The 144,179-nt window shown below is 35.2% G+C and overlaps 1 protein-coding gene across 2 annotated transcripts; it reads right to left on the reverse strand.

Moving 5' to 3' along the window:
• Positions 1–1,818: 1,818 nt before the first annotated feature.
• Positions 1,819–69,289, reverse strand: LOC148941916 (uncharacterized). 2 transcript variants are annotated; one of them, XM_089103678.1, is made up of 3 exons: positions 69,215–69,280; positions 45,422–45,607; positions 1,819–2,043 (listed from the first exon to the last, which is right to left on the reverse strand). In XM_089103678.1, exons 1-3 carry the CDS (start codon positions 69,276–69,278, stop codon positions 1,877–1,879), a joined length of 417 nt encoding a protein of 138 aa, XP_088959804.1. In that variant the 5' UTR covers positions 69,279–69,280; the 3' UTR covers positions 1,819–1,876. The 2 variants fall into 2 exon arrangements, with proteins under 2 accessions (XP_088959804.1, XP_088959803.1); XM_089103677.1 differs by having other exon boundaries at positions 1,822–2,043; positions 69,200–69,289.
• Positions 69,290–144,179: the final 74,890 nt, after the last annotated feature.

Consider the following 144,179-nt stretch of genomic DNA (forward strand, 5'->3'; position numbering starts at 1 on the left):
AATGTGATGTAGTTGGCCGATCAACGATTATCAAAAAGGTATCTATACATCGCTCCAGTTTCAGGGGCCGACGAACGTTGTCCGGTGGTGCGTTCGCTCTTAAAGATACATGCAGTCTGTATAAATAAATGGTTAATAGATAATTATTCTTAAAAATAATTCTCCTGAGTTGTCTTATTTGAATTTGAGGCTTCATCAATTTATTTACACTCAAATCATTTTGTAGTTGCAGACAAACTATTAGGAAGGAAGGTCATTTAATTATTCTCTACGTGATTAAGGGAAAGATTTTGAGGCCTGAAAACTCAAACGTGTACTTTCAGCCTCAAATTTTCGAAATTTCAATGAGAGGTCTTTTAGACAACCACGAAAAGGAGGAAAAGAAGAATTTATTTCTAGCCTCCTTTTTTCTTATGAATATCTCTAGGCTGAGCCTGCATCATGTGTTGCGCTTCCCTCTAATTGCAAGGGTAACGTAAAAAACACATTTATGTGCTTGCCTGCACAGAAGAGGGAGTGGTGGAGTTATATTCTGTAATATTTATTCGAATAGCTCTCCTAGTATATTGTGAAAACAATAACAACCCTTTACTTAGACACCGTCCCCTTCCCAAAATATATAAGGAATGGTATATACAACTGAGTCATACAACTTGAGCTTACAAAAAGTAGTTGAAAGAGGGGGTATGCTACCCTTCCTCAGGCTTAAGAGAGCCCTGGATTAAGTAGTTCGTAGCAATCAATTTTAAACCCTTCCTAACACAAACCGAAATGCTCAAAACTAAGTTCTTAACACAACACATACATCATTAAAATGTAAATTTATACTGATTCTAAATGTGTAAAAGTATCAAATTTTTTATTTTTTTTATCAAAACTTCTTAATATACTAAATATGTATAATTATAGAAAAATGGGTTAACCACTCGCAAATAGGGATGTGGCTTAAATTCAAATTATACAATGAAATTCAACGTTTCTGAGATCCCTAAGGGTACTGTCTAGCTGTGACACCAATTCACGAAAATGTAGGGACAGACTTTTTTACACGAAGAAACAAAAAAGGTGATTTATAAGTTCCAGAGTGGAGGAGGATTTCTCAATTTTTCTAGTGATGATACAAAATCTAAAGATTGCTTCGCCCCGCCCCTAGTTGGTGTTACTTAGAGAACTGATTTTGCGACATACAATTTTAAGGCTTGTGCCTAAAGCTCATCCTCCAATAGATGCATGATCCTGATGTAAATTTTCTTTTACTGTCAGTCCAGTAACACCAGTCACTTTGAAGGTATGGTGGTTTATTTTCTAATTAATTGGCTTCATTTTTTTCTACTTAAGCACACTGGAATGAAGCCAATTATCTGATAGTAAGGTTTCCAGGGTTGTATTAAATCTTGAATTGTGTATCCATTTTAAAAGAATTATCAATACATCGAAATAATATCAATACATCGTGTATAATTACGAAGAAAATGAATGTTCTCAGTCTTCTCCCCTTTAAAATTGTCAGGAACAATCATTTTTTAACTTGCAAGCTGTAATGGAGCCAAACTAACCGAATCGAAGATCAGGCTCCAAATTAAATTTGCTCTACACCTTGGGAGGCTGAGCCTATAGAATCACACCACTGACCACACCCACTCCAGGACTTTTGGCTGGCTAAACCAGGACTCGGACCCGCGTCCTGAAGGGCAAAGTAATACAAGTCCAGTTCTAAAAAGCTATACAAGTATTTCGCTTCATTTTTTTTCTACTTAAGCACACTGGAATGAAGCCAATAATTTGATATTAATGTTTCCAGGGTTGTATGGAAGTTATTGTAATATTGAAAAGTTACCAAAACACAAGGATGGAAAACAACAGCGGCAAAGTAAAATTACCCAAAATGCCGGTTTTTCTGTCTGTGTCTCATCAGCTGCCTATAGGTTTGAAAGTTTTCGTCACAAACACAGCATACTATTTCGTCATCTTCATCACTGTCTTCACAACTTATATTACTCAGATTTTCTTCAATAGAGTCTAACGTTAGTGATTGTCTGACGCCTAAAACATGCAATAAGAAAATTAAAAATTATTTTAAATGTATGGAATAAGAAGTGTGGGCAACCTATAAACTGGTAATACTATTTGAAAAGTAAAACTAACAGCGCTATCTAGCATTTGGTGTTTCTTGAAAAAAAAATTTCAAATTTTGTAATAGTATTTTTACAGAAAATGACATCAGACATTTACTATTATAATAATTTTTCCAATTAGTCTAATTTTACTGATTTCTTCCTATTATTTCAATAAAGAAAATGCCAAGAAATAAACCAAACGCTAGATGGCGATGGTGATTTCTTGACCTAAAGATAAAATGGCCGAGGGACTTCTTTAGAGAGAGGGTTTTGATAATGGACCAACAAACACAGAAGCTTATTTTAGTAGTTCTAACTTTGGGGCTAGATTTCGGGTTTGCTAAACTTGCTGGCAGAGCATTATCCTCGTAAGGTTTTCCCTTTTTCATTCCTTCAATTTTTTGTTCTTAATGTTCACGTAGGTTAATTCTTATTAGTCTCCCTTTTTCTTAAGCCATTTGGCTTACTCAAACAACCTTTTTCAACAGAAAACCTCTTTCAAGGAGGATAATAATGGTTGCACAACTTTCAAAATGAACTTTCTACAACCTTCATAAATAAAAATTTTATCAGCCGTAGAGCAAGAATAAATAAATTTTTAAGGGAAATGGGTTTTATCTTTAATTTTATGGCTCGGAATATGGTGGACATCTAAATAAAAACATCATTTTCTCCTTGCGCCCATCTTGGTTCAAGTCATAACTGAGAACCGTGATTTTCTAACATTTTTTCCAAATTATGAAGTTTTTAAGTAAGTGCCACATTTTTGTGGCACTTACCATGTTACCATGTTACCATGTTACCATGTTACCATATTGTGGCACCGCCATGTTAAAACTCCTTCGATAAAATTTACAATGTTTTTTTACCTTATCATAGACCTTCAAAGTAAAGCTACGCCCCTATAAGCTATTTGATGCCATATACTTTTAACTTTTTTCTACAGATTTTTAACCCACTTTTCTTTTTTTTTATCTGCTGCTCAAAACTTCATAGTGGTATATGAAGGCAGTGTTGCCAGAATGTGTAACAAAAAATACGCCAGACTCTTAAAAAAAAACACGCCAAAAATACGCTAGAACCTTTGAAAACTATGACTGCTAACATGGTCAGCTCCTAATGAGCTAAAATTGTCCAAAATTGAGTGTTTCACAAAAATTATCGGTGCTACAGTCCAAAAATTTTTTACGCGCATGGCCCGCTAGGTGTAGTTGGGTTAGTTTTAGGCGAATCTCTTATTTAATTTTTTCTGCTTCTGATTCTTGTCTGCTTCTGAAGAAGCGAGATTCTGAACCTTTACGTCATGCACGGGTGAACAGTGTAAGGCTTGGTAAAACTTTAAGGCACATATGGCACTCCGAGGATGAACACTAGGCTTATGTGGGCAACCACTCGAGCTACCTTTGTTTAAATTTGGAGTTATTTATTTCTGGTCAAAAGCTGGTTCACGATACCAAATAACACCCACCTGAAAAAAAATTGGGCTTACTCTTCTAGCGCTATATCTCAGAATTAGGGAGGGGGGGGGTATACTAGATGTGACTCTGAAGTCCTAACAATCAGAAACTCTCCATGAAGTAAGTATTTTTATAATATAGTTTTCAGTTAAAGATAAGAAATCTTCAAACAAATTGCTAAATTTAGCAATACCGACCATTGGCAAAAATAAAAGAGCATAACGGTCACAATATGCACAAAAAATCAAAATTTGCTCCACTTTATACGAAGAACATAATAGGGTGACCTACGTAGACTCATAGGAAAGAAACCAAATAAAAAGAAATATACGTTATCTTTCCCCATTCACTACTCTTTTCATTTAATACCCCTCCCCACCCGAAAATGTATGTATACAAGTAGAGGTGACCCTATAACTCCGACCCCTCACCCCTGCTGCCACCTAAAACTTTTTTTACATAAATTATTGATGGTTATGTGTGTTGGTCGATTTATTTGATATTTCATGGTTTTTGTCAGTGAGAATGGAAAAACAGGATATTTGTCACTTTTATGGACTATAGAGTCATTAGGGAGAACACGTGGTTAATGGGGTCAATGTTATTGTTGTTGTTTTGGGCACGCTATAGAGTCACTAGGGAGAACACGTGGTTAATGGGGTCAATGTTTTTGTTGTTGTTTTGTGCACGTGATGGAGTCATTAGGGAGAACACGTGGTTAATGGGGTCAATGTAGTTGTTGTTGTTTTGGGCACGTGATAGAGTCATTAGGGAGAACACGTGGTTAATGGGGATCAATGTTATTGTTGTTGTTTTGGGCACGCTCTCAGCGAATGCCAAGGTCAATGTTGTTGTTTCCGTGCAAAGTTAATGACACTTCCTTCCTGTTGTTGTTCGATGCAAATGTTATGAGTTTCCGGGCAAAGTTAATTAATGTCTGACAGATGACGTCAAGTTAATTAATGTCTTTGGATTTCTACCAAGAGAAAGTTTCCGAGGCAAAGTTTAGATCAAACATGATGTCAGGATTGATTGAATTGTCTCCGGCGCGAAGTTTATTAATGTCTGGAGTTCTTCCAGAAGAATCGTTTCCGAGCAAATGTTTTGATCTTAGCGCGCGAAAAGGTTTCCAAATAATTTGAAATGCGTCAGCGCAGAGATACCAAACAAGAGGAACTCGCAGAAATTACGTTTAGGGACAATTTTGGCGAAACCGTTTTAGCCATTTTATGGAATTATTTCGGCGAAACAGTTAGAGACATTACAAAAGATGATTTTAGGAAAGGTTTTAGAAGAGAATTTGATGGTAAAACTCCGTGGTCGTTATAATACACACGTTCCATTTGAACAGTGTCGTGAGATCCTCTACCCCAACCCCAAAGGGCTCCAATCCCCCTTCCTCAACCCCGAAGGAAGCCCCCGGTCCACAAAGGTTATTTGGGCTTCCAAAGGGCCCCCCGTGCCCCCAAAATCTCCTGAGCCCCCATTATAATACTTTTTTAAGGCTTTATTATATCTTTTCAGAACAAATTATTATTTTATGGAATTATTTCAGCGAAACAGTTAGAGACATTTCAAAAGATGATTTTAGGAAAGGTTTTAGAAGAGAATTTAATGGTAAAACTCTGTGGTCGTTATAATACACAAGTTCCATTTGAACAGTGTTGTGAGGTCCTCTACCCCAACCCCAAAGGGTTCCAATGCCCCCACCCCACCCCCAAGGAAGCCCCCGGTCCTCAAAGGTTATCTGGGCTTCCAAAGGGCCCCCGGTGCCCCCAAAGGCTCCTGAGCCCCCCTTATAATACTTTTTTAAGGCTTTATTATATCTTTTCAGAACAAATTATTTTTTTAGGGAATTATTTCGGTGAAACAGTTAGAGACATTTTAAAATATGATTTTTGAAGAGATTTTAGAAGAGAATTTGAGGGTGAAACTCTGTGGTCGTTATAATACACAAGTTCCATTTGAACAGTGTTGTGAGGTCCTCTACCCCAACCCCAAAGGGTTCCAATCCCCCTACCCCAACCCCGAAGGAAGCCCTGGTACTCAAAGGTCACCCAAGCTCCCAAAGGGCCCCCAGACCCGCAAAGGCCCTCCCCAGACCCCCAAAGGCCCTCCCCCGGCCCCCAAAGGCCCATCGAGCTCCCAAAAGACCACCGGACTCCCAAAGGGCCCCCGAACCCCCGAAGGCCCATCGGGCTCCCAAAAGACCACCGGGCACCTAAAGGGCCCACCGGACCCCCAAAGGCCCTTCCCCGGTCCCCAAAGGTTCCCCAGGCTCCCAAAGGACCCCGAAGGAAGCCCCCGGTACTCAAAGTCCCCCCAAGCACCCAAAGGGTCACCAGACCCCCAAATGCCCTCCCCAGATCCCCACACGTCATTACCCGGTCCGCAAAGGCCCCCCCGGCTCCCACAGAGCTCCTCGACCCCCAAAGGGCGTCCCTGCCCCTCCAACGCCCCCTGAGCTCCCCAACGGCCACCTTGCGCCCAAAGTGGCCCTCAGACCCCAAAGGTCCTCACCCGGTCCCCAAAGGTCCACCGGGCTCCCAACGGACCAATCGGTCCTCAAGTGCCCCCCCAGACCACCAACGGCCCTCCTTGGGCCCCTAAAACCCCACCAGGCTCCCAAATGACCACCAGTATCCCTTGCCCCACCGTTTTAAATAATTTGAATTTTTTAACATGGTATTTTTTTTAAACTTTTTTACTTATCTCAAAATGACATGAAATTTGCTTACGGCTCTACCAATCGTACTCTGTGCTTGTTCATAGACACGATATGGCTTTCTCACTGGTACTCTATGGCAGGTTATCGACACTACCTAGTTTATTGCATGCATTAAATCAGTATTTTTTACGCAGTGGAAGGATAAACACACAACTCATAACTATAAAAAAGTGAAGATGAATTATTCGACGAAAGTATGTACACATGAAAAAATCGTCGTCGTGTTGAATGCAGACAAGGAGAAATACCTGAACTATGAAACGAGTGCAAGTGGTAACACTATTGGAAATGTATGCATGCATTGTCATGACAGCGAGAAGTTAGATTTCTTTGGAGTACCCAAGAATTTCAATCGTGCAAACGGCGGATATGCAAGAGTAACATTACCAGAGAAATTAGTGCTCAAAGAGAATGCAAACTTAAAAATAATTGTCGATGATCGGGGACAACTCCTTGCTAGGGCTTCTGGTAACACATTACCTGTTGATAAATCCTATCATCATCTTTCTGGTATTAGCATTTTAAAGAGAACAAGAAGAAGACAAGCATACTCCTGCACCAACATCATAAATCATATCTTGTCAATGTGTCAAAACTGCGATCTATGTAAAAATAATGTGACAATAGACAATGAAATCGTAGGCAGAATAAAAAGGACATTAGCAGACAATATCATCAATGAATATAAAGATGAATTGACGGAAAGTGAAGCGCAAGTGTACTAATAATGTGTAATAATGTATTTAACGTATTTTAATATTAATATTCTACATGTCATTATTTCATTAAAAATATTTTATGCATTATTTTGTTAAGTGTTCATTATTTTTAGGGTTTGTCAGAACGTCAAACGTTCAGAATATCTATTAAAAAGGTCAGAGATGAAAGAAAAAGAATTTTTAGAGATAGAGATACTGCTAGCAGACTCAATTTTCTCAATGAAGTGAATAAAAGTTCAAGTTCTCTTCTGAACTTTACCAAAGAACACACTTCAATTCTAATTTCTCCAGAGAAAACTAAAATCTTCCACTTAAGTTCTATATTTCACACAGACATAAAGAAATTTAAAGTTCAATTCTAAATTTTTCGCTGGAAGATAGAAAAAGGAATACCATACTTGTGAATATTTTCACGGAAGATAAAAAGTTCTAGTTCAATTTAAAATTTTCTCAATGAAGTGAAGAAAAGTTCAAGTTCTCTTCTGAACTTTACCAAAGAACACACTTCAATTCTAATTTCTCCAGAGAAAACTAAAATTTTCCACTTTAGTTCAGATCTGTCTCGAAGAGATGAAAAATTTAAAACACTGTTCCAAATTTTCTCAACGAAGTCAAGGAAAGTTCAAGTTCTCTTCGGAATTTTACCAAAGAACACGCTACAATTCTAATTTCTCCAGAGAAAACTAAAATCTTCCACTTCAGTTCTTTATTTCACAAAGACATAAAGAAATTTAAAGTTCAATTCTAATTTTTCGGTTGGAAGATAGAAAAAGTAATACTATACTTGTGAATATTTTCATGGAAGATAAAAAGTTCTAGTTCAATTTAAAATTTTCTTAACGAAGTGAAGAAAAATTCAAGTTCTCTTCTGAATTTTACCAAAGAACACACTTCAATTCTAATTTCGCCAAAGAAAACAAAAATCTTCCACTTAAGTTCTATATTTCACAAAGACATAAAGAAATTTAAAGTTCAATTCTAAATTTTTCGCTGGAAGATGGAAAAAGCAATACCACACCTGTGAATATTTTCACGGAAGATAAAAAGTTCTAGCTCAACTTTACATTTTCTCAACGAAGTGAAAAAAATTTCAAATTTTTGACTGAACTTTAACAAAGAAAATATATCAATTCGAATTTCTCGAGAGAAAGCTAAAATATTCCACTGTAGGTTAGATCTGTCACAATTAGATGAAAAATTTAAAAAACTGTTCAAAATTTTCACAACGAAGTCAAGGAAAGTTCAAGTTCTCTTCAGAATTTTACCAAAGAACACGCTACAATTCTAATTTCTCCAGAGAAAACTAAAATCTTCCACTTCAGTTCTTTATTTCACAAGGACACAAAGAAATTTAAAGTTCAATTCTAATTTTTCGGTTGGAAGATAGAAAAAGTAATACCATACTTGTGAATATTTTCATTGAAGATAAAAAGTTCTAGTTCAATTTAAAATTTTCTCAACGAAGTGAAGAAGAATTCAAGTTCCCTACTGAATTTTACCAAAGAACACACTTCAATTCTAATTTCGCCAAAGAAAACAAAAATCTTCCACTTGATTTCTTTATTCCACAAAGACATAAAGAAATTTAAAGTTCAATTCTAAATTTTTCGATGGAAGATAGAAAAAGCAATACCATACTTGTGAATATTTTCACGGAAAATAAAAAGTTCTAGTTCAATTTTAAATTTTCTCAACGAAGTGAAGAAAAGTTCAAGTTCTCTACTGAATTTTACCAAAGAACACAATACAATTCTAATTTCTCCAGAGAAAATAAAAATCCCCCACTTAATTTCTATATTTCACAAAGACATAAAGAAATTTAAAGTTCAATTCTAAATTTTTCGGTGGAAGATAGAAAAAGCAATACCATACTTGTGAAATATTTTCACGGAAGATAAAAAGTTCTAGTTCAATCTAAAATTTTCTCAACGAAGTCAAGGAAAGTTCAAGTTCTCTACTGAATTTTACCAAAGAACACGTTTAAATTCTAATTTCTCAGAGAAAACAAAAATCTTCCACTTCAGTTCTTTATTTCACAAAGACATAAATAAATATAAAGGTCAATTCTAATTTTTCGGTGGAATATAGAATAATTAATAACATACTTGTGAATATTTTCACGCGAGATAAAAACTTCTATTTCAATTTAAAATTTTTTCAATGAATTGAAGAAAAGTTTAATTTCTTTTCTGAACTTTACCAAAGAACACACTTAAATTATAATTTATCAAGAGAAAACTAAAATCTTCAACTTAAGTTCTATATTTCACAAAGACATAAAGAAATTTAAAGTTAAATTCTAAATTTTTCGCTGGAAGATGGAAAAAGCAATACCATACTTGTGAATATTTTCACGGAAGATAAAAAGTTCTAGTTCAATCTAAAATTTTCTCAATGAAGTGAAGAAAAGTTCAAGTTCTCTTCTGAACTTTACCAAAGAACATATTTCAATTTTAATTTCTCGAGAGAAAACTAAAATTTTCCACTTTAGTTCAGATCTGTCTCGAAGAGATGAAAAATTTAAAACACTGTTCCAAACTTTTCACAGAAGATAAAAAAGTTCAAGTTCTCATCGGAATTTTACCAAAGAACACAATTCAATTCTAATTTCTCAGAGAAAACAAAAATCTTCCACTTCAGTTCTTTATTTCACAAAGACAAAAAAAAATTTAAAGTTCAATTCTAATTTTTCGGTGGAAGATATAAAAATTAATACCATACTTGTGAGTATTTTCATGGAAAATAAAAAGTTCTAGTTCAATTTAAAATTTTCTTAACGAAGTGAAGAAAAATTCAAGTTCTCTTCTGAATTTTACCAAAGAACACACTTCAATTCTAATTTCGCCAAAGAAAACAAAAATCTTCCACTTGATTTATTTATTTCACAAAAACACACGGCAATTTAAAGTTCAATTATAAATTTTTCGCAGGAAGATGGAAAAGCAATACCATACTTGTGAATATTTTCATGGAAAATAAATAGTTGTAGTTCAATTTTAAATTTTCTTAAAGAAGTGAAGAATAGTTCAAGTTCTCTACTGAATTTTACCAAAGAACATAATACAATTCTAATTTCTCCAGAGAAAACTAAAATTTTCCACTTTAGTTCAGATCTGTCTCGAAGAGATGAAAAATTTAAAACACTGTTCCAAATTTTTCACAGAAGATAAAAAAGTTCAAGTTCTCTTCGGAATTTTACCAAAGAACACAATTCAATTCTAATTTCTCCAGAGAAAACAAAAATCTTCCACTTCATTTCTATATTTCACAAAAGCATAAAGAAATTTAAAGTTCAATTCTAAATTTTTCAGTGAGAAATATAAAAATAATACCATACTTGTGAATATTTTCACAGAAGATAAATACAATACATTTGAATATTTTCCCGGAAGATAAAGAGTTCTAGTTCAATTTAAAATTTTCTCAACGAAGTCAAGGAAAGTCCAAGTTTTCTACTGAATTTTACCAAAGAACACGCTTCAATTCTAATTTCTCCAGAGAAAACAAAAATCTTCCACTTCAGTTCTTTATTTAACAAAGACATAAAGAAATTTAAAGTTCAATTCTAATTTTTCGGTGTAAGATAGAAAAAGTAATACCATACTTGTGAATATTTTCACAGAAGATAAATACCATACATGTAAATATTTTCCCGGAAGATAAAAAGTTCTAGTTCAATTTAAAATTCTCAAAACGAAGTGAAGAAAAGCTGAAGCTCTCTTCTGAATTTTCTTAAAGAAGTGAAAAAAGTTTGCTCAATTCTGAATTTTACCAATGAAAATGCAAAAGGCTCCCACTTTAGTCCTTAATTTCTCAATGAAATGAAACATTCAAAGTTCTCTTCTACTTTTTCCAAGAAAATAAAAAGCTTCCATTTCAGTTCAGGTTTTTTCCTGAAAGAGATGAAAAATTTAAAGTCCTATTCTAATTTTAAATTAAATTTTACCCGCTTTGTCTTATGGATTTACCCCTAAAATTTTTAAACTAAAAAACGAGTCAGACAAAATTAGAACATTTAAAATTTTAGGGCATATATATATATATATATATATATATATATATATATATATATATATATATATATATATATATATTTCTAAGCTGGAAGAGAGTGAGAGCAGCTGGTTTTTGAATTGCAACGGGAGTAGATGCTGTTTTTGAAAAAATAAAAATTTGATATTCATAAATTCATATGTTCTCTCATTTATTAGTATTTAAAATTTTGATGCTTGTGTGGCATATAGCAAAGACAGCCTGTTTAGATTTAGAAACTCATATATATGAGTATTGTCTGTCAGATGTAAAATCGTAAAGTGTAACATAAATTATATGAAGAAAATTGTTTCTCCTTTTTTCTAAAATCAGGAACATTTTCCCAGGCTCGTAACCTTGGATAGGTAAGATTAAACTTGATGAAATTTATATATTAAAAATCAGCATAAAAAGCCGATTCCTTTCATATATCTATTGCTATCAAAATTTCGTTTTTTAGAGTTTCGGTTACTATTAAGCCGGGTCGCTCCTTACTTACAGTTTGTTACAACGAACTGTTTGAAACGTTAACTCCTCTTTACTACGTGTCAGGCTGGATTTTCGGCTATGGTTTACATTAAAACTAAGTACAGAAATAAACTGTATGTATCAGACCCACTGCAATTAAAAGTAACTAAAGTTAAAGTTAATACTGAAACTGTAATAAAGAAAAACCAGAAATAAACACATCCTTCCCATTGAGACAGCTTTTTAAAAAAAATAGTGCAGGTGTAGTTATGCATGTAACGAAAAAATTATTTAAGTCTTGTTTCATATTTTATCAGTCTTTTATTCAAATTGGTAACACTTGTAAAAACAAATGTTTTTCATGTCAATTAGAAAAAATATATTATTTTACTTGCTACTACGGAATCTGAGCATTACCATCATTAATGTTTGAGACCGCGACCAACTCAATGTTCGCACTTCCAATTTGAGAACCATTCAGGGTTGCCAGCCGGTGAAAAAAATTACTAAACTTTACTGATTTTGTGGTTGATTTAGGGATTTTCTTCAATAATCTAGGGATTTATTGTTCTGATTTAGGGATTGTTTCTTTAAGCCACATAAAAAATCGCTAGAAATAGTGATAAGTCACTAGGAATGGCAACCCTGAAACCACTGCGTTAGAAGAATAAAAGTTTGGTTAGAATAAAACTTAACCCGGGTTTCAGATCTCTGAAATTAAGTCTTGAATCAACTAGACATCTAAACTTGAAAATAGACATACCGACTTTGATAATTATTAAATAAAAAAAAACAAGTTTTTTTAACTGAAAGTAAGGAACGACGTTAAAACTTAAAACGAACAGAAATTGTTCCATATATAAAAGGGGCTGTCCCCTCCTCAATGCCTCGCTCTTTACGCTAAAGTTTTTTTCATTGTTTAAAAAAATAGAGTTGTGAGAAAGTCAAACTTTAGCGTAAAGAGCGAGGCGTCGAGGAGGGGACAGCCCCCTTCATATACGGAATAATTTTTGTTCGTTTTAAGTTTTAATTTTGTTCCTTACTTTCAGTTAAAAAACCTGTTTTTTTTATTTAATTTTTAAACGTTTTTGAATTAGTGCAGGTTTTGACTTTGGCTCACCGTACATGAATAACTAGAACAAAAATTGCATATTAATTTTACTTTTACTTGCTTAAATGGCTTTCTCGAAACTTGTTTAATTTTATTTACGAAGATTTTTATTAGTAATAAATATGCGTAACTTACGAATTAACTTACGTAACGAAATTCTATATTCAAATATTTTTGATACGTATATTACGGGGTTCGCCCCCTAATCAATACCCTGCTCTTTAAGCTAAAGCTCAAATTTTTTTCCAATTCTTTAAAAATGACCCCTTAATCACAATCAGTTGATCAGTTGAAATCAGCTGAAAAACTTTTTTTTTATTTAATTTCTTATCTTTTTCTTTAATAATGCAGGGAAATCCGGCGCCCCCTTCATAGCAATTTCCCTTCCCCCATGAAAACTTCCTTCATGGAAAGATCCTCCCATATAGCCCCGACCCACCCCTTCCCCCCCCTACAAAAAAAACCTGAAAAAGTCTGTATACTTCCCAATAACTAACACTATATGTTAACATTGAGTAAAGTTCATAATTTTCAGCCCTCTCCCCGGGGACTTTGGGGAATTAAGTCATCCTAAAAGACATTTTCATCATATTTTCGACCATGCTGAACAAAATGGCTATCTCAAAATTTTGATCGGTTGACCTTGGGAGAAAAATGAGTGTTGGAGGAGGCCTAGTTGCCCTCCATTTTTTGGTCACTTAAAAAGGGAACTAGAACTTTTAATTTCCGTTCCAATGAGACCTCCCACGATATTCTAGGACTACTGGGTCGATACGATCACCCCTGGGAAAAAAAAACAAACATGCATCCGTCATGTTTCTTCTGGCAAAAAATACAAAATTCTCCATTTTTATAGATAGGAGCTTGAAACCTCTATAGTGGTGTTCACTGATACGCTGAATATTATGGTGTGATTTTCATTTAGGTTCTTTGATTTCTAGGGGCTCTTTCCTTCTTTTATCGAAAATCAGACAAATTTTCCCTGGCGCATAGCTTTTGATGGGTAAGACTAAACTTGATGAAAGTTATATATTTGAATTCAGCATTGTAATCTGATTCTTTTGATGTATCTAATGCTATCAAAAATCCGTTTTATAGAGTTTCGGTTACTATTGAGCCGGGTCGCTCCTTATTTACACTTCGTTACCACGAACTGTTTGAAAATTGTGACTTATGCAATTTTAGTCGACAATGAGTTATGTTTGTCGTGGATAAATTCAGCTCGAGGAATTGAATGCTGCAGTCAGAATTGTCCTTTCTTCTACCGTTACGAAGATAAAAAAAAAAGAACATACGCCAGTTTTGACAGAAGAGTAATTTTTTTTTTAGCTATAATGGCATTTATCTTTTTTTTTTCAAGGAAAAAGGAGACATATACCAATAATGGATTAATTTGGAATTTGCTTAGAATACTTATGACAGAACGAGGATTATCTTATCTATAGAAAAAAGGAGACATACGCCATAAAATCGAATAATTTTGAGTTCGCTTGGAATATTTGAATTTAATTTACTCCACTGAAAAGAACATAAAAAGTTGGCATAGAATATGTTCTTTTTATTTCCATTAGTTTCATCCTTCAGATCGACAGCAAACGACCAACTTTTTATGTTTCTTGTCTCTCCTGAAAAGTTATAATCACAGGCGATATGCAGTCCAGAGGTCTGTAAACTCTCGTCAATTTCTAGTCAATAGACAAAAAAAAGACTTAAATGTAAGAATTTTCTATGTCCTTCAGAGTTCTACGAGTCTTCTCTGTCTAAACAAGATAATGAAACCTTGAATATAGGGCATAATTGAAAAAATATGTTAATGTTGACCTACAGCAATGAATTATATAGCATCAAATGTTTACTTCAATAATTTTACGTTCAGTTCTTGACCGTTTTATCATCAGGCTCGTTTGAACATTTTCAATGTTTTGGTAGAGAATTTCAATTCAAACAAGCCACAAGATCACGCGGCAATATACGATTAATCCTAAGACATAAGAGTTAAAAATAAGATTGGTTAATTGCTCTAATTTAGCTATATTTCATGTTTGTTCAACCTTTGAAGTTTAAAGATGTGTTACTTCTTTAATTAAAACAAAGGTTTATGGTTGGATCAATGAACTTTTACTGCTGTCAAAGACTACATAGAAATTAAACCTTGGCATTAAAAGCATAAGCTCTTTTGATTGTAATTTCTCAGTGCGTGTAAGATGTCAAATTCTTAAACTACCTAGTGGTTACCAATTTAAGCCCTTATCCATAAAGTAAGAATTTATCCATAAATGTGGTTTTTGGTTCACCCTAAAGAAAAGAAACATTGAGAATTTAGTTTTCTCAGAATTTGTCCATATAATTCACTTATTTCTATTACTTTTTCGACTTGGTATACGTACTTTTTTACGATCTTTTTTTACGTGCCTTTCTATGTAGGAATAAATTCCTGTGTGCGTGCCTGCCACAGACACTCGGAAAGAAACTCAAACTGTAATCTGTAGTATTCGCTGTGTAGTGATCAAGCAAGTTCTATTTAATTCTGGCCAAGAAGCTTTAATCCCGTAAAAATCTAAATTTTTGGCACCACAAGCCGTTGTCATTACTTATTCCATACCATACGGTGTTTATAAAACTAAAAAAAAACATAATATTGTTTTTCCATGGCTTAAGAGGCCTTTTGTGGCTTTTTGCGGTATGTGCTTTCTATAAATCCATAATTACAGCTGCGGAAGAAATCGCAATATGGCCCAAATTGCAATGCCTGTGCTACATGATTGGTCTTTGGTCTCGTATGCATTCGGTCAGATACATAGCTGTCAAACCTCTCCTTTCATAAGGAGTTGCATTCGGTACCATTTTGTTTATTATAATTATTTTTTAAGGTACAGCATTAAAATTATTTTTGAAGGTTTTTTAAGCAATTGAATTTACCAATTTATATATTAATTAATATAAAGAGCTCAAAGCACAATACCTGTAATTTATTTACTTATAATAGCTAATGACTAATTACTTGTATTAGAATACTCTAGTATATGTTCAGAATTTAATATCTTGAATTTTCTAAAGGTTATTAAACGGTAGCTATTTAGCAGCCGTACAAGGCATCAATCATGTTTATTATCCCGGAAACAACAAGAATCAGAGCATGTTACGGTCAATTTGTCCCGTAAAAGTCATGGTCCAAGGTGAGAACACAGTTCGGTTCTTAATTAAAAAGGAAAAAAAAACATAATCGAAACCACGCCTTATTTAAAAGCGTTGACAGAACCTTAGTAACACTGTGTGTGCGCTGTTTTCGCTTGACATCGTACTAGCGCTGCTTAAGTAAAGAGCTATATGCCTTCAATATGTTTTTTCTCCTTGAGCTCCGTATGGAAGCAAACGTGAAAGAAACTATGAGGGATGGTCTCGCGATGAGAAACTGATAATTTTCGTGTCCTTTTTAAGAGTTGAAATTATCGAGGGCCAACTAGCCCCTATCCCGTGCCCTTTTTTGTTCCCTTTGTACCTCTTCAAGAGACAAATCCCCAAATTTGGAGATAGTCTTTTTGGTCGGAATAGTCAAAAGATCCAATAAATGGGCCTCAAGGGTGACAAGAGCCCCGCAGACCGTGAGGCATCAAACGTAAATAGTGCAAATTGTTCATTACTTACGCGCAGGTTTGGTGATGAAAAAAGGGGTTCTTTGATTTTGGTTTGCCAATTTGCTTAATTAAGACTTTGGAAGTGGAAAGCCTTATAACTTTTTGTAGGAATATATAATGAAAAAAAAATGTCCAGGCACCCCCTCCCTAGAAGAAATCGGCTTGAAAAAGGCTAAAACAAAATTCTTCCTAATTGGTTCTAAACTTTTTAAAAACCCCAATGCAGAAGAGAACAGAAAACAAACTATGGGTTTGCCCCAAAACGGGCCCTAAAAAAACCATAAAAGGTCTAATAATCTATTTTCCCCTGGCCAATTCTCATGAAAGAGGTGACCGTAGAGAATTGGGGGGGGGGGTAGTTTGACGGCAAGCAGACTCTCTTCCGGGCCCTTTTCTGCTACCCGTTCACCCCTTAAGACCCATGTAAAACAAGTTTGTTCAAGAACCAGTGCATGACGCAGACCAACACATCTTAACAAGTCTACACCAAAGCACTTAAGCCGGCTTAGAATCGGACAGCAAGAAGGTATCAATTATAGAAGTATATGCCCCTGGAGAACTGACTAACGGATATACTAGTGACTTAGAGGGTTTTACTTACAGTTATCACGGGCGGCGCGCTAGCGCTGCCTAAGTAAAGAACGATGTGGCCACAATGTGTTTTTATTTCTCCATACCCGGGAACTTCGTATCGAATGAGTTGTCGTAGAAACTTCGAAACGGGCTCATTCAATTGGAAATTGGAGTGGCTAGTACGCTCTTTTCTAGTCGAAAGTGATTGGAGGACAACAAGCCCCCACCTGCCTTTCATTCCCCCAAACACATCCAATCAAAATTTTGAGATAGCCATTTTGCTCAGCGTAGTTGATTTCCAGATAGAAAATATGTTTTTGAGTAGGACACTCCCCCACAACCCTCAGGGTAAGGGTTTTAAGTCATGCCCTGGAGGCTAATAAGGTTGTTATAGAAGGCGTAGTCATAAAAACTTCAAAATAGGCTCATTCGATTAGAAAGTCAAATGGCTAGTACCCTTTTTAATAGTCGAAAATGATAGGAGGGCAACTAGCCCCCCTTACACCCATCAATCCCTCAAACACATCCAATCAAAATTTCGAGATAGCCATTTTCTTCAGCGTAGTTGATTTCCTGATAGAAAATATGTTTTTGAGTAGGACACTCCCCCACAACCCTCAGGGCAAGGGTTTTAAGTTATGCTCTGGAGGCTAATAAGGTTTTTATAGAAGGTGTAGTCGTAGAAACTTCAAAACAGGCCCATTCCATTAGAAAGTCAAGGGGATAGTTCCCTTTTTGATAGTCGAAAGTGATTGGTGGGTAACTAGCCCCCCTCACACCCATCAGTCCTCCAAACAAATCCAATCAAAATTTTGAGATAGCCATTTTCTTCAGAGTACTTGATTTCCTGATACAAAATATTTTTTGAGGAGGACACTCCCCCATAACCCCCAAGGCAAGGGTTTTAAGTTATACCCTGGAGGCATATAAGGTTTTTATAGAAGGCGTTGTCGTAGAAACTTCAAAACAGGCTCATTCGATTGGAAATCCAAAGGGCTAGTAGGCTACCCTTTTTAATAGTCGAGAGTGATTGGAGGGCAACTAGCCCCCCTCCCACACCCATCATTTCCCCAAACACATCCAATAAAAATTTTTAGATAGCCACTTTGTTCAGCGTATTTGATTTTCAGATAGAAAATATGTTTTTGAGGAGGAACCCCCCCCAACCCTCGGGGCAAGGGTTTTAAGTTATGTCCTGAGGGCATATAAACACGATGTTGGCGCAATGCACTATTTATTATTTTTTCCTTTAGAACTGGGCACTATGAAAGTGGTCGTCGTAGAAACTTCAAAAGGGTCTCATTCGATTGGAAATTGAGAGTATTAGTGCCCTTTTTAATAGTCGAAAGTGACTGGAGGGCAACTAGCTCCCCCCACGCCCATCATTCCCCAGAACACATCCAATAAAAATTTGAGGTAGCCTTTTTGTTCAGCGTAGTTGATTTCCAGATAGAAAATATATTTTTGAGGAAGACACTCCCCCACAGCCCTCAGGGCAAGGGCCTTAAGTTATGCCTTAGGGTCATATAAGGTTTTTATATAAGGCGTTGTCGTAGAGATTTCAAAACAGGCTCATTCGACTGGAAATTCGAAGGGCTAGTGCCCCATCATTCCCTCAAACACATCCAATAAAAATTTTGAGATTATTTCAACATAGAAAATATGCTTTTTAGGAGGAAACTCCCCCACAACCCTCGGGGCAAGGGTTTTAAGTTATGCCTTGAAAGCAAATAAGAACAATGTTGGCACAATGTACTATGTATAATTTTTTCTTTTAGAGCAGGACACTTCATATGGAAGGGTTCGTCGTAGAAACTTCAAAAGGGGCTCATTCGATTGGAAATTGAGAGTTCTAGTGCCCTTTTTAATACTCGAAAGTGATTGGAGGTCAACTAGCCCCTCCTCCTACGCCGATCATTCCCCAGAACACATCCAATCAAAATTTTGAAATAGCCATTTTGTTCAGCATAGTTGATTTCCAGATAGAAAATATGTATTTGAGGAGGAAACTCCCCCACAACCCTCAGGGCAAGGGTTTTAAGTTATGTCTGGGGGGCATATAAGGTTTTTATAGAAGGCGTTGTCGTAGAAACTTCAAAACAGGCTCATTCGATTGGAAATTCGAAGAGCAAGTACTCTTTTTAATAGTCAAAAGTGATTGGGGTCAACAAGCCCTCCCCCCCCCCTCGCCAATCATTCCCCCAAACACATCCAATCGAAATTTTGAGATAGCCATTTTGTTCAGCGTAGTTGATTTCCAGATAGAAAATATGTTTTTGAGGAGGAAGCTTCCCCACAACCCACAGGGTAATGGTTTTAAGTTATGCACTGGGACATATAAGGCTTTTATAGAAGGCGTTGTCGTAGAAACTTAAAAACAGGCTCATTCTATTTGAAATTCAAAGGGCTAGTACCCTTTTTAATAGTCGAGAGTGATAGGAGGGCAACTAGCCCACCTCCAACACCCATCATTTCCCCAAACACATCCAATCAAAATTTTGAGATAGCCATTTTGTTCAGCGTAGTTGATTTCCAGATAGAAAATATGCTTTTGAGGAGGACACTCCTCCCCAACCCTCGGCGCAAAGGTTTTAAGTACGAATTTGGCGCAATGCACTATTTATTATTTTTTCCTTTAGAGCTGGGCACTTCGTATGGAAGTGGTCGTCGTAGAAACTTCAAAAGGGTCTAATTCGATTTAAAATTGAGAGTATTAATGCCCTTTTTAATAGTCGACAGTGAATGGAGGGCAACTAGCTCCCCCCAGGCTCATCATTCCCCAGAAAACATCCAATAAAAATTTGAGGTAGCCATTTTGTTCAGCGTAGTTGATTTCCAGATTGAAGGACACTCCCCCACAGCCCTCAGGGCAAGGGTTTTAAGTTATTCCTGGGGGTCATTTAAGGTTTTTATAGAAGGCGTTGTCGTAGAGATTTCAAAACAGGCTCATTCGACTGGAAATTCGAAGGGCTAGTGCCCTTTTTAATAGTCGAAAGTGATTGGAGGGCAACTAGCCCCCCTCCCATGCCCATCATTCCCTCAAACATATCCAATAAAAATTTTGAGATGATTTCAACATTGAAAATATGTTTTTTAGGAGGAAACTCCCCCACAACCCTCTGGGCAAGGGTTTTAAGTTGTGCCCTGAAAGCAACTAAGAACAATGTTGGCACAATGTACTATGTATTATTTTTACCTTTAGAGCAGGGCACTTCATATGGAAGGGTTCGTCGTAGAAACTTCAAAAGGGCTCATTCGATTGGAAGTTGAGAGTTCTGGTGCCCTTTTAATACTCGATAGTGATTGGGGGGCAACTAGCCCCTCCCTCTACGCCGATCATTCTCCAGAACACATCCAATCAAAATTTTGAAATAGCCATTTTGTTCAGAGTAGTTGATTTCCAGATGGAAAATATATTTTTGAGGAGGACACTCCCCCACAACCCTCAGGGCAAGGGTTTTAAGTTATGCCTGGGGGGCATATAAGGTTTTTATAGAAGGCGTTGTCGTAGAAACTTCAAAACAGGCTCATTCGATTGGAAATTCGAAGAGCAAGTACTCTTTTTAATAGTCAAAAGTGATTGGGGTCAACAAGCCCTCCCCCCCCCCACGCCAATCCTTCCCCCAAATACATCCAATCGAAATTTTGAGATAACCATTTTGTTCAGCGTAGTTGGTTTCCAGATAGAAAATATTTTTTTGAGGAGGAAACTCCCCCACAACCCTCAGGGTAATTCTTTTAAGTTATACCCTGGGGCATATAAGGCTTTTATAGAAGGCGTTGTCATAGAAACTTTAAAACAGGCTCATTCGATTGGAAATTCAAAGGGCTAGTACCCTTTTTTATAGTCGAGAGCGATAGGAGGGCAACTAGCCCCCCTCCCACACCCATCATTTCCCCCAACACATCCAATCAAAACTTGGAGATAGCCATTTTGTTCAGCGTAGTTGATTTCCAGATAGAAAATATGTTTTTGAGGAGGAAACTCCCTCCCCCCCAACCGTCGGGGCAAGGGTTTTAAGTTATATATTAAGGGCATATAAACACGATGTAGGCGCAATGCACTATTTATGATTTTTTCCGTTAGAGCCGGGGCCTTCGTATGGAAGTGGTCGTCGTAGAAACTTTAAAAGGGTCTCATTCGATTGGAAATTGGGAGTTCTAGTGCCCTTTTTAATAGTCGAAAGTGACTGGAGGGCAACTAGCTCCCCCACGCCATCATTCCCAAGAACACATCCAATAAAAATTTGAGGTAGTCATTTTGTTCAGCGTAGTTGATTTCCAGATAAAAACTATGTTTTTGAGGAGGAAACTCCCCCACAACCCTCAGGGAAATGGTTTTAAGTTATGGCATGAGGGCATATAAGGTTTTTGTAGAAGGCGTTGTCGTAGAAACTTCAAAAATAGCTCATTCGAATTGAAATTAAAAGGGCTAGGGCCCGTTCTAATAGTCGAAATTGATAGGAGGTTAACTAGCCCCCCCCCCCCACACCCATCATTTCTCCAAACACATCCAATCAAAATTTTATAGCCATTTTGTTCAGCCTAGTTGATTACTAGACTGAAATGTGTTTTTGAGGAGGACACTCCCCCACAGTCCCCAGGGAAAAGGTTTTAAGTTATACCCTGGGGTCATATAAGGTTTTTAAAGAAGGCTTTGTCGTAGAAACTTGAAAAAAAGCTCATTCGATTGCAAATTGAGAGTTCTAGTGCCCTTTTTAATAGTCAAAAGTTATTGGAGGGCAAATAGCCCCCCTCCCAGGCCCGTCATTCCCTCAAATACATCCAATAAAAATTTTGAGATGATTTCAACCTAGAAAATATGTTTTTTAGGAGGAAACTCCTCCATAACCCCCGGGGCAAGGGTTTTAAGTTATGCTCTGAAAGCGAATAAAAACAATGTTGGCACAATGTACTATGTGTAATTTTTTTCGCTAGAGCAGGGCACTTCATATGGAAGGGTTCGAGCTATTTTTGAAGTTTGTACGACAACGCCTTCTACAAAAACCTTATATGCCCCCAGGCCATAACTTAAAACCATTTCCCTGAGGGTTGTGGGGGAGTTTCCTCCTCAAAAACATAGTTTTTATCTAGAAATCAACTACGCTGAACAAAATGGCTACCTCAAATTTTTATTGGATGTGTTCTTGGGAATAATCGGCGTGGGGGAGCTAGTCGCCCTCCAGTCACTTGCGACTATTAAAAAAGACACTAGAACTCTCAATTTCCAATCAAGATAGAAAATAAGTTTTTGAGGAGGAAACTCCCCAACAACCCTCAGGGTAAGAGTTTTAAGTTATGCCCTGGGGGCATATAAGGTTTTATAGAAGACGTTTTCGTAGAAAGTTTAAAACAGGCTCATTCGATTGGAAATTCAAAGGGCTGGTACCCTTTTTAATAGTCGAGAGTGATTGGAGGGCAACTAGCCCCCCTCCCACACCCATCATTTCCCAAAACTCATCCAATCAAAATTGTGAGATAGCCATATAGTTCAGCGTAGTTGATTTCCAGATAGAAAATATGTTTTTGAGGAGGACACTCCCCCAGAACCCTCAGGGTAATGGTTTTAAGTTATGCACTGGGACATATAAGGCTTTTATAGAAGGCGTTGTCGTAGAAACTTAAAAACAGGCTCATTCTATTTGAAATTCAAAGGGCTAGTACCCTTTTTAATAGTCGAGAGTGATAGGAGGGCAACTAGCCCACCTCCCACACCCATCATTTCCCCAAACACATCCAATCAAAATTTTGAGATAGCCATTTTGTTCAGCGTAGTTGATTTCCAGATAGAAAATATGCTTTTGAGGAGGACACTCCTCCCCAATCCTCGGCGCAAGGGTTTTAAGTACGAAATTGGCGCAATGCACTATTTATTATTTTTCCTTTAGAGCTGGGCACTTCGTATGGAAGTGGTCGTCGTAGAAACTTCAAAAGGGTCTAATTCGATTTAAAATTGAGAGTATTAATGCCCTTTTTAATAGTCGACAGTGAATGGAGGGCAACTAGCTCCCCCCATGCTCATCATTCCCCAGAAAACATCCAATAAAAATTTGAGGTAGCCATTTTGTTCAGCGTAGTTGATTTCCAGATTGAAGGACACTCCCCCACAGCCCTCAGGGCAAGGGTTTTAAGTTATTCCTGGGGGTCAAATAAGGTTTTTATAGAAGGCGTTGTCGTAGAGATTTCAAAACAGGCTCATTCGACTGGAAATTCGAAGGGCTAGTGCCCTTTTTAATAGTCGAAAGTGATTGGAGGGCAACTAGCCCCCCTCCCATGCCCATCATTCCCTCAAACATATCCAATAAAAATTTTGAGATGATTTCAACATTGAAAATATATTTTTTAGGAGGAAACTCCCCCACAACCCTCTGGGCAAGGGTTTTAAGTTGTGCCCTGAAAGCAACTAAGAACAATGTTGGCACAATGTACTATGTATTATTTTTTCCTTTAGAGCAGGGCACTTCATATGGAAGGGTTCGTCGTAGAAACTTCAAAAGGGCTCATTCGATTGGAAGTTGAGAGTTCTGGTGCCCTTTTTAATACTCGAAAGTGATTGGGGGGCAACTAGCCCCTCCCTCTACGCCGATCATTCTCCAGAACACATCCAATCAAAATTTTGAAATACCCATTTTGTTCAGAGTAGTTGATTTCCAGATGGAAAATATATTTTTGAGGAGGACACTCCCCCACAACCCTCAGGGCAAGGGTTTTAAGTTATGTCTGGGGGGCATATAAGGTTTTTATAGAAGGCGTTGTCGTAGAAACTTCAAAACAGGCTCATTCGATTGGAAATTCGAAGAGCAAGTACTCTTTTTAATAGTCAAAAGTGATTGGGGTCAACAAGCCCTCCCCCCCACGCCAATCCTTCCCCCAAATACATCCAATCGAAATTTTGAGATAACCATTTTGTTCAGCGTAGTTGGTTTCCAGATAGAAAATATTTTTTTGAGGAGGAAACTCCCCCACAACCCTCAGGGTAATTCTTTTAAGTTATACCCTGGGGCATATAAGGCTTTTATAGAAGGCGTTGTCATAGAAACTTTAAAACAGGCTCATTCGATTGGAAATTCAAAGGGCTAGTACCCTTTTTTATAGTCGAGAGCGATAGGAGGGCAACTAGCCCCCCTCCCACACCCATCATTTCCCCCAACACATCCAATCAAAACTTGGAGATAGCCATTTTGTTCAGCGTAGTTGATTTCCAGATAGAAAATATGTTTTTGAGGAGGAAACTCCCTCCCCCCCAACCGTCGGGGCAAGGGTTTTAAGTTATATTAAGGGCATATAAACACGATGTAGGCGCAATGCACTATTTACGATTTTTTCCGTTAGAGCCGGGGCCTTTGTATGGAAGTGGTCGTCGTAGAAACTTTAAAAGGGTCTCATTCGATTGGAAAATGAGAGTTCTAGTGCCCTTTTTAATAGTCGAAAATGACTGGAGGGCAACTAGCTCCCCCACGCCATCATTCCCAAGAACACATCCAATAAAAATTTGAGGTAGTCATTTTGTTCAGCGTAGTTGATTTCCAGATAAAAACTATGTTTTTGAGGAGGAAACTCCCCCACAACCCTCAGGGAAATGGTTTTAAGTTATGGCATGAGGGCATATAAGGTTTTTGTAGAAGGCGTTGTCGTAGAAACTTCAAAAATAGCTCATTCGAATTGAAATTAAAAGGGCTAGTGCCCGTTCTAATAGTCGAAATTGATAGGCGGTTAACTTGCCCCCCCCCCCCACGCCCATCATTTCTCCAAACACATCCAATCAAAATTTTATAGCCATTTTGTTCAGCCTAGTTGATTACTAGACTGAAATGTGTTTTTGAGGAGGACACTCCCCCACAGTCCCCAGGGAAAAGGTTTTAAGTTTTACCCTGGGGTCATATAAGGTTTTTAAAGAAGGCTTTGTCGTAGAAACTTGAAAAAAAGCTCATTCGATTGCAAATTGAGAGTTCTAGTGCCCTTTTTAATAGTCAAGAGATATTGGAGGGCAATTAGCCCCCCTCCCACGCCCGTCATTCCCTCAAATACATCCAATAAAAATTTTGAGATGATTTCAACCTTGAAAATATGTTTTTTAGGAGGAAACTCCTCCATAACCCCCGGGGCAAGGGTTTTAAGTTATGCTCTGAAAGCGAATAAAAACAATGTTGGCACAATGTACTATGTGTAATTTTTTTCGCTAGAGCAGGGCACTTCATATGGAAGGGTTTGAGCTATTTTTGAAGTTTGTACGATAACGCCTTCTACAAAAACCTTATATGCCCCCAGGCCATAACTTAAAACCATTTCCCTGAGGGTTGTGGGGGAGTTTCCTCCTCAAAAACATAGTTTTTATCTAGAAATCAACTACGCTGAACAAAATGGCTACCTCAAATTTTTATTGGATGTGTTCTTGGGAATAATCGGCGTGGGGAAGCTAGTCGCCCTCTAGTCACTTTCGACTATTAAAAAAGACACTAGAACTCTCAATTTCCAATCAAGATAGAAAATAAGTTTTTGAGGAGGAAACTCCCCAACAACCCTCAGGGTAAGAGTTTTAAGTTATGCCCTGGGGGCATATAAGGCTTTTATAGAAGACGTTTTCGTAGAAAGTTTAAAACAGGCTCATTCGATTGGAAATTCAAAGGGCTGGTACCCTTTTTAATAGTCGAGAGTGATTGGAGGGCAACAAGCCCCCCTCACACCCATCATTTCCCAAAACTCATCCAATCAAAATTTTGAGATAGCCATATAGTTCAGCGTAGTTGATTTCCAGATAGAAAATATGTTTTTGAGGAGGACACTCCCCCAGAACCCTCAGGGCAAGGGTTTTAAGTTATATCTGGGGGGCATATAAGGTTTTTATAGAAGGCGTTGTCGTAGAAACTTAAAAACAAGCTCATTCGATTGCAAATTCGAAGAGCAAGTACTCTTTTTAATAGTCAAAAGTGATTTGGGGCAACAAGCCCTCCCCCCACGCCAATCATTCCCCCAAAATCGAAATTCAGAAATAGCCATTTTGTTCAGCGTAGTTGATTTCCAGATAGAAAATATGTTTTTGAGGAGGAAACTCCCCCACAACCCTCACGGTAATGGTTTTAAGTTATACCCTGGGGCATATAAGGCTTTATAGAAGGCGTTGTCGTAGAAACTTTAAAACAGGCTCATTCGATTGGAAAGTCAAAGGGCTAGTACCCTTTTTAATAGTCGAGAGTGATAGGAGGGAAACTAGCCCCCCTCCCACACCCATCATTTCCCCAAACACATCCAATCAAAATTTTGAGATAGCCATTTTGTTCAGCGTAGTTGATTTTCTGATAGAAAATATGTTTTTGAGGAGGAAACTCCCCCCAACCCTCGGGGCAAGGGTTTTAAGTTATATCCTGAGGGCATATAAACACGATGTCGGCGCAATGCACTATTTATTATTTTTTCCTTTAGAGCCGGGCACTTCGTATGGAAGTGGTCGTCGTAGAAACTTCAAAAGGGTCTCATTTAATTGGAAATTGAGAGCTCTAGTGCTCTTTTTAATAGTCGAAAGGGACTGGAGGGCAACAAGCTCCGATTTCAAAAGGGGCTCATTCGATTGGAAATTGAGAGTTCTAGTGCCCTTTTTAATAGTCGGAAGTAATTGGAGGGCAACTAGCCCCTCCCCCTACGCCGATCATTCCCCAGAACACATCTAATCAAAATTTTCAGATAGCCATTTTGTTCAGTGTAGTTGATTTCCAGATAGAAAATACGTTTTTGAGGAGGAAACTCCCCCACAACCCTCAGGGTAAGGGTTTTAAGTTATGCCCTGGAGTCATATAAGGTTTTTATAGAAGGCGTTGTTGTAGAAAGTTTAAAACAGGCTCATTCGATTGGAAATTCAAAGGGCTGGTACCCTTTTTAATAATCGAGAGTGATTAGAGGGCAACTAGCCCCCTTCCCACACCCAACATTTCCTCAAACACATTCAATCAAAATTTTGAGATAGCCATTTTGTTCAGCGTAGTTGATTTCCGCATAGAAAATATGTTTTTGAGGAGGACTCTCCCCCACAACCCTCAGGGCAAGGGTTTTCAGTTATGCTCTAGGGGCATATAAGGTTTTTATAGAAGGCGTTGTCGTAGAAACTTCAAAACAAGTTCATTCGATTGGAAATTCGAAGAGCAAGTACTCTTTTAAATAGTCAACAGTGATTGGGGGCAACAAGCCCTCCCCCCCCCCCACGCCACTCATTCCAATCACGTCCAATCAAAATTTTGAAATAGCCATTTTGTTCAGCGTAGTTGATTTCCAGATAAAAAATATGTTTTTGAGGAGGAAACTCCCCCACAACCCTCACGGCAAAGTTTTTAAGTTATGCCCTGGGGCATATAAGGTTTTATAGAAGGCGTTGTCGTAGAAACTTTAAAACAGGCTCATTCGATTGGAAAGTCAAAGGGCTAGTACCCTTTTTAATATTCGAGAGTGATAGGGGGGCAACTAGCCCCCCTCCCACACCCATCATTTCCCCTAACACATCCAATCAAAATTTTGAGATAGCCATTTTGTTCAGCATAGTTGATTTCCAGATAGAAAATATGTTTTTGAGCAGGAAACTCCCCCTCCCCCCCACCCTCAGGGCAAGGGTTTTAAGTTATATCCTGAGGGCATCTAAACACGTTGTTGACGCAATACACTATTTATTATTTTTTCCTTTAGAGCCAGGCACTTCGTATGGAAGTGGTCGTCGTAGAAACTTCAAAAGGGTCTCATTTTATTGGAAATTGAGAGTTCTAGTGCCCTTTTTAATAGTCGAAAGTGACTGGAGGGAAACTAGCTCCCCCCCCCCCCACTCCAATCATTCCCAAGAACACATCCAATAAAAATTTGAGGTAGCCATTTTGTTCAGCGTAGTTGATTTCCAGATGGAAAATATACTTTTGAGGAGGCAACTCCCCCACAGCCCTCAGGGCAAGGGTTGTAAGTTATGCCTGGGGGGCCATTTAAGGTTTTTTTTTTATTGAAGGCGTGGTCGTAGAGATTTCAAAACAGGCTCATTCAACTGGAAATTCGAAGGGCTAGTACCCTTTTAATAGTCGAAAGTGATTGGAGGGCAACAAGCTCCCCCCCTCCACGCCAATGATTTTCCCCAAATACATCCAATCAAAATTTTGAGACAGCCATTTTGTTCAGCGTAGTTGATTTCCAGATAAGAACTATGTTTTTGAGGAGGAAACTCCCCCGCAATCCTCAAGGAAATGGTTTTAAGTTATGCCCTGGGGGCATATAAGGTTTTTGTAGAAGGCTTTGTCGTAGAATCTTCAAAAATAGCTCAATCGAATTGAAATTAAAAGGGCTAGTGCCCGTTCAAATAGTCGAAAGTGATAGGAGGTTAACTAGCCCCCGCCCCACGCCCATCATTTCCCCAAACACATCCAATAAAAATTTTATAGCCATTTTGTTCAGCCTAGTTGATTACCAGACAGAAAATATGTTTTCGAGGAGGACACTCCCCCACTGTCCTCAGGAAAAAGGTTTTAAGTTATGCCCTGGGGTCATATAAGGTTTTTAAAGAAGGCGTTGTCGTAGAAAATTGAAAAAAAGCTCATTTGATTGAAAATTCAAAGGGCTAGTGCCCTTTTTTAATATTCGAAAGTGATTGGAGGGCAAATTGCCCCCCTCCCACGCCCATCATTCCCTCAAACACATCCAATAAAAATTTTGAGATAATTTCAACATAGAAAATATGTTTTTTAGGAGGAAACTCCCCCACAACCCTCGGGGCAAGGGTTTTAAGTTATGCCCTGAAAGCGAATAAGCACAATGTTGGCGCAATGTACTATGTATTATTTTTTTTCTTTAAAGCAGGGCACTTCATATGGAAGGGTTCGTCGTAGAAACTTCAAAAGGGGCTCATTCGATTGGAAATTGAGAGTTCTAGTGTCCTTTTTAATAGTCGAAAGTGATTGGAGGGCAACTAGCCCCTCCCCCTACGCCGATCATTCCCCAGAACACATCCAATCAACATTTTGAGATAGCCATTTTGTTCAGCGTAGTTGATTTCCAGATAGAAAATATGTTTTTGAGGAGGACACTCCCCCCCAACCCTCGGGGCAAGGGTTTTAAGTTATGTCCTGAAGGCATATAAACAAGATATTGGAGCAATGCACTATTTATTATTTATTCCTTTAGCGCTGGGCACTTCGTATGGAAGTGGTCGTCATAGAAACTTCAAAAGGGTCTCATTCGATTGGAAATTGAGAGTTCTGATGCCCTTTTTAAAAGTCGAAAGTGACTGGAGGGCAATTAGCTCCCCCCATGCTCATCATTCCTGAGAACACATCCAATAAAAATTTGAGGTAGCCATTTTGTTCAGCGTAGTTGATTTCCAGATAGAAAATATATTTATTGAGGAGGACACTCCCCCACAGTTCTCAGGGCAAGGATTTTAAGTTATGCCTGGGGGTCATATAAGGTTTTCATAGAAGGCGTTGTCGTAAAGATAGTCATGTCGTTGTCGCTAGTACCCTTTTTAATAGTCAAAAGTGATTGGGGCAAGTACTCTTTTTAATAGTCGAAAGTGAAAGGGGGCAACAAGCCCCCCCCCACGCCAATCATTCCCACAAACACATCCAATAAAAATTTTGAGACCACCAATTTGTTCAGCGTAGTTGATTTCCAGATAGAAAATAAGTTTTTGAGGAGGAAACTCCCCCACAACCCTCAGGGTAAGGGTTTTAAGTTATGCCCTGGGGGCATATAAGGCTCTTATAGAAGGCGTTGTCGTAGAAAGTTTAAAATAGGCTATTCGATTGGAAATTCAAAGGGCTGGTACCCTTTTTAATAATCGAGAGTGATTGAGGGCAAGTAGCCCCCCTCCCCACACCCATAATTTCTCAAAATACATCCAATCAAAATTTTGAGATAGCCATTTTGTTCAGCGTAGTTGATTTCCACATAGAAAATATGTTTTTGAGGAGGACACTCCCCCCAACCCTCGGATTGGAGGGCAACAAGCCCCCCCCCCCACGCCAATGATTTTCTCCAAATACATCCAATCAAAATTTTGAGATAGCCATTTTGTGTAGCGTAGTTGATTTCCAGATAAAAACTATGTTTTTGAGGAGGAAACTCCTCCACAACCCTCAGGGAAATGGTTTTAAGTTATGCCCTGGGGGCATATAAGGTTTTTGTAGAAGGCGTTGTCGTAGAAACTTCAAAAATAGCTCATTCGAATTGAAATTAAAAGGGCTAGTGCCCATTCAAATAGTCGAAAGTGGTAGGAGGTTAACTAGCCCCCCCCCCCTACGCCCATCATTTCCCCAAACACATCCAATCAAAATTTTATAGCCATATTGTTCAGCCTAGTTGATTACCAAACAGAAAATATGTTTTTGAGGAGGACACTCCCCCACAGCCCTCAGGGCAAGGGTTTTAAGTTATGCCTGGGGGTCATATAAGGTTTTTATAGAAGGCGTTGTCGTAGAGATTGTCGTGTCGTTATCGCTAGTACCCTTTTTAATAGTCGAGAATTAAGTTTTGTATGAGAAAGAACTCCACAAGCAGTTCTGTAGTTGTTTTGGTAGAATTGGGCGCTAAATTTAATCAAAGAGGCAAAGATCTAAAAAATACATGTTGGTGAACAGTTTAAGAAGTTGTAGTTGTCTTTGGAAATTATGGGAATTAACATATACCTGATGTTTGAATTTTATTTGCAAACCTTACCTTGCATTTTAGTTCGTTCTGTACCCCCATATTAACCCAAGGCTTCAGTAAAGATCCTCCAATCGTCTCTTATGTGAGTAGGAACATTTATTTGGACGATTGCTTTGTTAATTCTAACTGGTTAATTTTGTTTATTTATTTTTATGATTCATTATTGCAACACTGACGAAATCGATTTATTGGATTAAGAATTTCATTATTTTGAAACCAATATATAGAAAAAAAATTGTTTCTAAGACAGATATAGGGGAAAGATTCTTTTTATTTTTATATCTGTGGGTCTTTAGCCCTTCTTTAGATACAAAAACGTATGGCCGTATTGTTTGATCAATAAAATACCCCAATCACAAAATTTATTCCTTAATATTAGAAGAAATTTGATGTAAGTCTAATACTAAGTCCTTCGTTATAATTGATTGACTTGATCAACAGCTCTTCTTGATAATAATCTAGGTTTCTTATTTTTGTAGCAACTAATAAAGCAAATATATAACCTCTAAAGAAAACAAATTGTCTTTTAATAATAAAAATAATAATAATTTATTGTAAGCCAAAAAAAAAAAAAACAAGCCATACAGAACAGTACTCTTAATTACATTCCACAAGAAAAATAACATAAATATCAAATTTCACTCATTGATGTCAACGCTTCATTTACATATTTACATAACTGCCTGATTGTCCTTTTTACAGTCGTTTTCAGGATCCCCGGGAAATACAAGTTACCACCCACAAAAAAGATTTCCCATAAAAGAGAAAATTGCTGGCACTCGGTGAGAATATGGGCCACATCCTCAATACCTAGGGTACATCTGGGGCAAGAGTAATCCGCATCTGCATCTGGGGCCACCCTTTTTCTTTCAAATACTCTTTTTCTATTTTTTAGTGGCAAGCAATTCGCATGGATCCCAAACCAAGTCTTCAATGTCTCCCCCGGTAATCCTAGTTTAAAATAATATTCAAATCCAAATATCTCTTTTACTTAGGAATAAAACTTCAATGTTTAAGATGTTTTAACTGCCTGGGTCCACATTTGAACTTCCTGGTCTTTTATTCTTTTTATAATCATTGCCGATCTGAGGGTCCTAGCCCTCATTCCAAATATAGGATAATCCTAATCCATCTAAAACTTTTTTATTTGATACAGCCACGATCTTTTACGTTTCAACCGTAGCATCTCCACATAAGCTGCTTTTGCTAACCTATCTTCTGGCAGACTTAGAACTTTTAGCCAGTACCGGATCATCTGTGCTAATCTTCTCAGTCTCAGTGAAAATATTCCTAGGTCACCTTTTATTGCCTGATTGTGGGTCATTACCTGAAGACCAATTAATCTTTTAAAGTGCTGCAGCTGAATTGATTCCAATTTTGCTGCCGGGTCATGCCCCCAGAGTTCAGCTCCGTAATAGATAGTAGGTAAAACTTTAGAATTAAAAACATATTTATGCATTTTTAGATCTTTTATACTTGAAAGCCTTGAATTACGTAAAATGGCAGCTGAAATTGCTTTCCCTCTCTTAATCATCTCTTTTACATGATCTTTCCATCCTCCTTTTGCTGAAAGTGTTACTCCCAAATATTTAAAAATTTTCGCTCTGTTTTACTTTTTCACCTTTATAATACAATTCTAATTTTTGGTCATCATTATTCACACGAATTCCTCTAAAAACCACAATCTCAGTCTTTTTGATATTCAACACTAGTTTCTTTCTATCTAAATATTTTTCCAATATACTCAATAAGCTTTGGAGCTCCTCTGGTGACTTGCCTATCAACACCGCATCATCAGCAAAAAGCAATAAAGATAACGTCAGGTTCCCTAGTGACACCGTAGGGGCCCATACCTTTTTAAAATGGTCAACAATATCATTTGCATACACCGTGAACAACCTAGGCGAAATGCTACTACCCTGTTTTACTCCTTTTCTAATTTCAAACGGCTTCGATAATCTCTTCCCTACAACTTTAACTATACCAAAAGTCTTCCTATACATATCAGCTAATATCTTAACAAAAAGTCTTGGTAAGCCTACCTTTAACAGTTCTAAGCACAGGAAAATCCTATCCAAACTGTCGAAGGCCTTTTCTAGATCTAAAAATACAACGTACAACCTATTTTTTCCTTTTGCATATTTCTCTACAAGCACCTGTAGGACTAAGACCCTATCAATAGCATTATATCCATCTCGAAATCCTGCCTGCTCCTCCTTCAAAATCCTATATTTTTCTAACCAATAAGCTACTCTAGCATACTAAAGGCTACTCTAGGTACTAAAAATATCGGTCGATAATTACTGTGATCTTCTGGGTCTCCCTTTTTGAATAGCGGCAAAATCAAGGATGTTTTCCACTGCGAGGGCCATTCTCCAGAAGCCAGAACTGAGTTGAAGATAGCCAAGAAGATGGGCATAAATAGAAGTTGGAATTGTTTCAAGATCTTTGTTGGGATTCCATCGCTACCAGGTGCTTTTCCACCTTTCATGGCGCTTATGCATTCTTCGATTTCTTCTTTCGATGCGGGTTTTATCAGATTATAATCGTGTTCTTTCAATGGGAGACTGATCCCATTCTCTGTATTCGAAAATTCGTCGCTGAACCAGCAGTCAAACGAATAGTCTTCCTGAACCGTGTCGTTGTAGTATGTCGGCCATGTTTTCGGGTCAGGTACTTTTGGCTGGGCTATGGCGGCCCCTTTTTTTATCTTTCTCCAGAAAGACCGCTTATCGCTCTTTTCATAAAACTGGATCAGTTCCTCGTTACCTTTTTGAATAGCCAGTCTCTTCTTCTGTTTTAAAAGGCGTTTATACTCCCGGCGAACATTTTTAAACCTTGTTACTAGTCTAAGCCTATTTTCCTCTTTTTCCTCTTCCCTCAAAATCTCCAATTCTTTAATCAATTCTAATTTTTGTAATCTACATTCCTCATCAAAAAATTCTATATCCTTACAACCTCCTTTATTTCCTAGAACTGGGCCTGCTATTTCATGTAAAATCTCCGTGAACTCTTCTATCCATCTATCTTGGTTATTTATCTTCCCTAAATCACTTAGCCTTATAGCTACATCATCCTCTGAAAACGCTTCACTTAATTTAACTTTTTCCTCTGCAGACCATTCCCTAGGTATCTGACTTCTAACATTTTTATTATAAATACGACTTTCACTTGAAATATCCCTCCTATGGGGAACACTCCTTGATCTAATTTCTAAAAATTTATTTCTAAATTTCTAATTTCTAAATTTCTTCTCTAAATTTATTTCTAATTTCTAAAATTAAATTCTAAAAAATTATTTGCTAATATTAGGGAGGTCAATAGGTTATCTTCAAGTTGCATGTTCAAAATGAAACTACCGAAATCGTCTTAAATGTTTACTTATGACACTAAACTAACTAAAACTAGTCTGTCACAAAATATGTAATTTAAAAAAAAGAACAATAGTTTTCTTATGAAAACTTGAATGTGGCATAGATATCTTATCGAGGTTTTGATACTAGCATTTCAAATCATAATTAAATATCAATTTAATGATAATTTAAATCTAATAGTCACAAAAGTAAATTTAATCGGTTGTTTTTTTTCATAGGATTCATCATTTAAGGTTTCTTAAAAAATCGTGCTAGAGAAAAAATGAAAACCTCTTCTTGAAACCTCTATCAAATATATGTTTTTGTGTTTTTGTTTCTTAATACCAAGCCAATTTGACCAACAAATTCAACAAACGACTTTCTAAGTTGCTTATCATTTGTTTTTATAATTATCCCACAAAAAACGTATTAATGACGAGAACTCATTTCTTGGTTAACAGGATCATACGAGATAATTGTTTATACGCAACGTCACTTGGTCACACGGAAAGCCCTTATCTGAAAAGTGAAGCGCGGTCACGTCTGCGACTCCTGCATGAAACGTTTATAACGAGGCCAGATAGCATGCATGTAACAAAAAAAAAAAATTACCAAAACCAACATTTCTAGATTTGGCATCAACTCCGAAAAAAAATACAAAAAAGATGTATATTATATCAAGAATACGCATAACGTGCTCCTAAGTGTTAAAACGTCTAGATTTAGTGAGAGTTTGGTGCAACGCCCCTCACTCTCTTCCAGCAAACAGCGATTGTAAAGAACCAGATAAAAGATTAGTTTAAGGTGACAAGTCATAATATTTGTATTGAAGCTAGACACCAGACCAGCAGTGCCAACGTTTTGAAACAAACTGTACCAGTTCTCCGCCTAAAATTGTACCGCAAGAGACTAATTTGTACCATCTGAACAGCAGGCAAAAAATTTGCCGTAGCAGGAATAAAATTTTCGATGAAATAAAATTTGGAACAGATATCTGAGTAAAAAAGAAGCAAGCAAAACCATTCTGCAACGGAAAATTTGATTGTACTGATAAGATGTCCCAATGTACCGCATTGTACCAGGACCTCTAAATTGTGTCAAAAATGATACAATTGTAACCGTTGGCAACACTGCACCAGACACGTGTTAGAATTCTATTTCAGACAAACCAACATTTCGAGGAAGAAAATGTCTTTAAGGGTACTAAAAATCGGTAAGTTATACCGGAAATATGGCATACAGTATTACAATGTCGAGGTTTAGGAGGCGTAATGATGCAAATTCTTCGCGCTCTAAAAGTCAATGGCTTTTGAGACCAGGCAACCATGGAGTGCTGGTAAAACTAAGGTCAATGCTTCCGTACATGGGTTGGGACTCCTTGGATCGAAAGACGGGGCAGCTGCTTGCTAATTTTGGTGTCCAATAATTTAATCATATCTAATGACAGAGAAGCCAATTTCATAAGCTTATAATTCAAAATAAAAACAGCGTGGAAATGACATGTCTTGTCACACTTCTTGGTCAATATTTTTTTGCCTCAACCTAAAATTCAATCTTAAGAACTAAAATTCTTGAAAAACTTCGAAAAACGTCTTAGATTTGGATTCAGCAAATATTTTTGGTCGGTTAGGGAAAGAGTAATATGTTTAGTAATTTGTTTTCAGGTTGACTTCTTTTATCATAAATAGCATAGACAAATCGCTAACTTCGTTGCTTAGAAGATTTGAACAAGCAAACTAAATAACAGGGTAGTGTATAGATAATGTGGGGCCCCTTACCTGTGATATTAGGAAAAAATAATTAAACCTTCATTCGTATATTGCTTCTATCCTACCCCCCCCTCCTCAAAAGGAAACCAAAATTTGAAGTTACAAAAAAAAACATTTATTTTCGCTAGAAAGTTTCTATGGCACTCAGCCTTTTATTCAGAAAAATACCATCATATCATTTATTTTATTTATGGCTTTCAAATGGTATTGGAATTAAGAAGCTGCCACTCTGTGTTTAGATCCATAGGAGCACCAGCCAAGGTATCGAAGATAAGATTTTAGTAATACCATGGGCTGCCTATTAAATTACTGCTTTTATAATGTCCTTATCTACTAAAATTCCACACTATGCCTTTACTTTCTTCCCTTCCCTCATGTATGGTTTTTGTGTAATGTCATCCGTGTAAAGATTAAATTAAAAAAAACAAGTTTTTTTCAACTGAAAGTAAGGAGCAACATTAAAACTTAAGATGAACAGAAATTGTTACGTATATGAGGGGGTTCGTCCATTTTTCAATACCTCGCTCTTTACCCTAAAGTTCGAATTTTGTTCCAATTCTTTAAGCATGACCCCTGAATAATAAAGGCTGTTTAATTAGAATTAATAGCTCTTTTGAAAGTACTAAAAAATACTTTAGCGTTAAGAGCGAGGTATTAAGGAGAGGGCGAACCCCCTCATAAATGTATAAGTTTTAATGTTGCTCCTTACTTTCAGTTGAAAAAACTTTTTTATAAATTCAATTCGTGTTTTTTTTAATGCTGGAAAATCCAGCGCCCTCTTCATGGAAATTTTCTTCCCCCATGGAAAGATCCTCCCACGTAGCCCCTCCTAAGAGGGCTACGTAGCCTCATAAGATAGGATGAGCCACCTGTACTGCCTTGGCCCCAGACGTAGCTAAGCTAACCCTGATTCTAAAGTTGCATGTCTCTCCTCAGTTTGGGAGCACGCAATTTATTTTTAATGTCATACTTGACACAAGCCGCTTGGATAAGTGTTGGAATTACATTTGTAGTTTTTTCGCGCATAGTGTTGAGCATATGACATCACTGTAAAAATATAAACATTTCGGGTGCAAGGTTGCGCATTAAATAACAAGTTGCTTTTGTATTTTCGGTTTTAGTTCTAATTTGGGTCACGCTCCAGGGCGGAGTTCAAATTGTCTGACATGCTTTTGTTGAAAAATAATTTATTAACTCAAAGTGAATATTCCAAATCTTGTTTTAGAATAAGGTAATATTTATCATTCCGTAAAACTCTGTCAGTAGCCTTTTTACCATTGACTAATATTGAAACAGGGTATATGGGATAAGGTAAAATAAATCATATTTCAGTAGGGAAAAATAGTAAGGCGGAAGAGTTTGAGGAAGTAGTTCTATGAAAATACACGAGAAATAATCAAGGGCTCACTGACTTCTGGAAACCCCTTAAACCTGATGGCGCGTGCCAAAAGCAGAGAAAGTGTCCTAAGCAAGGTGGAACTGTACCAATTATTGCGGTGATTATGGGACGCATAGTGGAAATGTGTGCCACACGTGGTACTCTGAGATTCACACTAGGTGGCAATAAGTGAGCATCCCGTCAGGACTGAAGTGATGTTCACAATTACCATTTTGAGTCAAAAATACTATTAAAACGTAATAAATGATTTTTTAATTAACAAATTAGACTTCATATGGCTAGTCAGTAGGAAACAAGCTTGTCTATGGGGAGGGACAGGAGGAAAAGAGAGATTGCCTCCTTCCTCAGATTTTTCTCTTCTGAACTTCGATCAACATCTTTTCTCCTAAATTGCATTGAAAAATGTCTTTTTTTAATGGAAATTAGAAACAAAAAATCAACAAAAACGGCTTTTGCTAGATTTAAACCATGTTTTTCTGTTAGATGCCTAGTGGATAATAACCCAATGGCGCGTTACAATCGGTTTTCTCTATTATCTGGCATATCATATTGGAATACTATATGAGAATATTGGAAGTTGCAGTGATGGCAGTGGTCAATTACGGTTCTGAAACGTAGGCCTCGGAAAATAGATGAGAATTTATTAAATTTCATTCAGAGGCATTGTCTACGGATAGTGTTGGGTGCCCGTTTATAAAGAGAGATCCTCTTGGGCTGTAATGAGAGAAAGGTTGAGATCACTAGGACATGTTTGGTGGATGAAAAATTAGTAGCAGTAGGAGTAGAAAAAGTAGAAACGAATTTAGCAGAAATATTAGTAATTCTGACATTTTGAACTTAATATCCTAAGGTGCTGCTGGGATATTGCTGATACATACCTTCGATAGCAACCATGTACATTTAGTGTGTTGATTTAGTTTAAAATACCCCTCAAAACGCCCTGAAATCTTGAACTTAATGTTCTAAGGCGCTCCTGAGATAATACTGTTGCACCCTTCTGACAAATTGCATGTACAAAATGTGTTTCTATATAGTTCAACACCGGTCTCTTCAGTCTTTGAAAGTATTACCTTAATACCCTTAGCATAGCAAGGGTAATAGTCGCAGTAGCAGTAGTAAAAGCAAGAGAAGTGGGAAAAGTAGTTATGACAAAAATAGTAGCAGAATTCACATAGTATCTTTTTGGTTAGTTCTACATCGCCTCAATATGCTGCAAGTTTGAAATTAATAATCTAGGCCCTTAATTAGATTTTTTTGTTCCACTCTTTTGATTACCTGCATATACATAACACTTAGTATGTTTTGAATTAGCCCTGTATTTCCCTTAATTATCTTGAAGGTTACACAGGTACTTACGGGTTAGCTAGAACACACGCGAGATATTGTATAGCGAACCTGATACAAGAAACTAGTCAAGCAACTTCTTTATACCAGACAGTTAGCTTCGGCTCAGAGTGAAAATACATTGTAGGTATATTTTATTTTAATATTTAGTTGGTATTATGGTTAGGTTTGTTTAGGTTATGTACTTAATATATGCTATGCTTTATCCCCACCCCCCTAATGTGCAAATATATAGCCCAAATTTATTTCTAAACTAGTATATTTTATATTCTTAGGTATATTTCATTTTGATTAACCTAACTTTAATTCTCGCGTGCGTTCTAGCTAACTAGGAAGTACCGATTTACATTAATACCATTAGCCTTAGTAATAGTACCTGGAGTATCAGTAGAAGTAGTAGTGTTACTACTAATAGTAGTTGTACATAAGGTCTTTTTCATAGTTCACTATCCCTCTCAAAATTCCCTAATAGTTTCAGCCTAATACTCTAAGCTCTACCAGAGATTTGGCTGATAGGCCCCTTTGACAGCCTTCGTGCATATCGCATGTTTTGATTTGATTCAACATCCCCCGTGATATATCCGCAAAATTTCATCGTAATGCTCTTTGACTTAATAGTAGTAGCAGTAATAGTTGTACTAGTAGGAGAAGTAGTAGTAGTAGTAACAGCAACATTAGTAGTAGCAGTAGTAGTAGTAGCAGTAGAAGTAGTAATAGTAGTAGTAGTAGTAGTAAGAGTAACTGTTATAGCAGTAGCAGTAGTAGTAAGCACAAATTCCCTTTTGGTCAGTTGAAAATACCCCTAACCATGCCATGAAAGCTTCAATATAACACTCTGAGCCATTCCTAAAATATTGCTGACACGCCCTTTTGAAGGGCGTAAGCCTGCTTTGCTACAAAAAGCAGGTCATCCGCGGTTGGGGTGGGAGGATGTCGTAAAGGAAGATTTAAGGGAAATGAGAACTTCCTTTAAAGCTGTAATGAGCGAGGCTTTGAACAGATTGGGATGGAGGAGAAGCGTGCAAAGCTGTGTTGACCTCAGGTGACTTGGTGCTGCGGTGAATTGTTAGTAGCATCATTAGCAGTAGTAGCAGTAGTAATACCCTTAGCCTTAGTATTACTCTTAGTAAAAACAGTAGTTGTAGTAGTAGTAGTAGCAGTAGTAGTAATAGTAGTAGTAGTAGTAGTAGTCCGAATCTTTCTTTACTAAGAAAGATTCGGTCGAATCTTTAGTCATAGTAGTAGTAGTAGTAGCAGCAGTAGTAGTAGTATTAGTAGCAGTATCAGCAGTAGTAGTAGTAGTAATAGCAGTAGTAGTGTTAGTCGCAGTAATATTCAATATTACCCTCAACATTCCCCAAAAAAGCTTTGCCTCAATACTCTTACCCTTTTTGGACACCCAGGGTCAACCATACTTTTTTTTCCAAATAGCAAATACTATGTGTATAACAGTAGGCGAATTGCAAACCATACACCCCTTGCCCCGAGGGTTGTTGGGGTATTTTATCTCTAGTGCCATAGTTATTGGACTATTAAAAATGTGGAAAACAGCTATTTCAAAGAATTTGTCAGATGTCTTTGGTGGGCGTGGGGAGCTACTTCCCCTCCAATGAATTTTTACTCTTAAACAGGGCACTAGAAATTTGAAACTTCAGTAGAATGAGTTCCTTGTTGACCCTCCTCCTCCAAAAGAAAATTCATGTTCCTTGTTCTCCTTCCTCATTAGTCAAAAAAACATCCCTGACGTCACCCCATGCCTTATTTTTAAAAGATCTATTTATTTATATATATATATATATATATATATATATATATATATATATATATATATATATATATATATATATATATATATATATATATATATATATATATATATATATATATATATATATATATATATATATATATATATATATATATATATATATATATATACTATAACTTGAATCAAATCAAGTTGGCCCCAAGTCATGGCTAATTGGAGAAAAGGCCAAGACAGATAGTCTGAGTAAGACGCAAAGTTGGCATAAGCCTTTTTCAGAATTGCATAAAAATGAGGTCATTTCACTTGTTGATATGTCTATTATCCATCCATCCTAGGGTAGAACTAAGGTTGGTAGTCATGGAATAAAGGTAATTCAAATAGTCTATGAATTTCTATGATCTATTTAATGGCAATTGGAGGCCCTAAATAAAAGGTGATCGAATATTTATGTCTGACCATTTCCACAGGACTTCGAAAACAATTGATCAATTAAGATTCTTCTCATTATATGAGCTTTGCCTACTGGGATGTCCCCCTCTACCAAAATGATAAATAAAGGCGTAAGTGCCTCCTTCATCTGGTTACATCTGTTCTGGTGGCATGCCATAATGACTTAATTACATAGTTTAACATTGTTTGGCTTATCAGCCAGTGGTGCACAGAGCTCTAGGGTTCTGCAAATAGTCTATAGAGGTTACATGAGAAATAGGGACCTAAAATGAGCCAAGTTGAGACCACATGAACTTAAAAAAATATGAAAAAATAGAATACATGGTACACACTTGTATTTTGAAAAGCTTCCGTGAGATATGTGGTTTCGTTTATTGTGATCTGAATCACATCCATGTAGTCCAATAGTGCAAATTGATTGCGCACACACATAAACTAAATGACTATATTTACGTCTAATGGAGACAAAATTACTTTGTAAATTATTTGTGGTTTGTGGTTTCACCACAAATTGGATTTGACAAATGTCAAATAAATATTACGAACACAGTATTGATTTTTGGTCTTTTTGTATTGATTATCGGTAGTATTGAGTCTGTCCTTTATCAGTGAGCTTGAATGCAGAAAATATAATTGATTTTAGACCCGCTTTCTGTAGTGGCTTCAACTCATGAGAATTAGAGGAAGGGGGACAGGAAATGTTTTTTAAAATTTTGATTTTCTAAATTTTTCTTTCAATAAAATTGGCAAAAAAGCCATTTTCAATGAGAATAGGTTTAGGTTTATTTCATCAAATAAGCAAAAAATCAAGCCAAGATAGCTAGAAAACCCTACGCTAGGAAAAACAAAATTAATTTTGCTAACGCGTAACGATTAAATACATAACTCTTCCTATATCAACCTAAATTAATAAATCCATTCCACAACCAAATAATAAGGAGAAAAATAAGCCAATCTCCTTAACTCAACACTTCCAGAACAATAACCAGCATCAAATACAACTCCCAGCCTCCCCCCAGCCAATAACAAAGTTGTTTTTCAAAATATAGGGGGGGAGGGGAAAGATCTTAGGAAGGGTGAAGAGGCTATACCCCCTCCCTCTAATTGATGCCACTAACTTGTTTCGTCTAAATAAGTCAACATTTTGACAGAAGTTCAAAGCTGGGTAAATATACTTAAAAGAAATGTTACACCTTTAAACGGGGTACAGCTCATAATTCCAATGTATATATATTGCTTACTGCATATTTAATTACCATAATAAAGACGCAAACGAATGGTGTATTTGTGATTTTTGAAAAAAAGGGTTTTAATTAGTTTTTATTGTCCGGTCGGTTTCAAATTTAATAAACAAGTTCGAACACAGCGACAATAGACCCTTATTAAAAAAGGCAGTACAATTCAACTAAAAGAGCTCTGATACATACACATAGGTATAAATTTATTTTCAGGGGACGTGACCTTCGGAAGAAACTTAAGTTCAAAAAACAAGGACCTTCGGAGTCAAGAAGCGTGGTTAATCCAATATATACATACATACACACTTCAAAAAAAAGAAAAAAATAGACCTTAATACAAGAAATTATAACACAAATAAATCTTGATTTTAGAAACGAGGGTGGCGTGCACCCAAATCCTCCTTCCCTTCCTGTGTATGTACTTCAGTTCAAGCTTTTCATTTTTATTGATTGTCCAACTAATACAAACGTAATAACATGCACAAAAACATATTTTTGATGCGTTTTTTTTAGGGTTGGCACTTATTTATTTTCCCGACCATACTCAAAAAACGAAGTTAGGTTAATCGTAAATAAATATACCAAAATCTGATGAATACATAGTACTTTAGTAGCAAAATTATGGAGACTACAAAAGAAAATTATAGAAAGCAGGCCGCCCAGAACGTATTATATTAAATACCTAACCAATTCTATATGTTAGATATTTAATTGAAATATACCTGCATAGTAGTTTATCTCACTAACTTACTAAGGCTAAACTAATTGTCTCCGAATACAGAAAGAGAAATTTGTTTTACTCAGATCAAGAACTTGAGTATGGTCAGGATAAAACGTAAATGCCAAATGTTTTTTAAAAACCCCTTCCCCCCCCCCAGCGAAAAAAAAATCCTGGATACTGCCTCTATTCTTGTATTTTAAACAATGATTTATAACCTTTTTTGATGCGTTTTTTTTAGGGTTGGCACTTATTTATTTTCCCGACTATACTCAAAAAACGAAGTTAGACTAATCGTAATCAAATATACCAAAATCTGATGAAAGTATAGTCCTTTAGTAGCAAAATTATGGAGACTACAAAAGAAAATTATAGAAAGCAGGCCGCCCAGAACGCATTATATTAAATACCTAACCAATTCTATATATTAGATATTTAATTGAAATATACCTGCACAGTAGTTTATCTCACTAATTTACTAAGGCTAAACTAATTGTCTCCGAATACAGAAAGAGACACTGGTTTTACTCAGATCAAGAACTTGAGTATGGTCAGGATAAAACGTAAATGCCAAAGGTTTTTTTGTAAACCCCTCCCCCCCCCCACCGAAAAAAAAATCCTGGATACTGCCTCTATTCTTGTATTTTAAACAATGATTTATAACCTTTTCTTGCACCATGAACTCACCAAACCTCTAAAAGCTCATTCATTTTGCTCACATTTTCATCTAGGATACTTAAATCATCAGCATAATCTGAGTCTAAGAGAATTTTACTTTCTCTTTTGACGTGGTGTTCTCCAATTGTCTTTGCTGTGCTCCTTAGGACTAAGTCCATCAAAATGGCCCGTATAAATTGGGATAGAACGCAACCCTGCTTAACTCCTGTTTTGATAAGAAATCATCTACTAACCTCATTTCCTATCTTATCCACGCCAATTATTCTCGTAAATACCACTAATCATTTTATTTATTTATCTGGTATATAATACAAGGATAGGACCTTCGCTATAGCTGTTCTATCAGCTGAAACACACACTTGCTTATCAAACAGTTCGTGGTAACGAACTGTAAGTAAGGAGCGACCCGGCTCAATAGTAACCAAAACTCTAAAAAACCGAATTGTGATACCAGTAGATATATCAAAAGAACTGGCTTTTTATGCTGATTTCAAGTATATAAATTTTACTAGGTTCGCTCTTACCCATGAAAGGTTACGAGCCTGAGAAAATGTTCCTGATTTTCGAAAAAAAAAAAACAGGGAAACAGTCCCTAAAAATCAAGTGATCTCAATGAAAATCACACCATCAGATTCAGCGGATCAGAGAACTCTACTGTATAGGTTTCAAGCTCCTATATGTAAAATGTGGAACTTTGTGTTTTTTTTTGCCACAAGAAAGATCACGGATGCGTGTTTATTTGTTTTTTGTGTTTTTTTTCCCAGGGTGATCGTATCGACCCAGTGGTCCTAGAATATCTCAAGAGGGCTCATTCGAACGGAAATTCCAAGTTCTAGTGCCCTTCTTAAGTGACCAAAAAAATTAGAGGGAAACTAGGCCCCCTCACCCACCCCTTTTTCTCCAAAATCGTCCGATCAACATTTTGAGATAGCTATTTTGTTCATTATAGTTGAAAGGCCCAATAACTGTGCCTTTAGGTATAAAATGACCCCCCACAGCCCCAGGGGAAAGGTCTTTAAGTTATAAAATTTGCCCAAAGTTTGCGCATAGTATTTGTTATTGGGATGTAGGCATACATTTTCGGGTGGGGGGGACAAATTTTCTGCTTGGGGTTTGTCCATGGGGAGAGAAGTTTCCAGGGAGTGAACATGTTAGGGGAAATTATACACTTGGAGAATTTGTCAAAATTCTTATACAAAATTATTTTTATATGTCTTGCTTTCTCTTTTCCATCTCAATTTTAGTTCACTTTTAAGTTTTAATGTTGCTCCTTACTTCCAGTTGAAAAAAACTTGTTTTTTTTTAATTTAATAACCTATAAAACTTAGGACTAAATGCGTTTGATGACTCAGGCACTTCTCAATTATTAATCTAAAAGCGAAAATTTGATCGACATATCATCTACCCTCCCTAAAACCACACAGTTCTTCTCTTAAAACTCCATCTACAGCATCTCTGAGTCTAAAAAGTATCATCATACCAAGAAATTTGCTTCCTACAGAAACAAGGTTGAAGGGGGGGTTCTTATGGAGGGTTTAATTAGAGTTTTCCTAAATTCGTTAGTCACTTATCCTTTTTCAAACATCATAATTTTCAGCTAGTTTTCTCTAACTTCACAACCACCATATTCAAAAAACTCATTTACCACACTATCCGCACCTGGGGCTTTATTGTTTTTTAATCCTTTTAGTACTGTCACTGATTCTTCCTCACAAAACAAATCTGCCTTCTTATCCAAAATGTTGCAAATTATTATATTATTTGCTAAGTGTTTTCCTGTAACTCTATCATGGGTTAGAACATTTTCAAAATATTCTGTCCATCTCTCATTAATGCTTTCCTTCTCACTAACTGTGGCCCCGTTCCTATCTTTAACTGGACAAGTCCAGAACGGCTATTCCTTCTCAATTTATCAACATGCCAAGCTTAATTTATTCAATGCCTTATGTTAGAAACATGCTCAATTAACAAGGTAATTGTATTCAAGCAATTGATAAAAAAAAATGTATGCAATGATTAATTGCGATTAGTTGTACTGATTAATCGTATATTATTAGTGAGTTCTTTGTTGTTGTTCGGGGTTTCACGAGTTAAATCGATAGGTCATGCGCTTCCATATCACTTAATTGTTCTGTGCGTTATATGATGTTCCGCGCTTCTCATTAATGACTTACTTGTACATAAAAATGCTAATTATACCTGTTCCTACGCCATCTTTATTATTCTTTCCTCCTTTACTTTTGGAGTTTACAACGCCATCCCCGTAAATAAATGAAACAGTAGATGACTGAATATGGTTTCCAATATAATCATCATTTAAAGCATCTGATAATCTGTTATATCCAGTCTTGTACCATTTTACGTATGTTGGTTCACTTGAATTACCTAAAAGAATAATTACTACATAAAAAAAGAGACTATCATCTACCCTACCATCTCCTCTCCCCCTCTACAATTTTACACTTACGCTTTAATTGTTTACGCTATAAGAGGGGGGCTGTCACTCCCTAAAGGCTAGTTTTTAACTCCTTGCCTGAGTATATTCCTTCGAATGAAGGTACGATTACTTTAGTGTTTAAATGCCCTAATGAAAGTTAATTCGACCTAAAAAATAAATTATTTTGGGTTTACATTTAAAAGAGGCTGCCCTCCTCCCTGAGCCCTTGTTTTTTACACTTCAAGTTTAACATCCGTAAACAAGGTTCCAGAATGGCAGTATTTCAGGAATTACTAAACAGCTTAAATGTTCAATGAGGCGGAGGGGTCTAAGATACCAAAAGCTAATTTTATGAGTCATGGTTTTCACTATCCACTGATCCTCCTCTCTGAACGCTTTCGCAACTATACAACACTGCACATAAATTTGTGAGGTCTCAGATAAATCGGTTCAGTGAAATACAGATAATGAATCTTGTCTTTATTAAGTGCTTACTTCCTGTGGACTGCGTGTATCTATAGGGATAAATAAGCCGCAGTGCAGCATTAAGGCCTCTCAAAGTGGGAGGTTCCACAAATATATTTTTGACACACCTAAATTAATTGCGTGCATCAGAATATACAATTGGTAGTATTTATGCCTTCTTCCCACTCTGATAGCAGAAAAAGGAATTTCAATGTGGTACATTGTTTTTTTCACTGAAAATACACTTTGTAAGACCACACTGGCTATAGATGACAGAAATATTTTACTGAAAGTAAAAATTCTAGAAATTTCTTTTCCTTTTAAAAAAGCCATCTACTGGTATTTCAAAACCGCTGGATCGATAAGTTCACTCCTGACAAAAAGACAAACAAACGTGCATTCCTGGCCATCCTTCTTAGGATTGGGCATAAACCCTATGTTTCCTGGTTTCTTTTACACTGATTTCGATGGTGCAATTTACATCGAAGTCACTCCCCTTTCTTGGCCCCTTCCTTTTTCTAAAGTCAAGCCAATTTTCTTGGGCTAATAACTTCTGAGGGAGAATTATAGACTTAATGAATTTTAGGTATTTGGAATCATGTGGTAAAGAGCGATGTGGGCACAATCTATAATTTATTTATCGTTATTTTAGATCATGGCACCTCGTATTTCTTAAAACAGATGAATATCTGAATATCTTATTAACTAAAAACAAGATATGTCACGATCTGATTAAAAGGAGATCGTTAGTTTATTGATTCTGTCACTTTAAGGGGTGAGAAGGGACTTGTTAGTCCATCATTTCTATATCTAACAAACAAAATTTGACAGTAATAAATTTTATCACATTTTAGTCTCTAGCAAATAAGGAGCACGTGCACATCAAAGGTTGTTTGAGAAGAAAGGTTGATTATACAGAAATAAATACCAGAACTGAAATCCAATTTATTACATTTCTTATGGTACCTGAATTAGCAAACTGTTATCCTGACTTCAGATGCCTTTGGGTGTCCAAAATCATAAATTATTATCCAGTTCTAGCTTCCAAAGAGTACCAACCTTAGGTAATGAAGACCCGTTGTAGCGAATACCCAGTCATAGTGCATTTGGTAGACGTATTTTAGGCGTATTGTCAGTTTATTTTAGAAACGAAGATAAATTTTCATACTTATTTGACGTTCATCTGTCCCAGAAAAGGGTGTCCTCGATTGAGTGGCAAGGATACAAAATGATTTAAAAGTAATCTAAAGAAATAATAAAAGTGTTGAGATTAACTGATTTGGAAAAGCAGTGTTTGTGGCACTATTGGTCTCAGGTGGCTTGGTACAGAAATTAGCTGTTAGTAGTAGTAGTTAAATCACTGACTAGCATAAATAAATTGGTGTTTTACATAATGTACATGAATAATTTATAGTGCAATAACATAAAATAAGACAATTTAAAAAAGAAAATAAGTTCCTAGCTTCAGTCTTTAATCTTTCTAAGAAAGTTCTTATTTCTTTAATTACTTTATTATATAACATGTCTCCATCCCAATCAAGGACGTCCCGCTGTTTATTTGGCCAGTGATGGATTATCAAAAAGCACTACTTTTAGCTTCATCTGACCTAGCCATCTTAACTATCTTCCCTATATCCCTACAAAATGAAGTCGAGCCAAATTTATGGTTCAGCTTATTGTTTGATATGTTGCCATTCAGACAAGTACTGAATGGCAACTAAACTCATTTTCTATCTTATCCACGCCAATTATTCTCGTATTTACCATTTTTATTTATTTATCTTGTATATCATACAAGGATAGGACAGGCTTCACCGATGAGACTTGGAAATATTCTGGTTGGTCATTGGCAGGACGTCCATCCTTCAGAGAACTAGACTTTAGAGCCTTATTTTTGAAAAAAAAAATCATGTGAATCGCGTCACGTTCATATGCATTTAAGAGAAAAATATGCATGATAGTATTGCAACGACGCGTAATACTATCATGGTGTTTTATTTAAATGACATTCTTTACTAATATAAAATAGGCTATGTCTAGAGGACGATCCAGAAAAATATACCAAGTTGATGGCTTCCTTCGGGTGAATACACGTGAAATTTTGAATAACAAAATTTAAACATCACCTGTGGGGTGGGTATGAGGATTTAATAAATGCCTATGTGGGGCATGGGACAATATCGGTTGGGAACAGCCGATCTAGTCTCTTAACCTTCTGAACCTTCTCAACCTTATGAAGGGACAAAGTTTAAGAGCGATATTTCAACATTGTAATTACCACGGCTATAGTAGCATAGTCTAAAGAAGACTTTTCTTGCTATTCTTTCAAACTTTATTTATGAAAAACAAATTCATCCCGCACCTAGGCTATTCTATTCTTTGCATTTTTTTTTAATTAATCTACCATCCTTAGTAATATTGCTACCTAGGTAAGTGAGGAAGACCAAAGAAGACCATGAAAAGAAGAGTGGACAGTTACCAAAAATTTTTGAAAGCGGTGATTATGAGTTTCTTTATCTCAACAACGTTTCGAGTAATGGCTTACTTCATTGCACTAACGTGAAAGACATCGATCCCTTCCATCCCGATTCAATTGTGGAAAAATTTTTTATTCTTATGAAGTCTGTGCTTAGTGAGTATTGTGTAGAGATTTTTTTTTCGCCAATGAACACAAATTCGTGTTTCCAAATAATCCAGGTAAGGTAGATGTCAATGTGGACGACATGGTATAAAAACTTCCTGGCCCATAAAGCTCGGGAGGAACTGAATGAGCCGGCCTAGAATCAGTCTTTGACTAGAATCTTAGCTCGTACAGAAAACAGTGAACTGGGTGTCATCTTATTGCTTTTATTGTCATTTTGTGTACCTGAAGTCCAGTTTTTTTTACTTTTTATAGCTTTTACATATTTGAAAAAAAAACTTTCAAATATAGTAGTTTGGCATGGTGTCCGAACCAAAACTATATCTGTCTGATCCAGATTCATGGATAGGGGTTGCTTCGGAAAATTTAAAGAAACAAAAATATTAAAATTTAATTTTCCCTTCATTGAAAAGAATCTGAAAATTTTTTTTTAAAGCATTCCTAACAGATCCACATTTTATGGTGAAGTCTGAACAAAAGAAAATTCAATGGCTTAGGATATATACGCTTTCAAAAAATAGCGTCCAGGTCCACCTTGACCTCCCCTATCTTAAGAAAACTTATTGGTACCTTCCCTGTACTGGTCAAAGTGTTTGCTTCTCTTGAGGCTGTAACAATTTCAAGTAAGTACATATATATAAGTAAATAATATGAAAATTACAAAATGGACACTGGGACCAGAGAATTAAGACGAACTGAGTTAGACGTGTCGGAAGTTCTCTGCTAATTTAAAAGGATTTACTGGACCCTGCGTTGCACTGGTTAAGCTGATTGTTTCTCTTGAGGGCCTAAAAGTTTCAAAGAATTGCCTAATATGATAATTGTAACATGGACACTTTGACCGAAGAGCTTAGACGAATTTAACTAGACATTTTGGAAGCTCTTAGATAATTGCCCTGTCCTGTACTGGTAAAGATGTTGCATCTCTTGAGTCCCTAACAATGTCAAGGAATTACGTAATATGAAAATTGTGACATGTAAAATTTAACCAACAAAATTCAACGAATTGATCGTGACATGTTAAAAGTTCTCTGATCCCTAAGGATAACTTAAGGGCACTGTTCTGTACTGGTCAGGCTGTGTGTTTCTCTTGAAGCTCTACCGTTTTTAGGAAATATATAATATGAAAATTGTTATACGGACACTTTGATTGAAGGATTTAGATAAACTGAAATAAAAATGTTAGAAGTTTATAAACTTTTTTCACAGTGCTGGAAAAATTACATATTAAAAATTACTTATCCAGTTAAGAAGTAGTGAGTGTGTATTGGCATGGCAGGGGATCATGATGAATAAGGAAGCTTCTAGGACCTGTCTAAGCTTGGAAGTACTCATAGTAGTACTCTAGTTGCAGACTTTATGATAACTGCTATAGATACAATTGCTGAGGACCTGGGGGTTGCTTCCAGACGGTACAATAGCAGCATACTTCATTGGCATGTTGTAGGAAGCTTAAGGAAATCATAAAGTGAAAATTAATTTAAAAGAAACGAAATAACAATAAAATTATAATCTGAAGTGAATTGTAATTTTGCCATGTCCCTGTTTATGCTGGGTATTTTGACAGGTTTGACAGGTTTCCTCTTTGAAAATCAGTTCAACCAGTGTTTAGATGTACTTGTTTCTAGGGGAGTAACGACTGACTTTGCGGTTGGGAAGGAAAAGGCAGGTTTTGGGTTTCACTTGTTTTTATTTATAATTCATAAGTGAGCATCTTTTAAGATTATCCACAAGAAGTCTCTTTTCTTTGGGCTTGAAAGTTTGACGGTTATGTTCCATTTTCTCTGCAAACTGATAGTGGTTTGTCTTTGTCTCTTCTGTGCTCTCTTGGCTCACAGTCCATGCTCTTGCCCTCTTTAAGTAGTCCAGAAGTGTTGTTTTTTTAATAGAGAAGACTGCTGAAGCTTCTCTAACTGATGTCCCATCTTTTAGAACCATATAAGCAGCTTTTCCCACCTTTTCCTTAACAGAAGAAAGATTCAACCTCTTCAGCTTGTACGTCCTCGGCATTTAAAAGCAAAAAAGGCAATTCTTTTTGGTGTCTTTTATATATTATTATGTAATAATTGTCTCTACAACAATTGCCATGTTCAGCACAACCCCATGAGTTCTCTTGAAACATTTCAACGTAATTTGGAATTTGAAATTAAAGTAATTTGAAACTTTAAAATAGGAATTCATAGCCTGGGCCCACATCGCGCCTTCATTAAAAATAAAAGCTGAAAAGGGACTACTCCAAACAGTATGGAAAACAGATAAGAGACTAAAGCTAAATTCTCCTCTGAAAAAATGACAACCAACACCATCTAATCATACCCAGTAAAATATTATGAATTCATTCTTATCTTTTTACATTGGCGGATTCCTCAACATCTTCCTCAATCTGGCCTCAATCAGAGCTCAAAATGGAAATCATATAATCCGAATCTATAATATGCTATTATATAAATTGTCGCCATTGATGGTTTCCTGGTTGGTTACCACTTAAAGAGTATGGAACGCTGACAAGAGAAAAAAGTTTGATCCTCTGAGAAAAACAGCAACTAACAACGTCTATCATTACCCAGCGAAATCTTAATAAAATTAAAAAACAAACTAGACGTAGCTATTATATTTAGTTCTTTCTATTGTTTACTTTTGAATGACATTGGGTGGAAGACATAAAAAAAAAGTCCCAAGAGGGTATGATGTTCCATTAGGTCTATTAATATTTGTAAAAAAATTTATTGAGCTATTTATTTTTTATTTTTTTTTTGGTCTATCCCTAGTTTTTTTGTTGTTTTTTTTTGAAAATAGAAGTATGTACACACTCTGAATCCAGATTGGATTAAGAAAAAGGAAAGGAAATGTGAAATTACACACTTACTACATGCATTTGCTGTTTTATAAATATCTTTCCGTAAAGCGCTAGCAAACTTAAGCGTAAAGAACAGGCACTACAATTCGCCTTGGATCTACAAAAACTTTTATTTACTTAAAATTCTAACACCTTCGTTTGATAGATCTGTTATTGTTTTTTCCTCTCGGTTTTAGTGAACAATGGTTTTATAACTACAAAAGTTCCTATCTACACACTTGCAACCTGTCTTAGATTTTGAATGCATGTGCATTTTTATAAAAATTTAATCATTTCTATTATATTTTTTTTTTTTTTTTTGTGCCAATTTCAATATATTAGCTTTCATACCTATCAACTGTCTCTTCTAGTATAAATGTATGTTATGTCCTAAGTTATATATATCGTACAGGTGAGATATTTCTGTAGAATGATCATGCTAATGTCTCGAAGATTAAAGGTCCTTTAAAAAAACGTCTATTAATAAATATCCCTGAAGTTTAAATAGAATTTACTTAAAATAAAACTTCATGTTATAAGGAGCTATTCCAAAAAATATGTATTTTAGTTATTCACACTAAATTCATAAGTCGTAAAGATTTCCATTTGAATTTTGTTTTAAATTAAAATCATCGTATTATGGTTTTCAATTTTTTATTTTAAAAAATATGAAGATTATCAATAATGTTCCTTATATGTCTTTTTTTTCAGTCCATCATTAAACCTAAGACCTTAACCTAAAACCTAAGTGACGGAGGGATTAGGATACTAAAGGGACGTGGACCCCCTAGATTTCACATTTTTAAGCAAGGAGAACACGAAGTTTTGAATATCTGAGATTTATAGTTTTTTGTTATATATTAAAAAAAAAATGACACGAATGCGTCCCTCTATGTATAAAACAGAGCAGCATAAATCAAAGAGAACTTGACTAACATTTTTTTTTATGTATAATAATGTCTCAAATAACTTTTGAGACAACTCTGGCTAAGTATGACAAATTGAAAACTCCTAACGAAGAGAAAACCGTAGATATTTCCAATTTTTCGGTTGAGACCTCCGCTAGACCGTTTTCCATGAAGAAATAATTCTTTCGTCCAAGCTTAATTTCTTTCCGATCTTTTCTTCTTTTTTATCTTAGCATTGGCTTTTAAGGTTTGTTTTGTTCTTTTTTTTCTTTTCTTTCTTTTATTTTACTATTTATTTTTAAAGTTTTCAAGTAAGATCACCAAGATTTGCATTTGAAACTCTTTAAAGTTAATAGCATGGTATTATTGTTGCTAAGTTTGATTTTCAAAAATATAAAGATTTTCAACAATGTTTCTGTTAGGTGTTTCTTTAGCCCATTGTTGTTTGTAAGAACTTCACGTGAAGAACGAAATACTAAGGAACCACCTGGACCCATAGATTTGGTATTTTTCCGCACGTAGAATACAAAGTTGGCTATATCGGCTACATTAACCCCCCTCCCCCTCCAATAAGGATATTTTGCAGGATTTTAAATACCCATATACGAATTAAGTAAAAACTAATAAAAGTTATAAAAGTGAAAACATCAAAAAGAATTTTTTAAGTAAAGTACAAAGTATATTCTGGCTCTTAGAAATCAAAGGGCTTAGAACCCTACCCAGATAAATTTCTGCTCGTTTTGAATATGACTTATTTTGATTTCTATTTGTCTCGGGTTTCAATCGTTAATTGACACTGATTTATGGTAGTTGTATGCTAGATAGATTACTTGATTCCATTTATGTTAATTTTTGGTTTAATGGAGCTCCTTACTTTTTTTTGAAAAATTTATTTTGTGCAAAATTTTTTTTTGATTAATATCTGCTCGTTTTATATTGACATGGTCTTTTTTATAGAGAAAGAGTGAGCTTCTTCTGAAGTTAAACAACCATCGCTTCCATAGAAACCTTTAATACCCTTTGGGCATAACTTACAACCCTTGCCCCTAATCTCTGGGTTTTGCTTCACCCCCAAAAGCCTTGTTATATGATATTTAGACAATTCTGAATAGAATGGCTATCTCAAAACTTCTATCAGACATATTTTGGGACAATATGATGTGTGTGTAGGGGGCGAGTGTAGCTACCCTCTGATCAATTTGACTCTGAAAAAGGGCACTAGAACGTCTGATTACCAATCAAATGAGCCCCTTTGAAGTTTATATGACCACACTTTCGAAAAAAAACCTATATGTCCTCAGTGCAAAACTTATAACCCTTGCCCTGAGAGATGGAGGGGATTTGTTATGCTTAAAGACATAATTTCCAGACCTTTCTGATAGGTTTAACAAAATGGCTGTATCGAAATTCTGATTGGAACGGTTTGAGAAAATGAAAGGCGTGGAGGGAGAAATTTGCCCTCTGATTACTTTCGACTAATAAAAAAGGCGCTAGTTCTCTCAATTTCCAATCAAGCGAGCCCTTTGAAGCTTCTACGACAAAAATTTCTTTAAAAAACTTTAAACGCGCCAAATGCATAACTTACGACCCTTGTCCTGAGGGCTATGGGGGAGAGGGTTATAATTCTCAAAGGCATAATTTTCAGACCTTTCAACTACGTTGAACAAAATGGCTATGTGAAAATTTTGATTAAATGTGTTTGGGGAAATGGTGAGCTTGAGAGGAGGGTTAATTACCCTCCAATCACTTTGACTATTAAAAAGGGTACCAGCCTTCTCAATTTCAATTGAATGAGCCCCTTTTGAAGTTTCTACGAAAACACTATTTATTGAAACCATATATGCCCCCAAGGCATAATTTACAAGCTTTGCCCTGAGGGCTCTCGGGGGTTCGTCATCCTCAAATACATAATTTCCGGAACTTTCAACTACGTTAAACAAAGTGGCTATCTAAAAAATTTGATTGAATGTTTTTGGAGAAACGGTGCGCGTGAGAGGGGGGTTAGTTGCTATCCATTCACTTTTGAATATTAAAAATGGCACTCGCCCTTTCATTTTCCAATTAAATTAGCTCTTTTTGAAGTTTCTACGACCAAACTGTCTATAAAACCATATATGCCCCCAGGGCATAACTTATAACCCTTGCCCTGAGGGTGGGGGGGGGTGTCATCCTCAAAGACCTAATTTCCAGAACTTTCAACTACGTTGAACAAAATTAATATCTCAAAATTTTGATTGTATGTGTTTGGGGAAATTGTGGGCGTGAGAGGGGATTAGTTGCCCTCCGATTACTTTCGACTATTAAAAAGGGCACTAACCATTTCCATTTCAAATCGAATAAGCCCTTTTTGAAGTTTCTACGACAACGCTTTCTATAAAAATATTATATGCCCCCAGGGCATAACTTACAACCGTTTCCCTGAGGGCTGTGGGGGGGGGGGTCATCCTTAAAGACCTAATTTCCAATACTTTCAACTATGTTCAACAAAATGGATATGCCAAAATTTGATTGGATGTGTTTGGGGAAAAGGTGGGCCTGAGAGGGGGGTTAGTTGCCCTCCAATCACTTTCGACTATTAAAAAGAGCACTATCCCTTTGAATTTCCAATGCAATGAGCCATTTTTAAAGTTTTTACGACGAAACTTTCAATACAAACCTAATATGCCCCAGGGCATAACTTATTACCCTTGCCCTGAAGAAAGTGGGGGGAGTTTCCTGCTGAAAGATATAATTTCCGAAACTATCAACTACATTGAACAAAATGGCTATCTCAAAATTTTGATTGGATATGTTTGGGGAAATGGTGGGCGTGGAATGGGTGTTAGTTGCCTTCCAATCACTTTCGACTATTAAAAAGTGCACTAGCAATTTCAATTTCCAATTGAATGAGCCCATTTTGAAGTTTCTATGACGACACTTTCTATGAAAACCTTATATGCCCCAGGGCATAACTTATAACCCTTGCCCTAAGGTCTGTGGGGGGGATCATCACCCTCAAAGACCTAATTTTCAGAACTTTCAACTACTTTGAACAAAATGGCTATCTCAAAATTTTAATGGATGTGTTGGGGAAACGGTGGGCGTGGAAGGGGTGTTAGTTGCCTTCCAATCACTTTCGACTATTAAACAGCCCACTAGCCATTTCAATTTACAATTGAATGATCCCATTTTGAAGTTTCTACGACAACGCTTTCTTTGAAAACCTTATATGCCCCCAGGGTATAATTTATAACCCTTGCCCTGAGGGCTGTGGGGGGGGGGGTTGTCACCCTCAAATACCTAATTTTCAGGACTTTCAACTACGTTGAACAGAATGGCTATCTCAAAATTTTGATTGGATGTGTTTGGGGAAAATGTGGGCGTGAGAAAGTGGTTAGTTGCCCTCCAATCACTTTTGACTATTAAAAAGGGCACTAGCCCTTTGAATTTCCAATCGAATGATCTCTTTTTGAAGTTTCTACGACAACGTTTTCTATAAAATCTTATATGCTCTCAGGGCATAACTTAAAACCCTTGCCCTGAGGGTTGTGGGGGAGTGTCCTCATAATTTCTATCTGGAAATCAACGACCCTGAACTAATTGGCTATCTGAAAATTTTGATTTGATTTGACTGATTGGATTCTTTACTTAGGCAGCGCGATTGCGCTGCCATGCCATTGAAAATGAAGTCTTTGTCCATGTTTATTCCTAATTTGTGCGTTGATTTTTTACTTTGATTTTCAAACGTAAGATAACACCTGGAATTTTAATACGTGGGTGTCAACTTTCAAAAATATAATATGAGGGATAAAATCTATCTTTTTAAACCTAGGTAGGAGGGGGAATATTTTTGTTTTTTTCAATACAAATACCGAAAAACGTAATTCTTTGTGGCAAATTCAAAGTGAGTATTTTTTAAAATCTGATGGGGGAGGGGAGGAATACCAATTTAAGGGGAGGGGACTAGTTCCCTTCCCCTGCTCACTTCTATCCAACTGGTGTGACTCTTTTGACAAATCACCAAATAAATTCTATTTACCGAAACGTTTATCAAAGACAACCAAATCTTTCTCAACCAAAAATTAATTTTTTAATTAATTTTTCATAAATCAATTCTTCAATAAGCCGAATCAGATCCCTTCAAGTTCAGGAAGCCATATCTCTGAAATATAACTGTTAAGACTTGCTTTTATGTCCAACTCTTTACGTCATGCGACTCACACTCATCAAGTTTCTGCAGTAGAAATTAGGGTCTGGACTAGTAGTCACACTATTAACCAGCTGGGTAGTCTTTATGTTTGCTTACAATTTAAAAATTTATGTTGCCATCGATTGCTAATTACTTTGTAACTAAACGTTTACCAGTTGCATGAGCGTCTAGCTAATGAAAAAAACAAACATTATCCAGAGACAACATTGCTTCATGAAGTAAAGAGGAGGCCAATGATTTAATTCTTATTCTTAGCAAGGCCTCTTGCAATACCTTCCAAGCTCAATCGTTCAAGCAGGGCGGTCAGACCCGTTTTAGTTAAACCACTTGTTACCCCAGCTTTATTACGCAAATAATTTTTTTTTCTCGCAAAAAACAGGTCTTCAGTTTGAAAGGAATAGTTACCAGGCTACAAAAGGCTTTTGATCAAAATATTGGGAAAACTAAGATAGAAGGATTTGGAGAAAAGACTATTTAATCTAAGGGGGCTTCCCAAAGCTTAAAAGGTGGCAAAGAAAATGAAGCAAAATGAGTTGTATGTTTTACGAGAAGCGGCAGGGAATTACGATAAATCTTATGAGTTTTTGTTATGGTAACCAGACGCTTATTAGAAGAAGCTCAAACTAGAGACAAAAACTGAGTTGACCAGGCTTTTCAAAATTAAATATTGATTATTATTTTAGTTCTTCATCCAAATCACAGAAAGGTTTTCTCAATAATTCATTGCAGTGATTTTGGCAAAATCTTATATTACCGTATCCTTAATCTGTATTTCTTGACATTAATTATAATTTTTAAATGGGAGACAAATCACATTAATTTTGGATACTTTAGCAATCCTTGTCCAAGTATTAGCTTTCATCATTAGCCTTTTGCCAAAAAAAAAAAAAAAAAAAAAAAAAAAAAAAAAAAAAAAAATGGAACAACAGGATATTGCACATTTCAAATTTTCTTTTCTAGAGGAAATACAAAACAGGGACGAGCCATCTTCTTGTTAAATGATAAAACACAAATTCTGGCTTCTGAATTTTAGCAAAATTTCTAACAATTTGAACGCTCTTGGAGAACATTGCTGATTCATTTTGAACGAAAATAACAAAACGGAACACAAATACAATTTACATATTTCTTCCCTTAAGAAATAACTTCTTTCTACAGTTTTATGTTGTGTTTCTACTTGTTTACAAGTTTCAAACAATTTTTCATATTTTTTATTACAAAAAATTCAATGTCTAATTTTTCAATTTACTCAATTGATACATGGTTAACTAATACCAAGACTTCGGCATCTAGGTTGGGAATCTTCGAATCTGATGTTATGGTTGCTAGTTAGCCCCTTTGTTGATTAGCCAACTGCTAATTTTGGTACAAGAAAAATTAATTAAGTATTGCATGTGTAAAGTACGTAGATAGTTTATTAAAAAAAAATAACTAAAGTGAAATGTTTGAAAGGGGGAATTATTTAAAAAAATGCGTTATTGCCTCAAGAAGCATTTTGGCTAAATTCAAATTTTGCTTTTTTCAGTATTGCGCTTGCGCACTGTGACAATTTTAGAAATTGTACCAAGCGTCCCATGATTGGAAGCAACAGGCTCTTAAAATTCAGATAGTGTAATAAATAAACAAACTTTTTCTGGTTTTTCCCTTCAAGCTCCTTACTATTTTCAGTGATTTTTTGGGATTTACATAGAATGAAGTCTTGGCTTTTTGTAAATATGCTAATTGGGACAATAGTAATGTCATGCGTACAGAGCAGCAGTGTGGTCCTTATTTGTTAAAACCGTTACGCCAGGAAAAGAGAGGTCATACTCGTAACAAAGAAAAACAAAATCGTATTGATCACAGTTAGTCAAAAAAAAGGATTCAACCGAAGTATTTTGGTCAATATATACACTCAACCGTCCTCAGTACAGGTTTAACAAAAAAAAAAAAAAAAAAAAAAAAAAAAAAAAAAAAACTAAAAGTCCCCTGGACAATATAAGAAAGCAAACTTTAAAAAAAGCCTTGACCAGAGCATTGGAAAGATCCTCGGTTTTCCATTGTTAGGTTTTTTCAATATGTCATGCCTAGCCAGAAATTATTTTATAGATTGATATAAACAGAAGAAACATGGACAAATTCCTTTTGATTTATTGCCACTATATCCCTTTCCCAAGAAATCAAAAATGTAAAGTCATAAAAAATAACGGTTTAGTTTTGGTAAAAGTGTTGTTTTCTGCTCCGTTTTATATACAGGTGGAAACAATAATGTCATTTCATATATTTATTGGTTTTTACTTAATTCACATATGGGTATTTAAAATCCTGCTATATATCCTTATCGGAGGGGGGGGGTAATGTAGGTATAGCCGAGTGGAAGTTTAAATTGGAACTAAAAACACTACCGATCACCGATATAGACAAATTTGTATTCTACATGCTGAAAAATATCAAATCTATGGGTCCATATGGGTTCTTAATATTCCATTTTTACCGTGAAGTTTTTACAACTAGCAATGGGCTAAAGAAACACCTAACAGAAACATTTTTGAAAATCTTCATATTTGTGAAAATCAAACTTACAAATTTGAACGCCCCCCCCCCTCGATGTTTTTGGTCACTCGGTAAAAAAAATTCGGTAAATTTTCCACAATTTTCTATTTGGTTAAATAAACAGCATTAGAATAGTGACATGATATGTACCAAAATCTAAATCTCGGTTGATAAATGCAGTGGTTTTACCCACTTGTTCAGCGATTATACACATTTTATTTGAAACGGACATTATGATAATTATTGACATAAAACATAAGGTAAAAATGCTGTATATCCTTATATATGCTATATATACAAACTGCTATATATCCTTATCAGAGGGGGGGGGGGTAATGTAGCTGATATAGCCAACTTTGCATTCTACCTTCTTTTTTTTAATTTTTTATTCCAATATTCACGGCGTCAGGTACTTCAAAGTATCTGATATGCCGCCATTCATTTACCGCGTTCAATGGCCTCGAGGTTTTAAATGTCTTTTCAACCTTCTTTTGAAGGTGTCAACAGAGGGACTTTCAGGGATAATATCCCCAGGAAGATCGTTCCAGATAGAAGTGCAGCGCCGGAGGAAGCTGTTCCTCAAGTATTCGGTTTTTGACGTATCCTCCTTTAGATAATTGGACCGAGCTGTGTGCCTTCGTGTCTGCCTTGTCGGCTGGACAAAGGGGGGCACAATTCGAGAGAGCTCGTCTGAGGGAGGTGAATTTATGTACTTGTAGGAAACAGCCATCGACGCTACATCAAACCTTTCATTTAGAGGCTGGAACGATTCTTGTGTAAAGGCGCAGCCCGCCCTATTTGCCCTATTCTGGATCTTTTGAAGTGGTGCCAACACCGTTTTCGGAGCACCAGAAAATAGCGGGCATCCATATTCAGCTATGGGTCTGATGCAAGACTTGTAGAGTGGGATAATCGAGGTTGATGGAAGAAGGTTTTTGCAGCGAAGAGTAACTCCCAGCTTTCTTGCGCAGGAGGCTCTCACCCGATCAAGGTGTTGTTCCAAGAGAGATCGGTGGAGAAATGAATTCCCAGTAGACGAAGCTCGTCGACTCTCTTTATAGCTTCATTTTTGAAGATGAAACTGGGGTGTTCACTTGGCAACTTTGATCGGGTAATTAGAAGCTCCTTTGTTTTCGATGCATTGAAGTTGATCATCCATGCATCAGACCACTTATCGATTTTTAAAAGATCCATCAGTAGGGAAAGAGAAGCTTGTGTTAGTTCTTCGTGTTTAAGGACTGCTGAGTGTGTCGTGGTGTCTTCGGCAAAGTGATGCAGAGGGTTTGTGAGGTTGTCTCCCATGTCGTTTATGTAGATAAGGAAAAGCGTAGGTCCCAAGACACTTCCCTGGGGTACCCCTGCTTTCACTGGATATTGACGGGAAATAAACCCGTCGAGAACAACCCGCATTAACGATCGGAAAGAAAGCTCTCAATCACTTTAACAGACATCCACGAACACCATACGCATAGAGTTTCTTTAGCAGGCCACGGTGCCATACTTTGTCAAAAGCTTTCGCAATGTCGAAGGATAATACCCTGATGTCGTATCCCATTGCCAGAAGTTCTATCCACTCCTGATACTGGGCCACTAGGCAGTCTAATGTTGAGAGTTTTCGGCGGAATCCATATTGGCGATCACCTAGAAGGTCATTTGATTCCAGGTACTGATGAAGTGTTTTACTGGAGACGCTCTCGTAGACTTTGGCAACACAGGAGAGAAGGCTGATAGGCCTGTAGGAGCCCACACTCGTTGGATCGCCTTCTGGCTTTAGAGTAGGTATAACATGGGCGGACTTCCATGTTCGTGGGAAGGTTCCGGAGTGAAAGCACAGCTGGAAAAGCAATGACAAGGGTCAATCTAGTTCGGCACTGCAGGACTTGAGGACAACATTTGGTATGTTGTCAGGACCCTTGGCTTTGGTTACATGAAGATGCTGCAGAATGCGAAAGATCTTGGGAGTAGAAAAATTTACGCGTTCCAGGACAGTGTCGATTCGGTTGGAGAAATGCTGAAACATATCAAATCTATGGGTCCATATAGGTCCTTAATATTCCGTTTTTAACGTGAAGTTCTTAAAATTAGCAATGGGCTAAAGAAACCCCTAACAGAAACATTGTTGAAAATCTTCATATTTGCGAAAGTCAAACTTACAAATTTGAGTCTCGAATACCTTTCCAGACTCAATTCGGGAAGTGGAAAGTGTCCCACATTTTAAAAACCGGTTAAAGAAGCATTTCCATGCGGGCAGTTGGTGAGTGTGAGACTGGATTGCGAGAGAGGACAATTTAAGTTTTTTTCTGTTAATATTTTTTTTTTATTTATTGTTCTGTAATTATTGTCAAAATTTTTTTTCTTTATTTGTGTTTATTTCAGTGACGATTTGGTTAGTTGTATAATTTAGTAATTGTCTTCTGGCTACGTTTTTCAAGCATGTTTGTGCTTTTTTTGTAACCGGTCGTTCAGCCGGCATGAATAGTTATATTTAATAAAAGATATTGTTGAATCCTAATAATACCATGCTTTGAATTTTAAAGAGCTTCAAATGCAAAGTTTGGTGATCTTACTTTTAAAACTTTAAAAATAAATACTAAGACCAAAGAAAGAAAAGAAAAAAAAAGACAATTAACAAAACAAACCTTAAAAACCAATGCTAAGATAAAAAAAAAGAAAAGATCGGAAAGAAATTAAGTCTGGACGAAAGATTTAATTCTTCATGGAAAACTGTCTAGCGGAGGTCTCAACCGTAAAATTGGAAATATCTACGGTTTTCTCTTCGTTAGGATTTTTCAATTTGTCATAGCCAGAGTTATCTCAGAAATTATTTGAGACATTAGTATACATAAAATAAAATGTTGGACAAGTCCCTTTCGATTTATGCTGCTCTGTTTTATACATAGAGGCAAGTATTCGTGTCATTTTTTTAATATATAACGAAAACACCATAAATCTCAGATATTCAAAACTTCGTGTTCTTCTTGCTTAAAAATGAGAAATCTAGGGGGTCCATTTCCTTTTAGCATCCCAATCCTCTCGTCAAGGTCTTAGGTTTAACGATGGACTGGAAAAAAAGACACATAAGGACCATAATTGATATCTTCATATTTTTAAAAATCAAAACTTGAAAACCATTGAATCCCCCCCTCTCCCTGGAAAATTTCTGCCGGAACTCTTGCTCAAATACAATGTGACTTGAGATTAGATGGCACAAAAATAAAAGGCTAGATAGTAATTTTGACATGATTTCCAAATTAAAATCAAGTCTATTTTTCTAAAATATTTTTTAATCAGTTTGGAAAAAGTAGAAATTTTCTGAAGCTTCCATCTACACTTGCTTTTGGAACTATAAAAATCATCCTATAAAAAAACTCTCTATTTGCACTAATAAGTAAATCCTCACATTCAATTTCGGCCAAAACAAACAAGGAATATTTGATCATAGAATCTTCCATCTACACTCGATTTCCGTGAAGAAGAATTGATGGTAAACAAAAGTTAAAGTTTTTGGTATATCCATCAATTTATTTCTTACTATAGGAATTAAATACTGATATAGAATCGTATCTAAGAGACAAAACTTTAAAAATAAGTCAGTAACATCGATCGAAATCAAATTATACGTAAATAAAAGTGGTCTAGAATTTGTGAGATAAATTTTGCCAAATATATTTAACACTAACTCTACAGCCTATTCTGAAAATTAATTTAAAAAAAGGCTGAAATTGCTCATCCACAAAAAAAGTGCTATTTAAACTTGAAATGTGCAAAATTTCCAGATTTAGGCAATTATTCCACAGAGCTAAAATTGTTTATTTAATTTACCCTTTTTGCGGACTCTAAACTATATATTCATACTTTTTCTAAGAAATAGTTCGATCCTGTTCTTCCTGTAGATTAATTAGTAATGTAGATTGTAATTGTAATGTAGTAATTCCATATTAATGTAGAATAATTGTAAATTGTAAATTAAGTAATTAATAATTGCATATCAATTGCCGCAGAATCGAACAGTTCGTGGTAACGAACTGTAAGTAAGGAGCGACTCGGCTCAATAGTAAACGAAACTCTAAAAAACGAAATACTGATACCAATAGATGCACCAAAAGAATTGGATTTTTATGCTGATTTCAAATATATAAGTTTCATCAAGTCTAGTGTTATCCATCAAACGTTACGAGCCTGAAAAAAAATGCCTCATTCTCGGAAAAAGGGGGGAAACATCCCCTAAAATGCATGGAATCTTAAAGAAAATTACACCATCAGATTCAGCGTATCAGAGAACTCTACTCTAGAGGTTTCAAGCTCCTATCTACAAAAATGTAGAATTTTGTATTTTTTGCCAGAAGAAAGGTCACGGATACATGTTTTTTTTCAGGGGTGATCGTATCGATCCATTGGTCCTTTTTAACCATCGAACCTTCTTAAGTGACCGAAAAAATTGGAATACAACTAGGCGCCATCCCACGCTCATTTTTTTCCAAAGTCACCCAATCAAAATTTTGAGATAGCCATTTTGTTCAGCATAGTCGAAAAATTTAATAACTATGTCTCTGAGGATAATTTCGTCCCCCACAATCCCCAGGGGAAGGGCTGCAAGTTATGAACTTCGCCCATTGCTTACATATAGTATTGGTTATTGGGAAGCATACAGACGTTTTCAGGGTGGATTTCTTCTGGTGGAGGGATCGAGGGAGGGAGTAACTTGGGAGGATTTTTCCAAGGAAGAAGAAAATTTTCCATGAAGGGGCAGCGGATTTCCTAGTATTATTTTAAAAACGATCAGAAATTAAATTACAAAAAACTAATTTTTCAACTGAAAGTAAGGAGCAACATTAAAACTTAAAACGAACAGAAATTATTACTTATATGAGGGTGTTTGCCCCATTGTCAATACCTCGCTCTTTATCCTGAATTTTTAATTAGTACTTTCAAAATAGTTATTTATTCTAATTAAACGGCCTTTGTAATTCCATGTAATTCAATTTTTTCTTAAAGAATTGGAACAATTTTCGAACTTTAGCGTAAAGAGTGAGGTATTGAGGAGGGGGCGAACTCCCTCACATAGGCTACATAATAATCTCTGTTCGTTTTAAGTTTTGATGTTGCTCCTTACTTTCAGTTGAAAAAACTTGTTTGTTTCTTTAATTTAATCATACAGAAGAAGAGTCGTGCTATTGAACGAAAAACATCGATGTAAATTGAGTCAGGGCCAATACTTTCATTTTTACATTGAGAGACATCACTAAGCTCCTGCCGGAGAGAATCTGAGTTTTCACATGGCAAAAATGTGGTAGAAATATGCCACATGCCATAAAAATGCATATTATTTGTGTAGTTGAATTTTGGAATAAAAAAACTCATTGTGCTTGAAACTTAGTTAATTTGTTTTTATAATTAAGAAATTATTCTTAAAACATTTAGAGGGTGTGCTCTTTCTGGATCTTTGACAGAAAAATAAAATTGATTATCCACATTGAAATGAAATTAAGAAATCAGTTTAATATAGGCAATAAGGAAGAACCTTCAAATCCGTAGGCTTAAAAAATCCCAAAGAAATGTGGTACAATTTAAATTTCTTAATGAGGCATAAAACCCAAAACGTCAAAATAGAACATAGCGGAAGTTTTAACCGGAGCGCGAAAATAATCTTTTGTACATACTTCCGAGTTTAGATACGTCAGAACAAAAATTTATATTAGTGGTGTAGATGTGGTCTTAATTTGTTGTTAAATTGGCCAAAAAGGAAGTAGTTAACCTTAAACCTTTACAATGTTTGGTTTTATCCTTTTGTTCAGAATGGTCAAAAATGGATTCAGAGACATGTGCATTGGATCTTGGGTTTTTTTTCAATTTGTACTATTTTGTACCAGCTCAAATATTTGGAAATGAAGTACTATTTTCCATCAGTTACATAAATCATAATTAAGAACTAAAATGAATAAAAATGATTTTTCATATCTGAATCGGAGAAAGCTACCAAAAATAGTTTAAGCAGCATTTCTTTTATAAAAACACATGTACAGCTGATTTTATAGATTCAGCTTGTAATCTATACTCTTAGAACAATCCCCCCTTGAAATCGCTATTGTAGGTAGCTTAAATTAGTAAAATACTTTTGTTCTCTCGCTTAATCAAGAGATGAGCTGTACAAAAATATTTTTTAAGGACAGCCTTTGGTTACAAGCTCCATTCAAATCCCTTAAGAATTTCCTAATTTCCTTTCCCCCCACTAGTCTATTGCCTTGATATTTTTTTATTAGCCTTTAAACTGGCCATTTCCTTCCCTCCCCCTTTATATTTTGAAAAATAGCTTTTTTGCGTCTAAATTCTAAAAAAAAGTTAAAAAAATCAAGGGAGGAGAGAGAGTGGGATTAACTTTCAAACTTACATTCAATTTTGCTATGAATTTTTTTTTTTACAAGACAGTATACGAAAAAGCTACACAAAAAGATACAAGGGTATTTAATAGACACATACAACTCATTTGACGACAGTACGATTTTTCTAGATGGGGTCAAGAATACTTCACCCCACGTAGAAATATAATGGATACAGTTATTCCAATTCTATTTGAAGTTTCCCATTTGTTTGATGAAAATGGCTGATGTTGCAATCAAACAGACGTTACTGTTCTTTTCTAAATCGCCAAAGGATAAGCTCATGATAGTTTCCTGTGAGAAATTGCCAAAGAATAAGCTATTGATGGCTTCCAGTGTTAATCCGCCAAAGGATAACTGGATAAGCTCTTGATAGTTTCCCGTGTTAAATTTTCAACAGATAAGCTGTGATAGTTTGTTAAATTACCAAAGGATAAGCTCATAATAGTTTCCTGTGAGAAATTGCCAAAGAATAAGCTATTGATGGCTTCCAGTGTTAATCCGCCAAAGGATAACTGGATAAGCTCTTGATAGTTTCCCGTGTTAAATTTTCAACAGATAAGCTGTGATAGTTTGTTAAATTACCAAAGGATAAGCTCATGATAGTTTCCTGTGAGAAATTGCCAAAGAATAAGCTCTTGATGGCTTCCAGTGTTAAATTGCCAAAGGATAAGCTCTTGGTAATTTCCCTTGTTAAATTGTAAACAGAAAAGCTCTTGATAGTTTCCTGTGTTGAATCGCCAAAGTATAAGCTCCTGATAGTTTCCCATGTTAAATCGCCAAAGAAAATTCTCCAAAAGATAAGCTCTTGATAGTTTCCAGTGTTAAAACATACGGCTTTGATAGTTTCCCGTGCTAAATCACCATTGGATAATCTCTTGAAAGTCCTATGTTAAACCACGGAAGGACTCTTGATAGTTTCCGATGTTAAATCGCCAAAGAAAAAGCTCTTGTTTTGTTTCCCGTGTTAAATCTCAAGAGAATAAGCTCTTGGTAGTTTCTTGTGTTAAATCGGCGAAGGATACTCTCCCGTACTCTTAGATTCGAACTACAAGAAGAGGAAGAGAAGCGTTCTTTTTGTTTAGAAATCCAATCCACTAAAGACGTTATGACGCCAATAGACGTTGAAATTAATATGGGTGGAGAAAAAATAAAAAAGGAACCGTCATTTTCCTATGTAGTATTGCTATTTTTTGTTTTGTTTTTCTCTGCTTTTTTTTCCTGCATTCCAAGCCATAGAGCTTTGCGCAGGGTGTATGAAGTAGTATGTGTTCTTATCGTTTGCTATTATTTGTTAATTGTATTTGAATAAATGGTACGGGTGCATTATGCGGGCACCGCGAAGAAGTCAAGTTTCGTTAATGCTCAAGATTCATTTATTAAAAATAGCTGTCGGAGTTATGTCTGACACCGCAACTAAATTGCGCTACCCTTTACAACAATGTATATATTTATGTATATATATATATATATATATATATATATATATATATATATATATATATATATATATATATATATATATATATATATATATATATATATATATATATATATATATATATATATATATATATATATATATATATATATATATATATATATATATATATATATATATATATATATATATATATATATATATATATATATATATATATATATATATATATATATATATATATATATATAAAAAAAAAAAAAAAAATATATTAATATAAATAAAAAAAAAAAAAAATATATATATATATATATATATATATATATATATATATATATATATATATATATATATATATATATATATATATATATATATATATATATATATGTATATATATATATATATATTTATATTTATACTAAGTACGATTGATAACACTAGCAAAAAAAAAGAGCAAATGAATTGCTGAAACGATTTGTCCTGCAGCCTACTGGTTCGAGCTTATTCATGTGGCTTGTGTTTCTGTTGACTGTGGCGTTTGGGGGTAGTAGGGATCGGTGTTTATCACTCGAAATGCTAATGCTAATAATGCTAATATATAGGCTATATAGTTCAGAAACAAATTTGGGCTATATTTACGCATTAGGGTGGGGGGGGGGTAAAGCATAGCATATATTAAAAACGTAACCACGTAACCTAACCTAACCTAGTTACCTTTCTCCCTCCTAAACCCCAAAAAAACAATCGTTTAAATATTGAGAAACCACGCTTTGCCATCAATTTATCTAGCAAATCACCTGTTGTCTGCTAATGAAATAGCAGTTTGACAGGTTTCATGACTGGTTTCTTTGATTCAGTATATAGCGATGCCCGCATAATGCATCAGTACCGAATAAATATATGTTTCAATCTTTCTGTCTATCTCAGGTACATGATAAAAGACGGCCTTCGCTACTATGTTAGGACTGAGCAAATAACATAGACTCTAATATTGAGGCACATTGAGGTAGGGGATATTTGGGCTTATAGGTGGCTCGTCTTTGGAAATGTGCCGACACTTAAAGGATTGGATGTGGAATAGCCCATCCTTTTGTAAGGGGTTCTTCCCTACTCAAGTGTCACTATTGAATCATTTTAGCAGCAACCAATTTGTCTTATACCCATTACCTGATACCAGTTTTTACTTTGCAAGGTCAGCCCTAGATCTAAAGGGAGGGGGGGGGGGTAACAAATCCAAGTAAAGATGGTGGTTTCAAATGACCATACATGTGCCATATGATTTTTTGTATCAATAAAAATGTCACCCTTTCGTCATTTATACAAGTTAAATATCACCCTGACGGGTTAGATCCTCCTCTAGATTTATCAAGGACCTTTCATTGCAATCTATAACATTTGGTCATGAACTTTTTGTACATTGTATGCTACCTTTGAGGGTTCATACCTTCCTCCTAAACTCCCATCTTCTACCGGTAAGACCGTTACCCGTTTTAGGCCTCTTTGGAAATATATTTTTGACAGCGGCTAGTTGTTTCCTGCACCCAAAAAAATAGAAGTATCTAAGAACTGGGCTACTAGTTGTTAATTTCAGTGCTCAGAAGAATCAAAATGTCAGGTACCGAAGGCCCAACTCTACTCGAGTCGTCGAGACTTTATGGGAATTAATGGTGTTTTAAATTAGGGGGAGCAAAGAGAGACATGCTTCCCCTAGAAAGGCCAAAAGTTACCCTTAATAACACGATTCGAGGGTCTGAAATACCCCCAAGTTTTGGTGGTGCTCCTCCTCCCAAAACAGAAATTCTGTATTCTCCCCTGACCTAAATAGCTTGGAATCCTTTTGATGTTAAAAAAATTGTAAACATTTTTTTTTTACCAGGATGTATTTGTGGCGACCCATAAAAATGCAGGAGCAGGAGGCAAAGTTTGTTTTTCAGTATCTAGGGAAGAGCAAATTTGTGGGGTTGTTTTTCAATTTTGTCAGTGAAGCTACCAAGAAAAGATATTTTTCCATGAAAATACTCCTAAAAATGTGTTCTTTAAAATCTAGGGGGCAATACACCAAGGGAGACACAGGGATCCAGTCTTCCTTCTAATTGACCCATTGTCAAGATAAAACAAAAACAAATGAAATTAGATGGACTGAGACACCTTTATCAAACTCACGATCAAGTGGCTGTTTTTTCTTAAAACCAAACAAGTTTGAAATCCGAAAAGTTTCCAGCCACATATTTAACCAGTGAAGATGATTGAATGAGACTGAGTCTCTTTTCCTTCCTGCATTTCCGTTTCTTATAAAAACCTGGGAAAAGACAATTGCGTACCAGGACCGCTTCTTCCTTTCAGTAGCTTGATGAAACATAGATACACACCTAGTGAGAAAAAGCAATCATCACAAGTGCCAAGTGATAAGTAATCTCCACAATAGATTAAGGAGACGGGGAGGTTTTAAAAGTTTCTTTTATAGTAAAATTTCATGTTTAATTACTCACAATCTCCTTTAAGTGTTTCGTTAGGGAAGTTTTGGACTTGTGCACCGAGAAAAGGAATAAAATTTTTGGCCTTGAACAAAAATATGCGAACCCAAGGTTTTGTTTTTAATGAATATGATGGAAATTTGTATAAAAATCATTCAACATTTTCGCTTCTATTTTTGCATTAAAAGTTTCTCGAATAATAATAAATAAAAAGGTCTTAGAAGGGTGCGATCGCAAACTAAAAAAAATTGCAATTTGACAAACCAACTGCTATTTAAGAGCTGTAATAAGAGTTGAAAATGTGTCAGTGCTTGCCGGAGATATGCGTGTGGGGGAAAGGGGATTCGGGGCCTGGGTTCCCTTGAAATCCTAAATTTTTCGATTTATTTTTTCATTAAATGTTGGATGCTTTCTTGAATAATAAACCAAATTCTATAGAAGTGAATGATCTTTAATAAAAAAAAAGGAATATGCTTTTGAAAACCAAACCAACTGCTTTTTCAGACCAACTGCAATTTTACAAGCCAACTGCTGTATAAGAGCTGCAATAAGAACTGATAAGCTTCAACATTAATTACATGCGAAAATTGTCAGCTGTTGCTGGTGATGTGTAGAAAGGGGAGAAGAGGGCTCGAGGCCTGGGCTCCCTCGAAATCTTAAATTTTTCTGAGATTCAAGGAACTTAATATTCATAAATTTTTTTTCATTTAAACTCCTTACCCAAAAAATTATTCCTGCTTTTTTGCTGAATCAAACAGTTCGTGGTAACGAACTGTAAGTAGGGAGCGACCCGGCTCAATAGTAACCAAAACTTGAAAAAACGGAATTTTTATACCAGTAGACACATCAAAAGAATCGGATTTTTCTGCTGATTTCAAATATTAAAGTTTTATCAAGTTTAATCTTACCATCAAAAGTTAAGAGCCTGAAAAAAATTGACTTATTTTCGAAAAAAGGGGGAAACTCCCGCTACAAAGAAATAAAATCTTAATGAAAAATCAAACCATCATATTCAGCGTATCATAGAACCATACTGTCGAGGTTTCAAGCTCCTACCTGCAAAAATATGGAATTTTACATTTTTTGCCAGAAGAAAGAACACGGATGCGTGTTTAGTTGTTTTTTTTTTTTTTTTTTTTTCCCCAGGGGTGATCGTAACGATCCAGTCGTCATAAAATATGGTGAGAGGAATCATTCGAACGAAAATTAAAACTTCTAGTGCCCTTTTCAAGTGACCAAAAAAATTTGGGGGCGACTAGGCCCCCTCCCTCGCTAATTTTTTTTCCAAAGTCACCCGATCAAAATTTTGAGATAGCCATTTTGTTCAACATAGTCGAAGACCTAATAAATGTGTCTTTGAGGATGACTTAATCCCCAAAGTCCTCGGAGGACGGGCTCCAAGTTTGCCCAATGTTTACATATAGTATTTGTTACTTGGAAGTATACATACGTTTTCAGGAGGGATTATTTCTTTTGGGGAGGGGGGTCAGAGGAGGAGGCTACGTGGGAGGATCTTTCCATAGAGGATATTGTCATGGAGGAAGGGATATTTCTAATAAAATGTTCCCACTGGATTTCCCAGCATAAAAAAAAAACGTTCAGAAATTAAATAAAACAAACAGGTGTTTTTAACTGAAAGTAAGGAGCGACATTAAAACTTAAAATGAACAAAAATTATTCCGTATATGGAAGGGACTGTCCCCCTCCTCAACGCCTTGCTCTTTAAGCTAAAGCTTTGTATTGTTTTAACAAATACAGTTGTGAGAAAGAGTCAAACTTTAGCGTAAAGAGCAAGGCCTTGAGGAGGGAACAGCCCCTTCCATATACAGAATAATTTCTGTTCGTTTTAAGTTTTAATCTTGCTCCTTACTTTTAGTTTAAAAAAACTTGTTTTTTTATTTAATGCTTGCATTAAAGATTCGGCAATTTGGGTGATAATTTTAAGACTAAGTTGAGAAATATTAATGGGATCGCAAAGTTTTTCTTATGCCTATTTTACTCAGTTTACTGTTTAGCCTTATTTCATTGCTGTACTGAGCTCTAAGAATCTAGTAACACTTAATTCCTCATAGCCTAGCAATTATATAAAGGGTCTTCCAAGTGCCCCGGGAAAAGTTCCTTTGTTATAACAGAAAATTAAATAGAATTTTTTAAATGATCTATCGGTTATACATTTCATCCACTAGTGTTTAATACCCTTATGCTAGCCAGAAGTGGATCCAGGATTTTATTTAGGGGGGGGCGCAAAATAGGTTGATGCGATAAACTTGCGTTAGGAGCAAGTTTAATTAACGCAAACTTGGGCTAATTAAATAAATTATACCACTTTAGACTGCACTGGGAGGGGGGTGCCCCCCGTCCCCCCGTCCCCCTGTATCCACCACTGATACTTGCCTTAAAGAAATTCACGTAGTACTTTCCCTCCCCCTTCCACCCTTTCTAGCAGTAATTGAATTAGAGGATAGAGATGGTGGAGAGCAAAGATGGCATGTTAGTAACACTGAGGACTTTGATATATACATCTGATTGTACCTACGAGACATACTTTGAACAGTGTAGTTTTTCTTATAATGAAAACAAAACAAAAAGCAAGATTTTATTTGCGTTTCCAAGAATATAACAATTTTCTCGACAAAAACAAACTTTTATTGTTCAATTTAGTTTAAAAACTTTTTAAGGTGTTATGTCAATTTCCTCTGAAAAAGTACTCTCAATACCCCCTTCCTCCCGCGGATAACATTCCCAGGAAATTTTCTCCACTTCTAAAATTGAGCATTCAAAAGGAAAGAAAGACCAAAAAATGGATGAAGAATAGAAGAGATTTTTGAGTGCTCTACCTATATTCCAAATATAGGCAGTTAGAATTTAGTATAGTAATGGCGTTCATGTTTTGTTTTTTTTATTCTACTTTTTGTGTTTTTGGGTGTTGGAGATAGAGTTGTCGAATAGTAAAATAAAGGTTAAAGAAAATGGTTTGTGTGTTTATTTGAAAAAAAAACATAAGGAGCTCTGTCCATTTTAAATTGACAGGAGTTCTGATAAGAAGTTCTGTCAAATTTACATTTGCCTGGTTTTAACTTCAACCTTGAATCCATGTTATTTATGTTAATTTTAGAAAAAATGCCCTATAAAAGTAGGGAAAACCTTCAAATATAAGCCTAGTCGATATACTCTCGATCCCAAAAGGTTAAGGGGTGTCACGTACCATAGAAATTAAAGCCAGACGACGTCCATGGGAAGTAAATATTCGTACATCTTAGTTGTAGTCTGTATCTCTGTGCACTTCTGTCTTAGAACACCCCTCGCGTAGTTGCCTCTAATTTCATATTTCTATATCAATTTCTTTAACCTCTATCTTATATTATCTTAAATACACGTTCCAGCATACCTATATTCTCAAATATAGGTAGAATATTACAAAGTATTTTCTTTTTTTCGTTCTTTTTATTTGGCATACTTTCCCTTGGTATGACAAGTAACGTTCCATGCTTTACCTTTTCATTACATTTTTACATGTGGAAGATTTTTTCTTTTTTCGCGGAGGGGGGCTATTAGGTGTAGGAAGTGGGGGATTTCATGGAGGAAATCGCCTGCAAGGGTGATAAGGTGTGGATTTGCCAGAAAGAATTGTTCCTGGGGGATTATATGGGAGGAAAGATTGTCTTCAGGAGGAAATTGCCATCTGGGGGAGCTTTTCAGCATAAATTATCCGCAGGGTGGGGAACTTTCCAAAGAGTAATCTTCTGGGGGGGAATCAGCCCAGGAAATTTTTATCCCATCCATATAAGCGTTTAGAAAATTCATAGCTAAATGAGGTTTTTCAGGCATTAATCGCATATATTTAAACACTCTAGTGAGTTTCAATAGAATACCAATGAAAATTTAGTTCTAAGAATTGGGGGGGGGGGTAATAATTTAACTCTTTTTCAAAGTAATCCCCATTCCTGGAAAGCTTGTTTCTAATTGTTCACGCGTGTGCTCATTCGCTGTAATAGGGACCTATATCTTAACCCCTTCTGAGCTTATAATAATGAGATGGGGTTTAAATTTGCTTTATTCATATTTAGAACGAAAATAATAAGGAATCATTAGTTACTATAAACGGTACTTACCTTCTGCAACTCACTCGATGTTAATACCTAAGGTTCCAAACAAAAATACTTCTACTGTTTAGAAAAGAGAAGTGACGCATTATGACCCAATTGTCATGCAATAACGCACCTTGAAACACAAGAAAGGTATGGGTTTATCATGCAGGCTATGAGAAAAAATATCACATAACTTCTTATTAATTCAAACATCCGAAAAAAAGATAAAACGAATATGAACGCTATAAATATTATCAGCCTTTGATATTCAGGCTAGTACTCTTTGAGATCTAAAATTGGGGTAGGAGCTTAGTCACTACGGGACCCAGATTGACCTAACATTGGGATAGCATATTGTTAATTCTAGTGCCCTAAGCAATCCAATAAAATCGAATTTCAGTTCTGACAATTTTTTCAACTAGGTTCGAAGTGATGGAAAAAAAATTTCTCGATTAGAGCAACCGTGGAAAATTTGTGACACACAGAAAGTGTTATTATTATGGCTTCACATTTCTGGGTCTTGGGGAGAGGAGGGGCTAAAGGTATTGCACAAAAAAAATATGGTATTTTATTCAATGTCGTCTCATCAATATCCGTCGAATGTACTGTATTATATAAATTACTGATTGATTTTTCTTAGCACTGATATTAGAAACAGGCTTAAACGATTGTAGAGACCTTTAAATATCTTGGGTACCAAAACTTTCAAGTTGCTACCACGTCAAATATCCTTACATAAAGAATTTTTATAATAGGGAAATGAAAAGTATATTTTATTCTGTATAAACGACTTAGATTATGGGCTAGTTTTACCCGCAAAACTCGTCAAGAATAATTCCCAAATATTTATATGTCTTAACCCTTGTGATTCTACTTCTAAAAATAACTAGCTCATCAATTCCATTTTTATTGCATAATATTCATGGAGATTACGACCCGTTCTTGTGGGAGCTAAGTTCCTATTTCTGAGGTTATGCGAATTTCCCTGTTCTATTAGCAGTGCTGAGCAACTATAAAATTAGCATTTTTGTATATTTAGAAAAAATATAACTCATAGATTTGTTGTTGTAAATTCCGCGATCGAAACTTTGTACCTTATATTTTCGCTTTGTACTGACAAGAATCACTCTTTACTTGCAGTCTGTTGCTGCCAACTGCCTGATATAAGGACCTTATTCTTACAAGCCAAACCTGCTAATCCAAGCATCGAGTTTAGTTTTACTGAAGTCCTTTTAAACCTTTTTAAAATGTCAAGCTCTATGGAAGAATAAATTACGGCAGCATTTTGATCAATTGCAGCTTGATTTTTGAATAAATCTGACCAACGATTTTATGATGAATTGCTGTACTGAGTCCTCTTTTGGTGGATTCGTTTGATTAATCATAATGTTTATTTTTAAACATTTAAATACCGTTGATAGAAAACTTAACCTAACTCTAGAGTTTGAAGAGGAGATTGTTTTGCCCTTTAGGAACGTTTGATTAATATTAGTGAATTTTGTCCTCTTCTAAGCTTATAGAAAAACCATTAATTTCGGTAGTTGTTTGAGTTTTCACCAATTCTGTTTAATACCAGTAGATCAAAATGATTAGAGATTTAAAAAAAAGTTATCTCAAAAGGAGCTACGCATTGCAAAACATATTTTTCCTATTAGGAAGTAAGGCCTTAATAATCTACTTTTCTTAATAATTTGATTTTTTTTTCAAGAAAGTTTTCCTATTAATTTTCCTTACAATACATAAAATTATTCATGCAATAGTTTTGTTTCAAAGACAGGTACTACTAGAAGGCAGCGTTTGAAAACAGCCAAAAGGCAATTTAATCTGGGTCACATTAGTAAAGTAATTAATACAACTAACTACTATATCCCTAAACAGACAAAATCTCATTAAGACTTTCAATACAAAATGACTTATAATATCTTTAAGTTGCTTCCACAATACGTACGGGCTCATTCGATTGGAAATTGAAATGTGTGCTAGTGCTCTTTTTAATAGTCGAAAGAGATTGGAAAAATTTCACATTCCTATCGAATGAGCTCCCTCCGAAGTTTCTACGACAACTACTTCGACACAAAGTGCCTTGGTGAAAAACAAATACATTGAGCCCACTTCGCCTTAGCGACAGGCTAATGCTCAGCGGCATATGATCGCGTATCAGCTATTAAGAAGGAAGGACAATGGGTCATTATTTAGATTCAGGGGGGAGTTGCCATACGGATAAAAAAAAATGTGTTTCTATCCCTAAATTGTCTGTTCTCCCATAAGCCTTAAGTAAAAAGAGGAGTATATTTGTCAGTATGACGGGGGGGGGGCGAGGAGGTTTAAATTAATCTCTCATCTTCCTTTGTTCAGATAAAGGAAGATGAGAGTCTCAGCAACAGCCAAACCCTCACAACAGTCATAGCCATGAGGTTGTTGATGGTAGAAATTGAAGTCGAATCCTACTGGTTTTCAGGAAATATTCTGGATGTATGCCTTCAGTATGGGTACTCTGGGGCTTTGGAGGGGGTGTTTAATAGGGTATTTCCTTTTACCAAAAGAAATTTTTAAAGGGAAGAATTTTTCATGGGGTAGATTGTTCAGTGTGATTGTGCTGGGGACTATTGAGGGCAATTTTCTGACATGATCTGAATAATGATCAGAATTTTTATATAAGAAAAGCTATTTCGAATAACTTATTTCGTTATAAGTTATTTATAACGTTATTTCAATATATTATAATTTCGAACAACGAATAGAATAAGTTATTTCGAATAACTAAGGAGCAACAATAACACTTGAACAAAATGAAATCATTCCATATAATGGAGTCAGTACTGTTTTAGTTTTTCATAATGTTTATCAATTATATGTATAGAACAATTGTTTGCCTAGCAATTTATAATTTTGTTTTGTTTTTTATCTCTCCCATCTTTTATGCCATGTCTATTTTAGTTTGATATTTTTTAGCGAAATGTGAAATTTTGTTTAGTTGCTTAATTTTAGCGAAATGTAAAGCATGTATTATGACTATTGAAATTGAAATTAACTATTGAAATTAACTACTTGAAATATATGTTAACTATGCTAAGACATTTCTAGAATATTCTTACATTAGTTTAAATCTAATATAAAACAATATAGTAGTTTTGAAATCCACACCCATCGACAAAAAGACCAGTATAGTCTAACAATGCCCACGGCAGGATTTTATGACTTCCCTATCCAATCCCGTTCATCTTACAACATTAAATTTGATTAGTTTTGCTTAACATTACCAAGACATCAATCTATATTATGCTTCTCTTACTAAGTTGCTAGCTACCGCTGCAATCCGGATATTAAAACATAATATTTTTACTGACCGTCAATAATGACCATTAGTTTTTAATAACAATTACTAATTATTGATTTCCAGAAGACACCCTAAGTTTTGGAAGGGATCCAGATAGAATCCATACTTAAACAAACAGCAATAATCAGTGGCAGTGTCTATTGTAAATGACTTGATAGTTATAGCAATCCCCTATGACTGTAATTCCCTTTCAAACCACAATCCACAATATGAGATATTATTAAAAAGTGAAAAAATCAAGAATCATAAACGGTTGCTCCAGGTGCAGATAGGGTGGTAAATGAGTTTCTTAAATGTGGTGGCTCTGACCTTAACTAAGCTACTTTATAAGAAAGGTGATAAAAGTGAGTGTGGTAATTATTGAGGCCTTAGTCTGGTTTCTATAGGTAGCAAATTACTTAGTAATATGATACTTTTTAGACTGAAAGATGCCATAGACAAAGTTTTAAAAGAAGAATAGTGGGGTTTTAAAAAAGAGACAGGATGCGTCGACCAAATTTTCACTCTTGGGTAAATAATTGAGAAGTGCCTGAGTTGTCAAACACCTTTGGTCCTCAGTTTTATAGATTATGAGAAAGCGTTCGATTATGTTGATAAAAGAGCTTTAGTAAAGGTTTTATTCTTGTATGGTATATACCAGACAAATACATTAAAGTGATTAGTGCTATTTACGAGGATAACACTGCTGCGATTAAGGTTGGAAATGAGGTTAACAAATAATTAGAACAACAGGGAAATTTTTTTTACAAGACAGTGGAACGCAACTTTAAATAAATATTTTGACCCTATATCCAAGGGCCGTCCTCAGCAAAACAGACGAAGATAATAAAAACACTATAAAAGAAACTTACATTAAAATTCAATCATTAAAACTGTTTAAAAAAAGTTTTAAAACAACCCTAATATCATTACTTCAAGGAAGTTCAACCAGGACTGGTACACCAAGCGAAGTGGACCAGAAGGAATTAAAATACTTACAGACAAACTTTTAAAGCTAATCTCGGCTTTTTGGCAGCCAACCTAGAAGGTCTATTCGTAATAGGTTGAGTGGAGTTATTTACAGGTTTTTTAATATAATTAGTCAAATCATTTTTAATTAAATTTGTGTATAGGGTATTTAAGCGAATATTCCCCCAAATCTCTATTTAAAGAAATATTACTATTTATTTTTATTTTAATTTCAATTGCCTCTCGAACAACCTGTTTTATGCCTAAATCATTGCTAATAAGGTAAGTTTCTTCAAAAAGAATTTTATGACTAGGGTTATCATATATGTGACTGCTTAAAGCAGAATCAAAGGAAATATTTGTACTATTAGAATCTAAAGGTTTAGTTATGTCATCTTTGTGTTGTTTCAGGCGTTTTTCTAAATTTTGATGGGTTCTACCAACATAAAAATGGCCACAGTCACATGGTATTTGATAAAACCCTCTCTGACGAGTAACCGGGGTTATATCTTTACCAATAGAATTTAAGAAATTCATGATTTTAAAATTATTTGTAAATACGACATAAAAATTATTTTGTGTGCAAACTTTTTTTTAAACTTATAGTGACTTTTGGAATATATGGAAGGTAAATTATATTTGAGGGCTTGACGGGAACTTCACATTGAAAAAAATAAAGTGTGTATTAATATTGGCTATCTTGCCAATCTTCGGCTAATTGTATTGTTAATAAAAACAATAGGATAACAATTTTCAAAAAATATGCCTCTAGTAAAATCTAGTTCCCCCGTTATATGAAACTCAGAACTCAGGTGTTAGGTCTTACCGACAGATAAACTGGCTACACCTCTTTTAACTTGTGGGGGGTGAGTGGATTTAGAATGTCAGTGTCTGTTATTTTGTGTGAGTTTTCTGCAGGTTGTGAAATCCAGCTTATCAGCATTGAGAATAATTAAAACATCCAGGAACGGTAATTTATTTGCATTTTCAATTTCTAAGGTAAATTGTAAATTTCAGTCATATGTATTAAGGTGATCTAGAAAGCCCCTAAGTACATTTTTCCCACAATTCCAAAGCGATATTACATCATCCATATAACGCCCCCAATATCCATGTTTTAAAAAATATGAATTTAAGGCCCAATTTTCAAGGTGTTCTACATAAATGTTCGCTAATAACCCGGATAGTGGCGCACCCATAGGGAGACCATTTTTTTGTTGATAAAAAGAATTACGGAACTGAAAATAAATTGAATACTTATTACAAATTTTGACTAGGGATATTAAAACCTCGTAATCTGTTCCTTTTGTTCAATCTTTTATTAAATTATAGTTTTCTTCAATTTTAGTTTTTAATAACTGGTCACATATTGATGCATTCATATTAGTAAAAAAAAAAACTATGGCGTAACTTTTTTTCACTGTATCTTCTGAAATGCTTGCACTTTTTAGTTTTTCCACTAAATGTACTGTATTCTACTACAAACGTACAATTTCTTAAAGTAAAGTAACGGTTTGAAGGCTGTACATAACCACTTTTCAATATTGGAAGCAGGGGCTCTCGTACATGCTACAATTGGCCTTAAGGGAATACCTTGCTTGTGTAATTTCGGTAAACCGTAAAACTTTGGGCAAATTCTACCTCGGGGGAGAAAATTATTATACAATTGCAGAGTGATTTTACCATTTTGTTTTAGATTCTTTAATTCGGTTATAATTTTATTGGCAAACATATCAGTATGGCCGTGAGTCATGGAAGTATATGTATTTGTGTCATTTAAGCGTGAATAAATTTTATTGTCGTAATCTAAGGTATCCATGACTACAAGTGAATTTCCCTTGTCTGCTTTAGTTATTATAAATGAAGGGTCTTTGCGAAGATTAGACGAAATTTTCATGTCGTGCGAAATTTCTGGTGTCAAATTAGTATGAGATGTAACTTTTTTTTGGTTGCCGTAAAGTGTATTAATAAAACAAGACTTCACTTCATCTGGGTTAGAAATGGATGTGTAGTGTTTGTGCAAAGAAGATTCTAAGAAGGAAACAATATCTGTCACAGGAACTTGTTTTGGGTGTAAAAGAAAATTTTGGACTTTTTTCAAGAGTTTGGATTTCCTTAGGTTCAAGAGCTCTAGAAGAGAGATTAACAATAGCGGGTCCTGGAGTAAACCTCGGGGTATAAACACGACGATTCAAGTAGAAAGGCCTTATTGAATCGTGACGGGAGTCCATATATGGGCATAGAGTCCCCAGGGAGAACACCTGTGCTGTCAGTCACAATTTAGTCTAATGCTGACAGTTTCCGAGAACTTGATTGCGTAATCGATTGGGAATTTGGAACACCTGTGCTGTCGACCTCAATTCCCCTTTCGTGAATTAATAATTCCCCTTAGAAACAACACATTAATTCCCCTTTCTTGACAGATCAATCAACCAATGACATCATCTGTCAGACATTAAAAATTTTCGCCTAGAAACAATTCTCCAGGAATAGATGTTTAATGTCTTTGCCTCGGAAACAATTCTACTGGTCGAACTCCAAAAGATATTAATAAACATTGCCATGGAAACAATTCTCCAAGAAACATCTTAGCGATGAATAGATTAACACGGGAATCAGGTTTCTTAGTAATTTCAAATGTGACAGCGCAGAAATGCCAAAAAACAAAAGGAACACGCTGAAATTACGATTAGGGGTTATTTGGGCAAAACCGTTTTAGACATTTTAGGGAATTATTTCGGCGAGAACAGTTAGAGCTATTTTAAAAGATGATTTTAAAAGATGATTTTAGAAGAGGATTTGAGGGTGAAACTCTGTGGTCGTTATACTACACAAGTTCCATTTGAACAGTGTTGTGAGGTCCTCTACCCCAACCCCAAAGGGCCCTTATACCCCACCCCAACCCCGAAGGAAGTCCCCGGTCCTAAAAGGTCCCCCAGGCTCCCAAAGGGTCCCCGGATCCCCAATGTTATGTTATGTTATGTTATGTTATGTTATTTATGTTATGTTATGCTATGTTATGTTATGTTATGCTATGTTATTATGTTATGTTATGTTATGTTATGTTATACCTTTCAAAAGACATTCCAGAGCAAGTTCCTTTCTTAATGTCCCCCCTAAACCCTAGGTACTAAAGGAACATTGAACATTTTTTCTTATTTTGTGTGTTTTCGCAAGAAAATAGCTTGTCTTTAGCAAACTTAGACATAGTTAGTTGAAACTCTGAATAAATATCTTCATTTTTAGTTTAATTGCGTAGGTACTAAATTAACCTTTCACATTTTTTCTGATTTTGTGTTTTTTCGCAAGAAAATAGCTTGTCTTTAGCAAACTTAGCAATAGCTAGTTGAAATTCTGCATATATATCTTCATTTTTAGCCTAATTAAGTGGGTACTAAAGGAACATTGAACATTTTTTCTGATTTTGTGTGTTTTCGCAAGAAAATAGCTTGTCTTTAGTAAACTTAGCCATAGCTATTTGAAACTCTGCTTAAATATCTTCATTTTTAGTCTAGTTGCCTAGGTACTAAAGGAACATTGAACATTTTTTCTGATTTTATGTGTTTTCGCAAGAAAATAGCTTGTCTTTAGCAAACTTAGCCATAGCTAGTTGAAACTGTGTATAGATATCTTCATTTTTAGCCTATTGCGTAGGTACTAAAGGAACATTGAACATTTTTTCTGATTTTGTGTGTTTTCGCAAGAAAATAGCTTGTCTTTAGCAAACTTAGTCATAGCTAGTTGAAACTCTGCATAAATATCTTCATTTTTAGCCTAATTGCGTAGGTACTAAAGGAACATTGAACATTTTTTCTGATTTTGTGTGTTTTCGCAAGAAAATAGCCTGTCTTTAGCAAACTTAGCTATAGCTAGTTGAAACTGTGCATAAATATTTTCATTGTTAGTCTAGTTGCGTAGGTACTAAAGGAACATTGAACATTTTTTCTGATTTTGTGTATTTTCGCAAGAAAATAGCTTTTCTTTAGCAAACTTAGCCTTAGCTAGTTGAAACTCTGCATAAATATCTACATTTTGAGTCTAGATGCGTATGTACTGAATGAACATTGAACATTTTTTCTGAGTTTGTGTGTTTTCACAAAAAAATATACTGTCTTTCCCCAACTAATCAATAGATTGTTAAAACTGTGCATATATACCTTAAAAATTAGAAACATTGCGAGTTTACTAAAGGAACATTGATATTTTTTTTCTGATTTTTGTGTGTTTTCGCAAGAAAATAGCTTGTCTTTAGCAAACTTAGCCATAGCTAGTTGAAACTCTGCATAAATATCTTCACACATTATTCCCCTTTCTTGACAGATCAATCAACCAATGACATCATCTGTCAGACATTAAAAATTTTCGCCTAGAAACAATTCTCCAGGAATAGATCCAAGTCATTAATGTCTTTGCCTCGGAAACAATTCTACTGGTCGAACTCCAAAAGATATTAATAAACATTGCCCTGGAAACAATTCTCCAAGAAACATCTTAGCGATGAATAGATTAACACGGGAATCAGGATTCTTAGTAATTTCAAATGTGACAGCGCAGAGATGCCAAAAAACAAAAGGAACACGCTGAAATTACGATTAGGGGTTATTTGGGCAAAACCGTTTTAGACATTTTAGGGAATTATTTCGGCGAGAACAGTTAGAGCTATTTTAAAAGATGATTTTAAAAGATGATTTTAGAAGAGGATTTGAGGGTGAAACTCTGTGGTCGTTTTAATACACAAGTTCCATTTGAACAGTCTCGTGAGATCCTGTACCCCAACACCAAAGGGCCCTCATACCCCACCCCAACCCTGAAGGAAGCCTCCGGTCCTAAAAGGTCTCCCAGGCTCCCCAAGGGCCCCCGGACCCCCCCTGTTATGTTATTTATGTTATGTTATGCTATGTTATGGTATGTTAGGTTATGTTATTTATGTTATGTTATTTATGTTATTTATGTTATTTATGTTATGCTATACCTTTCAAAAGACATTCCAGAGCAAGTTCCTTTCTTAATGTCCCCCCTAAACCCTAGGTACTAAAGGAACATTGAACATTTTTTCTTATTTTGTGTGTTTTCGCAAGAAAATAGCTTGTCTTTAGCAAACTTAGCCATAGATAGTTGAAACTCTGCATAAATATCTTCATTTTGAGCCTAATTGCGTAGGTACTAAAGGAACATTGAACATTTTTTCTGATTTTGTGTGTTTTCGTATGATAATAGCTTGTCTTTAGCAAACTTAGCCATAGCTAGTTGAAACTGTGCATAAATATCTTCATTTTTAGCCTGATTAACTGGATACTGAATGAAAATTTAAAATTTTTTCTGATTTTGTTTGTTTTCTCAAGAAAATAGCTTGTCTTTAGTAAACTTAGCCATAGATAGTGGAAACTCTACTTAAATATCTTCATTTTTAGTCTAGTTGCCTAGGTACTAAAGGAACATTGAACATTTTTTCTGATTTTATGTGTTTTCGCAAGAAAATAGCTTGTCTTTAGCAAACTTAGCCATAGCTAGTTGAAACTGTGTATAGATATCTTCATTTTTAGCCTATTGCGTAGGTACTAAAGGAACATTGAACATTTTTTCTGATTTTGTGTGTTTTCGCAAGAAAATAGCTTGTCTTTAGCAAACTTAGCCATAGCTAGTTGAAACTCTGCATAAATATATTCATTTTTATCCTAATTGCGTAGGTACTAAAGGAACAATGAACATTTTTTCTGATTTTGTGTGTTTTCGCAAGAAAATAGCCTGTCTTTAGCAAACTTAGCTATAGCTAGTTGAAACTGTGCATAAATATTTTCATTGTTAGTCTAGTTGCGTAGGTACTAAAGGAACATTGAACATTTTTTCTGATTTTGTGTGTTTTCGCAAGAAAATAGCTTTTCTTTAGCAAACTTAGCCATAGCTAGTTGAAACTCTGCATAAATATCCACATTTTTAGCCTAATTGCGTAGGTACTAAAGGAACATTGAACATTTTTTCTGATTTTGTGTGTTTTCGCAAGAAAATAGCTTGTCTTTAGCAAACTTAGCCATAGCTAGTTGAAACTCTGCATAAATATCTTCATTTTTAGCCTAATTGCGTAGGTAATAAAGGAACATTGAAATTTTTTCTGATTTTTGTGTTTTTGCAAGAAAATAGCTGGTCTTTAGCAAACTTATCCATAGCTAGTTGAAACTCTGCATAAATATCTTCATTTTTAGCCTAATTGCGTAGGTACTAAAGGAACATTGAACATTTTTTCTGATTTTATGTGTTTTAGCAAGAAAATAGCTTGTCTTTAGCAAACTTAGCCATAGCTAGTTGAAACTGTGTATAGATATCTTTATTTTTAGCCTATTGCGTAGGTACTAAAGGAACATTGAACATTTTTTCTGATTTTGTGTGTTTTCGCAAGAAAATAGCTTGTCTTTAGCAAACTTAGTCATAGCTAGTTGAAACTCTGCATAAATATCTTCATTTTTAGCCTAATTGCGTAGGTACTAAAGGAACATTGAACATTTTTTCTGATTTTGTGTGTTTTCGCAAGAAAATAGCCTGTCTTTAGCAAACTTAGCTATAGCTAGTTGAAACTGTGCATAAATATTTTCATTGTTAGTCTTGTTGCGTAGGTACTAAAGGAACATTGAACATTTTTTCTGATTTTGTGTGTTTTCGCAAGAAAATAGCTTGTCTTTAGCAAACTTAGCCATAGCTAGTTGAAACTCTGCATAAATATCCACATTTTTAGCCTAATTGCGTAGGTACTAAAGGAACATTGAACATATTTTATGATTTTGTGTGTTTTTGCAAGAAAATAGCTTGTCTTTAGCAAACTTAGCCATAGCTAGTTGAAACTCTGCATAAATAGCTACATTTTTATACTAATTGCGTAGGTAAAAAAGGAACATTGAACATTTTTTCTGATTTTTGTGTTTTCGCAAGAAAATATCTTGTCTTTAGCAAACTTAGCCATAGCTAGTTGAAACTCTGCATAAATATCTTAATTTTTAGCCTAATTGAGTAGGTACTAAAGGAACATTGAAAATTCTTTCTGATTTTGTGTCTTTTCGCAAGAAAATAGCTTGTCTTTAGCAAACTTAGCCCTAGCTAGTTGAAACTCTGCTTAAATATCTTCATTTTTAGCCTAATTGCGTAGGTACTAAAGGAACATTGAATATTTTTTCTGAAGTTGTGTGTTTTCGAAAGAAAATAGCTTGTCTTTAGCAAACATAGCCATAGCTAGTTGAAACTCTGCATAAATATCTTCATTTTTAGTCTAGTTGCGTAGGTACTAAAGGAACATTGAACATTTTTTCTGATTTTGTGTGTTTTCGCAATAAAATAGCTTGTCTTTAGCAAACTTAGCCATAGCTAGTTGAAACTCTGCGTAAATATCTTCATTTTTGGCCTAGTTGCGTAGGTACTAAAGGAACATTGAACATTTTTTCTGATTTTGTGTGTTTTCTCAAGAAAATATCTTGTCTTTAGCAAACTTAGCCATAGCTAGTTGAAACTCTGCATAAACATCTTCATTTTTAGCCTAATTGCGTAGGTACTAAAGGAAAATTGAACATTTTTTCTGATTTTGTGTGTTTTCGCAAGAAAATAGCTTGTCTTTAGCAAACTGAGCCATAGCTAGTTGAAACTCTGCATAAACATCTTCATTTTTAGTCTAATTGCATAGGTACTAAAAGAACATTGAAGATTTTTTCTGATTTTGTGTGTTTTTTCAAGAAAATAGCTTGTCTTTAGTAAACTTAGCCATAGCTATTTGAAACTCTACATAAATATCTTCATTTTCAGCCTAATTGCTTCGGTACTAAAAGAAAATTGAATATATTTAATGAGTTTGTGTGTTTTCGCTCGAAAATAGCTTGTCTTTAGCAAACTTAGCCATAGCTCGTTGAAACTGTGCATAAATATCTTCATTTTTTAGCCTAATTGTGTAGGTACTAAAGGAACATTGAACCTTTTTTCTGATTTTGTGTGTTTTCGCAAGAAAATAGCTTGTCTTTACCAAAATTAGACATAGCTAGTTTAAACTCTGAATAGATATCTTCATTTTAAGTCCAATTGCGTATGTACTAAAGTAACATTTAATATTTTTTCTGATTTTTTGTGTTTTCTCAAGAAAATAGCTTGTATATAGCAAACTTAGCCATAGCTAGATGCAACTCTGCATAAATATCTACATTTTTAGCCTAATTGCGTAGGTACTGAAGGAAAATTGAACATTTTTTCTGATCTTGTGTGTTTTCGCAAGAAAATAGCTTGTCTTTAGCAAACTTAGCCATAGCTAGCTGAAACTCTGCTTAAATATATTCATTTTTATACTAATTGCGTAGGTACTAAAGGAACATTGAACATTTTTTCTGATTTTTTGTGTTTTCGCAAGAAAATAGCTTGTCTTTAGCAAACTTAGCAATAGCTAGTTGAAACTATGCAGAAATATCTTCGTTTTTAGTCTAGTTGTGTAAGTTATCTTCTGAATTTGATTAAAGAACTTACAGTTCAATTCTAATTTCTCCAGAGAAAATAAAAATCTTCCACTTCAGTTCCTAATTTCACAAATACACAAGGAAATTTAAAGTTCTATTTGAAATTTTGCCGTAGAAGATAAAAAAAGCTATACCATAGTTATGAATATTTTCCCGGAAGATAAAAATTTCTACTTCAATTTTAAATGTTCTAGTCATCATGCAAGATTCCACTTCAGTTCAGATTTTTCTCAAAGAGATGAAAAAATTTAAAATACTGTTCCAAATTTTTCATAGAAGATAGAAAGTTCAAGTTATCTTCTGAATTTTATTAAAGAACTTACAGTTCAATTCTAGTTTCTCCAAAGAAAATAAAAATCTTTCACTTCAGTTCTTAATTTCAAAGACACAAGGAAATTTAAATTTCTATTTGAAATTTTTCCGTAGAAGATGGAAAAAGCTATAACATAGTTGTGAATATTATCTCTGAAGATGCAATTTTCTACTTCTATTTTAAACTTTATCACAGAATTGAAGAAAAGTTCAAGTTCTAGTCATCATGCAAGATTCCACTTCAGTTCAGATTTTTCTCAAAGAGATGAAAAAATTTAAAATACTGTTCCAAATTTTTCATAGAAGATAGAAAGTTCAAGTTATCTTCTGAATTTTATTAAAGAAATTACAGTTCAATTCTAATTTCTCCTAAGAAAATAAAAATCTTCCACTTCAGTTCTTAATTTCACAAAGACACAAGGAAATTTAAAGTTCTATTCGAAATTTCTCAATGACGTGAAGAAAAGTTCAAGCTCTCTTCTGAATTTTCTCAATGAAAAAGAAAATTAGTTTTTGATCAAATCTATTTTTACTATTAATATAAAAAGGTTCCACTTCAGTTCTGATGTTTCCCCAAAGACTTAAATTTTAAATTCTCCTCCAAATTTTTTGTAGAAGATAGAAAAAGTTACACATTGATCGTGAATATTTCACTATGAAGATTTTCCCGAAAGATAAAAATTTCTACTTCAATTTTAAATTTTCTCAACGAAGTGAAGAAAAGTTCAAGTTCTAGTCATCATGCAAGATTCCACTTCAGTTTAGATTTTTCTCAAAGAGATGAAAAAATTTAAAATACTGTTCCAAATTTTTCATAGAAGATAGAAAGTTCAAGTTATATTCTGAATTTTATTAAAGAACTTACAGTTCAATTCTAATTTCTCGAAAGAAAATAAAAATCTTCCACTTCAGTTCTTAATTTCACAAAGACACAAGGAAATTTAAAGTTCTATTCGAAATTTCTCAATGAAGTGAAGAAAAGTTCAAGCTCTCTACTGAATTTTCTCAATGAAAAAGAAATTAGTTTTTGATCAATTCTATTTTTCCTGTTAATATAAAAAGGTTCCACTTCAGTTCAGATGTTTCCCCAAAGACATAGATTTTAAATTTCTCCCAAATTTTTTGTAGAAGATAGAAAAAGTTACACATTGATCGTGAATATTTCACTATGAAGATAAGGAGCTAATTTTCTCATTGATGTGAAGAAAAGTTCAAGTTCTTTTCCTAGCTATCCATATGAAAAGAAATAAGTTACAGATCAATTCTATTTTTCAAGAAAAAAATAAAAATTTTAGGTTAAGTTAGGTTAGGTTAGGCTAGATTAAGTTATGTTAGGTTAGGTATTAAGTTGTTTTAGGTTAGGTTAAGTTAGGTCAGGTTAGGTTAGGCTAGATTAAGTTATGTTAGGTTAGGTTACGTTAGGTTACGTTATCCTACGTATGCACGCGTACGTAGGCTAACCTAACCCCTAACCTAACTTAACCTAACCTAACATAACTTAATCTAACCTAACCTAACCTAACTTAACCTAACCTAACATAACTTAATACCTAACCTAACATAACTTAATCTAGCCTAACCTAACCTAACTTAACCTAAAATTTTTATTTTTTTTCTTGAAAAATAGAATTGATCGGTAACTTATTTCTTTTCATATGAATAGTTAGGAAAATAACTTGAACTTTTCTTCATATCAATGAGAAAATTAGCTCCTTATCTTCATAGTGAAATATTCACGATCAATGTGTAACTTTTTCTATCTTCTACAAAAAATTTGGGAGAAATTTAAAATTTATGTCTTTGGGGAAACATCTGAACTGAAGTGGAACCTTTTTATATTAATAGGAAAAATAGAATTGATCAAAAACTAATTTCTTTTTCATTGAGAAAATTCAGTAGAGAGCTTGAAATTTTCTTCACTTCATTGAGAAATTTCGAATAGAACTTTAAATTTCCTTGTGTCTTTGTGAAATTAAGAACTGAAGTGGAAGATTTTTATTTTCTCTGGAGAAATTAGAATTGAACTGTAAATTCTTTAATAAAGTTCAGAAGATAACTTGAACTTTCTATCTTCTATGAAAAATTTGGAACAGTATTTTAAATTTTTTTATCTCTTTGAGAAAAATCTGAACTGAAGTGGAATCTTGCATGATGACTAGAACTTGAACTTTTCTTCACTTCTTTGAGAAAATTTAAAATTGAAGTAGAAATTTTTATCTTTCGGGAAAATCTTCATAGTGAAATATTCACGATCAATGTGTAACTTTTTCTATCTTCTACAAAAATTTAGAGGAGAATTTAAAATTTATGTCTTTGGGGAAACATCTGAACTGAAGTGGAACCTTTTTATATTAATAGGAAAAATAGAATTGATCAAAAACTAATTTTCTTTTTCATTGAGAAAATTCAGAAGAGAGCTTGAACTTTTCTTCACTTCATTGAAAAATTTCGAATAGAACTTTAAATTTCCTTGTGTCCTTGTGAAACTAAGAACTGAAGTGGAAGATTTTTATTTTCTTTGGAGAAATTAGAATTGAACTGTATGATCTTTAATAAAATTCAGAAGATAACTTGAACTTTCTATCTTCTATGAAAAATATGAAACAATATTTCAAATTTTTTCATCTCTTTGAGAAAAATCTGAACTGAAGTGGAATCTTGCATGATGACTAGAACTTGAACTTTTGTTCACTTCGTTGAGAAAATTTAAAATTGAAATAGAAATTTTTATCTTCCGGGAAAATATTCACAACTATGGTATAGCTTTTTCCATCTTCCACGGAAAAATTTCAAATAGAACTTTAAATTTCCTTGTGTCTTTGTGAAATTAAGAGCTGAAGTGGAAGATTTTTATTTTCTTTGGAGAAATTAGAATTGAATTGTAAATTCTTTAATAAAATTCAGAAGACAACTTGAACTTTCTCTCTTCTATGATAAATTTGGAACAGTATTTTAAATTTTTCATCTCTTTGAGAAAAATCTGAACTGAAGTGGAATCTTGCATGATGACTAGAACTTGAACTTTTCTTCATTTCGTTGAGAAAATTTAAAATTGAAGTAGAAATTTTTATCTTCCGGGAAAATATTCATAGCTATGGTATATATTTTTTTATCTTCTACGGAAAAATTTCGAATAGAACTTTACATTTCCTTGTGTATTTGTGAAATTAACAACTGAAGTGGAAGATTTTTATTTTCTTTGGAGAAATTGGAATTGAACTGTAAGTTCTTTAATAAAATTCAGAAGATAACTTACGCAACTAGACTAAAAATTAAGATATTTCTGCATAGTTTCAACTAGCTATGGCTAAGTTTGCTAAAGACAAGCTATTTTCTTGCGAAAACACACAAAATCAGAAAAAATGTTCAATGTTCCTTTAGTACCTACGCAATTAGGCTAAAAATGAAGATATTTATGCACAGTTTCAAATAGCTATGGCTAAGTTTGCTAAAGACAAGCTATTTTCTTGCGAAAACACACAAAATCAGAAAAAATGTTCAATGTTCCTTTAGTACCTACGCAATTGGGCTAAAAATTAAGATATTTATGCATAGTTTCAACTAGCTATGGCTAAGTTTGCTAAAGACAAGCTATTTTCTTGCGAAAACACACAAAATCAGAAAAAATGTTCAATGTTCCTTTAGTACCTATGCAATTAGACTAAAAATGAAGATATTTATGCAGAGTTTCAACTAGCTATGGTTAAGTTTGCTAAAGACAAGCTATTTCCTTGCGAGAACACACAAAATCAGAAAAAATGTTCAATGTTCCTTTAGTACCTACGCATTTAGACTAAAAATGAAGATATTTATGAAGTTTCAACTAGCTATGACTAAGTTTGCTAAAGACAAGCTATTTTCTTGGGAAAACACACAAAATCAGAAAAAATGTTCAATGCTCCTTTAGTACCTACGCAATTAGACTAAAAATGAAGATATTTATGCAGAGTTTCAACTAGCTATGGCTAAGTTTGCTAAAGACAAGCTATTTTCTTGCGAAAACACACAAAATCAGAAAAAATGTTCAATGTTCCTTTGGTAGCTACGCAACTAGACTAAAAATGAAGATATTTATGCACAGTTTCAACTAGCTATGGCTATGTTTGCTAAATACAAGCTATTTTCTTGCGAAAACACACAAAATCAGAAAAAATGTTCAATGTTCCTTTAGTACCTACGCAATTAGGCTAAAAATGAAGATATTTATGCAGAGTTTCAACTAGTTATGGCTAAGTTTGCTAAAGACAAGCTATTTTCTCGCGAAAGCACACATAATCAGAAAAAATGTTGAATGTTCCTTTAGTACCTACGCAACTAGACTAAAAATGAAGATATTTATGCACAGTTTCAGCTTGTTATGGCTAAGTTTGCTACAGACAAGCTATTGTCTTGCTAAAACACACAAAATCATAAAAAATGTTCAAATGTCAAGTTGTACGTATGCAACTAGACTAAAAATGAGGATATTTATGCAGATTTTGAACTAGATATGGTTAAGTTTGCTAAAAACAAGGTATTTTCTGGCGAAAAAACAAAAAATCAGAAAAAAGTTCGAAGATCCTATTGTACATACGCTACTAAACTAAAAATGAAGATATTTATGCACAGTTTCAGCTAGCTATGGATAAATTTTTTAAAGACAAGCTATTCTCTTGTGAAAACACACAAAATCAGAAAAAATATTCAATGTTCCTTTAGTACCTACGTATTTAGACTAAAAATGAAATTATTTATGCACCTTTTCTACTAGTTAAGGCTATTATTTCTAAAAGCAAGCTATTATCTTGTTAAACCACAAAAAATCATACAAAATATTAATTGTTTCTATATTGTCTATTCACCTAGGCTAAAAATGAAGATATTTATGCACAGTTTCAACTAGTTATTGCTAGGTTCGCTAAAGACAAGCTATTTTCTTGGGAAAAAACACAAAAACAGGAAAAATGCTCAATGTTCCTTTAGTACCTACGCAATTAGACTAAAAATGAAGATATTTATGCACAGTTTCAACTAGCTATGGCTAAGTTTGCTAAAGACAAGCTATTTTCTTGCGAAAACACATAAAATCAGAAAAAATGTTCAATGTTCCTTTAGTACCTAGGCAACTAGACTAAAAATGAAGATATTTAAGTAGAGTTTCAAATAGCTATGGCTAAGTTTACTAAAGACAAGCTATTTTCTTGAGAAAACACACAAAATCAGAAAAAATGTTCAATGTTCCTTCAGTACCCACTGAATCAGGCTAAAAATGAAGATATTTATGCAGAGTTTCAACTAGCTATGGCTAATTTTGCTAAAGACGAGCTATTTTCTTGCGAAAACACACAAAATCAGAAAAAATTTTCAATGTTCCTTTAGTACCTACGCAATTAGACTAAAAATGAAGATATTTATGCAGAGTTTCAACTAGCTATGGCTAAGTTTGCTAAAGACAAGCTATTTTCTTGCGAAAACACACAAAATCAGAAAAATGTTCAATGTTCCTTTACTACCTACGCAATTAGGCTAAAAATGAAGATATTTATGCACTGTTTCAAATAGCTATGGATAAGTTTGCTAAAGACAAGCTTTTTTATTGTGAAAACACAAAAAATCAAAAAAAAATGTTCAATATTCCCTTAGTACCTACGCAATTAGACTAAAAATGAAGATATTTATGCAGAGTTTCAACTAGCTATGGCTAAGTTTGCTAAAGACAAGCTATTGTCTTGCGAAAACACACAAAATCAGAAAAAATGTTCAATTTTCCTTTAGTACCTACGCAATTAGACTAAAAATTAAGATATTTATGCAGGTTTTCAACTAGCTATGAATAATTTTGCTAAACACAACCTATTTTTTGCGAAAACACACAAACCCAGAAAAAAAGTTCAATGATCCTTTAGTACCTAGGGTTTAGGAGGGACATTAAGAAAGGAACTTGCTCTGAAATGTCTTTTGAAAGGTATAACATAACATGACATAACAAAACATAACATAATAACATAACATAACATAACATAATATAACATAACATAACATAACATAGCATAACATAACATAACATAACATAACATAGCATAACATAACGTAACATAACATAACATAACATTGGGGATCCGAGGGCCCTTTGGGAGCCTGGGGGACATTTGAGGACCGGGGGCTGGGGTGAGGTATGAGGACCCTTTGGGGTTGGGGTAGAGGACCTCACAACACTGTTCAAATGGAACTTGTGTATTATAACGACCACAGAGTTTCACCCTCAAATCCTCTTCCAAAATCATCTTTTAAAATCATCTTTTAAAATGCCTCTAACTGTTCTCGCCGAAATAATTCCCTAAAATGTCTAAAACGGTTTCGCCCAAATAACCCCTAATCGTAATTTCAGCGTGTTCCTTTTGTTTTTGGTATCTCTGCGCTGTCACATTTGAAATTACTAAGAAACCTGATTCCCGTGTTAATCTATTCATCGCTAAGATGTTTCTTGGAGAATTGTTTCCATGGCAATGTTTATTAATATCTTATGGAGTTCGACCAGTAGAATTGTTTCCGAGGCAAGGACATTAATGACTTGGATCTATTCCTGGAGAATTGTTTCTAGGCGAAAATTTTTAATGTCTGACTGATGATGTCATTGGTTGATTGATCTGTCAAGAAAGGGGAATTAATTTGTTGTTTCTAAGGGGAATTGTTGATTCACGAAAGGGGAATTGAGGTCGACAGCACAGGTGTTCCAAATTCCCAATCAATTACGCAATCAAGTTCTCGGAAACTGTCAGCATTAGACTAAATTGTGACTGACAGCACAGGTGTTCTCCCTAGGGACTCTATGCCCATATATGGACTCCCGTCACGATTCAATAAGGCCCGTCTACTGATTCATCGAAGATTCATACCTCAGACATTCCAATTTCTTATAAAGACGTTCTCTAGACAAACGAAAATCGTGACTAAATAAATTCTTTTCCAATCGTACAACCTGAGAATAATCAACCGTGGACAGATTTTCGCACAAAAATTTTTCAAGAGATTTTCTTTCTGAGGAAATAATATGTCGTTTTTGTTTTTTGTCCTTAATAATGTGGACTAGAGTTTTTAAATTTAATGTGGGCGCGAATTGCGCTTCTTTCCGGGTATTTAAATGCAATTTATATCTTAAAGACTTAGGAATAAGATTTTCATTTCTACAAGATTCTAAAAACTTTTGTTAATTGATAATATTAGCATGTTTTTTGTTTAAACTAATAAAATAAAAGATATCATAAGTCAACTGCTCCCCGTAAGCTAGACACTTGCCTTATTAGCAATGATTTAGGCATAAAACAGGTTGTTCGAGAGGCATTTGAAATTAAAATAAAATAAATAGTAATATTTCTTTAAATAGAGATTTGGGGGAATATTCGCTTAATACCCTATACACAAATTTAATTAAAAATGATTTGACTAATTATATTAAAAAACCTGTAAATAATTCCACTCAACCTATTACGAATAGACCTTCTAGGTTGGCTGCCAAGAAGGCGATATTAGCTTTAAATGTTTGTCTGTAAGTATTTTAATTCCTTCTGAATGAATTGTTCTCTGTCCATTTCGTTTGAAGTACCAGTCCTGGTTGAACTTCCTTGAAGTAATGATATTAGGGCTGTTTTAAAATATTTTTTTAAAACAGTTTTAATGCTTGAATTTTAATGTAAGTTTCTTTTATAGTGTTTTTATTCTCTTCGTCTGTTTTACTGTGGACGGCCCTTGGATATAGGGTCGAAATATTCATTAAAAGTTGCGTTCCACAGTCTTGTAAAAAAATTTCCCTGTTGTTCTACTTATTTGTTTATGATGGAAAGGCAGTGTGGCCTTCGTCGCTATTTGGGAAATGAGATTAGCAGCTGGTTTTGTATCAAATCAGGAGTTAAGCAGGGTTATGTTCTATTCCCCTTTATATGGATTATTTGGATGGACTATGCCTTAAGGAGCCTAGAAAAAGCAATGGGAGATCACGGAATCGAATTGGGAAGAAAAAGTCTCCTGTACTTAGATTATGCTGATGATTTAAGCATCCTAGATGAAAGTGTGAGCAAAATAAATGAACTTTTAGAGATGTTGCGAGTTCAGGGTGCTAGAATAGGTTTGAAAATTAAAGTTAAGAAGACTAAGTCACTAAGGCTAGGAATAAGTGAAGAAGAAAAGGTGACGTTGGGTAATGAAAAGATTGATCAGGTGGGCAGCTTCACTTACCTTGGTAGTATCAGAGGCAACGCTATAGCGTTGCCTATAGTAAAGGCCATACGGCTCCAATGTTTTATTATTATTATTTTTTTCCCCAGAGGCACTTCATATGGAAGGGGTCGTCGTAGAAACTTCAAAGGGGTCTCATTCGATTGGAAATCGAGAGTTCTAGTGCCCTTTTTAATCGTCAAAAATGATTGGAGGGCAAATAGCCCCCCCCCCACGTCCATCATTCCCCCGAACATCATTCATCCAATCAAAATTTTGAGATAGCCATTTTGTTCAGCGTAGTTGATTTCCCAATAGAAAATAAATTTTTGAGGAGGACACTCCCTCACAACCCTCAGGGCAATGGTTTTATAGAAGGTGTTGTCGTAGAAACTTCAAAAAAGGCTCCTTCGCTTAGAAATTAAAGGGTTAGTGCCCTTTTTAATAGTCGAAAGTGATTGGAGGGCAATTAGCCCCCCCCCCCAACGCCCATCATTTCCCCAAACACATCCAATCAAAATTTTGAGATAGCCATGTTGTTCAACGTATTTGATTTCAAGATCTAAAATATGTTTTTGAGGAGGACACTCCCCCACAACCTTCGCAAGGGTTTTAAGTTATGCCCTGGGGGCATATAAGGTTATTATAGAAGGCGTTGTCGTAGAAACTCCAAAAAAGGCTCATTCGATTGAAAATTCAAAGGGATAGTGCCGTTTTTAATAGTCGAAAGTGATTTGAGGGCCACTAGCCCCCCCCCCTCCTACGCCCATGATTCCCCCAAACACATCCAATCAAAATTTTGAGATAGCCATTTTGTTAAGCGTAGTTAATTTCCAGATAGAAAATATATTTTTGAGGAGGACACTCCCCCACAACCCTCAGGGCAAGGAATTGAAGTTATTCCCTGGGGGCATATAAGGTTTTTATAGAAGGCGTTGCCGTAGAAACTTCAAAAAAGGCTCATTTGATTGGAAATTTAAAGGGCTAGTGCCCTCTTTAATAGTCGAAAGTGATTGGAGGCCAACTAGCCCCCCCCCACGCCCATCATTCCCCCAAACACATCCAATCAAAATTTTGAGACCATCATTTTGTTCAGCGTAGTTGATTTCCAGATAGAAAATATGTTTTTGAGGAAGACAATCCCCCACAACCCTCAGGGCAAGGGTTTTAAGTTACGCCCTGGGGTCATATGAGGTTTTTATAGAATGAGTTTTCGTACAAACTTCAAAACAGGCTCATTTGATTGGAAACTAAAGGGATAGTGCCCTTTTTAATAGTCGAAAGTGATTGGAGTGCAACTAGCCCCCCCCCCTCCACACCCATCATTTCCCCAAACACATCCAGTCAAAATTTGAGATAGCAATTTTGTTCAGCGTAGTTGATTTACAGATAGAAAATATGTTTTAGAGGAAGACACTCCCCCACAGCCCTCAAGGCAAGGTTTTAAGTTATGCCCTGGGGGCTAATAAGGTTTTTATAGAAGGTGTTGTCGTAGAAACTTCAAAAAATGCTCATTCGATTAGAAATTAAAGGGCTAGTGCCCTTTTTAATAGTCAAAAGTGATTGGAGTGCAATTATCCCCCCCACGCCCATATTTTCCCCAAACACATCCAATAAAAATTTTGAGATAGCCATGTTGTTCAGCGTACAATTGACGAATGAAAGATCTTACGCCGACATGGCCCGCAATGAAAAAAAACAAAAAACGACAAAAATCTCTAAAAAAACCAAACAACACTAGACTGTGGTCAGTGGAGACAAAAGGAAACAATAAAAACAAAACAACACCGATATTTCGCCATTATAAAAACAAGGCGTCTTCAACACGAGAGAAAAAAAAGTATAACAAAAAAAAACAAGATAAAACTAAAAACCACTAAAACCACCACCAAAAAAAAAAGAAAAAAACAAAAACCCACTTTCCACGTGATTAACCCTGCGTCAAGCATGGAATAGATTCTAAAATTGAGTTACTTCAGGTAGGACACTGGAGTATCTGAGGAAAAATAAAAAAAAACTACCATACCTTAAATAGTAAGGTGCAACTTATTATCGTTTTTAGATAGTACTGAAGCAAGTAGTTTTTGTATAGCAGGTAAAATAGTCCCCTGGTGATTATTTAAAATATTTAATACCTTATTAAATGTTGATTAACACTTTAGAAGGTTATCATAAATTGGGTCAATATTTAAATTACCCGTATTTTATGGAAAGGTTAGCAAACATATGTTTTTTAATTTCTATGGCTTCCCTGGCCTATTGGGTGTACCCCTTATCATTAGAAATAGCCAAAGCTTCATCAAATTTTACAAAATGATCTGGTTGAAGCCAAATATGCTCTGCTAAAGCTGAAACGAAAGTTTCTGGAGGCTTGCTTAACTGTAGGGTTTTTTCTATTGAATTTCGGTGTTCAATAAACTTTTCAACAAATTGTTGGTGAGTCCTACCAATATAGAACTTCCCACAAGAACACGGAATTTTATACACACCACTTACTAAATTTCCCCGAGTTAAATCCTTACCAGAACTAAAAAAACTACCCACTGACCTCAGCAATTAGAAGCATGTATCAATACCAAATTTACGTAAAACCCGTGAAAGTTTCTCCCCCAAACCAGGTACGTATGGTAATGAAATGAAGCTTTTTGATACAACTAAATCTAAAGACTGAGAAACCTCCATAACCCTACTATTATGTTTAACCCGTCTATTTTCAATTATTTTATCAATGAACTTAATTGGATAACTATTACAAAACAAAATATCCCTCAAGTAAAACAGTTCCGAATCCAGAAATTTCTGGGAACAAATTCTAAAGGCTCTATTCACTAGTAAAATTACACCCCCCCCTTTTCACCGACACAGGGTGGCAAGAATGAAAATTTAAATACCTATAACTGTGCGTTGGTTTTCTGTAAATCAAGAAAAGTAAATGGAGATCCCTTTTAATTAATAAAATATTCAGAAAAGGTAATTTATTATTGTACTCAAACTCAACTTTAAATTTAATATTATTTTCAAAACTGGTTAAATGCTTACATAAAAGGTCTAAGAAGTCCAATCCAGGTTTCCAAACGCACATCACATCATCCTTGAACCGACCCCAGAAGCAATGGGAAATTGTAAAACTGTTTATAGCAGAAGTTTCAATGGCATCTATGAATAGATTTGCTAGTAAAAGAGAAAGTGAAGCCCCCATAGGTAACCCAAAAATTTGTCTATAAAACTCCCTTCAAAAACCAAAATAAAAAGAAAATTCATTTACCAGAATAATTAGTCTCATAATGACATCAATATCCAGACTAGCTAACATCACATCCTGTATTAAATCAAAGTGTTTTTCTAATTTACTTTTTAAAATATCCTCGCACCTTTTTAAATAACAATTTGAATACATTGACACAACATCAAAACTGCAAAGAATTGAACTCTCCTCCAGCGTGAAATTTCGCAATTTATTAGTAAGATCAGTCGAATTTTTTAAATACGATTTTTGTGTTCCCAAAAGTGGACGCAAAGCTACTGACAACCATTTTTCTAATTTTGAAACAGGTGACAGAAAAGTTGACACAATGGGGCGGAGGGGGGATCCAGTCTTATGAATCTTAGGTAGACCATAGATCTTGGGTGCCGAACAACCCCTAGGATAATATTTGTTATATTATCCTGTTTGGATGTTATATGTTATATGTAGCCAGTTTGGATATTGATGTCATTATGAGACTAATTATTCTGGTAAATGAATTTTCTTTTTATTTTGGTTTTCGAGGGGAGTTTTATAGACAAATTTTTGGGTTACCTATGGGGGCTTCTCTTTCTCCTTTACTAGCAAATCTATTCATAGATATCATTGAAACTTCTACTATAAACAGATTTACAATCTCCCATTGCTTTTGGGGTCGGTTCATGGATGATGTGGTGTGCGTTTGGATACATGGATTGGACTTTTTAGAATTATTATGTAAGAATTTAACCAGTTTTGAAAATAATATTAAATTTACAGTTGAGTTTGAGGATACTAATAAATTACCTTTTCTGGATATTTTATTAATCAAAAGAGATCTCCATTTACTTTTCTCGATTTACAGAAAACCAACGCACAGTTATAGGTATTTAAATTTTCATTCTTGCCACCCTGTGTCGGTGAAAAGGGGGGGTTGTAATTTTACTAGTGAATAGAGCCTTTAGAATTTGTTCCCAGAAATTTCTGGATTCGGAATTGCTTTACTTGAAGGATATTTTGTTTTGTAATAGTTACCCAAATAAGTTCATTGACAAAATAATTGAAAATAGACGGGTTAAATATAGTAGTAGGGTTATTGAGGTTTCTCAGTCTTTAGATTTAGTTGTATCAAAAAGCTTCATTTCATTACCATACGTACCTGGTTTGGGTGAGAAACTTTCACGGGTTTTACGTAAATTTGGTATTGATACATGTTTCCAATCGCTGAGGCCAATGGGTAGTTTTTTTAGTTCTGGTAAGGATTTAACTCGGGGAAATTTAGTAAGTGGGGTGTATAAAATTCCGTGTTCTTGTGGGAAGTTCTATATTGGTAGGACTCACCGACAATTTGTTGAAAGGTTTATTGAACACCGAAACTCAATATGTCACGTCAAAATGAGATATGTCACATCAACCTAGCGTGCCGAACATGTTATACCCTCAACAGGGTCTTCTAGGCTCAAGGCTCTAGGCAGGCATGCCTTTCCAAAAACTAACCTGACAAGTATGTGTCCAATAAGAGAGTCATGCATACTCCTGCCATTTACCCATGCCCCAGCCATTTAAACATTTGCCTCTCAATTACTTGGACTATCTGTCTTGGCTTTTCTCTGTCTACAATTACCCAGCCCAGTGTTGATGCAACCTATTGCCCAAAATACTTGATAAATTCAATTCAAATTAGTCTGAATAATTAAAGTAATTTACAGTTTTTTTTTATTTTTCCTCAGTTACTCTGGTGTCCTCACTGAAGTAACTCTATATTAGCATCTTTTCCCTACGTGGATCAGTTTGCGCCAACTGTACATTTTTGTTTTTTTTTGTTGTTTTTTTTTTGGTTGTGTGTTTATTGGTTTTTATGTTTATCTTGTTTTTTTTTTTATCTTGTTCTTCTTGTTTGTCTTTTGTACTGAATACGCCCTGTTTTCAAAAAGTCAAAATATACACGTTGGTTTGTTTTTGTTGTTTTCTTTTCTCTCCACTGGCCACAGTCTCGTTTGTTTGTTTTTTTTTAGAGATTTTTCTCTTTGTTGGTTTTTTGTTTAGCGTATTTGATTTCAAGATCTAAAATATGTTTTTGAGGAGGACACTCCCCCACAACCTTCACAAGGGTTTTAAGTTATGCCCTGGGGGCATATAAGGTTTTTATAGAAGGCGTTGTCGTAGAAACTCCAAAAAAGGCTAATTCGATTGAAAATTCAAAGGTATAGTGCCGTTTTTAATAGTCGAAAGTGATTGGAGGGCAACTAACCCCCCCCCCCTACGCCCATGATTCCCCCAAACACATCCAATCCCCCAAGACCCTCAGGGCAAGGAATTGAAGTTATTCCCTGGGGGCATATAAGGTTTTTTATAGAAGGCGTTGCCGTAGAAACTTCAAAAAAGGCTCATTACATTGGAAATTCAAAGGGATAGTGCCCTTTTTAATAGTAGAAAGTTATTGGAAGGAAACTAGCCCCCCCCCCACCCCCATCAGTCCCCCAAACACATCCAATCAAAATTTTGAGATAGCCATTTTGTTCAGCGTAGTTGAACCCCCACGCCCTTTATTCCCCCAAACACATCCAATCAAAATTTTGAGACCATCATTTTGTTCAGCGTAGTTGATCTTCACATAGAAAATATGTGTTTGAGTAGGACACCCCCCAAAGCCCTTAGGGTAAGGGTTTTAAGTTATGCCCTGGGGGCATATAAGGTTTTTGTAGAAGGCGTTTTCGTAGAAACTTCAAAAAAGGCTCATTCGATTGGAAATTCAAAGGGCTAGTGCCCTTTTTAAAAGTCGAAAGTGATTGGAGAGCAACTAGCCCCCCCCCCTGCCCATCGTTCCCCCAAACACATCCAATCAAAATTTTGAGATAACCATTTTATTCAGCGTAGTTGATTTTCACATAGAAAATATGTTTTTGAGGAGGACACACCCCACAACCCTTAGGGCAAGGGTTTTAAGTTGTGCCCTGGGGGCATATAAGGTTTTTATAGAAGGTGTTGTCGTAGAAACTTCAAAAAAGGCTCATTCGATTGAAAATTTAAAGGGCTAGTGCCCTTTCTAATAGTCGAAAGTGATTGGAGGCCAACTAGCCCCCCCCACGCCCATCATTCCCCCAAACACATCCAATTAAAATTTTGAGATAGCCATTTTGTTAAGCGTAGTTGATATCCAGATAGAAAATATATTTTTGAGGAGGACACTCCCCCACAACCCTCAGGGCAAGGGTTTCAAGTTATGCCGTGGGGGCATATAAGGTTTTTTATAGGCGTTGCCGTAGAAACTTCAAAAAAGGCTCATTACATTGGAAATTCAAAGGGATAGTGCCCTTTTTAATATTCTAATTTTTTTGGTGGGAAACTAGCCCCCCCCCCCACGCCCATCATTCCCCCAAACACATCCAATCAAAATTTTGAGATATCCATTTTGTTCAGCGTAAATAATTTCCAGATAGAAAATATGTTTTTGAGGAGGACAATCCCCCACAACCCACAGGGCAAGGGTTTTAAGTTATGCCCTGGGGGCATATAAGGTTTTTGTAGACGGCGTTGTCGTAGAAATTTCAAAAAAGGCTCATTCGATTGGAAATTTAAAGGGTTAGTGCCCTTTTTAATAGTCAAAAGTAATTGGAAGCCAACTAGCCCCCCCCCCCCAACGCCCATCATTCCCCCAAACACATCCAATCAAAATTTTGAGACCACCATTTTGTTCAGCGCAGTTGATCTTCACATAGAAAATATGTTTTTGAGGAGGACACTCCCCCACAACCCTTTGGGCAAGAGTTTTAAGTTATGCCCTGGGGGCATATAAGGTTTTTGTAGAAGGCGTTTTCGTAGAAACTTCAAAAAAGGCTCTTTCGATTGGAAATTCAAAGGGCTAGTGGCCTTTTTAATAGTCTAAATTGATTTGAGGGCAACTAGCCCCCCACCCCACGCCCTTTATTCCCCCGAACACAACCAATCAAAATTTTAAACTTCTATTCTTATGATCATCTTGATCAAGCTAGTAGCCTCCTAACATCTCTAGTAAACCCCACGCATAAACTCCTTGCGCGTCGCGGCCCCTCTGCTAAGCAAAGCCTGTCAGAGGATATTTTAGACATCTGTATTTCTGAAGATGCAACCCCTCGCTCGCCAAATGTGAAATTCGTTATGACTACAAGTGATGCGATACCTGCGATAGATACGGATCAAAATGCTCAGTTTAGCCGTGCCATTCAAACCTGGGACCGGCATCTTTTTTGCATAATTGATAAACTTCCCCCCCCCCATGCAATAAAAACTTGAAACTTTTTGCAATCAAAAACGAACAAAAATTAATTTGAAAAAACTTTCCGAAAAATAAGTTTTTGAAAGAAAAGTAAAGGCCAATTTAAACTTAAGCTCAGGAGATATGAATACCTGTTAAAATTCAACTCAAAACGACCAGAAATTACTATTAAAGAATAAATGAAACCCAAAACGAACAGAAATTAAATAAAAAATCAATGCGAACAAACATACAATATATATATATATATATATATATATATATATATATATATATATATATATATATATATATATATATATATATATATATATATATATATATATATATATATATATATATATATATATATATATATATATATATATATATATATATATATATATATATATATATATATATATATATATATATATATATATATATATATATATATATATATTATATATATATATATATATAAATGTAAATGAATAAATCAATCTTAAAACGATTGGAACTTAAATTGAATATGCAAATCAAGTTTGAATCGAATAAAAATAACTACAAACAAGAGTTTGGGTATCGCCTCACTGAAGAAGCCTAAAACCTACTGCGTCATTGGCGCTTTACTGAAAACGAATTATGTTACAAATTATTTACTTTTGTACTTAGTATTGAAAATAAATATTAAAATTACAGTACAATTTTGAACTGATGAGGTTTCAGCAATTAATATCATTATGCATCAAATATTCAGTTTAAATTATTAGTTCTTTCCAAGTTTGGTCAAGACAAATATAGTTTCACTACAAACAAAATTTGGATACTGCCCCTTTCTTTAACTGTAAGAAACTAAAGCCTTCTGCGTCATTGGCGCTTCACTGAAAACGAATTTCTCTTATATTACAAATTTATTCTTTTCTATTTCTTACAGCATTGAAAATGAAAATAAAAATTACAGTGAAAAAAAATCTTAAACGGATGGATCTTTCAACAAATAATATCACTATATATCTGATATTCAATTTGATTTTGTTTATACTTTCCAAGACTGTTCAAGACTCATATAGTTTTCAGTAAGGCGTCAATGACGCAGGAGGTCTTAGGCTTCTGCAGTGAGGCGATACCCAAACTCTTGTTTGTAGTTATTTTTATTCGATTTAAACTTTATTTGCATATTCAATTTAAGTTTCACTCGTTTTAAGATTTATTTATTCATTTATATTAATATATATTGTATGTTTGTTCGCATTGATTGTTTATTTAATTTCTGTTCGTTTTAAGTTTCATTTATACTTCAATAGCAGACTATTTTTTTTTCGTTTTAAGCTTGATTTTCATATTCAATCTAAGCATTACTCGCTCAAAAAACTATTTATTCATTTATATTATTACTCGTTGTATGTTTTTTGATATGATTGTTAATTTAATTTCTGTTCGTTTTGGGTTTCATTTATTCTTTAATAGTAATTTCTGGCCGTTTTAAGTTTGAATTTTAACAGGTATTCATATCTCCTGAGCTTAAGTTTAAAATGGCCTTTACTTTTCTTTGAAAAACTTATTTTTCGGAAGGTTTTTTTAATTAATTATAAGTAAAGATGGTGGAAGCAGTGAAGATGTTAAAAGTAGAATAGGCAAGGCCAGGGTGTTTTTTCACAGTTAAAAAAAGTTTGGAAGAATAGGAATATAAGTCTGCAAACCAAGATTAGAATATTAGAAGCTACAGTGATGACAGTGGTCAAATATTGCTCTGAAGCATAATGTGCTCCGAAAAGCGGATGAAGATTTGCTAGATGTTTTCGACAGAAATTGTTTAAGGATTGATCTGGGTACCCGACTGACTGACGGCATTTCAAACAATAGGCTGTACGAAAATTGTGGTTCAATACTGTTCTCTAGGGCTATAATGAAAGAAACGTTGAGGTGGCTAGGGCATGTTGTGCGGATGAAGGATGACAGATTGCCGAAGATTGTTCTTTTTGGCTAACTGTCTAGGGCTAAACAGACCGTATAGGGCTATAAATAGCCTCCCGAAAAATATCCCCCCCCCCGTGGAAAAAGTGGTTTTCCGAATTTGAAAATTTTATTTTAATTTTAATTTTTTATTTTCCGTAGGGGAAAGGAGTTTTGGTACTTGTGTATTATGGGCAACTCACTCAAGTTTATGCTGTGTAAAATTCGAGAACAAACCGGTTTCTTCGATAGTTTTTTTCAGCTTAGCGCGAGGAAAGACAAAGACAAGTGACAGAATATATGGGGAACATGTAATCTGGGCTATATATTTGCACATAAGGGGGAGGGGGTTAAGTATTTGGACAGTTTGAAGTCAGAAAACAAATCTTTCTAGGTATGGCCACTAAAAAATTAAATAAGAATAGGCGAGGTATTTGGACACTTTATTGACTAAAAAAAAAAAAAAAAAAACCCCAAAAAAAAAAAAAAAAAAAAAAAAAACTTAGTATAAAGTAAATGTATTAATGTTTCATTTAAGTGGTTTTTCGAAGTGTTAAGTGTTTTTTTTTGTTTTTTTAATGACCATTTTGCCAAGTATTAAGTACTATTATTACGTTAATGTAGTGTTTTATTTAAGTGCTTTATTACGATCGCTGATCAAAGTTTATGTTATTTGTAGCTTTCATTTATGTTATTTTACCATGCTAATTGCCGTATATTTGGCTTTAAGCTACACTTCTTTATCTTTCTATCTAATATGCAGAATAATTGTACCAAACACATTTTGTATGCAGACCCACTATGCTTTAACCCCCTCCCCTCCTAATATGAAAATCTATAGCCCAAATTTATTTCTAAAGTAACGAAGAAACTAACGAAAAAACTGGTGAGTTCTCGAATATTACACTGTGTAAACTTGAGTGAGTGGCGCATAATACACAAGCACCAAAATTCCTTCCCCCTACGGAAATAAAAAAACACATAAAATTCTCAAATTTAGAAAGCCTTATTTTTCACGGGGGGGGGGGGGGGGGTTTGGGGGGGTATTTTCCGGGGGCTGTTTTCCGTGGGGGGTATTTTCCGTTGGGGGGGGGGGGCTCCGCGGGTGATATTTTTTGTGGGGGGGGATTTACCGGGTGATATTTTTCTGGGGGAGGTGTTTACCGGGGGTATTTTCCACGGGGGTATTTTTTGCGGGTGATATTTTTAATTTTTTCTGCGGGGGGGGGGGGGGGTTCCGTGAAGATTGTTTTCAGAGGGGTAATCGCTGGGGGGGGGGGTAAACGCCTAAAACTATTTGAGAGATATCCTAAACGATTTTATTACTTGTCTTACATTCTCTTTGCCAACTCAATTTTGTATGTGGAGGTATTTCGGGGGCTACCATCCGTTTGTTTTGATTTCTGGGAAAAATTTCCACGGAAGGGGGCATTTCCAGAGTGATCGAGAAACCAATTAGAAATTAAAGTCTTTTTCAAATGAAAGTACGCTAAGGAGAGTTTTTCAGGCTGAATCGTTAGCAAGAAATTTTACGGGGGTAGGATTTTCAGTGAGGATGGAACTTTCTGGAGGGAGTTTACACTTTACGTGGGAAAAAATTTTCATGGAGGAATTTATCGTAAGGGGGGGATATTTCATGGAGGGTGAGCCAGATTTACCATGAATTATTTGAAAAAATATTAGAACTTAAATAAAAAAAATCAGACTTTTTAACTGAAAGTAGGTAGCAACATTAAAACTCGAAACGCACAGAAATTATTTATTAATTGATGGGTTGCCTCTTCTTCAATACCTTGCTCTTTGCGCTAAAGTTTGACTGTTTGTCCCAGTTTTTTTTTTTTTTTTTTTTTTTTTTTTAGAACGGCAACTGAAACACAGGGACCTTTTAATTAGAATAGAAAGCTTCTTTTTTTTAAGTGGTAAAAGTTTAGTGTAGAGAGAAAGGTATTGAGGAGGGAACAACCCTTCATATACGGAATAATTTCTGTTGGTTTTAATTTCTGTTGGTGATATTGCTTCTTACATTCAGTTAAAAAGACTTTTTTTTTAATTGTATGTAAGAAATTCCTCGACCCAATCGAAACCAAAACTTAAAACACGGAATTTTGATAAGGATAAATATATCAAAAGAATTGACTTTCTATGCTGTTTCTAAATATACGATATTAATTAATTCTAATGATGCTCATCAAAAAGTAAATGAATCTTCATAAAAATTGCACTATCAGATGCAAAATAATTAGCAGAAAGCTCCCAGCTGCATAAAGGTTCTCTCTGAAAGTTGCAAAATTTTGTATTTTTTCCAGAAGAATGATAACAGATGCGTGTTATTTTTTTTTTTTTTTTTTTTTCTTTTTTTCAACATGGCGTTTGTATCAGACAAATAGGTCCAAAAGATCGATAGGTGGTTCACTTAAGATAGCCATTTTGTTCAATATAGTTGAAAAGACAAATAACCATTTATAAATAGCTCAATAACTCATCTGGGGATTCTATGACCCCCACTGCTCATGGGAAAAGGACTGCAAGTTATGAAATTTATCTATTGTTTGCATATAGTATTTGTCAATCGGATTTAAACAGACAGAAGGGGGAATTTTTTGCTGGAGGAGGGGGAGGGTGTTTTCCGCAGGGAAGTTACCAGGGATGAAATTTCAAAAGGAAATCTTACACAGGGAATTCACCAGAATGCCTATCCGAAATTTATTTTATTTGTCTTACTTTATCTTTGCCGACTTAATTCAGTATGTGGAGATATTTCTGGGAAATTGCTCAGAGGAAATTTTAAGAGGTTGGCAATGCCTGGGTAACTTTTCTATTGGGGAGGGGGTTTTCTGCTGAAACAACTTTCCATTGGGCGTGATCCAGGAAAAATTTCCTCGGAGGGCACTTTCCTCTGTGATTTCACAAGTGATTAGAAATTAAAGGAAAATCATAGGCAGTGCGCCAGTGCTGCCTAAGCAAAGAACGATTTGGCCAAAATTTGTTTTTTTTTTCTTAGACAGGCACTTCATATCGAAAGAGTTGTCGTAAAAACTTCGAAAAAGGTTCATTCGATTGGAAATTGGGGTGGCTAGTGCCCTTTTTAATAGTCGAAAGTGATTGGAAGGCAACTAGCCCCCCCCCCACGCCCATCATTCCCAAAAAACACATCCAATCAAAATTTTGAGATAGCCATTTTGTTCAGCGTAGTTGTTTTCCAGATTGAAAATATCTTTTTGAGGAGGACACTCCCCCACAACCCTCGGGGCAAGGGTTTTAAATTATGCCCTGGGGGCATATAAGGTTTTTATAGAAGGCATTGTCGTAGAAACTGTAAAAAAGGCTCATTCGATAGTAAATTCGAGGGGCTATTACCCTTTTTAATAGTCGAAAGTGATTGGAGGGCAACTAGCCCCCCCCCATCATTCCCCCAAACACACCCAATCAAAATTTTGAGATAGCCATATTGTTCAGCGCAGTTGATTTCCAGATTGAAAATATCTTTTTGATGAGGGCACTCCCCCTCAACCCTCAGGGCAAGGGTTTTAAGTTATGCCCTGGTGGCATATAAGGTTTTTATAGAAGGCGTTGTCATAGAAACTTCAAAAAAGGTCCATTTGATTGGAAATTGGAGTGGCTTGTGCCATTTTAAGAGTCGAAAGTGATTGGAGGGCAACTAGCCCCCCCCTCTGCCCATCATTCCCCCAAAAACATCCAATCAAAATTTTGAGATAGCTGTTTTGTTCAGCTTAGTTCATTTCCAGAAAGAAAATATGTTTTTGAGAAGGACACTCCCCCAAAACCCTCAGGGCAAGGGTTTTAAGTTATGCCCTGGGGGCATATAAGGTTTTTATAGAAGGCGTTGTCGTAGAAATTCAAAAGAGGCTCATTCGATTGGAAATTCAAAGGGTTAGTGCCATTTTTAATTGTCCAAAGTGATTGTAGGGCAACTATACCCCCCCCGCGCCCATCATTTCTCCAAAGACATCCAATAAAAATTTTGAGATAGCCATTTCGTTCAGCGTAGTTGATTTCCAGATAGAAAATATGTTTTTAAGGAGGACACTCCCCCACAGCCCTCAGGGTAAGGGATTTAAGTTATGCCCTGGGGGCACTTAAGGTTTTTAAAGGGCTAATGCCCTTTTTAATTATCGACAGTAATTGAAAGGCAACAAGCCGCCGCCCCACGCCCATGCCCATCATTCCCCCAAACACATCCAATCAAAATTTTGAGATAGTTGTTTTGTTCAGCGTAGTTGATTTCCAGAGAGAACATATGTTTCGAGGTGGACACTTCCCCTAAACCACCAGGGCAAGGGTTTTAAGTTGTGCCCTGGGGGCATTTAAGGTTTTTATAGAAGGCGTTGTCTTAGAAACTTTGAAAAGAGCTCATTTGATTGGAAATTGGAGTGGCTAGTGCCAAATTTTAAGAGTCGAAAGTGATTGGAGGGAAACTATCCCCCCCTCCCCCCACGCCCATCATTCCCCCAAACACCTCCATTCAAAATTTTGAGATAGCGATTTCGTTCAGCGTAGTTGATTTCCAGATAGAAAATATGCTTTTGAGGAGGATACTCCCACACAACCCTCGGGGCAAGGGTTTTAAGTTATGCACTGAGGGCATATAAGAACGAAGTTGGCACAATGTACTATGCATTGTTTTTTTTTCTTTAGAGGGCACTTTATATGGAAGGGTTTGCCGTAGAAACTTCAACAAGAGTTCATTCGATTAGAACTTTAGAGTTCTACTACCCTTTATAATAGTCAAAAGTTACTGGAGGGTAACTATCCCTCCCCTCCACGTCCATAATTCCCTCACACACTACTAATCAAAATTTCGAGATACCCATTTTGTTGATCGTAGTTGATTTCCTGATACAAAATATGTTTTTGAGAAGGAAACTCCCCCACAACCCTCAGGGCAAGGGTTTTAAGTTATACCCTGGGGGCATATAAGGTTTTTATCGAAGTCGTTGTCGTAGAAACTTCAAAACAGGCTTCTTCGATTGGTAATTCAAAGGACTAGTACCCTTTTTAATAGTCGAAAGTGATTGGAGGGCAACTAGCCCCTCCCCCCCTTACACCCATTATTCCCCCAAACACATCCAATAAAAATTTTTGGATATCCATTTTGTTCAGGTTAGTTGATTTCCAGATAGAAAATATGTTTTTGAGGAGGACACTCCCCCACTACCCTCAGGGCAACAGTTTTAAGCTATGCCCTGAGGGCATATAAGGTTTATATAGAAGGCGTTGTCGTAAAAACTTAATAGTTGAAACTTTTTAATAGTCGAAAGTGATTGGAGGGCAACTAACCCCCCCCCCCACGCTCATCATTTCCCCAAACACATCCACATCACAATTTTGAGATAGCTATTTTGTTCAGCGTAGTTGATTTCCTGATAGAAAATATGCTTTTGAGGAGGAAACTCCCCCACAGCCCTCAGGGCAAGGGTTTTAAGTTATGCCCTGGGGGTATATAAGGTTTTTAGAGAAGGTGTTGTCGTAAAAACTTCTAAAAAAGCTCATTCGATTGGAAATTCAAAGGGCTAGTGAACTTTTTAATAGTCAAAAGTGATTGGAGGGCAACTAGTCACCCCCCACCCCCGCCCAGCCTTCCCCCAAACACATCAAATCAAAATTTTGGGATAGCCATTTTGTTCAGCGTAATTGATTTCCAAATAGAAAATATAATTTTGAGGAAGACACTCCCCCACAATCCTCAGGGAAAGGATTATAACGTATGCCCTGGAGGCATATAAGGTTCTTATTGAAGGCGTTGTCGTAGAAACTTGAAAAAGGGCTCATTCGATTTGAAATTCAAAGGGATAGTACCTTTTTTTAATAGTCAAAAGTGATTGGAGGGCAACTAATCCCCCTCTAACGCCCACCTATTCCCCAAACACATCCAATAAAAATCTTTAGATAGCCATTTTACTCAACGTAGTTGAAGTTTTGGAAATTAGGTCTTTAAGGATGACAACCCCTCCCCCCATTGCCCTCAGGTCAAGGGTTTTAAGTTATACCCTGGGGCATATAAAGTTTTTATTGAAAGCGTTGTCGTAGAAACTTCAAAAGGGTTCATTCAATTGAAAATTGAAAGGGCTAGTGCCTTTTTAAAAGTTGAAAGTGATTAGATAGCGACTAACGCCCCTCTCACGCCCACCATTTTCCAAAACACATCCAATTGAAATTTTGCAGGCCAAACTATGGTCTTAAAAGACGAAAAGATTTAAAGTATTATTTTCTTTTTCCCTGAAAAGAATGGTTTTATTGCATATATATGCATATGTTTTTTCACTGACAAAAAACGGAGGCGACGAAGTTACAAAATCTCTAGAAACAATGCGTGAACAAGAGTAAAGGTAAAGGAAAGAATATGGAATTGAATTTTATAATCCCTACCGGCGATGCTGATTTCCCATTCGTAACCCTTCAGTCAGGAAGCGCAGTAGGTGACTGAGAGCCATCTATCCTGTGTTTTCGCAACAATTCCTTTTAACTTTCCCCAAATTTCTCTAGGGGCCCATTTAGAGCTAAAACAGTATAAAACGAACAGAAATTAATTCAAAAGAACTTTTTCCACAAAATAAGTTTTTCAAAGAAAAGTGAAGAGCTCCATTAAACAAAAAATTAGCAAAAATAAATCAAATAATCTACCAAGCGTGAAACTACCACAAATCAGCATCGATAAATAAATGAAACCCAAAACGAACAAAGATTACAATAATTAACCGAGTCAAGCTCAAAACGAAAAGAAATTGACATAAGTTGGGCGCAAAACCCCTATGCCTTCCCAAGGCCAGAACAAACTTTGCACTTTGCTGAAAAATACAAATGAATGTGCATTGTCAGTTTAATATACATAAACTGATATTTAGTAATCAAAATGTATATATTATTTGATTTATTAAAGTTATAAAAGTAAAAACATTTTTATTTTTTCAGTGAAGTACAAATTTTGTTCTGGCCTTGGGAAGGCATAGGGGTTTTGTGCCCAACTTATGTTAATTCCTGCTCGTTTTGAGTTTGGCTCGGTTAATTATTGTAATTTCTGTTCGTTTTTGGTTTCATTTATTTATCGATGCTGATTTGTGGTAGTTTCACGCTTGGTAGATTATTTGATTTATTTTTGCTATTTTTTTGTTTAATGGAGTTCCTTACTTTTCTTTGAAAAACTTATTTTGTGGAAAAAAGTTTTTTAATCAAACAGTTCGTGGTAACGAACTGTAAGTAAGGAGCGACCCGGCTCAATGGTAACCGAAACTCTAAAAAACGGGACTTTGATACCAATAGATACATCAAAAGAATCAGATTTTAATTCTGATTTCAAATATATAAGTTTCATTAAGTTTAATCTTACCCATCAAAAGTTACGTGCCTGAGAAAATTTGGCTGATTTTCGAAAAAAGGGAAAAGACCCCTAAAAGTTATAGAACCTTAATGAAAATCACACCATCATATTCAGCGTATCAGAAAACCCTACTTTTGATGTTTCAAGCTCCTATATACCAAAATTTGTATTTTTGCATTTTTTGCCAGAATAAAGATCACGGATGCGTGTTTATTTGTTTGTTTGTTTGTTTTTTTTTGTTTTTTTTTTTTTTTCCCCAGGGGTGATTGTATAGAACCATTGGTCCTAGAATATCGTGGGAGGGATAATTGAAACGAAAATTAAAATTTATATTGACCTTTTTGAGTGACCAAAAAAAATGGAGGGCAACTAGGCCCCCTCCCGAACTCATTTTTTCCCAAAGTCACCCGATCAAAATTTTGAGATAGCCATTTTGTTCAGCATGGTCGAAAATATGATAAAAATGTCTTTTAGGATGACTTGATCCCCCAAAGTCCCCAGGGGGAGGGCTGAAAGTTATGAACTTTACTCAATGTTAACATATAGTATTGGTTATTGGGAAGTATACAGACTTTTTCAGAGGAGATTTTTCTGGTAGGTGGGGGAAGGAGAGGGTCGGGGGCTATATGGAAGGATCTTTCCATGAAGGAAGTTTTCATGGGGAAGGGACATTGCTATGAAGGGGGCGCCGGATTTCCCAGCATTATTAAAGAAAAAGATCAGGAATTAAATAAAAAAAAACAAGTTTTTCAACTGATCAACTGATTGTGATTAAGAGGTCATTTTTAAAGAACTGGAAAAAAAAATTCGAACTATAGTTTAAAGAGCAGGGTATTGACTAGGGGGCGAACCCCCTAATATACGTGTTAAAAATTTATGAATATAGAAGTTCGTTACGTAAGTTAATTCTAAGTTACGTATATTTATTACTAATAAAAACGTTCGTAAATAAAATTAAACAAGTTTCGAGAAAGCCATTTAACCAAATATAATATGCAAATTTTGTTTTAATTATTCATGTACGGTGAGCCAAAATCAAAACCTGCATTAATTCAAAAACGTTCAAAAATTAAATAAAAAAAACAAGTTTTTTTAACTGAAAGTAAGGAACGACGTTAAAACTTAAACCTAACAGAAATTATTCTGTATATGATGGGGGCTGTCCCCTCCTCAACGCCTCGCTCTTTACGCTAAAGTTTGACTTTCTCACAACTCTATTTTTTTTAACAATAAAAAAACTTTAGCGTAAAGAGCGAGGCGTTGAGGAGGGGACAGCCCCTTCATATACGGAATAATTTCTGTTCGTTTTAAGTTTTAACGTCGTTCCTTACTTTCAGTTAAAAAAACTTGTTTTTTTTATTTAATTATTATATATAAAGACAGGGATACCAAGTGATTCTTATGGTTAGGCCTAAAAATAGTATTGTTGCAGTGTTTTACCACAATAAAAACACATGCATTTCAAGGCACCCGGCCTATTTTAAGACATAAATTTAATATCAATAAAAATTTTTGAGTACAATCCAAATAAAATTGTCAAAATTCTATATATTATGATTCGCAGTTTTGAGGCAGTAATGCCAAGTGGTGGTGCATTCTCTCCAAATTCTGTGAGTATTCTATAAAGATAAACAGATAATAAAGAGAACAGCTTTAAATGCAAGTTTCTAGAGATTTGCGTAATAATCTGCACTTAACTAAGCACATAAGATGCGAAAAGCGAATAGTAAAGAAGAAAAAACTAGGATATTTTTAGCCAGAGAAAATTCAAATATAATTAATATAATCCAGCCAAGACCTTCACTCAAGCGTCCTCATTGTGAAAAATAAAAAAATGATAAACCAATAAAAACCGACCGTTAAAAACACCCGTAATCAGGTCCAAATCTTTATGATGGAACTGACATTACCTGACTCATTTGAATTTTACTTCAGAACTCCTGGTCCGGAGCCGTCCTACTCGAGTAGTTATCACGCTAGACTTGAAACCCTTTGTCTGTGAGGACAGGGATTCAAGTCCTGGTTTCGATGGCTATTTAGTTTGTAAGGGGGTCAGTGACGTGACTCTGTAATCTAAGCCAGAGTTGGCTTAGCTCTAAATGGGTCCCTAGAGAAATTTGGGGAAAGTTAAAAGGAATTGTTGCGAAAACACAGGATAGATGGCTCTCAGTCACCTATTGCGCTTCCTGACTGAAGGGTTACGAATGGAAAATCAGCATCGCCGGAAGGGATTATAAAATTCAATTCCATATTCTTTCCTTTACCTTTACTCTTGTTCACGCATTGTTTCTAGAGATTTTGTAACTTCGTCGCCTCCGTTTTTTGTCAGTGAAAAAACATATGCATATATATGCAATAAAACCATTCTTTAAGGATGGAAGAAACAAAGTTCTATTTTTGGCTGCACCACATTTCTCCCGTTAATATATGTAACTCATTTAATTAGGACCTTATAAAGTGTAAATATATACAAGAATATTTTTATTAGAAGTTAAAACACAAAAATATACTGAGTAGCATATGCAATTCTAAAAAATGGGAGCATATGAATTATATGTTGGACTGGGATACGCTGGGGTAGAATGTACTTGGGCTTTGTATGCCGGTGATTGATATGAAGGCTGTCGGTCGTAGTTAGCTACACCAGAGTACTGAACATCAGCATTATATCCTGTGTACTCATCAGCAGTGTAGGTTACAGTTTGGACACGGCCGTCCGGGAGAAGAGTCTGGTAGCTGCCCTTAACGTATCCGTTTCCGTCAGAGGTTTCCTGGTGGTTGTAATCGTTCTAGGTGTAGTCGTCCTTTACTGCCCAAGCGAACTCGTATGGTATTGGTGCGTGCTGTAATAAAGAATACGTAAGACGTTAAAATAAAACTGAGAAAAGGACAAAAGGTTCTGAAAATCCAGTAAGAAGATATTTACAAAATAAAAATTTTTATCATAAAAATAAACAATAAAAAATCTATATGAATTAATTGTCTGATGAGGAAAATTGATTTGAAAATAATCCAGCATGGGTTTGTTATGCAACAAGTAACTAGACTTCAAAACAAAATTAAATAAATAATTTCTGAGGCCACACTGGCTAACCATGGTAAAACATAAAATAGTAACGAAGAGAGAGACGAGGACAATAACAGACAGTGAAAAACAGAAGACAAAATTATGCAAATATTTCGGCTGAGACCTTCACTCAACCGTCCTAAAAAAACAGACAAAAGTTCAAATTCCGATTTAAAAACCATACCTCAAACACTGAAACTAAAATAGGACCCTTTCCAAGCAACGATGAAAGAGTAACTGAATAAGAAACACAAGACTCAATGAAATTTTACAATTTCATTTTATGCAAAGAATTCTCAAAGGTGAATCGCTTACCAGGTATGGTATCTCTGACAATTCCCAAACTGGTAAGCAATTAGCCTTTAAGAATGTTTGCATCAAAATAAAATTGTGAAAAGTCATTCAGTATTGTTTTTTTTTTTTTTTAGTTTTTCTTTCGTCGTTGCTTGGAAAGAGTCCTATTTTAGTTTCCGTGTTTGTTTTTAATTTTTTTTCTGCAATAAGGACGGTTGAGCGGAGGTCTTAACCTGTCGGAGGTCTCACAAATTCTAAACTCGGAGTATCTTATGGAAACACTGAATAACTTTTATATTTTAATTCTATATAATATTAGGACAGAGCAAGAAGCAACAGTAGTAAAACGTCTTGGATGACGCGCTTTAAACAAAAAGAAAAAACCTTAGCCTATATTTTGTCCCAATGATAATTTTGGTCTGCAGTTCTATTTTATTCTATACTGAGAAAATCAAACGACAATTATTATAAACTGAATGCAGAGAGTGTTACCGCTACAGCTCACTGCATTGGTTAGTAGTACGAAGTAGTAGAGACAGTACTTAGTAGTAGTACTAGCAACAATTCACTGCTGAACTAAGCTGCCTGAGGCAAACACAGCTACGCACGCTCCCAACGCACGCTCATCTCTCAAACAAATCTGTTCGAAACCCCTTTTTTTACACCCTCCCAAGAAGTTCCCGTGTGCCTTAAATTTATCCTAACGACATCCAACCCCCCCTTTCGGGGACGATCTGTTTTTGCTGGGCACAAGATGGTTGTCCAACAAGGAGCATCTTGTGCAATATGTCATCTATCATCTGCAGAACGCGTCCTAGCAATTTGCATGAATGCAGAAACAATTCGTGGTAACAATCAAACAGTTCGTGGTAACGAACTGTAAGTAAGGAGCGACTCGGCTCCCCCCATTGCCCTCAGGTCAAGGGTTTTAAGTTATACCCTGGGGCATATAAAGTTTTTATTACCATTGAGCGACCCGGCTCAATGGTAACCAAAACTCTAAAAAACGGAATTTTGATACCAATAGCTACATCAAAAGAATCAGATTTTAATTTTGATTTCAAATATATAAGTTTCATCAAGTTTAATCTTACCTATCAAAAGTTACGCGCCTGAGAATATTTGACTGGTTTTCGATAAAAGAAGGAAAGACCCCCAAAATTTATAGAACCTTAATGAAAATCACAACATTATGTTCAGCTTATCAGAAAACCCTACTGTTAAGTTTTAGAGCTCCTATGTGCAAATATGGGGAATTTTGACTTTTTTGAAAGACGAAAGATCACAGATGCGTGTTTATTTGTTGTTTTTTTTTTTGTTTTTTTTCTTTTCCCCAGGGGTGATCGTATAGACCCAGTGGTCCTAGAATATCGTGGGAGGGCTCATTCGAACGGAAATTAAAAGTTCTAGTGCCTTTTTTAAGTGATCAAAAAAATGGAGGGCAACTAGGCCCCCTCCCACGCTCATTTTTTCCCCAAAGTCACCCGATCAAAATTTTTAAATAGCTATTTTGTTCAGCAGGGTCGAAAATAAAATAACTATGTCTTTTAGGATGACTATACCCTGATGTCGCCAGGGGGAGGATTTAAGGTTATAAAATTTACCCAATGTTAACATATAGTATTGGTTATTAGGAAGTATACAGATGTTTTCAGGAGGAATTTTTTCTGGTAGTGGGGGGTGGGGGTGGTTCAGGGGTTATATGGGAGGATCTTTTCATGAAGGAAGTTTTCATGGAGGAAGGGACATTGCTATGAAGGGGGTGCCGGATTTCCCATCATTATTTTAAAAAAAAAATCAGAAATTAAATATAAAAAACAAGTTTTCCAACTAAAAGTAAGGAGCAATATCAAAACTTAAGACGAACAAAAAAATATTAGCTATATGATTGGGTTCACCTTCTAGTCAATGCCTTGCTCTTTAAGCCAAAGATTTTTTAGTACTTTCATAAGAGCTATTTATTCTAATTAACGGGCTTTTGTGATTAAGGGGTCATTTTTAAAGAATTGGAACAAAATTTTGTTTACTTATTCAATGACGGTGAACCAAAATAAAAGCTGCATTAACTAAAAAACGATCAGAAATTAAATAAAAAAGACAAGTTTTTTAAACTGAAAGTAAGGAGCGACATTAAAACTTAAAACGAACAGAAATTATTCGGTATATGAAAGGGGCTGTCCCCTCCTCAACGCCTTGCTCTTTATGCTAAATTTGACTCTGTCTCACACCTTTATTTTTTAAAACAATAAAAACATTTAGCGTAAAGAGCAAGGCGTTGAGGAGGGACAGCCCCTTTCATATACGGAATAATTTCTGTTCGTTTTAAGTTTATTATCGTATTATCGTTTTATCGTACTTTATTATCGTAACAATAAAAATGAACTTTCATGTATAATAACTATTTGAAATACAACCGTATAATTTTACTAAAATTGATTAAATTATTCTTTTGTCGTTATGACAACATTTTCAGAGGAATTACAAATGTTCATTATAAAACGATTACTTACGTCATAAGCAGGAGCAGAATAAGCGACGGCAATAAAAGCAGCTACAATAATCAACTGAAAATAAAGAAAATAGTTTTAAAGTTCAATTCAAACTATATCGACTAATTTTCTTACCATCAATCCTCAAAATAATTGTGGATAGGAATACACCCCTGGAATACAACATCTTCCGTGCTTTGATGGTTCTATTGACATATTTTTTTCTGACCATTGAACTTGTGGGTAAACAAAAGACATCTCATTTCTTAATCTTGAATAAGCCAATTAGAATATTTTAATTGTTTATTAGAATTTAAATCGTTAAAAATTCATTAATAATTAATTAGAAATACTATACAAACTAATTAAAATCTTGAATAATTAATTTTAAAAAATTAGCTTTTGTCAACGCATCTTCTTCCCTTCTTAAAGCCATTTTGTTCATGTCTTAAAACTTTATCTACACCATCTCTAAGTCTAAAAGGAATCATCATACTAAGAAATTTTCTTCCTAAAGAAACCACACTAACGCCTCTATAATTATCACAATAGCTCTTATCAACTTCCTTATGGAGGGGTTTAAAGCCAGTATTTTAAATTTGCTAGTTACTTTCACTTTTTCGCAAATCATATTCATAATCTTCAGTAATTAATGTCTAACTTAATAACCACCATGCTTAAAAACTCATTTACCTCACTATTAGTAACTGGGGCCTTATTATTGTTTTAGTTCTTTCAGTGCAGTCACTAATTTGTCCTCAGAAAATAAATCTTGCTTTACATCCAAAGTGTCAAAACTTTTTGATTCTTTTATATATCTTTTCCTGTAAGTCTTCCACGGTTTAACACATTCTCAAAATGTTCTGCCCATCTGTTTTTAATTCTTTACTTATCACTAATTATGGCCCTGCTCCTATCTTTAACCAGATTAAGTCCAAATTTACTATTCACTCTCAATTTACTAACATGCCAGTACAGTATTTTACTTTTATGCCGTCTGTCTGTATTAAATAAAAAAAAACAAGTGTGTTTTTAACTGATAGTAAGGAGCGACATTAAAACTTAAAACGAACAGAAATTATTCCCTAGATGAAAGAGGCTGTCCCATCCTCAACGCCTCGCTCTTTAGGCTAAAGTTTTTTATTGTTTTAAAGAATAGAGTTGAGAGAAAGAGTCGAACTTTATCGTAAAGAGCGAGGTGTTGAGGAGAGGAAAGCCCCTTTCATATACAGAATAATTTCTGTTTGTTTTAATATTTAATGTCACTCCTTATTTTCAGTTAAAAAAACTTCTTTTTTTTTATTTAATTTTAGAACGTTTTTGAATTAATTCAGGTTTTGATTTTGGCTCACTGTACATGAATAATTAAAACAAAACTTGCATATAAATTTTACTCTATTTTGGCTTAACGGCTTTCTCGAAATTTTGATCGGACTATTTTGAGAGAAAAGAGGCGGAGGAGGGGGCCTAATTGCCTTCCAGTTTGTTTGATGGCGTAAAAAGGGCACTAAAACTTTTAATTTTATTTACGAACGTTTTTATTAGTAATAAATATACGTAACTTACGAATTAACTTACGTAACGAACTTCTATATTCGCATATTTTATTAGGGGGTTCACTCCCTAGTCAATACCTCGCTCTTTATGCTAAAGTTCGAATGTTGTTACAATTCTTTAAGAATGACCCCTTAATAACAAAGGCCGTTTAATTAGAATAACTAGCTCTTATGAAAGCACTAAAAAAACTTTAGCGTAAAGAGTGAAGTATTGACTAGAGGGCAAACCCCCTCAGATACGTAATAATTTCTGTTAGTCTTAAGTTTTGATGTCGCTCCTTGCTTTCAGTTGAAAAAAACTTGTTTTTTTTTTTTTATTTCATTTTTTATCGTTTTTTAAATAATACGGAGAAATCTGACGCCTCCTTCACAGCAATGTCCCTTCCTCCATGAAAACTTTCTCCATGGAAATATCCTCTCGCATTCCCCCCACGACCAGAAAAAATCCCCCTGAAAACATCTGTATACTTCCCAATAACCAATACTATATGTAAACATTGGGCAAAGCTCATAACTTGCAGCCCTTCCCCCGGGTACTGTGAGTGCTTAATTCATTCTCAAGGACAATGTTTTTTGTTTTTCGACCATGTTGAACAAAATGGTTATCTCTAATTTTTAATCGGGTGATTTCGGAAAAAATGAGCGTGGGAGGGGGCTTAGTTGCCCTCCATTTTTTGGTCACTTAAAAAGGGCACTAGAACTTTTAATTTCCGTTCAAGTGAGTCCTCCCACAATATTCTAGGAATTTTGGATCGATACGATCACCCCTGGGAAAAAAATAAATAAATAAACACATATTTGGGATATTACTTCTGGCAAAAAATTCAAAATTTCATATTTCTGTAGATAGGAGCTTGAAACCTCTATAGTAGCGTTTTCTGATACGTTGAATCTGATGGTGTGATTTTCATTGAGGTTCTAGGACTTTTAGGGGTTGTTTCCCGCTTTTTCTATAATAAAGCGAATTTTCTCCGGCATGGAATTTTTGATGGGTAGGACTAAACTTGTCGATAGTAATCGATTTGAAATCAGCAAAAATTTGATTCTATTGATGTATCTATGGGCATCACCGTTTTTTAGACATTCTATAGGTTACTATTGAGCCGGGTTACTCCTTACTAACAGTTCGTTACCACGAACTGTTTGATCTTCCATATCTGTAGCAATGTTATCCACGGCCTCTACTTCACACCACCTTAATTCATATTTTAGTGTTTTATCCACTTTGTTTTTATTCCTTTTATTCTCGTATGAGCTATCACTCAAATAATTCCTGTCCAAGACCCTGCTCCTCCATATTAAACATAAAGCATTCTCACTAATATTCTTAGCTGCGTTTCCAACTTTCTTCCTTTAGATACCTTGCATACCAAACTCTGCCCTTAGATTAGCACATGGGGAAATTTTTGTTTTGGGGTTTAGTTCTTTTAGAAAGGTCACTAATTTTTCCTCAGAAAATAAATCTTCTTTCCCCCTCAAAGTGTCAAAAACTTTCTCCTACTTTTTTATATATTTTCCTTTAACTCTATCGCGGTTTAATATGCTCTCAAAATGTTCTGTTATCTCTCTTCAACGCTTTCCTTATCACTAATTATGACCTTGTTCCTGTCTTCAACTTGGACTAAATAAAACAACAAGTTTTTTTTACTGAAAGTAAGGAGCGACATTAAAACTTAAAACGAACAGAAATTATTCCGTATATGAAAAAGGCTGTCCCCTTCTCAACGCCTCGCTCTTTACGCTAAAGTCTTTCATTGTTTAAAAAAAATAGAATTGTGAGAAAGTCAAACCTTAGCGTAAAGAGCGAGGCGTTGAGGAGGGGACAGCCTCTTTCATATACGGAATAATTTCTGTTCGTTTTAAGTTTTAATGTCGCTCCTTACTTTCAGTTAAAAAAAATTGTATTTTTTTATTTAATTTTTCAACGTTTTTGAAAAAATGTAGGTTTTGATCTTGGCTCACCGAACATGAATAATTAAAACAAAATTTGCATATTAATTTACTGTTATTTGGTTAAATGGCTTCCTCGAAAGTTGCTCAATTTTATTTGCGAACGTTTTCATTAGTAATAAATATACTTAGCTTACGAATTAGCTTACGTAACAAACTTCTTTATTCGCATCTTTGTAATACGTATATTAGGAACTTCGTCCCGTAGTTAATACCTTGCTCTTTAAGTGAAATTTCGAATTTTGTACCAATTGTTTAAAAATGACCACTTAATCACAGAGGCCGGTAATTAGAATAAATAGATCTTATAAAAGTACTAAAAAGTCTTTGGCTTAAAGAGCGAGGTATTGACTAGGGGGTGAACCCAATCATATGTGTAATATTTTCTGTTCGTTTAAAGTTTTGATGATGCTGCTGTTGCAGTTGAAAAACTGTTTTTTTATATTTAATTTCTGGTCTTTTTTTAAATAATGCTGGGAAGTCCGGCATCCCCTTCATAGCAGTGTCCCTTCCCCCATGAAAACTTCCTTCATGGAAATATCCTCCCACAAAGCCATTGAGCCGGGTCGCTCCTTTCTTACGGTTCGTTACCACGAACTGTTTGATAAGTACAAATCGAATATCCCATCTTAATTTACTAACGTACCAGTACAGTATTTTATTATTATGCCGTCTGTCTGCATCTACCAAATTTGTAGCAATTTTATCCGTTATCTCCACTTCAAACCTCTTTAATTCATATTTTAGTTTTTTTTTTCCATTTGTTTTCATTCCTTTTCAAATAACCTATCACTCAAATAATTCTTGCACAAACCCCTCCTCCTCTCTATTAAACATAAAACATTCACTAATATTCTACCTTGTCAAATTTTAGTCTCTCCAGTTTAGTATTCAACTGTTCCATTATTATATTCTTTTCTTTAGACCTTCTCAACCTAATCAAGACTTAGCAGCTGTTTATTCATCGTGATCCCAACTACCTTTCTCTGCGCCCCATCCTTCCCGCCTGAGTAAATTAATTCTATATCCATAAATTCTATATTTCCTACACATGGGATCAGTCTGAGTTTTGACATGGTGAGTTTCTCAAACTCTTAATAAGTCCAGTTTAAAGTGTTTAAATTTGTTAGTAAAAATATTGATATGATAGATGTTGTAACATTCCAAGTTGTAATTTTGACTATTCTTCAAGTCATCAAAATTATTACGGCTTCAGTATAAGAAAGGGTCCCAAAACCATTGCAGAGAGTAACAAATCTCGCAAGCCTACACGAAGCACTTAAGCTGGCTTAGAATCGGACAGCAAGAATCTTTTGGGACCTCTGGTGTAGATGAGACCGTTGTGCAATCCTGGACCCATCTGGGTCTCAACATGGTTTTTCAAACTTGGCAATGATCTTCTATGTACAAGAGTTGAAATTCTAAACTAACATTCTCAAGCCTATTATTTCCGCCTCATTATATATTCATGTCTATAAATACTGTGCTATACGAGGAGATACAAATGGTACTGTTTGATTTAGTTTCACACTCCCATTAACTTCCACGAAAAATAAAATTTGTTACCCTATTTTGTTCTTGAGACATTGTATCTATGCTATTTTGGCAACCTGGATGCACTTAAACTCTGTTGATCTACGTCAATAGCAGTAGTAGCATTATTAGTAACAGCAGTAAACCAAGTAGGGTATACCGGGGCTATTCCGAATAAGCAGTTACTCTGGAAAGGTCATTTGCTTCCTAAGCGCCATCTATTTAACTCTGTTAAAATTCATGAAATTGTGTCTTCTATCAATCTACTAAAGAAGCTCATTCATAAGGCCAACAGTTTTACCACTTCTGAAAAAAATGTGTAAAAAAAATTTTGAATGTAAAACTTGCGATTTTTCAATCCTTTTATAAGTTCTGTAGCTGCTTACCGGGAGCTCCAATACAATTTACACTTTGTAGCTTCAAGTAAGTTATTCTGATGCGGGGCTCCCACGGCGTCAACAAACAACGTTTTTCATGAAAGTGCAAACCATAAAGTTTGTCCCATTCACACAAGGATTTCACCTTTTTGACTTTACAGTAATTTTTCATAGAAAGTAACTGAAATAGTCAGACATGGAGCTGAGAAAACCATCTTTTTAAGCATTTTCTCCTTTTAAAAGTAAATGAAAATGGTTTTTTGTGTAACTCTTATTCTTTAACCAAGTAGAATATTTTAACAAGTATACACTATTATATTTGTAGACACTAATTTGTATGTGTATTTGAAACTTTCCACACGCATTCTGCGATTAGTTGAACTTTGCGGACTTTCTTGAAAAAGTTAAAAAAGTTCAACTTTTTTCAGACAGCAATAAAGTCAACAAAGCTATATGAGGAAAACGGTTTATTAACTTTGTGGACAGCTTTATTTACTTTATTGACGCAGTTGGAGCCCGCATTAGGGCTATTTTCAATTTTTACAGAACACTGCCATCTGTTCTGATTTGTTCAGGACACATGTTCAACCGTTTATCGGTCACAGTGGAGTTATTTCGAACACCTGTTAAGGGTAACACTTTACTGAAGTATCTGGAACATTATTTTACCTAATATTCGTGAGCTTTAAACCTCTCCAGATGATACAAAATAAAGCTATAAGATTTCTTCGAACTTCTTCATTTTCCTATTCACAGGGCCAGATTTAAAGCTTTGACGCTTCTAGGCTCAAGCGTTTTTGCCCCTCCGTTTTTGTGAGACTTTCGGGGAAATTCCCAAAAGTTTTGGGATTTCGGAAGCACTGAATAGAAAGCAACTGATGAGCCAAAAGTAAAGAAAGACAGAGGCGATGCAAGCCCTCAGCTACTATTATTGAGAGATATCTGACAGTTTATAAGTGGCCACGGAATTTCTGTGCTGTTTTAAAATCACTCTTCTGTGAATAGGCAGTGCGGTGGCGGAGTGTACGTGTCCCTTTGACGATATCACATCAGCCCAGTTTTTTTTAAGAAGAAAAGTGGTAATTTATTGCACCTCCTGGCAGTGTGCACCCCTAGGCCCGGGCCCAGTAGGCCTATTGGTAAATTCTGGCCTGCCTATGTGACTTCAAAGTTTCTCAGAAACAAATATTCTCTTCTTACTTCTCAATCTATCAAGTCAAGTCTTAGTCAACTTAATGAATTACTTTGGAATGATTATATTCACAAGTTCACAAGTTCGTGCCACCCACTTGCTTCTTCGGCTTTGGTTCGTCAGATAAATCTGTTTGTATTTTTTTGTTTTATTTTTTCTTATTCAACAGGTAGCCTGTGATTCAAGCGTATCTTTCATTTGAGTATTTGCTATTTTATTTTATCCCTTAAAGAAAAATCTTTAACAAAAATTCACGCCAGTGCCGAGACGCTACAGATGTAAGATGTCGAGTGGGACCATTATGGAATGTAAGAAGAAGGTAGCCAAAGCGGTCATCATTGACAAATCACTGTGCGTAAGGCTTTGGAAGAATTTGGTATTAAGAGGTCAACTTTAAATGACTATTTTTAAATATGAACAGAGAAATAGCTATTGTAAACGAACATTCTCCTTCTCCACCAACTAACATTGGTGCTTAAAGTGATTGCTACCACTTTAATCTGACAAAAAATAAAACTGGAAAAGTAAGTGTTAAGTCCTCAATTAAAAAATGGCTGAGTTAGAAAGATTTTGTGTTCCCTAGAGTGCACTCTGTGTGACGTATGATACGCGGCACTCCTCCGAGGATACTAGGACCAACCCATTCAAGCTGATGGATTAACAGTCACCTGCTTTGACAAACAATAAAGCACTTTTAAAAAAGGACGGATTAGATGAATCCAACCGTTTTTCTCACAGACAACCACAACAGCTACTTAGACCCGTTGTGGTCAACCTGTGTAAAAGGTTTGACATCAAAATGATTACCTTGCTACCCCATTGCTCATACATGATGCAAACTTTGGATTTTGGAGGCTTCTAACCTGTTTAATAGGAATTAAAACAAAAAAAAAGAATAGTTTTCAATATAATAGCTTTCAAAGAATTCCAGAATGGTTTAGACAATTCCCAAGAGCTGATTGAATACTGATAGAAGGTCGTGAAAACATTTGAAAGGTAGAATTAGAATATTGACTGACCCTTCTGAAAAGAAGTGAACTGAAGATCAAGCAGATAATAAAGAAAAAAAATGTGATTATAAATTATTTTTGATTAGACTTTATGGGATTTTAAGCACAATTCTTCCATAAACAAGTAAATTTATCAAAAAATTAGTGTTTTCAATAGAGCGTAATGATCAATTTTACTTGTCACATTATTGTCTTAAAACAACAAATTGTATAGTTTTTCGATTAAACTTCATAATATATGACATATCAAAGGGCCCGAGAGAAAACCCTTCCTAATGTGTGGACAGGGGTACGCGCAAACGCAGTCTTCCACCACCAAACAGTTCACTGTTGACTTACCACCATTGTCTTTTCTTTGTTGTAAGATGCAAGTCCAAAGTTTTAATCTTGTGTGAGCAATGAGATCGGATGTTAAGCATTTTGATTTCAAAACTCGTACAAAGGTTGACCCCACTGGGCTTATGTAGCTGTTGTGGTTGTCTATTAGAAAAACAGTTGGATTTATCGGGGGACAAAGTGTAGCCGCTATAACACATAAGTACCAAAATTGTTAAAAAGACTGTTGAGGAGATAGTTTAATTAAATTCATTTTAATAATTGGTTACTGAAGCTTTAATTTTAGCTCAAGGTCCTACAAAAAGCTATCCTAGCACGCTTACAATGTGCAACTGTCAATAGCACTTGAGCTAAATGACAAGTGACAAAGTTTGCACAAAAGTTAACCAGCTTGTGCTGAATGACAAGCCACAAAGTTTGCACCAAAGTTAACAAGGTAACTTTTCCTGCTCCATTTAAATATGGCAGACACAATGGGAGAATTTTGGGATCAGAACTACCTCTTCTGATTAGGAAGCTTCTCCTTCATAGTCTAAGAGTGAATGTGGGATGTAAAATCATGTTTTTTCGGATGCTTGCTCTATTTTCCTTCAACAATGCAACAATTGGGCTACTGCTGATGTAAACACCCGAATTTCTGACTGAACATGTAGCACTGTAACTGAAGGACTGACAACCAACCATCGTTTACAGCAAGAGATTTTATCGCTACTTTGAGGATTGAATAATCGTCAGCTCCTCAACCAAACGTTTCCATACCGCTGGATTGGAAGGAAACAGTCAATTCCACGGCCACGGCCAGTCCCTGGATATTACATGGGACGTCTTTTGATTGGGTTTTGTAAAAGATATCGTATATTGCGGACAAGATATGCGGACTTTGGGTGTGATGTCATTGTCACCATTAATGAAATTATTCCGCAGCGAATATGACGAGAAGTTTATTACTCTCTTGATGTAAATCGCGCAACTAAAGGTCCCTCTATAGAAGTCTATTAGATAAAGTAAACATATTTCTTGCAAACAGTTATTGAAATAAAACAGTTCTAGTTAAAGTATAAAGACTAAAAGTCTAAAGTCTAAATTATGTGCAATTATAAAGTCCAAAAACGGTTGTACAACTAAAATAAAATTCAGACTCCCAGACTGCTTCTCCCAAAATATGATGGTAGAACCAGACGAGATTGATAAAAAATAATGTATAATGTTTGAGAGATCAAAATGTGGCCACATATTCGAATGTCCTGCAACATTCTTTTGTCCTGCAACATTCGTTAAAACTTAATCTTATATTTCTAGTTTTGTTCTTAATCATTTATTAGCTTGGTTGACTGCTTCTTTTTACTTTTATATTCAGTTGGATGTCCATCTGGGTCCAAATTTGAATAAATGAATGCCATATCTAACGTGTCCGAGCTCACCCATAAGAATTTCCGAAGCCTACCCACTATGTGGGGTGACCTCGGACAGTAAAAAAATAGAACAAAAAACAGATATGTTTAAAGAAAGAAAAACTACGAACGTCGGACCCAAGAAAATTCAGGGCAAAACAAGCAGTTTGAACCGTCAAAGTCACCAAACGGTCAAATAGGTTACTGAATTGCCCAAAAACAGCTGTCTGGGATAACCCAGGTCTCCTCTACCCCGAAGAGTTCCGACTTAATATTTTCAACTGTTCCTTAGATATTGCTGATACGTCCTTTTTAACATCCAGCATGCACTTAATGCCTTTTGATTAAATTCTAAAGCATTATAACCTTTCCCTACAAGTTTCTGCTTTTTATTCTTTTCCATTCCAAATATATTCCGCCTATACTGTTTTGACAGCAGGGTTACAATTAAACTTTCTTCATTTAGTTCAATAACAGCAGTAGTAAAAAAAGTAGTAACAGTAGCAAAAATAGCAAAAAAAGGGGTAGTAATATTAGTAGCCCTGAAAGTTTTAGATTAATATCCTAAGGTACTGATGGGATACTGCTGAAAAACCCCATTGATAACCTGAATTTGCAATGTTCGAACGGTTTCTCAGATACCGCTTCTTTTGACAACCGGTATGCACACATTATGCTTGGATTTAACCAAGAATCCATCAAAGCATTTCCAAAGCATTTCCTTAGTATGAATAGTAGAATATGAGAAGAAATAAGAAGATTATTTCCAACTAGTTCAACACCCTCCTCAATATGTGCTAAAAGTTTCAACTTAAATAATAAGGCGTTCCTGACATATTTTGGTACACCCATTTGACATTATTCATGCACATAGTATTTAAACTCTCCCTCAACATTCCCCGAAAGTTTCATATTACCCCACTTTGATTTAGTATTCGTAGTTGTAATAGCAGTACTCTAAGCCGTTCTTATAATACTGCTGATACATCTTTTTGAAAACCTTCTTGAATACAGCGTGTTTTGAGTTCAACCTCTCCTTCAATATTCCCTAAATTGTAACCTTAATACCTTAGACTTAGTAGTATTAGTAGTTTTATTAGCGGTAGTATTCATACTATATAATACCTTTTGTTAGTTGAACAACCCTCTAATCACGTCCTGAGCGTTTTTACTTAATAAATAAAGCTATTGTTGCCACGCCCTTTTGACAGCCTGTACACACATAAATGCACCCTGAAATGCACCACATAAATGCACCTTTCAATGCACCCTGAAAGTGTTAGCCTCATACACTTAGTACTTCTTTGGAATTTGCTGTTAAGAACTTGTAACAACATAAATGCACATGGTGTGTTTTCATTCCATTTAATATCCGCTCAAAATTTCCAAAAATTTTTATCTTAATACCCATTGCTTTAGTAATAGTAGTAGCAATAGTAGTAGTAATGACAGCAGTAGAAGTAGTAGCAGCAGACTTAGTGATAGTACGATGTATATGGTGATTTCTGAATAGTTCAAAATCCGAAAAACAAGTTCTATTAGGTTTAACTTAATACTCTAGGCTGTTCCTTAGTTCCTGCAGATATACGCTTTTGACAAACCTCCTGGACATAGTTTGCCTCAATTTAGTGAATTTTCCTCCTCGGTATTCCCTGAAATTTTCCCCTTAATACCCTTAAATTTAATAGTAGTAGTAGCTTAAGCAGTGGCAGTAGCAATAGCGTGTACATATTACCTTTTCGTTAGTTTAACATTCTTCTAATCATGGCTTAAAGTTTTACCATAGAATCCTAAGCCCTTCTTAAGATACCATTGATACACCCTTTTTGATAGTATGCACATAGTGTGATTTAGTTTAGTACAGCCTTTTCCATAATATTTCCTAAGAGTTTCATCCTAAAACCCCTAGCCTTAGCAGTAATCACAGCTGAAGTAGGTGTTGCAGTAATTACAGAAATAATAGTAGGAGCAGTATTAGTAGTTGAAGTAGCAGCAGTAGGAGCGGTAGTAGTACCGTGCACATATTTTCTTTTAGTCAAAAATGTGTCAGAAAGTATATATTGAACTTCACATTTTCCAAGTAATTTACATTGTACGTTGATATATTCGCTCATAAAAAGTCACTTAGTCGACACAAGATATGTGGCAATTGCACAGATTTATCTTATTGCTACATTTAGTTAAGTAGATTCACCCGATTTTTGGTGAAATCCTGCTCGTCGATACATAACAGCACTTTGAATGAGGCTGATGAAGGTAGAAATTAAGGTCAAATCCCTCTTGTCTTCATCAAATATTCTGTATGTAACCCTCCAGTATTGGTACTATGGGGGAGGAGGGTAATAATGTCTTTCCCGTTAACAGCATACATTTTTACGAGGAAGAATTTCTCACGGGGAGGATTATTTAGGGGCATTGTGCGGGGGAAATCTCCCCTGAGAAGGGTTTTCCAGGGGAAATTTTCTATTGAGGGTAATTTTCTGACATGATCTGAAAAACGATTAAAAATATATATAAAAATAAAGCAAACTATTTCAAATAACTATAGAGCAACAATAACAACGAACAGAAATCATCCCTTAGCGTATTAAATAAAAAAACAAGTTTTTTTTTAACTAAAAGTAAAGAGCGAAATTAAAACTTAAAACGAACAGAAATTATTACGTATATGAAAGGGGCTGCCCCGTCCTCAACCCCTCGCTCTTTACGCTAAAGTTTGACTCTGTCTCACAACTTCGATTTTAAAACAATAAAAAGAATTAGTTTTAATGTCGCTCCTTAGTTTCAGTTAAAAAAACCTGCTTTTTTAAATTTAATTTCTGAACGTTTTTGAGTTAATCCAGCTTTTATTTTGGCTCACCGTACATAAATAATCAAAATGAAATTTGCATATTAATTTTACGTTTTTTTTTGGTTAAATGGTTTTCTCGAAATTTTGTTCTGACGTAACTTACAAATTAACTTACGCAACGTACTTCTATATTCGTATATTTTTATTAAATATATTAAGGGGTTCGCCCTCTAGTTAATACCTTGCTCTTTACTTTTAATTTAAATTTTGTTCCATTTTTTTAAGAATGACTAACCCCTTAATCACAAAGGTCGTTAATTAGAATAAATAACTCTAATGAAAGTACAAAAAAACTTTAGCGTAAAGAGCGAAGTAATGAATAGGGGGCGAACCCAATCATAGGCGTATACATTTTTGTTCGTTTTAAATTTTGATGTTGCTCCTTAATTTCAGTTGAAAAATTTTTTCTTACTATTTAATTTCTGATCTTTTTTTAAGTAATGCTGGGAAATCCGGCGCCCCCTTCATAGCAATATCCCGTCCCCCATGTAAACTTCTTACACAGCAATATCCCTTCATAGCAATATCCTGTCCCCCATGAAAACTTCCTACATGAAAAGATCCTCCCACGTAACACACAAAACACCCCCCCCCCAATTACCAAAAAAAAACCTTGAAAACTTCTGTATACTTCCCAATAACCAATACTATATTTAAACATTTTACAAAGTTCATAACTTGCAGACCTTTTCCCGTGACTGTGGGGGAATTAAGTCATCCTCAAAGACATATTTATTGTATTTTTCTACCGTGCTGAACAAAATGGCAATCTCAAAATTTTGATTGGATGACTTTGGGAAACAAATGAGCGTGGGAGGGGGCCTATTTATCCTCCATTTTTATGGTCACTTAAAAAGACCACTTGAACTTTTAATTTCCGTTCGAATGAGCCCTAACGGGATATTCTAGGACCACTGGTTCGATACGATCACCCCTGGGAAAAAATAAAATAAATAAACTCGCATCCGTGATCATTCTTCTGGCAAAAAATGCAAAATTCGACATTTTTTCAGACAGGAGCTTGAAACTTCTATAGTAGGGTTCTCTGACACACAGCATCTGATGGTGTAATTGTCATTAAAGTTCTATGACTGTTGGGGGGTATATCCCCCCTTTTTCGAAAATAAGGCATATTTTCTCAGGGGCGTAACTTTTGATGGGTAAGACTAAACTTGATGAAACTTATATGTTTGAAATCAGCATAAAAATTCGATTCTTTTGATGTATCTACTGGTATCAAAATTCCGTTTTTTACAGTTTCGGTTATTATTGAGCCGGGTCGCTCCTTACTTACAGTTCGTTACCACGAACTGTTTGAAAGTCAGTTTTGTTTTAGTTATTTTTATAATGCCTGTCAAATATATGTATAGGATATTTATTGTCTAACAATTTGTAATTTTGACTTGTTTTTATCTCGCAAGGTTTTGTGTTATACTTATTTAAATTTGATATGTTGTAGTGAATTGCTAAGTTTTATTTACTTACATAATTTTAATGAAACGTAAAACATCCACAATGACTTCCAAAATTGAAATTAACTATTAAAATTGACTTTTTGAAATATATGCTAATTAATCTAAAATATTTCTAGAATATTCTTAGATGTGTTTGATTCAAAATATAAAACAAAAAAGTAGTTTGGAAATTTGTACCCGTCAAAAAAAGACCAGCGATCTCTAAACAATTCATTTGGCAGGATTTTATGACTTCACTGTCCTATCCCAATTATCATGAAACACTGATTTTGATTAGTTTCACTTAGGATTTGCAAGACATCAATCAGTATTATATATTAAAACATAATATTTGTATTGACCATTTATAATGACAGCTAATTTTTAATAGCCATGACTAATTATTGATTTCTAGAAGACCCCTAAGTTTTGGAAGGGATCCAGATAGAATGGTTACTTCAAGGGGCATTTTGAAGAAATAGCAAAACTGATGGATAATGTCTATTGTAAATGACTTAACAGTCATCGCAATCCCCTATGACTCAGTAATCTCATTTCTAACCATAAGCACAATACGGGATTTTTTTTTAAAGTAAAAAAATAAAAAAAAGTCAACGGTTACTTATTACTAATTAAAAAATACATATATTAATCCTTTTAGTTTACGGAAGATAAATTCGGCTAAAGAAAACAAAACTAAACTGAGTGTTGTGTCCGTTGATTTTGAATTGAAAATCACATATTTGGTTTTCTTACTGCATCAAGACATGGCTAATTATAGATAGAAAAAGCTTCCAAGACAGATAGTTTGCCAAATAACTGAGAAGCAAATGTTTAAATGGCTGCACAGGTAAATGGCGGGAGTAAGTATGACACTTATTGGACAAATACTTGTTTGTTAGTTTTTGAAGTTATATCAACTATATCCCTTTTACTGTTCTGGGTTTCTGTCATTGGCTTACATTATTAGTATTACCGAATTTACTGCAACGATAAATAGCTTTTTTTAACTTACGAAATATATTGCTATATATATCGTCTGTGAATTGCTCATATATATATATATATATATATATATATATATATATATATATATATATATATATATATATATATATATATATATATATATATATATATATATATATATATATATATATATATATATATATATATATATATATGTGTGTGTGTATAATAGCCAAGCTGATGGACAATGTCTAAAAAGCTTCCAAGACAGATAGTTTGCCAAATAACTGAGAAGCAAATGTTTAAATGGCTGCACAGGTAAATGGCGGGAGTAAGTATGACACTTATTGGACAAACACTTGTTTGTTAGTTTTTGAAGTTATATCAACTATATCCTTTTTACTGTTCTGGGTTTCTGTCATTGGCTTACATTATTAGCATTACCGAATTTAATGTGTATATATATATATATATATATATATATATATATATATATATATATATATATATATATATATATATATATATATATATATATATATATATATATATATATATATATATATATATATATATATATATATATATATATATATATATATATATATATATATATATATATATATATATATATATATATATATATATATATATATATATATTTTATATATATATATATATATATATATATAATTCATACGTTAATAGTAATTAAACTATTTTTAGTTAAAAATGAATTTCTATATTAAAGCACCAAACATTTGAATCAATTTTTTTGTTTAATGCTGGTGAACAAATGTGTGACTTAGTCCTACCTTCATTTTTTTCTCTCCTTTTTTGCTACTAGCGTTTTATCAAGAATTTAAAAAATAACTAATGCATAACCAAGCAGCATGTAACCTTTTATATGTTTTGATTGCGGAAGACCAATGCCTATTAGCCAATTTGCATGTACCAGTACCAACCGTCTCAAAATTAATAAGCTGAGCTAATCTAGCTTGTAATAACAAATTGTTCGTGGTAACAAATTGTAAGTAAAAAGTGACTCGACCCATTAGTAACCAAAACTTAAAAAACGAAATTTCGATAACGATATATATATTTAAAGAATTGGCTTTTTATGCTGATTCCAAATATGCAAAATTAATTAGGTTTAGTGATGCCAATTAAAAGGTAGGAGCAGAAGAAGAATTTTGCGATTTTTGAAAATAGGGGGGGGGGGACCAACGCAAAAAAAAAAAAAATCTTCATAGAGATTGGACCATTAGATGTAACATAGGAATTATCAGAGAAGCTCATCTCTGCATAGAGGTTCTTTGTGCAAATTTTGGAATTTTTTATTATTTTGTCAGGATAAAGTCACAGATGCGCTTTTTTCTTTTTTTCAACAGGACGGCTGTATAAAACCAATGGTCCCAAAAGGTCTATAGGTAAAGACTGCAACTTGTCAAAAATTTGTCTATTGTTTGGAAATTGCATTTTTCAATGGAATGTAAACAGACATTTTTTGGACATTCACGATTTTTCTGTAGGGGAAGGAGGGAGGGTATTTTCTGCTGAGAGAATTTTTAGTGGGGAGAGGTGTTACCAGGGATGCAATTTCAAGAGGAAATTTTACACTTAGAATTTACCAGAATTCCTATCTGAAATTCTTTTATTTGTTTTGCTTTTTCTTTGCCGATTCATCTTTCTGGAAATGTTTTGGGGAAATTGCTCAGAGGAAATATTCAAAGAGGTTGGAATTGGATTGGTGATTTTTCACGGGAGATACTTTTGTAGGAAGAACTTTTCATATAGGAGGGGGGGGTCCAGGGTAAATTTTTCCCGGAGGGTGCTTTTCAGTGGCATTTGAAAGCGATTAGAAATAAATGAAAATTATTTGGAATGACAGGGAAACCAAGTGGTTCTTATGGTTAGGCCTAACAATAGAATTGCTACAGCTTTTTTAACAACAATAAAAAGAAGACAAGCAATTTAAGGCTTATGACTATAATATGGCTTCACAGAGCGAAAAAAGCTATCAGCTAAAAGTTTTGAAAGCAATCAATTAAAAATTGTCAAAATTTTATATATATGCTATCTTTATTATGTGAGCAATAATTGTGTATGTATTTATGTATGTGTATCAGAGTGTTCTCGAAAAAAGCTCCATATTTTTGGGGAAAATTAGTATCTTAGGATATTCTCGCATAAAAATACGATCTAGATAGGTCAGAAGTCTGTGAAAATTTGTTAAGAGCCTTAATTTTGATTTTTGCAAGTGGCGTCATCTACTATGTTGGTACATCATATAAGTATTTTCTTATATTAAATAATTTTTTTTTTTTTTAACTGAAAGTAAGGAACGACGTTAAAACTTAAAAAAAACATAATTTTTCACTTATTTTACCGGGGCTTTCCCCTAACCAACACCGCTCTCGTTAAGCTAAAGTTTTTTATTGTTTAAAAAAATAAGATTTTTTAGAAATTCAAGCTTTAGCGTAAAGAGCGTGGTGTTGAGGAGGGGAAAGCCCCTTTCATATACTGAATAATTTCTGTTCGTTTTAAGTTTTAACGTCGTTCCTTGCTTTCAGTTAAAAAAAACTTGCTTTTTTTTAATTTTTGAACGTTTTTGAATTGATGCAGGTTTTGATTTTGGCTCACCGTACATGAATAATTAAAACAAAATTTGTTTATTAATTTTACTTTTATTTGGTTAAATGGCTTTCTCGAAATTTGTTTAATTTTATTTACGAACGTTTTTATTATTAACAAATATACGTATTTTACGAATTAACTTACTTAACGAACTTCTATATTCATATATTTTTAATACGTATATTAGGGGGCTCGCCTACTAGTCAATACCTCGTTTTTTAAGCTAAAGCTCTAATTTTGTTCCAATTCTTTAAGAATGACCCCTTAATCACAAAGACAGTTATTTAGAATAAATAGCTCTCATGAAATTACTAAAAGATCTTTGGCTTAAAGAGCGAGGTATTGACTAGGGGGAAAACCAAATCATACACGTAATATTTTCTGTTCGTTTTAAGTTTTGATGTTACCCCTTATTTTCAGTTGGAAAACTTGTTTTTCGTTGTTTTTTTTTTTAATTTCTGATCTTTTTTTTAAATAATGCTGGGAAATCCGAGGCCAGTAGAGTAGTAGGTACCATTTTGCGTAGATTATGTTCCTTCCTGTGCTATTTGCGTAGATTATGTTCCTTCCTGTGCTATTTGGGTGGATTATGTTCCTTCCTATGCTATTCTATAGCGCTATGTTCCTTCCTATGCTATTCTAAGGGTTTATGTTCCTTCCTATGCTATTCTAAGGCTTTATGTTCCTTCCTATGTTATTCTAAGGGTTTATGTTCCTTCCTATGCTATTCTAAGGATGTATGTCCCCTCCTATGCTATTCTAAGGGTTTATGTTCCTTCCTATTCTATTCTAAGGGTTTATGTTCCTTCCTATGCTATTCTAAGGGCTTATGTTCCTTCCTATGCTATTCTAAGGGTTTATGTTCCTTCCTATGCTATTCTAAGGGTTTATGTTCCTTCCTATGCTATTCTAAGGGTTTATGTTCCTACCTATGTTATTCTAGGAGGTTATGAAAAAGCTGGCAAGGTATAAAGTGGCCAAGCATGTTTTGAAACTATAGTCAAGGCTTTATAAGACAACGCTTTTTGTTATTGATATGAACTGCAAAAGAATGTGCAGCGTAGCTTCACGTGGACATTTTAAAAACCTGGCAATCCTTTGCCTATAAAGTGGCCAAGCATGTTTTTTTTTTTTTTTAAATCGAAAACTAGAGATTGTAAAATTGCGTATTTAGGAATGATTTTGTAGGGAAAGCTGTCTATCACCCGTGTGTTATCCACAGTTCAATTTCTTTGAAGTCTGTGCTATCAAGAGCGGTTTCTGATTTTTTTTGAACAATTGCCTTCAGCCAACAATAGTTTGATATGAATGTTTCGGTAGATAGAATTTGCGAATTTGATCCTATTAAGGTGGAGAAAAAAAGGGTTTAGCATTTGCGGATTGGACTTTACGAACGATATTAATTGATTAACAGGAATAAAAAAAAACAGAGCTAGATAACATTTGCGAATTAGATCGCATGAAGAAAAAAATGGTATAGCATTTGCGAATTGGGGATTATCAGTTAAGGTAGCCCCTTGCCATGGAGCATAGCAATCTAATTGGTCAGCGACCTTTACCTATAAAGTGGCATTCGCATTATCTGAAATTATTAATAGCTCATGTTTATGGATAGCGGCAAGGGTTTTCCTTGACAAAGAGAGAAATTGTATTCTGGCCTATTTCGACGAGAGATATTCCTTTTTCAAGTATATTCGATTTGCGAATTGGATCCTATTAAGGTGGAGAAAAAAGGGTTTAGCATTTGCGAATACTTCAATGTGTACTGTATAATACACAAGTGGGGTCTGAACAGTGTTGTCAATTTAAAATAGTTTAACGTTATACTATACGAAGAAGTTGATACTAAGAGGGATGTAGATGGCAAGAAAAGAATTGTAATAACGGATAGCTTTACTTCTTCGATGTGTTCCGTATAATACATAAGTGGTGGAGTGATGGGAGCGGGGTGTCTTAGAGTACTTATAGTGTTGTACTGTGGGTCTAGGAGGGGGAAATTGTGTTTTGTGGACGGTGTGAAAAATGCAAGTATTTAGTTAAAATAAATCTAGGAGGACTTGAGTTTTTAGGGAGGTGTGAAAAATGGTACTTATTAAATATCCAGGTAAATATACGACTAAAAATGCTTCAGCATAAATATGGTATTACGTCTTTCTGAACTGTCTGGAGAGGGGGATGGAGCCAAGTATTTAGTTTAAATAATGCTAAGAGGAATTGAGTTTTGTGGGTGGGGTGAAAAATGGTACTTATTAAATATCCTGGTAAACATTCGACTAGAAATGCTTCAGAATAAATAAGAATATTGCGTCTTTCTGAACTTTCTGTGGGAGGTGGGGGGCAGGGGTAAGTATTTAGTTAAAATAATTCTAGGAGGAATTGAGTTTTTTGGGTGGGGTGAAAAATAGTACTTATTAAATATCCAGGTAAACATACGACTAAAAAATGCTTCAGCATAAATAAGGCTATTGTATCTTTCTCAACTTTCTGTGGGAGGTGGGGGGGCGGGGGTAAGTATTTAGTTTAAATAATGCTATGAGGAATTGAGTTTTGAGGGTTGGGGGAAAAAGGATACTTATTGAATATCCTGCTAAACATACTACTATAAATGCTTCAGCATAAATAAGGGTTTTGCGTCTTTCTGAACTTTTTATGGGAGGTGGGGGGGCGGGGTTAAGTATTTAGTTTAAAAGATTCTAGGAGGCATTAAGTTTTGTGGGTGGTGTGGAGCTAGGTTTCTTAGTCTCTCATAGGGGTGTGTTGTCTGAAACCTACAATTTGGGGTGGGTAGTTTGCTATTTCTAGCTTTTATGAGCTAGGTTTCAAAGCCTTTTGTAGGTGTGTGTTGTCTGAAACCTATAATTTGGGATGCTATTTGGGCTTTTCAGAGCTAGGTTTCTTAGTCTCTCATAAGTGTTTGTTGTCTGAAACCTACAATTTGGGGTGGGGTATTTTGCTGTTTCCGGCTTTTATGAGCTAGGTTTCATAGCCTTTTGCATGTGTGTGTTGTCTGAAACATATAGTTTGGGATGCTATTTGGGCTTTTCAGAGCTAGGTTTCTTAGTCTCTCATAGGTGTATGTTGTCTTAAACCTACAATTTGGGTTTGGTAGTTCGCTATTTCTGGCTTTTCAGAGCTAGGTTTCTTAGTCTCTCATAGGTGTGTGTTGTCTTAAACCTACAATTTGAGGTGTGTAGTTTGCTATTTCTGGCTTTTATGAGCTAGGTAATAAACTATTTCTGTAAAATCTGAGCTAATAAGGGTTTTTGGCCGTAAACTCTAGTTTTTTGTAAGAAAATTATGGAAAATACAATTCTCTGTTTCAAATCTGAAATTTTAGTCTATTTTTGGATCGAAAAATAAAACTATTTCTATAAAATCCGAGCTAATAAGGGTTTTGACCGTAAACTCTAGTTTTTGTAAGAAAATAATGGAAAATACAATTGTCTGGCTCAAATCTGAAACTTTAGTCTATTTTTGGATCGAAAAATAAACTATTTCTGTAAAATCTGAGCTAATAAGGGTTTTTGGCCGTAAACTCTAGTTTTTTTTAAGAAAATTATGGAAAATACAATTTTCTGGTTCAAATCTAAAACTTTAGTCTATTTTTGGATCGAAAAATTAAACTATTTCTATAAAATCTGAGCTAAAAAAGGGTTTTTGACCGTAAACTCTTTTCTTCATACGATCTAATTCGCAAATATTATCTAGCTCAGTTTTTTTTATTCCTGTTAATCAATTAATATCGTTCGTAAAGTCCAATTCGCAAATGCTAAACCCTTTTTTTTCTCCACATTAATAGGATCAAATTCGCATATCTTATCTACCGACACATTCATATCAAACTATTGTTGGCTAAAGGCAATTGTTCAAAAAAAAAATCAGAAACCGCTCTTGATAGCACAGACTTCAAAGAAATGGAACTGTTGATAACACACGGGTGATAGACAGCTTTCCCTACAAAATCATTCCTAAATACGCAATTTGACAATCTCTAGTTTTCGATTTAAAAAAAATATGCTTGGCCACTTTATAGGCAAAGGATTGCCAGCTTTTTAAAATGTCCACGTGAAGCTACGCTGCACATTCTTGTGCAATTCATATCAATAACAAAAAGTGTTGTCTTATAAAGCCTTGACTATAGTTTCAAAACATGCTTGGCCACTTTATACCTTGCCAGCTTTTTCATAACCTCCTAGAATAACATAGGAAGGAACATAAACCCTTAGAATAGCATAGGAAGGAACATAAACCCTTAGAATAGCATAGGAAGGAACATAAACCCTTAGAATAGCACAGGAAGGAACATAAGCCTTTAGAATAGCATAGGAAGGAACATAAACCCTTAGAATAGCATAGGAAGGAACATTAACCCTTAGAATAGCATAGGAGGGGACATAAACTCTTAGAATAGCATAGGAAGGAACATAAACTCCTAGAATAGCATGGGAGGAACATAAGCCCTTAGAATAACATAGGAAGGAACAGAAACTCCTAGAATAGCATAGGAAGGAACATAGCTCTTCAGAATAGCATAGGAAGGAACATAATCCACCCAAATAGCACAGGAAGGAACATAATCTACGCAAATAGCACAGGAAGGAACATAATCTACGCAAAATGGTACCTACTACTCTACTGGCGCCCCCTTCAAAGCAATGTCCCTTCCCCCATGAAAACTTCCTTCATGGAAAGATCCTCCTACATAACCCCCAACTCACCCAACCCCCTACTACTAGAAAAAATCCCCCCTGAAAATGTCTGTATACTACCTAATAACCAAAGGTAATAACTTTCGGCCCTCCCCCCGGGGACTTCGGGGGATTAAGTCATCCTATAGGACATATTTATTATATTTTAACCCATGCTGAACAAAATGGCAATCTCAAAATTTTGATCAGGTGACTTTGAGAAAAAAATGAGCGTGGGAGGGGGCCTAACTGCCCTCCATTTTTTTGGTCACTTAAAAAGGGCACTAGAGCTTTTAATTTCCGATCCAATGAGTCCTCCCACGCTATTCTAGGACCACTGGGTCGACACGATCACCCCTGGGAAAAAAAAAGCAAAAAAAAAAAAAATAAATAAACACGCATCCGTGATCTTTCTTCTGGCAAAAATGCAAAATTCCACATTTTTGTACATAGGAGATTAAAACCTGTATAATAGGGTTCTCTGGTATGCTGAATCTGATGGTGTGATTTTCATCAAGGTTCTATAACTTTTAGGGGTCTTTCCCCTTTTTTCAAAAATCAGCCAATCATTGAATGATTTCCTGAATCATTCAATCAGAAAATCATTTTCTCAACCGTGTAACCTCTGATGGGTAAAACAAAACTTGATGAAAGTTATATATTTGATATCAGCATTGAAATCTGATTCTTTTGATGTATCTATTGGTATCAAAAATCCTTTTTCTAGAGCTTCGGTTACCATTAAGCCGGGTCGCTCCTTACTTACAGTTCGTTACCACGAACTTTTTGATGATGTCGTTATGGCATAAATAAGATTGTTGTGTTTCCAGCGCAACAGTTATTTATATAATATAATGTTTGTTGAAAAGCTCAAAAAACAAAATTTGCAGTTGCAGTTACTATTAATGATGTTTTTTTGGAACCAACATCTGAACTATCAAACGTGATAAGATGTGAAATTTGACAACCTGGACCATCAATTTCGACATCACCAATGTGGACTTCTAAAGCAAAGGTCATTGCTAAATTGTCTGCAATACTCAAAATCCAAAGACACGGGCTTTTAAAAGAAAATTAAATAAAAAAAACAAGTTTTTTTTAACTGAAAGTAAGGAGCAACATTAAAACTTGAAACGAACAGAAATTATTCCGCATATGAAAGGGGCTGTCCCCTCCTCATCGCCTCGCTCTTTACGTTTTTTACTGTTTTCAAAAATAGAGCTGTGTGAAAGAGTCTAACTTTAGCGTAAAGAGCGAGGGGTTGAGGAGGGGAAAGCCCCTTTCTTATGCGGAAAAATTTCTATTCGTTTTAAGTTTTAATGTCGCTCCTTACTTTCATTTAAAAAGGCTTGTTTTTTTTTATTTAATTTCTGAACATTTTTGAATTAATGCAGCTTTGATTTTGGCTCACCTTACATGAATAATTACAATGAAATCAAGCATATTAATTTTACTTTTTTTGGCTAAATGGCTTTCTCGAAATTTTTATCTGACATAACTTGCCAAATAACTTACGTAACGAACTTCTATATTCGTATATTTTTATTACTTAAGTGAGGAGTTATCCCCCTAGTCAATACCTTGCTCTTTAAGCTAAAGTTCGAATTTTGTTCCAATTCGTTAAGAAAGACACCTGAATCACCAAGGCCGGTTAATTAGAATAGATAGCTTTTTTGAAAGTACTAAACAAACTTTAGTGTAAAGAGCGATGTATTGACTAGGGGGAGAACCCCTCACATATGTAATAATTCCTGTTCGTTTTAAGTTTTAGTGTTGCTCCTTACTTTCAGTTGAAAAAACTTGTTTTTTTATTTAATTTCTGATAGTTTTTTTAAATAATGCTGATAAATCCGGCGCCCCCTCATAAAAATGACCCTTCCTCAATTACAATATCCTCTATGGAAAGATCCTCACAGGTAGCCCCCTCCTCTGACCCCACCTCCCCACCAGAAAAAAAATCCCTTTTGAAAACGTCAGCATACTTCCAAATAGCAAATACTATATCATAGGCAGCGTAATCCTGCTGCCAAAGTAAAGAACGATGTTGGCACAATGTAGTAATTATTTTTTCCTTTAGACCAGGGCACTTTGTATCGAAGAAATTGTCGTAGAAACTTCGAAAGGGGGCTCATTCAATTGGAAATTGGAATGGCTTGTGCCTTTTTTAATAGTCGAAAATGATCGGAAGGCAACTAACACCCCTTCCAAGCCCACCATTTTACGAAACACATCCAATAAAAATTTTGAGATAGCCATTTCGTTCAGCGTAGTTGATTTCCTGATAGAAATTATGTTTTTTAGGAGGACACTACCCCAGAGCCCTCAGGGAAAGGGTTGTAAGCTATGCCCTGTGGGCATATCAGGGCATAAACTGTTGGCATAAAGTGTTGTCGTAGAAATATCAAAAAAGGTTTATTCGATTGGAAATTCAAAAGGCTAGATCCCTTTTTAATAGTCGAAAGCGATCGGAAGGCACCTAACCCCCTTCTCACGCCCATCATTTCCCCAAATACATCCAATCAAAATTTTGAGATAGCCATTTTGCTCAACGTAGTTGAAAGTTCTGGAAACTAGGTCTTTGAGCATGACAACCCCCCACATTCCTCAGGGCAAGGGTTTTACATTATGCCCTGGGGGCATATAAGGTTCTTATAGAAAGTGTTGTCGTAGAAACTTCAAAAAGGGGGCTCACTAGATTGGAAACTAAAATGGCTAGTGCCGTTTTCAATAGTCGAAAGTGATTGGAAGGCAACTAACACCCCTTCCACGCCCACCATTCTCCCAAACACATCCAATCAAAATTTTGAGATAGCCATTTTGTTCAACGTTGTTGAAAGTTCTGGAAATTATACGTTTGAGCAGGACACACCCAACACAGTTTTCATGGCAAGCGTTATAAGTTATCCCCTAGAGGCATATAAGGTTTTCCTTGAAAGCTTTGTCGTAGAAACTTGAAAAAAGATTCATTCGATTGGAAATTCAAAGGCCCAGTGCTATTTTCAATGGTCGAAAGTGATTGGAGGGTAACTAACCCCCTCTCATGCCCACCATTTATCCAAACACATCCAATCAAAACTTTAAGATAGCCATTTTTTTCAACGTAGTTGTATGTTCTGGAAATTAGGTTTTTGAGGATGATAGCCCCTCCCCCCTCAGAGCCCTCAGGGCAAGGGTTACAAGATATGCCGTGGGGGCATATAGGGTTTTTATTGAAAGCTTTGTCGTAGAAACTTGAAAAAGGGTGCATTCGATTGGATATTCAAAGGACTAGTGCCCTTTTTAATAGTCGAAAGTGATTAAAGGACAGTTAAACCCCCTCTTACGCCCACCTTTTCCCCAAACACATGCAATCAGAATTTTTAGATAGCCATTTTGTTCAACGTAGTTGAAAATTTTGGAATTTGGGTATTTAATATGATAACCCCCCCCCCCCTCCCACCGCCCTCAGGGCAAGGGTTGTAAGTTATGCCCTGAAGGCATATACGGTTTTTATAGAAAGTGTTGTCGTAGAAAGTTCAAAAAGGGCTTATTCGAGCAACTAATCCCCCTCTCATGCCCATCATTTCCCCAAACATATACAATCAAAATTTTGAGATAGCCATTTTTTTCTACGTAGTTGAAAGTTCTGGAAATAATGTCTTTGTGGATGAACCCCAAGGCCAGAACATAATTTGCACTTTACCGAAAAAAATACAAATGAATGTGAATTGTCAGTTTAATATACATATTTTGGTATTTAGTAATCAAAATGTTAATATAGTTAATATAGTTTGATTTATTAAAGCTATGAAAGTAAAAATATTTATATTTATTCAGTAAACTGCAAATTATTTTATGGCCTTGGGAAGCCATAGGGGTTTTGAGCCCTACTCATGTTAATTTCTGCTCGTTTTGAGTTTGACTCGGGTATTTATTGTAATTCCTGTTCGTTTTGGGGTTCATTTATTTATCGATGATGATTTGTGGTGGTTTTACGCTTGGTAGATTATTTGGTTATATTTTTTGCCCTTCAGCATAAATAGGGCTATTTCGTCTTTCTGAACTTTCTGGGGAAGGTGGGGGGGTGGGGGTAAGTATTTAGTTTAAACAATTCTAGGAGAAATCGAGTTTTGTGGGTGGGGTGAAAAATGGTACTTATTAAATATCCAGGTAAACATACGACTAGAAATGCTTCAGCATAAATAAGGTATTGTGTCTTTCTGAACTTTCTGTGGGAGGTGGGGGGTGGGGGTAAGTATTTAGTTTAAATAATGCTAAGAGGAATTGGGTTTTGAGGGTGGGGTGGAGCTAGGTTTCTTAGTCTCTCATAGGTGTGTGTTGTCTGAAACCTACAATTTGGGGTGGGTAGTTTGCTATTTCTTGATTTTATGAGCTAGGTTTCATAGCCTTTTGTAGGTGTGTGTTGTCTGAAACCTATAGTTTAGGATGCTATTTGGACTTTTCAGAGCTAGGATTCTTAGTCTCTCATAGGTGTTTGTTGTCTGAAACCTACAATTTGGGGTGGGTAGTTTGCTATTTCTAGCTTTTATGAGCTAGGTTGCATAGCCTTTTGTAGGTGTGTGTTGTCTGAAACCTATAGTTTGGGATGCTATTTGGGCTTTTCAGAGCTAGGTTTCTTAGTCTCTCATAAGTGTTTGTTATCTGAAACCTACAATTTGGGGTGGGGTATTTTGCTGTTTCCGGCTTTTATGAGCTAGGTTTCATAGCCTTTTGCAGGTGTGTGTTGTCTGAAACCTATAGTTTGGGATGCTATTTGGGC

The sequence above is a fragment of the Artemia sp. Qi Xiang Cuo genome, chromosome 17, assembly GCF_049724085.1.
Source record: "Artemia sp. Qi Xiang Cuo chromosome 17, ASM4972408v1, whole genome shotgun sequence".
NCBI classification, from domain to species: Eukaryota; Metazoa; Arthropoda; class Branchiopoda; order Anostraca; family Artemiidae; genus Artemia; species Artemia sp. Qi Xiang Cuo.

Excerpts from the sequence above, each read along its gene's own strand:
- LOC148941916 (XM_089103677.1), bottom strand. The coding sequence starts at position 69,278 with ATGTGGCTGGAAACTTTTCGGATTTCAAACTTGTTTGGTTTTAAGAAA. Across the intron at positions 45,608-69,199 it reads TGATCGTGAGTTTGATAAAG|GTAATTCAAGTGAACCAACA; the intron begins GTGTCTCAGTCC and ends TTATTCTTTTAG. Across the intron at positions 2,044-45,421 it reads TAAAGATGGCGTAGGAACAG|GCGTCAGACAATCACTAACG; the intron begins GTATAATTAGCA and ends TGCATGTTTTAG.